The following is a 144,179-nucleotide window of genomic DNA, read 5'->3' as shown; positions in this document are numbered from 1 at the left end:
CATGTGGTATAATCAGTGACCATACTTCATCTCTTCTCATGAGCAATTGACCAAGGAATTGGCTATTGATCAAGATTTGAGAGATTGAATTGCAAGAAATTATAATTCAATCACTTAAGATTGCCAAGGAGATCAATGAGTGCATTGATTGAGGAAGAGATGAAAACGAACTTGATCCGGAGAATTGCAACATCTCCTAAGCCCAATGAACTCCCCATCTCTGATCTTACCCATTCTCTTTAATTTCTGCCATTTACTTTTATGAGCAAATCCCCCACTCCCATTTACAATTCTGCAATTTATTTTCAGTCATTTACTTCCAATCCTTTAATTCTAGCATTTACTTTTCTGTTATTTACATTCCCGCCATTTTATTTTCTGCAATTCTCAACCCAAATTCTGGATTTGCTCAACTAGAACATTCTTCTAATTAAAGTTGCTTGATCAATCAATCCCTGTGGGATTTGACCTCACTCTATTGTGAGTTTTTACTTGACGACAAATTCGGTACACTTGCCGAAGGGAGATTTGTTGTGAGAAAAGTTTCCACCCGCATCAAGTTTATGGCGCCGTTGCCGGGGATTGATTGTGCATCAACAATGATTAAATTGGAAGATCACTAGATTGAGCAATTTTATTTTGTGAATTTCACTTTCTGTTTGAGTGATTTACTTTTTGTTTTAGTTAAACTTCTTGCCTTCCCCGTCTACTCTTTTGTTCTTCTTTGTTATTTTCAATTCTGTTTGCTAACCCACTAACTGTTTGATATATTGCATCACCCACAACTAACAGTAATTCTGACACAAATATTCTCTGCACCTATCTTTTCTTGCTTGCACTTGATGGTTGTATGACAGGGAGAAGAAGCGGAGCTTCAACTTCCTTCGATTCTGAACCTGAGAGGACCTTCCTTAGATTAAGGAGGGAGGCAAGAGGAAAGAAAGTGGTTGGTGCTGAGGAAGAAGAGGAATTCTTTAAAACAAACATGGAAGACAACATGGAAAACCATCATGAAGAAGAAGATCACAACCATGGGGGAGGAGGTAGAGCAAATCATGCTGGGGAGGATAGAAGAGTTTTGGTCTCTTACATCAATCCAAACCCAGGCAATTGTGGAAGTAGCATCCAAAAGCCAACAATCCATGCCAACAACTTTGAACTTAAACCACAACTCATCACCCTTGTTCAGAACAACTGTTTGTTTGGAGGAAGTGTTCAAGAAGACCCCAATCAACATTTAACCACCTTCCTAAGAATATGTGACACAGTGAAGTCTAATGGTATTCATCCTGACACCTATAGACTACTCTTATTTCCATTCTCACTCAGGGCAGCCAAATGGTTGGAATCTTTCCCAAGGGAAAGCTTGACAACTTGGGAAGACGTGGTGAACAAATTCTTAGCAAGATTTTACCCTCCTCAACGAATCAATAGGCTGAGAGCTGAGGTCCAAACTTTCAGGCAACAAGATGGTGAGACTCTATATGAAGCATGGGAGAGGTTCAAGGACTTAACAAGGAGGTGTCCACCTGACATGTTCAACGAATGGGTGCAGCTGCACATTTTCTATGAAGGGCTCTCTTATGAGTCAAAGAAGGCCGTAGACCATTCATCTGGAGGATCTTTGAACAAGAAGAACACCATTGAGGAAGCCATAGATGTCATTGAAACAGTAGCAGAGAACGACTACTTCTATGCTTCCGAAAGAGGGAACACAAGAGAAGTAGTGGAGCTAAACAATGTAGATGCTCTGTTGGCCCAAAACAAGCTTATTACCCAGCAGCTGGCTGACCTCACCAAGAAAATGGAGATGAACCAAGTAGCAGCAATCTCTACTTCATCAACGATCCAAGAAGGAGTGAATGAAGAAGCAGAGGGGAGTCAGGAGCAAGCCAATTACATTGGGAATTCACCAAGGAAAAACTATAATCCATACTCCAAGACCTACCACCCTGGATGGAGAAACCACCCAAACTTTGGGTGGGGAAGTGAGCAAGATCAAAACCAAGACCAGAGATGTTACAACTCCAACAACAATGCAGCTCACCAGCAATTCACACAGAGGACGTCTCAACACCCCCACAACAACACTTCTTCATATGCTTATCAAAACCAAAATAGCACATCTGCTCCGAATCACCCATCAATTGATGACAAGCTCTCTAAGATTGAAGCCTTACTTGAAGGAATATGCCAAGAGATTCAAGAAAATAAGGTGTTCAAAGAGGAAGTGCGAGCCAATATTAAGAACCAGGGAGAGACCATTAGGAAGCTGGAATTCCAGGTGGGATATTTAGCTGAGAAGATTCCCAAACCTACCGATAGCTTCCCAAGTGACACGGAGAAAAACCCCAAGGGAGAAGCAAAGAAAGTAAGATGGGAAGATTGCAAAATGGTCACTACGAGTGATCAAGAGACAGAAGACAAGCAAGGCAAACCGTGCAAACAACCTGAAGACAACTCAACAAAGGAGGAGGATAGAGATCACCAAGGACCAGAAATCTCACAACAAGAGTTGCTGAAGCTCTATGCTCCCTTCCCTCAACTGCTCAATGGTGCTGTGGGAAAGAGAATATACTCAAGGTTCCTAGACATGTTTGCATCTCTGCATGTAAACATACCATTTATCAAGGCAATTCAACAAATGCCTGCATTCATCAAGTATATGAAGGAACTTCTTCCCAGGAAAAGCTCACTCAAAGGAGGCCAAACTATAGTGATGAACAAGGAATGTAGTGCCCTTATTCAACCTGAGTTGCCTACAAAAAGAAGAGACCCAGGGAGTTTTCACATCCCTTGTGCCATAGGTGAAACTATGTTCGATAGAGCACTATGTGATTTGGGGGCCAACATCAACTTACTGCCTTTATCCCTGGTGAAGAGGCTGCAGATCAATGAGATAATGCCCACAGATGTAATCATCAGACTGGCTGACAAAACTCAAAAGCAAGCAATAGGAGTGGTGGAAAATGTGTTGCTAAAGGTTGGGAAGTACTTTCTTCCAACAGACTTTGTCATCCTAGACATGGAAGAGAGTCATGCTCACCCAATCATATTGGGAAGACCATTCCTAGCTACAGCCAGAGCACTTATCGATGTAGAGAAAGGGGAGCTAATATTGAGAATCCTGATGAACGACTCAGCTTCAATGTCTTCAAACTCTCACAAGAAACAGATCAAGAGGACAAGGAACTAAGCACAAATGATAATGAGACACTGAAGGAGGGAACAAGCACTGAAGCACAGCCAGTTCATTCTGAGATCCCCTTAATAGATAAACAAGGAAAACAGCAATTGCCACAGCTCAAGGAAAAGTTGGAGGGACCTAAACCTCTAGAGGCAGGTGAAGACAGTATCACAACTCCTTGGAAAAAAGAGGTCACCAAGGGGAAGGCAACCTCAAAAGAAACAAAGAAGAAGGTACCAAGGAGATGGAAGAACAAGAAGATCCCTACGGAAGACTTCTCGCCAGGGGATAGAGTTGTCTCAGCTTATTTCCCAGATATTCCCCTTAATCTCCCTACTGTACCATCTCAGTTACCTAAGGTCTTCACTATCAACAGAGTTCTTTCCCTGGAACATGTGGAGATCATTGATCCAACCAATGGATACAAGTCCACAGCAAGAGGGGAGGACTTTAAGCACTACCAACCACCCTGATGAAGGAAAAACGTCAAGCTAGTGACGCTAAAGAAGTGCTTCATGGGAGGCAACCCATGTTTTATATGTTTTTAAAATAATAAATAAATCAATGTTTACGAATTTCAACCCAAACTTGACAAACATTTGGTGAAATCTTTATCTTGCAGTATATAGTGAAGAACAAGTTTGGTGTTCAAAGCAAACCAAGATACATGCTAGTCTTGGGAGCTTTGAACAAAACTTTTCATCACATTGCTTCAAACTAAGTTTGGTGTCACCCCATGGTGCCACCAAAATGCATATAAGGACCCACCAATAGTTAGTTAGTTAGTTGGAATTCATAAATGAACAATCAAATCCTTTCTTCCCTTTTATTCTAGCCGTAGAGTTTGATTTTTATGATATTAATTTCCTTATTTTAAATCTTTATAGGAAAGGAAAAGAAGCATGAAAAAGGATTGATTGGACAATTAAATGGGGGAGATTTCGCCACTTAATGAAGAGCACTACACACATGTCCCAAGAGGGAACGCATGGGGAAACGTTGCCATGCAACATTGGAGAAAGAAGACCCTTGAAGACCGAACCAATCACTCTCATTAAGTGATGATCCTTGTCTTTCCTTCATATACAACCCCAACCGTCCATCAAGTAACAATCCTTGCAATCCACACCTTTCATCCACTCATGACCCCCTATATAAGTGAACCTGAGGTCATGATCATTCCTCACACTCAAATTTCCACTCTCCACACTTCATACTTTCGGCTTGCTCAAACCCCTTCATCACACTCTGTCCTAGCCAACCTATTCCTCATCTCTCCGTATCCTCCAACCTCCACTTCAAAACAGCAACTCAATTCATGGCATCATCAAGCTCAAAGAGGCAAAAGAGGAAGGAACCCATGGAGAGTGTTCCTTTTGATGAGAAAAAATTCAAAACTGCCTTTCATGAACGTGAATTCGAACGAATAAGGGTGAGAAAGATATTGCCAGAGTTAATCTTCCAAATCAATGCAGATGAGTCACCACAAATCCTGGAGAAAATCGAACAGAGGGGGTGGCAATTGCTCACAAGTCCAGAGGGGAAGATCAATGGAAACCTCATCAAAGAATTTTATGCGAATGTAGTAAGAGAGGATAAAACCAAGGCCCCAACCTTCAAAAGTTACGTAAGAGGAAAAGAGGTGGACTTCAGCCCAAATGCCATAACAAGAGTTCTTCACCTGAAATCACCTCGTTTTGATGAGGAAAGTTATCAAGCAAGGATAAGTAGAAGCCTTGATAATAATGAGCTCTCAGAGATAGTGGCAGACATCTGTGTTATAGCAGCTGACTGGGAGAGGTATACAGATGGGAGACCCAAGTTCATCAAGAAAGGAGACCTGAGCCCTGAAGCCAAGGGGTGGTTTGAACTTGTGAGAAGGTCCATTCTACCAGCTGCAAATAATTCAGAGGTAAACATCAATCGAGCTACTATGGTGCATTTCTTAATACAAGGTAGGGAAATCAACGTGAATGAGCTCATCGCCGAGGGGATTCAAGATTCGGCTGAGAAGGTTGATTCAGGTGCCAGGCTTTGGTACCCCAGCACCATTCTCCACTTATGCAACAAGGCCAAGGTAGTATTTGAGGACAGCAACCCAGACTGGGTGAACCCAGGGAGGCCAATTACACTCGAACGATTGGTTTATACTACACCTGCTCAGCAACAAAGAAGGCCACAAATAGGGAAACCAAAAGCAAAAGAAAAAGTTCACCAAGAGGAACATCATCAGGAAGAATACCAGCAAGAAGAGCATCATGACCCAGACAACTTGAGTATGACTTACCTTCTAAGAGCCATTGAAGATTTGGGACATAGGCATATGGAAGGACAAGAGCAAATACTGAACCTTCAAACCAACTCGCTGAGCCAACAGGAAGCATGGCAAAAACTACAAATGGAGCAGCAGCAGGAACACTACTCCAGGCTCACTCAAGCCATCAACCAAGTGAACGAGAGGCAAGAGCTCCAAGAGAAGCACTTGCAAGAACTCAACCAGCGGCAGATAGCCCAAAAAAAAACTTTCAATGAGTTCAGTGTACTCAATGAAGGAAGGCAACTACATAGGAAAGAGTTCTATGTGAACACTCAAGCCAAGTTGAACTACATGACTAGTAACATGCATCAGCTACATTATGTCATCCCTACATATGATGAGGTCCAAAAATATTTTGTAGAACAAGAAGAGAGGAAGGTAAAACAGCAAAAGGAGACACTTAAGAAGAAGATGGAAGATGGTGGTTTCTGGAAGAAGCTGCTTGGAAAAGGCAAAGGAAGTGGGAGCACAAGCACGCAAGAGAGACACAATGAGGACAAGCAAGGAGGGGAGCATGGGCATCCACATGAATGAAAGGTGGTGGAATTCCTTTTAGTCCATCTTTCTCTATGTCTTAAAATAAGGAAGATCTTGTATGAAATAGAACCTGCTTCCATGTTATGTTTAAACTTTTTAAATTCTGTCTTTTAAGTTTTCTTTCTGAATAGGTCCATGATTTCTGGTTTAAATGTCACTGCATCTTTCCCTTATTTACTTGTAAGCTTGTCCATTTTAAATCAAATGAAGAAGAGAATGTTTATGTTTTTAAAAGACCAGAGTGGAGTTCATATTGTGGCAGTGCATTCATGAATCTTTGGGGTAGTCATAAGTTAGCTAAGTTGGTTCAACCACAAGGTTAGGAGGACAACTATCTATCCTGAATACTTGACTTTAGATATACCCATGAGACTGAGTATATGACAAGATCCTAATAAGAGAAAAGGAAAAGAATAATGGAAGTGAAAAACAAAAGAAAAAGAGTAAGCAATAAGGTTAGGCACCAATGGTTTGGACCTTGAGACAAGTGTCTGTGATGCTCCTGTGTGAGGGATCTACTTGGATGAATAAGCTCTCAGGGGTGCTTTATCACTTGGTAACTTGGGTTAACTAACCCGGGATTATCAGCTGAAAATCCACTATCAAGAGTAACCCTCACTACAGAGCATTTAGTAACCCAAAGAGGTGCTGGATACCAAGGTCTCAAGAAAAGAAAATAAACAAACTATATGCCTGTGGTGTGTATGTATGGGGGAGAGACTTGAGGGAGTAAGTCCTTAGGGGTGCTTCAACACGTAGCACCTTGAACCAACTGGTTCGGGAGTGTTGGCTGAAAACTTATCTTAAAGAGTTGCCCCCTTACAGAGCACTTAGCCTAAATAACACAAATAACCCTTGAAATAACAATAAAAGGGTCAAAGAATAAAAGTTTCATGGGATATAGACAAAGTAAGTGTTTAGGGACATGATAAAGGTCTGAAAGCCAGTAATGGAATGAACCTAAGTTGCTATGCATGAAACCACCATAAAATCAGTAACATGTCTTCCACAAGAATGACTCATTCCTCTGGATATTCCATTCATCATTCTCTTGTTCCAGTACTTGCTTAGGGACAAGCAAGCTTTAAGTTTGGTGTTGTGATGCCAGGGCATCTTGGCCAGTTTCACTGACCTTTTCTTTACTGTTTTTAGGTTAGTTTCATGCATTTCCTTAGGAAATAAGCTAGTTTTGGATAGATATTCACTTACATCTTGATTCAAGCATACATTGTGCATTTTACATTATTTCATGAGGATTTTGCATAAGTTTAGTGACAAATTGTATGTTGCATTGCCCATGACATGGACTAGAACTTTGATGCACTCTATTGCTTGATTTCAGGACCAAAGGAAGCAAGGAAAGGGAGGAAACTTGCAAGGTTAATGAGAAAAGTGATTGCCAATGACAATCTCAAAGCCATCATTGCCCACATTAAGAGTCATGTTAACTAAGTTAACGTGAACTCTAACGTGGAAAAGGGAAGTTGAGCCAACGTTAGTGACACTTAACATTGTCACTAACGTTGGCAAACACTCATGAGTGGCCACGTTAGAGCCCACGTTAACCTAGTTAACGTGGCCTCTAACGTTAAAGGGGGAAGAGAAGCCAACGTTAGTGACATTCAACATTGTCACTAACGTTGGCCTAAGGATGCAACACACCACGTTAACTCCCACGTTAACTTGGTTAACGTGGGAGCTAACGTAAGAAGTGAGAGTTGTCGCCAACGTTAGTGACACTCAACATTGTCACTAACGTTGGAAGCAACCACACAACCCCCCAAGGAGCCACGTTAACTTCCACGTTAACTTAGTTAACGTGGAAGCTAACGATGAGGAATGAATGATGAGCCAACGTTAGTGACACTCAACATTGTCACTAACGTTGGGATGGCTAAGAATGGCCACGTTAGAAGCCACGTTAACCTAGTTAACGTGGACTCTAACGTGAGATCTAGGGGCACATTGGAACGTTAGTGACAATGTTGAGTGTCACTAACGTTCTCGAAGGTTGGCAGGGCCACGTTAGAAGCCACGTTAACCTAGTTAACGTGGAGCTTTAACGTGAAGCAAAAAGGGGCACACTGGAACGTTAGTGACAATGTTGAGTGTCACTAACGTTCTCGAAGTTTGGCAAGGCCACATTAGAAGCCACGTTAACATAGTTAACGTGGGCTCTAACGTGAGGCAAAGGGGTACATTGGAACGTTAGTGAAAATGTTAAGTGTCACTAACGTTCTCGAACTTATACTTTCACTAAATGTTAACACCCCTAACGCCCTGAGCTGAAGTCTCTGCCCACTTAGCACTTTCTCTCTGCAAGTAAAGCCAAGCCCAAATGAAGAAAAGAACTGCTTCAAACTCAAGATCCAAAGGCCCAAGACTTGAAGAGCAAACTAGAAGCTGAGAAGAGTAGTATATATAGGAGTAGCTTTGAATTGTAAAAAGTTCTGAAGGCTGGAAAAAGAGAACTACTCTCTGTATTTTACTTTCTCTGCATTTTCTAGTTTTATGATGTATTCTCCATCTTTGTTTTCATTTTCAAGAGCTATGAACAACTAAACCCCTTTCATTGGGTTAGGGAGCTCTGTTGTAATTTGATGGATCAATACTAATTTTCATTATTCTTCTTCTATCTTTTCTCTTGATTTTACTTGAAAGCTTTCGATCTTCATCCAATTGAGTAGTTATCTTGGAAGAGAAGCTATTCAAACTTGGATCTCTTTTGAACCTTGAAAGAGGAATGAAGAGATCAAGCTAGAAATGCTTTCTCATGCTGGACCATATTGGGTTTGGATGGGTATGTGACTATAACCCTCTTAATACTTGATTTGGGAAATGCATGTGGTATAATCAGTGACCATACTTCATCTCTTCTCATTAGCAATTGACCAAGGAATTGGCTATTGATCAAGATTTGAGAGATTGAATTGCAAGAAATTGTAATTCAATCACTTAAGATTGCCAAGGAGATCAATGAGTGCATTGATTGAGGAAGAGATGAAAACGAACTTGATCCGGAGAATTGCAACATCTCCTAAGCCCAATGAACTCCCCATCTCTGATCTTACCCATTCTCTTTAATTTCTGCCATTTACTTTTATGAGCAAATCCCCCACTCCCATTTACAATTCTGCAATTTATTTTCAGTCATTTACTTCCAATCCTTTAATTCTAGCATTTACTTTTCTGTTATTTACATTCCCGCCATTTTATTTTCTGCAATTCTCAACCCAAATTCTGGATTCGCTCAACTAGAACATTCTTCTAATTAAAGTTGCTTGATCAATCAATCCCTGTGGGATTCGACCTCACTCTATTGTGAGTTTTTACTTGACGACAAATTCGGTACACTTGCCGAAGGGAGATTTGTTGTGAGACAAGTTTCCACCCGCATCAAATATTGACTCAGCAAGTCAATATGATTTCTCAGAGTCTGAATGGAATGCAAGCTGCATCCAACAGTACTCAAGAGGCATCTTCTGAAGAAGAAGCTTATGATCCTGAGAACCCTGCAATAGCAGAGGTGAATTACATGGGTGAACCATATGGAAACACCTATAATCCCTCACGGAGAAATCACCCAAATCTCTCATGGAAGGATCAACAAAAGCCTCAACAAGGCTTTAATAATGGTGGAAGAAATAGGTTTAACAATAGTAAACCTTTTCCATCATCCACTCAGCAACAGACAGAGAACTCTGAACTAAATACCTCTAATTTAGCAAACTTAGCCATTAGAAATTTGGAGGCACAAGTAGGCCAGCTAAGTAAAAGGATCACTGAAATCCCTCCTAGTACTCTCCCAAGCAATACAGAAGAAAATTCAAAAGGAGAGTGCAAGGCCATTGATATAACCATCATGGCCGAATCCAAGGAAGAAGGGGAGGACGTAAATCCCAGTGAGGAAGACCTCCTGGGACGTCCAGTGATCAATAAGGAGTTTCCCTCTGAAGAACCAAAGGAATCTGAGGCTCATCTAGAGAACATAGAGATTCCATTGAACCTCCTTATGCCATTCATGAGCTCTGATGAGTATTCCTCTTCTGAAGAGAATGAGGATGTTACTGAAGAGCAAGTTGCCAAGTACCTTGGTGCAATCATGAAGCTGAATGCCAATTTATTTGGTAATGAGACTTGGGGAGATGAACCTCCCCTGTTCACCAATGAACTGAGTGATCTGGATCAACTGACATTGCCTCAGAAGAAACAGGATCCTGGAAAGTTCCTAATACCTTGTACCATAGGCACCATGATCTTTGAAAAGGCTCTGTGTGACCTTGGTTCAGGGATAAACCTCATGCCCCTCTCTGTAATAGAGAAACTGGGAATCTTTGGGGTGCAAGCTACTAAAATCTCATTAGAGATGGCAGACAATTCAAGAAAACAGGCTTATGGACAAATAGAGGACGTGTTAGTAAAGGTTGAAGGCCTTTACATCCCTGCTAATTTCATAGTCCTAGATACTGGGAAGGATGAGGATGAATCCATCATCCTTGGAAGACCCTTCCTAGCCACAGCAAGAGCTGTGATTGATGTTGACAGAGGTGAACTAGTCCTTCAATTGAATGAGGACTCCCTTGTGTTTAAAACTCGAGGTCATCCTTCTGTAAACATGGAGAGGAAGCATAAAAAGATTCTCTCAAAACAGAGTCAACCAGAGCCCCCACAGTCAAACTCTAAGTTTGGTGTTGGAAAGTCTCAACAATGCTCTGAACATCTGTGAGGCTCCATGAGAGCCCACTGTCAAGCTATTGACATTAAAGAAGCGCTTGTTGGGAGGCAACCTAATTTTTATTTATCTAATTTTATTTTTCTTGTTCTTTCATGTTTTATCAGGTTCATGATCATGTGGAGTCACAAAATAAATATAAAAATTGAAAACGGAATAAAAAATAGCAGAAGAAAAATCACACCCTGGAGGAGGATCTCACTGGCATTTAAACGCCAGTAAGAAGCATCTGGCTGGCGTTCAACGCCAAAATAGAGCATGGTTCTGGCGCTGAACGCCCAAAATGGGCAGCATCTGGGTGTTTGAACGCCAGAATTGCACCCTGGAGAAGAGCTGGCACTGAACGCCCAGAACAAGCATGGTTCTGGCGTTCAACGCTAGAAATGGGCAACAAATGGGCGTTCAACGCCCAAAACAAGCACCAATCTGGCGCTGAACGCCCAGAGTTGTGTGCAAGGGCATTTTGCATGCCTAATTTGGTGCAAGGTTGTAAATCCTTGAACACCTCAGGATCTGTGGAACCCACAGGATCCCCACCTACCTCCACTCACTTCTTCTCACCCCTCTTTCACACAATCCCATAAACACTCTTCCCCAAAACTTTTCACCAATCACCTCAATCTCTCTTCCCTATAACCACTTCACCACTCACATCCATCCACTCTTTCCCGTAAACCTACCTCGTAAACTCCACCTACCTTCAAAATTCAAAATCAATTTGCCACCCAAACCCACCCTATATGGCCGAACCTTACCCCCCCTCCCTTCCCTATATATAGCCCTCCATTCTTCCTCATTTTCACATAACACAACCCTCTCTTCTCTTCTTGGCCGAATACACCCCTCCCCCTTTCCTCCATATTTTCTTCTTCTTCTTCTTCATCTATTCTTTCTTCTCTTGCTCGAGGGCGAGCAATATTCTACGTTTGGTGTGCTAAAAGCAAAGCTTTTTGTTTTTCCATTACCATTGATGGCACCCAAGACCGGAGAATCCTCTAGAAAAGGAAAAGGGAAGACAAAAGCTTCCACCTCCTTGTCAATGGAGATGGAAAGATTCATCTCCAAAGCTCATCAAGACCACTTCTATGATGTTGTGGCCAAGAAGAAGGTGATCCCCGAGGTCCCTTTCAAGCTCAAGAAGAATGAGTATCCGGAGATCCGACATCAAATCCAAAGAAGAGGTTGGGAAGTTTTAACAAACCCCATCCAACAAGTCGGCATCCTAATGGTTCAAGAGTTCTATGCCAATGCATGGATCACTAAGAACCATGATCAAAGTAAGAACCCGATTCCAAAGAACTACATTACAATGGTTCGGGGGAAATACTTAGATTTTAGTCCGGAGAATGTAAGGTTGGCATTTAACTTGCCTATGATGTAAGGAGATGCACGCCCCTACACTTGAAGGGTCAACTTTAATTCAAGGTTGGACCAAGTCCTCATGGACATATGTGTGGAAGGAGCTCAATGGAAGATTGACTCCAAAGGCAAGCCGGTTCAATTAAGAAGAGTGGACCTCAAGCCTGTAGCTAGAGGATGGTTAGAGTTCATCCAACGCTCCATCATCCCCACTAGCAACCGATCTGAAGTTACTGTGGATCGGGCCATCATGATCCATAGCATCATGATTGGAGAGGAAGTAGAAGTTCATGAAGTCATCTCCCTTGAACTCTACAAAATAGCCGAAAAGCCCTCTCCTTGGGCAAGGCTAGCTTTTCCTCATCTTATTTGCCATCTATGTTACTCAGTTGGAGCTTTCATAGAAGGAGACATTCCCATTGAGGAAGAGAAGCCCATCACTAAGAAAAGGATGGAGCAAGCAAGAGAGCCCATTCATGGATCTCAAGAGACGCATGAAGCTCATCACCATGAGATCCCGGAGATGCCTCAAATGCATTTTCCTCCACAAAACTATTGGGAGCAAATCAACACCTCCCTAGGAGAATTAAGTTCCAACAGGGAACAACTAAGGGTGGAACATCAAGAGCACTCCATCATCCTTCATGAAATTAGAGAAGATCAAAGAGCAATGAGGGAGGAGCATCAAAGACAAGGAAGAGACATAGAAGAGCTCAAGGACATCGTTGGTTCCTCAAGAAGGAAATGCCACCATCACTAAGGTGGACTCATTCCTTGTTCTTACTTTCTCTGTTTTTCGTTTTCTATGTTAAGTGCTTATCTATGTTTGTGCTTATCTATGAAATTAGAGAAGATCAAAGAGCAATGAGGGAGGAGCAACAAAGACAAGGAAGAGACATAGAAGAGCTCAAGGACATCGTTGGTTCCTCAAGAAGGAAATGCCATCATCACTAAGGTGGACTCATTCCTTGTTCTTACTTTCTCTGTTTTTCATTTTCTATGTAAAGTGCTTATCTATGTTTGTGCCTTCATTACATGATCATTAGTATTTAGTAACTATGTCCTAAAGTTATGAATGTCCTATGAATCCATCACCTCTCTTAAAAGAAAAATGTTTTAATTCAAAAGAACAAGAAGTACATGAGTTTCGAATTTATCCTTGAACTTAGTTTAATTATATTGATGTGGTGATAATGCTTCTTGTTTTCTGAATGAATGCTTGAATAGTGCATATGTCTTTTGAAGTTGTTGTTTAAGAATGTTAAATATGTTGGCTCTTGAAAGAATAATGACAAGGAGACATGTTATTTGATAATCTGAAAAATCATAAAAATGATTCTTGAAGCAAGAAAAAGCAGCAAATAAAACAAAGCTTGTAGAAAAAAAAAGGAAAAAAATAGGCAAAAAAAAATAGAAAAAGAAAAAGCAAGCAGAAAAAGCCAAAAGCTCTTAAAACCAAAAGGCAAGAGCAAAAAGCCGATAGCCCTTAAAATCAAAAGGCAAGGGTAATAAAAAGGATCCAAAGGCTTTGAGCATCAGTGGATAGGAGGGCCTAAAGGAATAAAATCCTGGCCTAAGTGGCTAAACCAAGCTGTCCCTAACCATGTGCTTGTGGCGTGAAGGTGTCAAGTGAAAACTTGAGACTGAGCGGTTAAAGTCAAGGTCCAAAGCAAAAAAAGAGTGTGCTTAAGAACCCTGGACACCTCTAATTGGGGACTTTAGCAAAGCTGAGTCACAATCTGAAAAGGTTCACCCAGTTATGTGTCTGTGGCATTTATGTATCCGGTGGTAATACTGGAAAACAAAGTGCTTAGGGCCACGGCCAAGACTCATAAAATAGCTGTGTTCAAGAATCATCATACTAAACTAGGAGAATCAATAACACTATCTGAATTCTGAGTTCCTATAGATGCCAATCATTCTGAACTTCAATGGATAAAGTGAGATGCCAAAACTATTCAAGAGACAAAAAGCTACAAGTCCCGCTCATTTAATTGGAGCTATGTTTCATTGATAGTTTGGAATTTGTAGTATATTCTCTTCTTTTTATCCTATTTGATTTTCAGTTGCTTGGGGACAAGCAACAATTTAAGTTTGGTGTTGTGATGAGCGGATAATTTATACGCTTTTTGGCATGCTTTTTACTATGTTTTTAATAGAATCTAGTTACTTTTAGGGATGTTTTCATTAGTTTTTATGTTAAATTCACATTTCTGGACTTTACTATGAGCTTGTGTGTTTTTCTGTGATTTCAGGTATTTTCTGGCTGAAATTGAGGGACTTGAGCAAAAATCAGATTCAGAGGTTGAAGAAGGACTGCTGATGCTGTTGGATTCTGACCTCCCTGCACTCAAAGTGGATTTTCTGGAGCTACAGAACTCAAAATGGTGCGCTTCCAATTGCGTTGGAAATTATACATCCAGGGCTTTCCAGCAATGTATAATAGTCCATACTTTGACCGAGTTTAGACGATGTAAAAGGGCGTTGAACGCCAGTTCTACGCTGCTGTCTGGAGTTAAACGCCAGAAACACGTCAGAAACCAGAGTTGAACGCCAGAAATACGTTACAACCTGGCGTTCAACTCCAGAAAGAGCCTCTGCACGTGCAACATTCAAGCTCAGCCCAAGCACACACCAAGTGGGCCCCGGAAGTGGATTTATGAATCAATTACTTACTTCTGTAAACCCTAGTAACTAGTTTAGTATAAATAGGACTTTTTACTATTGTATTTGACATCCTGGATTGTATTTTTGATCCTGTGATCTCGTTTTGGGGGCTGGCCATTCGGCCATGCCTGGACCTTTCACTTATGTATTTTTAACGGTAGAGTTTCTACACTCCATAGATTAAGGTGTGGAGCTCTGCTGTTCCTCAAAGATTAATGTAAAGTACTACTGTTTTTCTATTCAACTCAACTCATTCCGCTTCTAAGATATTCATTCGCACTTCAACATGAATGTGATGAACGTGACAATCATCATCATTCCCTATGAACGCGTGCCTGACAACCACTTCCGTTCTACCTTAGATTGAATGAGTATCTCTTGGATCTCTTAATCAGAATCTTCGTGGAATAAGCTAGATTGATGGCGGCATTCATGAGAGTCCGAAAAGTCTAAACCTTTTCTGTGGTATTCCGAGTAGGACTCTGGATTGAATGACTGTGACGAACTTCAAACTCGCGATTGCTGGGCGTAGTGACAGACGCAAAAGGAGGGTGAATCCTATTCCAGCATGATCGAGAACCTCAGATGATTAGCCGTGCTGTGACAGAGCATTTGGACCATTTTCACAAGAGGATGGGACGCAGCCATTGACAACGGTGATACCTCCAGACGATTAGCCATGCAGTGACAGCGCATCGGACCATTTTCCAGAGAGGATCAAAAGTAGCCATTGACAATGGTGATGTCCTTACATAAAGCCAGCCATAGAAAGGAGTAGGATTGATTGGAGGAAGACAGCAGGAAAGCAAAGGTTCAGAGGAACGAAAGCATCTCTATGCGCTTATCTGAAATTCTCACCAGTGATATACATAAGTATTTCTATCTTTATTTTCTGTTTAATTAGTATTATTTTCGAAAACTCCATAATCAATCATTATCCGCCTGACTGAAATTTACAAGGTGACCATAGCTTGCTTCATAACAACAATCTCCATGGGATCGACCCTTACTCACGTAAGGTTTATTACTTGGACGACCCAATGCACTTGCTGGTTAGTTGTATCGAAGTTGTGAATGAAAAATAATTTATTAAGACGTACGCACAGAGTTTTTGGTGCCGTTGCCTGAGATCACAATTTCGTGTACCACTCATCATCAAAAATTCAAAAATATTTTTAAAACTATGTCTTTTCAAGTCAATAACACAGAGAATTGAAGATTCAGAACATTCAGCAGAGGAATCAAACAGAAAAAGATGGGCGTTCAAAACGCCCAGTGAAGAAGGAAAACTGGCGTTTAAACGCCAGCCAGGTAACGCCCAAAACGGTAGAGATTTGGGCGTTAAACGCCAGAATGGGCACCATTCTGGGCGTTTAACGCCAGGATGACACTAGAGGGAAGATTTTGTTTTAAAGTCACATTTTTTTCAAGTTTTCATATTTTTTCAAAATCAAATCTTTTTCAAATCATATCTTTTCAATCATATCTCTTTCAAAATCAATTTCTTTCCATTTTATATTTATTTTTACTATTTTCAAAAATCCTTGTTTCAATTAAAGATTTACTTCAAAATTTTCAAGTTATTACTTGCCTATTAAGAAAGGATCAAACTTTAAATTTTAAAATCATACCTTTTAATTTCTTGATAGTCAAGTAATCAACTTTAATTTTAAAAATTTTCTTTTTTTAAATTTATTTTCAATCATATCTTTTCAAACATATCTTTTCAATCACATCTTTTTCAAAATTAATTTTTTTTCAATCATATCTTTTTCTAATTTCAAAATCTTTTTCAAAAACCACTTTATTTCTTTCCCAATCTTAGTTTTCGAAAATCTCAATCAAATTTTCAAATTTCTTTTTAAAATATTTTAATTAATTTTCTAAAATTCTCCCCCTCTTTTCACATCCTTCTATTTAAGGGACTGAGACTTCTCCTCAACGTACAATTTGAACTCCCTCCTCCTTTATATGTTCGAATTCTTTTCCATCTACCTCCTCCTTCTATTCTTCTTTTCCTCTGACACCTCAAGGAATCTCTATACTGTGACATAGAAGATTCCCTACTTTCTTGTTCTCTTCTCTTTCATATGAGCAGGAGCAAAGATAAAAGCATTCTTGTTGAAGCTGATCCTGAACCTGAAAGGACCTTGAAGAGAAAGCTAAGAGAAACCAAAACACAACTCTCTCTAGAGGGCCTAAGAGAGCTCTTCAAAGAAGAAGAAACCATGGAAGCCGAAAACAACAACAATGCCAACAATGCAAGGAAGGTGCTTAGTGACTTTACTGCACCTACTCCTGATTTCTATGGGAGAAGCATCTCTATCCCTGCCATTCGAGCAAACAACTTTGAGCTTAAGCCTCAATTAGTTTCTCTAATGCAACAGAATTGCAAGTTTCATGGACTTCCAATGGAAGATCCTCATCAGTTCTTGGCTGAATTCTTGCAAATCTGTGACACTGTCAAGACCAATGGGGTTGACCCTGAAGTCTACAAACTTAAGCTTTTTCCTTTTGCTGTAAGAGACAGAGCTAGGACATGGTCGGATTCACAACCTAAGGAAAGCCTGAACTCTTGGGAAAAGCTAGTCAATGCCTTCTTGGCAAAGTTCTTTCCACCTCAAAAATTGAGTAAGCTTAGAGTGGAAGTCCAAACCTTTAGACAGAAGGATGGTGAGTCCCTCTATTAAGCTTGGGAGAGATACAAGCAATTGATCAGAAGGTGCCCTTCTGACATGCTTTCAGAATGGAGCATCATAGGAATCTTCTATGATGGTCTGTCTGAACTATCCAAGATGTCATTGGATAGCTCTGCTGGAGGATCTCTTCATCTGAAGAAGACGCCTGCAGAAGCTCAAGAACTCATTGAAATGGTTGCAAATAACTAATTCATGTACACTTCTGAAAGGAATCCTGTGAATAATGGGTCAACTCAGAAGAAAGGAGTTCTTGAGATTGATACTCTGAATGCCATATTGGCTCAGAATAAAATATTGACCCAACAAGTCAATATGATTTCTCAGAGTCTGTCTGGAATGCAAGCAACAACAGGCAGTACTAAGGAAGCTTCCTCTAAAGAAGAAGCTTATGATCTTGAGAACCCAGCAATGGAAGAGGTGAATTACATGGGAGAACCCTATGGAAACACCTATAACCCTTCATGGAGAAATCATCCCAATCTCTCATGGAAGGATCAACAGAGACCTCAACAAGGTTTCAACAACAATAATGGTGGAAGAAACAGGTTTAGCAATAGCAAGCCTTTTCCATCATCTTCTCAGCAACAGACAGAGAATTCTAAGCAAAACCCCTCTGACTTAACAACCATTGTCTATGATCTAATCAAAACCACTCAAAGATTCATGACTGAAACAAGGTCCTCCATTAGAAATTTGGAGGCACAATTGGGTCAGCTGAGTAAGAAAATTACTGAACTCCCTCCTAGCACTCTCCCTAGTAATACAGAAGAGAATCCAAAAAGAGAGTGCAAGGCCATAACCACATCTCACATGGCCGAACATGGAGAGGAGGAAGAGGTAGTGATTCCCATTGAGGAAGACCTCAATGGACGCCAACTGGCCTCCCTGGAGTTCCCTGATGAGGAACCATGGGAATCTGAGGCTCACACAAAGACCATAGAGATTCCATTAAACTTACTTCTGCCATTCATGAGCTCTGATGAGTATTCTTCCTCTGAAGAGGATGAAGATGTCACTGAAGAGCAAGTTGCTAAGTACCTTGGAGCAATCATGAAGCTAAACGCCAAGTTATTTGATAATGAGACTTGGGAGAATGAACCTCCATTGCTCATCAAAGAATTGGATGACTTGACTAGGCAGAGATTACCTCAAAAGAGACAGGACCCTGGAAAGTTCTCAATCCCTTGTACCATAGGCACCATGATCTTTGAGAAGGCCCTGTGTGACCTAGGGTCAAGCATAAACCTTATGCCTCTCTCTGTAATGGAGAAGCTAGAGATCATTGAGGTACAAGCTGCAAGAATCTCACTAGAGATGGCAGACAATTCAAAGAAACAGGCTTATGGACTTGTAGAGGATGTCTCGGTAAAGGTTGAAGACCATTACATCCCTATTGATTTCATAATCCTAGAAACTGGAAAGTGTATTGATGAATCCATCATCCTTGGCAGACCCTTCCTAGCCACAGCAAAGGCTGTGATTGATGTTGACAGAGGAGAATTGATCATTCAAGTGAATGAAGACTCCCTTGTGTTTAAAGCTCAAGGATATCCCTCTGTAACCATGGAAAGGAAGCATGAAGAGCTTCTCTCAATACAGAGTCAAACAGAGCCCCCACAGTCAAACTCTAAGTTTGGTGTTGGGAGGCCACAACCAAATTTTAAGTTTGGTGTTGAACCCCCACATTCAAACTCTAAGTTTGGTGTTGGGAGGTTCCAACATTGCTCTGAACATCTGTGAGGCTCCATGAGAGCCCACTGTCAAGCTATTGACATTAAAGAAGCGCTTGTTGGGAGGCAACCCAATTTTTACTTATCTATGTTAAATTTCTATTTTCTTTTACTATTTTATGTTTTCTGTAGGTTGATGATCATGTGAAGTCACAAAAACAATTGAAAAAGCAAAAACAAAGTGAAAAACAGAATGAAAAATAGAATACCCTGGAGGAGATAGTTACTGGCGTTTAAACGCCAGCAAAGGTAGCAGAATGGGCGTTAAACGCCCAGTCTGGCACCATTCTGGGCGTTTAACGCCAGAAAAGGGCACCAGACTGGCGTTTAACGCCAGGAATTGGCAAGAAACTGGTGTTAAACGCCAGAAATGGGCAGCAGCCTGGCGTTTAACGCCAGGATTGGCAGAAATGGGCGTTTTGCACGCCACTTGGTGCAGGGATGAGATATCCTTGACACCTCAGGATCTGTGGACCCCACAGGATCCCCACCTACCCCACCACTTTCTCTTTTCTTCACCCATTCACCAATCACCTCAATACCTCTTCCCCAGAAACCCCTCACCTATCAAATCCCACCATTCTCTTCACCACTCACATCCATCCTTCATAAAACCCCACCTACCTCACCATTCAAATTCAAACCACTTTCCCACCCAAACCCACCCTCTATAGCCAAACCATACACCCCCCTCTCCCTCCTATATAAACACATCTTCACTCCTTCATTTTCACACAACCTAAACACCACTTCTCCCCCTTGGCCGAAACACAAAGCCCACTCCATCTTCTCTATTTCTTCTTCTTCTACTCTCTTCTTTCTTCTTTTGCTCGAGGACGAGCAACCTTCTAAGTTTGGTGTGGTAAAAGCTAAAGCTTTTTGTTTTTTCATAACCATTTATGGCACCAAAGGCTGGAGAAACCTCTAGAAAGAGGAAAGGGAAGGCAAAAGCTTCCACCTCCGAGTCATGGGAGATGGAGAGATTCCTCTCAAGGGTGCATCAAGACCACTTCTATGAAGTTGTAGCCAAGAAGAAAGTGATCCCCGAGGTCCCTTTCAAGCTCAAAAAGAATGAGTATCCAGAGATCCGACATGAGATCCAAAGAAGAGGTTGGGAAGCTCTAACCAACCCCATTCAACAAGTTGGAATCTTAATGGTTCAAGAGTTCTATGCCAATGCATGGATCACCAAGAACCATGATCAAAGTGTGAACCCGGACACTAAGAATTGGCTTACAATGGTTCGGGGGAATTACTTAGATTTTAGTCCAAAAAATGTAAGGTTGGCATTCAACTTGCCCATGATGCAAGGAGATGCACACCCCTACACTAGAAGGGTCAACTTTGATCAAAGGTTGGACCAAGTCCTCATGGACATATGTGAAGAGGGCGCTCAATAGAAGAGAGATTCAAGAGGGAAGCTGGTTCAACTAAGAAGGCATGACCTCAAGCCCGTGGCTAGGGGATGGTTGGAATTCATCCAACACTCAATCATTCCCACTAGTAACCGGTCCGAAGCTACTATAGACCGGGCTATCATGATACATAGCATCATGATTGGAGAGGAAGTGGAAGTTCATGAGGTTATATCCCAAGAACTCTACAAGGTGGCGGACAAGTCCTCTCCTTTGGCAAGGTTAGCCTTCCCTCATCTCATTTGTCTCCTTTGCAATTCGGTTGAAATTGACATAGAGGGAGACATTCTCATTGATGAGGACAAACCCATCACTAAGAAAAGGATGGAGAAAACAAGAGAACCTCATAAAGAGCATGAGGAAACTCCTCATCATGAAATCCCTGAGATACCTCAAGGGATGCATCTTCCTCCACAAAACTATTGGGAGCAAATCAACACCTTCCTAGGAGAATTAAGTTCCAACATGGGACAACTAAGGGTGGAGCACCAAGAGTATTCCATCCTCCTCTATGAAATTAGAGAAGACCAAAGAACCATGAGAGAGGAGCAACAAAGGCAAGGAAGAGACATTGAGGAGCTCAAGCACTCCATAAGATCTTCAAGAGGAAGAACAAGCCGCCATCACTAAGGTGGACCCGTTCTTTAATTTCCTTGTTCTTTATTTTCCTGTTTTTCGAATTTTTATGCTTTATGTGTATTTATATTTGTGTCTTTATTACATGATCATTAGTGTCTAAGTCTCTATGCCTTAAAGCTATGAAAATAAATCCATCACCTTTCTTAAATGAAAAATGTTTTTAATTGAAAAAGAAAAAGAAGTACATGAATTTCAAATTTTAAAACAGTTTAATTATCTTGATGTGGTGGCAATACTATTGTTTTTCTGAATGAATGCATGAACAGTGCATATTTTTGAATTTGATTGTTTATGAATGTTAAAATTGTTGGCTCTTGAAAGAATTAAAGGAAGCAGAAAAAGCCAATACCCCTTTAAACCAAAAGGCAAGGGTGATAAAAAGGATCCAAGGCTTTGAGCATCAGTGGATAGGAGGGCCCACAGGAATAAAATCCTGGCCTAAGCGGCTAAAACAAGCTGTCCCTAACCATGTGCTTGTGGCGTGAAGGTGTCAAGTGAAAACTTGAGACTGAGCGGTTAAAGTCGAGGTCCAAAGCAAAAAGAATAGTGTGCTTAAGGACCCTGGACACCTCTAATTGGGGACTCTAGCAAAGCTGAGTCACAATCTAAAAAGGTTCACCCAGTTATGTGTCTGTGGCATTTATGTATCCGGTGGTAATACTGGAAAACAAAGTGCTTAGGGCCACGGCCAAGACTCATAAAGTAGCTGTGTTCAAGAATCAACATACTTAACTAGGAGAATCAATAACACTATCTGGATTCTGAGTTCCTATAGATGCCAATCATTCTGAACTTCAAAGGATAAAGTGAGATGCCAAAACTGTTCAGAGGCAAAAAGCTAAAAGCCCTGCTCATCTAATTAATACTGATCTTCATAGATGTTTTTGGAATTCATTTTATATTATCTTCTTTTTATCCTATTTGATTTTCAGTTGCTTGGGGACAAGCAACAATTTAAGTTTGGTGTTGTGATGAGCGGATAATTTATACGCTTTTGGCATTGTTTTTAGTATATTTTAGTTAGTTTTTATTATGTTTTTATTAGTTTTTAAATGAAAATCACTTTTCTAGACTTTACTATGAATTTGTGTGTTTTTCTGTGATTTCAGGTATTTTATGGCTGAAATTGAGGGACCTGAGCAAAAATCTGATTCAGAGGCTGAAAAAGGACTGCAGATGCTGTTGGATTCTGACCTCCCTACACTCAAAGTGGATTTTCTGGAGCTACAGAGGCCCAATTGGCGCGCTCTCAATTGCGTTGGAAAGTAGACATCCTGGGCTTTCCAGCAATATATAATAATCCATACTTTACCCGAGATTTGATGGCCCTAACCGGCGTTCCAAGTCAGCTCAAGAATTCTAGCGTTTAACGCCAAAACTGGCACAAAAGCTGGAGTTAAACGCCCAAACTGGCACAAAAGCTGGCGTTTAACTCCAAGAAATGTTTCTACACGAAAATGCTTCAATACTCAGCCCAAGCACACACCAAGTGGGCCCGGAAGAATATTTCTGCATTAATTACTGATTTCTGTAAACCCTAGGCTACTAGTTTTCTATAAATTGGACCTTTTGCTATTGTATTTTCATACTTTTCACACACTTGATCATACTTTTGATAGACCTTTTCACGTTTAGGGGCTGGCCTCACGGCCATGCCTAGACCTTGTTCTTATGTATTCTCAACGGTGGAGTTTCTACACACCATATATTAAGGTGTGGAGCTCTGCTGTTCTTCATGAATTAATACAAAGTACTATTGTTTTTCTATTCAATTCAAGTATATTTCTTCTCCAAGATATTCATTCGTTCTTCAACTTGATGAATGTGATGATCTGTGACACTCATCATCATTCTCACCTATGAACATGTGCCTGACAACCACCTCTGTTCTACTAGCAATGGCTTGAATGCGTATCTCTTAGGTTTCTAATCTAAGATTGGAACCTTCGTGGTATAGGCTAGAATTATTGGCGGCCATTCTTGAGATCCGGAAAGTCTAAACCTTGTCTGTGGTATTCCGAATAGGATCTGGGAAGGGATGACTGTGATGAGCTTCAAACTCGCGATTGTGGGGCGTGTGACAGACGCAAAAGGATCAATGGATCCTATTCCGACATGATCGAGAACCGACAGCTGATTAGCCGATGTTGTGACAGAGCATCAGGACCATTTTCACTGAGAGGATGGGATGTAGCCATTGACAACGGTGATGCCCAACATAAAGCTTGCCATGGAAAGGAGTATGAATGATGGGAAGAAGGCAATAGGAAAGCAGAGGTTCAAGGGGAACAAAGCATCTTCATACGCTTATCTGAAATCCACCAATGAATTACATAAGTATCTCTATCTTTATTTTATGTTTATTTTCATCAACTTAAACTCTATAACCATTTGAATCCGCCTGACTGAGATTTACAAGATGACCATAGCTTGCTTCAAGCCGACAATCTCCGTGGGATCGACCCTTACTCACGTAAGGTTTATTACTTGGACGACCCAGTGCACTTGCTGGTTAGTTGTGCGGAATTATGACAAAGTGTGATTCACGTTTGAGAGCTCCAAGTCTTAGGCGCCATTGTTGATGATCACAATTTCGTGCACCATGCACGCATGGACGACGCGAACGCGTTCCAAGCAAAAAGCACGAGCGACGCGTATGCGTGACTGACACGTACGCGTGACAAGGAAAAACTCCAAATGACGTGCACGCGTGACCTACGCACACGCGTGACGGACACCACGTGCAAAAAATTGCAGAAGTCGACCCCAGCGATTTTTGGCCCCTTTTTGGCCCAAATCCAAGCCCAGAAACACAGTATAGAGGCTGGAGAATGGAGGAATCAATGAAGAGAATTGATACAACTTTCATATTCATAATTTTAGGGTTTAGATGTAGGTTTTAGAGAGAGAGAGAGGCTCTCTCCTCTCTCTTAGGATTTAGGATTAGGATTCCTCTTAATTTTAGGATTGCTTCTCAATCACAGGTTCAATGTTTCTTTAATTTATATTCTCTTCTACTTTTATTTACTCTAATGCTTTTACTTGTTAATTACTTATGTTGCCAAATTGGCTTATGAACTCTTCATGTTAGATTTGAATATTCAATTTAATATAATTTGAGGTATTTCAGATACAAGATTGCTTTATTCAACTTATGTTATTAATGCTTTTAATTTAATTTAAGATTTATTCCCCTTTTGCTTTGGTTAAGTAATTGGTGACACTTGAGTTATCAAACTCAGCAGTCGATTGAAAATTGGAATTGCTGATTGATTTGGATCCCTCTAAAGCTAGTTTTTCCATAGGAGTTGACTAGGACTTGAGGAATCAAGTTAATTAGTCCACTTGACTTTCATTTATTTAGTAAGGGTTAACTAAGTGGGAGCAATAAACAATTTTTATCACACCTGATAAGGATAACTGGGATGGGATTTCCAGTTCTTATACCTTGCAATAGTTTTTTATAATTATTAATTTATTTTTCTTGTCATTTAAATTACTTGTTCCTTAATTCAAAAACCCAAACAAAAATACGCTTTTTCTCATAACCAATAACAAATCATACTGCCCTGCAATTCCTTGAGAGACGACCCGAGGTTTAAATACTTTGGTTATAAATTTTATTGTTGTTACTTGTGACAACCAAACATTTGTACGAAAAGGATTCTCTGTTGGTTTAGAAACTATACTTACAACGCGATTATATTTGTGAATTTCTTTACCGGCAGAAATCAGATCGTCAAACACCCCTTAACCTTTACTTGTCATACCTTCTAAGATAGTTGCCTTTCATGACTCTCTTTCTTTTTAATTCATTCTAGGTTCTACACTTGGTTTCTTGTCTCTTAGTTTTTGAATGATCTCTCTTGAGCTTAGTCTCTTTTACTCTTGCTCTTATAACAACTCACAACAACTCTTATGGAAACAAACTGTGCTTTTATTGATATTGCAAAAACTTGAAATAACATTGCATTTTCTTTCTTGAAATTAAAAACGCTCACAAAAGACTTCAGGATATATAAAAAAACTAAGCATTGAAAATAAACTATCCTAGTGTTGCAATTATTCAGGAACAGAATTTAAAACATAGAGAAAACTAAGTAGAATGCAGAAATTAGAGAGTGTCAACCATGGGACTTAACAACCTTGAGCAGCTTCAACTTCAGTTCATTGGCCCTTTGCCTTTGTCTTTCTTCTTGGAAGGGAAGGAGTCATCTTCATCCTTTTTCAAGGATCCTTCTTGTGCCTTAGCATCTTTGGGCATCCAAAATCCCAACCTTCTCATGTAGTTCATTTCATCCTCCTTGTGTTTGGCCAGAATTTTTTCTTGTCTTGCACTCAACTCCTTCATTCCTTGCATGAATGTTGGGTATCCTGGGTTTAAAGCGGCCACGGCATTACACAAGTGATTCAGTTTCGCTTGTGTGTTGATATCATATTGCCTCCTTGAAATGGTTCTGGCATCATAAAGATTTCTGAACTCCACAAGGTTCCTCTGTTGCCATTTGCCCTGCTCTACTATTTTGTCGAGTGCACTTCGCACCTCCCCCCAGTCGAACTGTTCCTGCTGCTCTTTCCTCATGTGCTCCCAACTCTCTTGGAGTTGTTGTATGTTTTGATTCACTTGGTTCCATTGTTATTGTTGATTATCCTTGAGTTGGTTGACATCCTCCCTCAGATGATGTAGGTCTCCATTCATTTAGTGTACATCTCCTTGCGATTGTTCCCAATTGAATCCCTCTGGAAATTGTTGGTATTTGTTCATACCCTGGGTCGAGCTGTCCAACCCGGGATGTTCTACCGACAAGACGACCGACCTCTTCAGGTCAGGACAATCCGACCTCTTCTCAAAGAGCTCGGCCAAATCACCAAGAAAGCCCAAAAAGGGTCCAAATGGAGGAACACGACCCAAATCCAAAGGCAGCCCAAGCCTATAGAGATAAGGGCGGTTCCCTTGAAGATAAGATGACCTCACTCAAAGATAAGATAAGATAACTAACTTATCTTATCTAAGAAGGTCACTCTACACCATTATAAATACACTGGAGCACCCACGTATAACTCATACTCTGATTCTACTAAAAACCTGCTTAATACCCTTGCTAACTTAAGCATCGGAGTCCCTTGCAGGTACCACCACCCTTCGGTGGCAAAGGATCAGCAGCGCAGCCAGTCCAACAAGTCGGACACGACCGTTCTAGCCGCCATCCACCAGCTGGACACGTCATCTCCAACCAGTACAAAAGATCTCGTCCGAGATCGACCTACAGTTTCAGGTAACCCTTGGAACATTGGCGCCATTGCTGGGGAACCCGAAAGTCATCCCATCACCATGGCGTCACCATGACAATGACCACGATTCGGATCTAGAAGATAGAACACCACACAAAAACACGGACACTACACCAAAAGATACTCCTCAACGTAACAAAAATAACGATTCACCAAATGTGGGAGCCATAGAGGCACTTAAAGATCGCTTAAAGCAACTCGAAAAAGAGGTGGAGCATCAACGAGAAGCTGAGAGAGACCTACGAAGGGAAGTTAGGCGACGCCGCGAGTTAGAGGACAAGCTCCTAAACTCGAAGCAGATCTCAAGACCAAGACTACTCGATCTGGTCACGAAGACGACTCCCGTAAGGACCAAGACCCATTCACTAAAGAGATCATGAGGGCCAAAATCCCAAAGGACTTCAAACTTCCTGACATGACTTTATACGATGGCACAGCAGATCCCGGCCATCATCTCAGTAATTTTAGAAGTAGAATGTACCTCACCGACACCTCAGATGCAGTTTGCTGTAAAGCCTTCCCGACTACTTTAACAAAGACGACAATTAGATGGTTCAACAATCTACCCCCTAAGTCCATCTCAAGCTTCGACAACATAGCCAAGAAGTTTCTGGCCAGATTCTCCATTCAGAAAGACAAAGCTAAGCACGCCCCAAGTCTATTAGGAATCAACCAAGGAGATCGGGAAAGTCTTCACAGCTACATGGAAAGATTCAACAAAGCATGTCTGGACATACAAAGCCTACCAACAGAGGCCGCCATTATGGGTCTCATCAATGGCTTGTGAGAGGGACCTTTTAGCCAATCTATATCAAAAAAATATCCAACATCTCTGAACGAAGTGCAAGAACGAGCAGAGAAGTACATCAACATGAAGGAAAACTCTCGACTAGGAGAGACCTCAAAATCCAGATTTTCCTGCTCCTCCCGAGATAAGGATAAAGAGTCCAAAAAGAAAGAAGATCAACATGGGGAAAAATCAAAAATACCACAATTACACCCCTCTTCGGGTGTCCCTTGTGGATGTCTACAGAGAAGTTTGCCATACTAAAAAAATACCCCCCAGCTTGACCACTCAAAAGCAAGAAAGGGGGAGGAAATCGGACTGAATATTGTGAATACCATCGAATCCGTGGACATTCCACCAACGAATGTTTTGACTTAAAAAATGTAATAGAAAAACTGGTAAGAGAAGGGAAATTAGATCGGTACCTAACCAATCGAGTCGATGAGCAAAGAAAAAGAAGAAGGGACGAAGATGTCGAACGAACTGAGCAATCACCTCGTACACCAGAGAGACATGTCCACATGATACACGGAGGATTTGCGGGAGGAGAAATCTCCAAATCATCCCGCAAAAGGTATCTTAAAGAAGTATATCATGTCGAGGGAAAAGAGGAAACACCCGACATCCCCACAATTACTTTCACTAAGGAGGACGCAGCTGGCATCATCTCAGGACACGACGATCCTATGGTCATAACTATCATATTGGCCAACGCAAATCTCCACCGCACACTGGTAGACCAAGGAAGCTCGGCCGATATCGTGTTCAAAACTGCCTTCGACAAACTCAGAGCATATCCGAACAGCCTGTTCAGACTGGGAGACACTCCAGTTCAGCCACTTGCATACATCTCACTACACACGATCTTCGGAAAAGGAAACCAGTCAAGAACACTGAAGATAGACTACATCGTGGTCGACGTGAGTTCAGCCTACAATGCCTTAATAGGTAGGACAACATTAAATCAGCTCGGCGTAGTAGTCTCGACTCCACATCTATGCATGAAGTTCCCAACTACAGAAGGGATAGCTACAATAAGAGCAGACCAGAAGACGGCGCGTTGCTGTTATAACAAAAGTCTAAACCTCAGAGGCAGAGGAGAAGAATTCCACACCATCGAACTCAGTGGAGTTCAAAGGCGGGAAGAGCTCCCCCCATAACCCGAAGGTGAGGTAGAAAAAGTCCAGATCAGAGATATCACGGACAAAACAATCAATATCGGTACAATCCTAAAAGGAGACATAAAAGAATCACTTGTACAGTTCTTACAAGATAACGTCGACCCCTTTGCATGGAAGGCTGCAGACATGCCAGGCATAGACCCCAAGTTAATGTGCCACAAGCTAGCAGTCTACCCAGGATCTCGGTCAGTACAACAGAGATGTAGAAAGCTCGGACCAGAACAATCCCAAGCGGTGGAAGAGCAGGTACAAGCTCTACTAGAGGCAGGATTCATAAGAGAAGTCAAGTACCCACTATGGCTAGCTAACGTCGTCTTGGTAAAAAAATCAAATGGGAAATGGCGGATATGCACCGACTATACTGATCTCAACAAAGCCTGCCCAAAAGATCCTTACCCACTCCCAAGTATGGGCACTCTAGTAGATGCCTCCTCCGGATATAAATACCTCTCGTTTATGGATGCATATTCGGGATACAATTAAATCCCGATGTACCCACCCGACCAAGAAAAAACTTCATTCTTAACCCCAAAAGCAAACTACTGCTACATCGTCATGCCTTTTGGACTTAAAAATGCAGGAGCTACTTACCAGAGATTAATGAATAAGGTCTTTTCGGATCACATCGGAAAAATCATGGAAGTCTATGTGGACGACATGTTAGTAAAGACACAAAGTAAAGAGACGTTACTGTCCGACCTCACCCAAGTATTCGACACTATAAGAAGGCATGGCATGTGACTTAATCCTGCAAAATACACCTTCGCAGTAGAAGCTGGCAAATTCTTGGGTTTTATGCTCACACAAAGAGGAATCGAGGCAAATCTGGATAAATGCCAGGCCATACTCGATATGAAGAGCCATACTTGCGTCAAAGAGGTACAACAACTCAATGGAAGATTAGCAGCCTTGTCCAGATTTCTAGCGGGATCAGCAATAAGATCTCTCCCCTTCTATGCTACTCTAAGGAAGAGAAAGAGGTTCGAATGGACAATGGAGTGCGAACAGGCCTTCCAAGATTTCAAAAAGTTCCTAGGACAACCTCCTATCCTAACTCGACCACGGGAAGGAGAACCCCTTGTATTATACCTCGTAGTAGGAAGTCGGGTAGTAGCCTCAACATTGGTCCGAGAAAACGACAGTGGGCAACAACCTGTATACTTCATTAGCAAGGCACTACAAGGATCCGAGCTGAACTACCAAAAAATAGAAAAATTCGCCTATGCTCTCATATTAACATCTCGACGACTTTGTCCATATTTCCAAGCCCACAGCATTAGGGTTCGGACTAATCAACCAACAAAAAGCATTCTGTAGAAAACAGATTTAGTAGGAAGAATCTTACAATGGGCAGTCGAGTTGTCTGAATTCGACCTTCAATACGAAGCTCGGACAGCCATCAAATTACAATATTTGGCTGACTTCATTACAGAATTTACAGAAACCCCAAAAATCCCTACAGAATAGAATCTCTATGTAGACAGTTCTTCAAATAAAACTGGAAGTGGCGCGGGTGTGATAATTGAAAGCGATCAGGGAACCTAAATTGAACTTTCCCTTAAATCCGGGTTCCCTGCCTCAAACAACCAAGCTGAGTATGAGGCACTACTAGCTGGTTTGAAGCTGGCTAAAGAGGTTGGAGCTCAAAAGCTCATCATCTTCAGCGACTCACAGGTGGTCACTTCACAAATAGTAGGGAGCTACCAAGCCAAGGATCCCACCATGAAAAAGTACTTGGACAAAACCAGGGAACAGCTCGGACAACTCGGGGAATATGAGGTCCGCCACATACCCTGAAAGCAGAACGCCTGAGCTGATGCACTCTCAAGACTAGCCAGCACTAAACCAGGGGGCAACAATAGAAGCCTCATCCAGGAAATGCTGCAGAACCCATCAATCTCGGAAGAAGAAAAAGTCCTAGCTATAACAGGTCTGGATCAAGGATGGATGACTCCCATAATTAACTACCTCAAAACATAAACACTCCCCACAGATAAGAAGGAGGCAAAGAGGTTAAAAAGGGAGGCACAATACTACACTATCATAAACAATACTCTATACAAAAGAGGGATTTCAATACCATTATTAAAATGTGTACCGACTTCCAACACAAAAGAAGTTTTAGAAGAAGTACACAGTGGAATTTGTGGCAATCATCTCGGAGCGCAGGCACTTACCAAAAAAGTACTCTGGACCGGATTTTATTGGCCAACTCTACAAAAAGAAGCCACAGAGTTCGTAAAAACGTGTCCACCATGTCAGAAACATGCCAACTTTCACATCGCCCCACCAGAGGAGCTCATCAGCGTAACCTCACCCTGGCCATTCGCGAAATGGGGACTCGACCTTCTCGGACCTTTCCCTCAGGGATTAGGACAAGTCAAATTCCTCATAGTAGGGGTAGACTACTTCACAAAATGGATCAAGGCAGAACCTCTAGCCAACGCCACTGCTCAAAGAAGTCAAAAATTCCTATATAGAAACATTGGCACAAGGTTCGGGGTTCCATACTCCATCGCCACAGACAATGGCACCCAATTCACAGATGCAGGCTTCAGAAAGTTAGTGGCCGATCTGAACATAAAACACCAATTCACTTCCGTAGAACATCCCCAGGCCAATGGACAAGCCGAAACTGCCAACAAAGTCATATTGGCTGGGCTAAAACAGAGATTACAGGAGGCAAAGGGAGCCTGGGCCGACGAGCTCCCAATAGTCCTATAGGCATATCGAACAATGCCACATTCCACCACAAAGGAATCACCTTTCTGACTAGCCTATGGAACGGAGGCAATGATCCCAATAGAGGTCGAAGAAGGGTCACCTAGAGTGATCCACTATAAAGAAGAAGCCAACTCCCAACTTCAAAGGGAAGAACTCGACCTACTTCCAGAAATTCGAGAAAGAACTTAGATCAGGGAAGAAGCATTGAAACGTCGAATGGCTTCGAGATCGAGATACAATCAAAGGGTAGTGCCGTAAAGTTTTACAGAAAACGACCTCATCCTAATTTGAAATGATATCGGAATAACTCGACCTGAAGAAGGAAAGCTGGCAGCAAATTGGAAAGGACCCTACTGAGTCATAAAAGTACTTGGAAAGGGCTACTACAGACTGTCCGAACTCAAAGGGCGAGAGCTTCCTAGGTCATGGCACGCCTGCAACCTAAGAAGGTACTATAGTTAGGGGTAATAAAGGATCTTGGGATAAGGTGCACTCTTTTTCCTGAAAAAGTTTTTTAATGAGGTGCCAAACCAAGACCTACAAATTGCCCAACTTAGAGGGACAAAACTCCCACATGTATATATTTGCATTTTCTTTTGAATAAAAATTGTTTAGATCTTCTACAAATTCTCAAGACGCATTAATCTGAAACGCTAAAAATTCATCGCCCGATTATAAAACTACAGATCGGCAGAAAGTGAAAATCAAATTCACTGCACGATCACAATAAAGACCAACAAAGATGAAAACCAAATTCATCAAAAGGTCGACCAAACGGGGATTAAACCTAATTTCTACAAAATTGGCAAAGATAAAAATAGAATAATGCAAGAAGTTATCAAAAGTAATCCATAGAAAGGACCTGACGAGGTCTTAATAAAATGGATTGCTAAAAATAACTTAAAGACCAGCTGACATAAAGAAGTCGGACCAGTCGACCACAATAACCAAAGTTATAAAAAGTAAATCCCTGGAAAGAGGTCTGGCCAGTCCTATAAAAAAGGATTACTAAAATAACTTAGAAGGGCCCGACATGATGAAGTCGGCCCAGAACATAAAGTTATAAAAGTAATCCCTGAAAGAGACCTAAACAAGGTCCAAAAAAGAGGATTATTAAAATAACTTCGAAAGGCCCGACATGATGAAGTCGGCCCAGAACATAAAGTTATAAAAGTAATCCCTGAAAGAGGCCTAAACAAGGTCCAAAAAAAAGGATTATTAAAATAACTTCGAAAGGCCCGACATGATGAAGTCGGCCTAGAACATAAAGTTATAAAAGTAATCCCTGAAAGAGACCTGAACAAGGTCCAAAAAAGAGGATTACTAAAATAACTTAGAAGGGCCCGACATGATGAAGTCAGCCCAGAACAACAAGTTATAAAAAGTAATCCCTAAAAGAGACCTGACAAAGGTTCAAAAAGAGGATTACTAGAAATAACTTAGAAGAGACCGACATGATGAAGTCGGCCTCCCACAAACAAGTTATAAAAAGTAATCCCTAAAAGAGACCTGACAAACGTCCAAAAAGAGGATTACTAGAAATAACTTAGAAGAGAACAACATGAGGAAGTTGGCCTCCCACAAACAAGTTACAAAAAGTAATCCCTAAAAGAGACCTGACAAAGGGTCCAAAAATAGGATTACTAGAAATAACTTAGAAGGGACCAACGCAAAGAAGTCGGCCCAAAAAACCAAAAAGTTATAAAAAGTGATCCCTAAATAGAGACCTAACAAAGGTCCAAACAAAATGGATCACTAGAAATAACTTCAGGCCGAAGTGAGGAAGTTGACATACAAGTTGGACCCAAATCAAGCCGCAAATACAAAGGTAATTCAAAGAGGTCGGACAATAAGTCTCTAACACTCCCAAAAAACCTAAAAGGTACCAGACAGATGCAGACAAACGTGTCATAAAAAGCACAAGATATAATAATAACAAACTCAAGAGGCTACCAAAATCAGACCAAGAGCTTGAAAACTACTTTGTTTTTCAAAATAAAGTTGCTAAACAAGCAACTAAGAAAGTAGCAAAAAGTCAGAACCACCATTTACAAAATATAAAAAGTTCAAAAGCCCACAAGTCGGGCTATCTACACAAAAATCCAGAATAAATCATTGAGAATCCGAAGACTTCTCAGCAGCATCAACACGGGGTGAAGGAGGACGAGTCTGAAGAGGCACCGCATCCACTGTCCCATCATCCTGGTTCAAGATTTGACAATTAGGTTCTGACTCGGGATGACCAACCTCAGCTGAAGGAGCTGAAGAAGTTGGAACAACAGAGGCTTTGGCGGCAGGCACTGAAGGAGGGTCGACATCATCATCATCAAGGTCATCAGGGACAATCTTACCGTCCTTCACAACGTTGTCCAAACTGAAGAGAGTAAGGTCAAGCTCGGGTACAAGAACCCGAACCTGCTCCTTCAGGTTCTCATAAGCAGCAGTTATGCTGCCTACAAGGTGACCCTGGAGTTCGGCATAATCAGCCCGGGCAGACTCCAAATCATCCCTGAGACGCATCATCTCTCTATAGGTCGTGACATAACTCTCCTTGTGCCTCAATGCCGTGTCTTCAGCCAACTTCACAGAAGCTGCCAAGGCAACAGAACTAGCCTTTTCACCGTCCAACTCTTTCTCAAACTTGGTCACCTTCACCTCGAGCTCCTCCTTCAAACCCTTCATCCGATCGAAGTCCAACTTGGCCTCCTCCATAAAGGCCTTTGTAGCGTGAAGGGGAAGATCTTGGGCAGTCCGATATAAGGCCGCCCCCATGTGTGCCATCTTGATGCTGCTTCGAGTAATAAAATCCAGATGGCGAAGAAAAGAAACATCGTTAGTAGGAATGGTACCATAAGCACCAATTTGCTGGTCCACAAACTCGACAGCATCGAAGTCAGGGGCATCAAGGTTAAAGGGCTCAGCTGTTTTTTGCTTTTTCGGTGGAGGAGCGCTAGAGGTAGCGACAGAAGCCTGTGGAGGATTAACCAAACGAACCCGAGGAGTAGGGACCATCCTCCTCGGTCCAGGAGAGCTCGGTATGGATGGTTTCGACTGAACCTGAGAGGACCCTTCCCCGGCCATCTTGGCCGAGATGTTCTAAGCTGCAGTAGCTTTCCTCGCCTTCTTAAAGGCCTTCATAGATTCATTGTTTTTTACCATCTCTGGAAAAAACTCAAATATTGTTACAAATTGAGAGAAAAAGAACAAAGCTCGATAAAAAAGAAACAAAATGAAAACAAGATAAGACAACCACTACCCAGCTTAGCTCGAAGAAGCGAAGGATCCCCTAAAAACGTTTTTGTATCAAGATAAGGAGGCTGTCCCCAGTTCTCCTCCAACACGTTAACAAAGGCCTGTTCGACCTCATCCAATATCTCCCACGTATATTTAGACACCACTACATTCTTTTGCCATTCTAAAGGAAAGGCAGGCTCGTTATTCTCATCCAGAAAAAAGGGCCGAGCTCCTTCAACAGCTCGGACCCTGAAAAAGTAATTCTTAAAGTCACAAAAAGATTCATCAAACATGGAAAAAAACCTTCTTTCCCTGGGAAGCTCGGAAAGAAACCCAGGCGGCCTTCTTCTTAACCACCCAGGCTTTGTCAAAACAAAGAGATAAAAGAAGAGGGATTGCGAAGCAGGGATACCTAGTTCGTGACACAGCAACTGAAAGATTTTTATAAAACCCCAGGAGTTAGGGTGAAGCTGGGATGGAGCTACGTTACAAGACCACAATAGGTTGGTCTCAAAGGGGGTAAAAGGAAGAGTAATATTCATTTGACTAAAAAAGAAGTCGTATGCATAGAAAAAGGGGCATTCTCCAACAATTCGGGTAGAAAAACAAACCCTTTTCTTCAGAATTGGGAGATACAAGGTCATAATTCTTTTCATCACTACCATTACTATAAATCCTATGAAATTGCCTAAGCTGCTAACAAAACTCGAAGTCAACCAATGAAACACACAGAAGAATCATAGAATCCACCTAATCAGCCATGCCCTCGGGGACTTGGGAAGATGTCTCAACAATATTTTTGCGAGAAGACATGAGGTCAACTAATCCTACAGCAAGAAAGAAGAAAATAGATTACTAACTAAAACATCTCGGGCAAAGTCAAAATCAACTCATAGCAGAGCATGACTCAAGCATACAAACAAATAAAAGGAAAACCCAAGACAAGGTCCAGGGGCATCCTTTGGAGGAAGTAACAGAGTAAGGACTCAGAAAAAATCTACAAAACTAACATCCCAACAAAACTCTCAGCAAAGAAAAGCCCTTTTTCAAAAGGCAACATCCCGAGAAAAAAGAGATAAAGTCAAAACAAAGTCATCAAAGGAGCAACAAAAATAGCAGTTCAATCAGAAAGCAAATAACAAAACACGCCAAACAGAGGACATCAAAGACGCAACCTTTTTTCAAAAGAATCAAATGAAGCCATTACCCCGAAAAGCTACAAAATCAAATAAAAAGACAGCAAAACATGCAAAGCCCTAAAAAACCTCAATCATCAGGAGAAATGCCAGAAACATGCATCACAGCAAACAATTGAGCATAACGACGCGAAAAGATTCAAACTTTCCAGCATGCATTCAGATGAAAAATCAAAGCTTTACCAAAGAACCGAAGGCAAAGCGACGAAAGAAGTAAAGAAGCAAAAAGTAAAACCAACCTGGAAAAAGGAGAAAGCTTCAAAGAAGTTGAAGACGGAAGATAGAATCTGGAATCGCCTTTCAGAACAAAGAAAGCACCAACATCGTCGCAAAGGAAATGCAAAACAAGAAGACAGAGAGAAAAAGGAGGGGAAGTTACAGAGAAAAGGAAAACCATTTTTTGTGTAAAATTCAAAATAAAAGGGCCAAGAGAAACGGAGCATTAAAAATCAATTAATGAGGGTATTAAACCCTCGCACATTCCGAAGGCTAGAGCGTTAATGCAAAAGCGCGCGCTTTTAAAAAAACGAAAAGGAAAAACATTCCAAATTCAAAAAAAAAGAAGACTCTACAAAGAAGAAGTTGACAAAATACTCGAGTTCGGCTTCACCAGAGAAGGATCGAAGTCCTGAAACTAAGACTCGACCTCCAAAAAGAAAGACCGAGCTCGAGCAGGGGCACTGTTCATACCCTAGGTCGAGCTGTCCGACCCGGGATGTTCTACCGACAAGACGACCGACCTCTTCAGGTCAGGACAATCGGATCTCTTCTCAAAGAGCTCGGCCAAATCACCAGGAAAGCCCAAAAACGGTCCAAATGGAGGAACACGACCCAAATCCAAAGGCATCCCAAGCCTATAGAGATAAGGGCGGTTTCCTTGAAGATAAGATGACCTCACTCAAAGATAAGATAAGATAAGATAAGATAACTAACTTATCTTATCTAAGAAGGTCACTCTACACCATTATAAATACACTGGAGCACCCAAGTATAACTCATACTCTGATTCTACTAAAAACTTGCTTAATACCCTTGCTAACTTAAGCATCAGAGTCCCTTGCAGGTACCACCACCCTCCGGTGACAAAGGATCAACAGCGCAGCCAGTCCAACAAGTCGGACACGACCACTCTGGCCGCCACCCACCAGCTGGACACATCATCTCTGACCAATACAGAAGATCTCGTCCGAAATCGACCTACAGTTTCAGGGAACCCTCGGAACAGTATTGCTGATATGGTAGTGGTTGAAGTGCTAGAAAATGTGGTTGCTCCTCTGCCTCTTCTTCTTCTTCTTCTTCTTCTTGTCCTTGTGGCTCATGGACACGAGCTCTATGCTCCCTAGCCCTGTGAAGTGGGTAGACAGCTACTATTTTGGCCATCTTCTTGGCAGTGATGGGCTTGTCTTGCTCCACTAGCACTTCATCAATAATTTTATCCACCCCTGCTTCATCACACAGCCTCTGGATGATGCTGGTGAATGCCAACCTTGAGCTATCTTTGGTGCTTTTCAGCACTTTATTAATGTTGTTGGCAATTAGCTCCCCAACATTGACATTCTCACCTCTGGATTTGTGGAGTCTTTTCGTATGTGAATTGGGGTTTGAAGTGTGAGGAGAGGTGGGAAAAGTATGGTTCAAATGGTGGAAAGTAAGGCAATTCAATATTTTCCCACTTGGGGAGTGGCGCCTAGCGTGGGAAGAGGTGCCAATCCTTATCCCACTTTTCTTCCTACATGTTTTGAGTTCCAAAGTGCAAGTACACTTTGACCTCTTTGCTTTGTGCGCTATTAATCATGTGGGCCCCATTCTCTCTCCTGAAAATAAAACTGAAACCCCATTAGTAATGACAAAAGAATCCTCCACATTTCTTTTTAATATGGGTGAATGAATTTGCAACTGATGGGTGTCCCTTGGGACACCAAACTTAATCTCATTGCATCATAATAAATTGGGTTCATCATTGGGTTTTTAATGTGTTCATAAAGGTAGAGTGATTCCAATCCTTTCATATACTTTTGCCTCCATCCCCTTCTGAACACAATTAAACCACGTCTATGCTCTCCCCAATATATTAAATGCTTTCAGATTGAGTAGTATTGGGCTTGCTAGATGGTGGTATTTCGTATGGTGGTGGTCACACCAAACTTAATCTCTGGACTTACCTTCAATTATAGTTTTCTCAAAGGTAGTAAGCCTAGATTAAGTGGATTGGTGGCCACACCAAACTTAATCTCTAGGCTTACCTTCAAATATGATTTGTTCAAAGGTAGTAAGCCTAGATTAAGTAGATTGGTGCCCACACCAAACTTAGCTTTTTAGTTAGTCCTTAGCCCAATTACTCATCATTAGCAAATGTATTCATCAAATTGCATCTTCAGAATAAAAGAAACAGAATGTAAGGGTCTCCTAACTACCAAAACTGATATTAAAATTCCTAATCCATTACCTACAATCTACTTTTAGAAAGCAAGAAAACATAAATTTTCAATTGAAACTCAAACTATCTAAATTGACAAATTTTAACTACTTCTAAGAAAGCAATAAATCAAAAGGATATAAAGTGTTGGGGTGCCTCCCAACCAGTGCTTCTTTATCGTCAATAGCTTGACGTTCTTCCTTTGTTAGCTGAGGTTGTAGCTCACTCTCTTCTCATCCAGTGAGTCCCCTAGGTAATGCTTGATTCTATGGCCATTCACAGTGAAGGTTCTTTGTGTTTTGTCTTCCATAAGCTCTACATGGCCATAAGGGAACACTTTGAGGATGGTGAAGGGTCCTGACCATCGAGACTTAAGCTTCCCAGGGAAGAACTTGAGTTTTGAATTGTACAACAGCACCTTTTGTCCTTCAGTGAACTCCCTCCTTGCTATCTTCTGATCATGCCACCTTTTTGTGTTCTCTTTGTAGATCTTTGCACTCTCATATGCTTTATTCCTAAACTCCTCCATCTCATTCAGTTGCATAAGCCTCCTTTCTCCAGCAGCTTGCTCATCAAAGTTCAACATTTTCAGAGCCCAGAATGCTCTATGTTCAAGCTCAACTAGTAAGTGACAAGCCTTACCAAACACCAATTGGTATGGAGACATCCCAATAGGTATTTTGAAGACTGTCCTGTAGGCCCATAATGCATCATCCAGCTTCTTAGACCAATCCTTTCTTGAGCTTCCAACAGTTTTTTCAATGATTCTTTTGAGCTCTCGGTTTGAAATCTCTGCTTGCCTGTTGGTCTGTGGGTGGTATGGAGTTGCCACCTTGTGCTTGACTCCAAACTTAGAGAGGAGTGCTTCAAGTTGCTTATTGCAGAAGTGTGTTCCTCCATCACTGATGAGAACTCTAGGCACTCCAAATCTACTGAAGATATTCTTCCTTAAAAAGCTCATTACAACCTTGTTGTCATTTGTTGGAGTGGCTATGGCTTCTACCCACTTTGACATATAATCTACAACCACCAATATATAACTGTTTGAGTATGAGGATGGGAAAAGTCCCATAAAATCAATTCCCCACACGTCGAATAATTCTAGCTCCATTATGAACCTTTGCCAGCCCTTTGGCATTCATCACATCTTATCACCAAGTCCTTTGCATCCTTGAAAATGGTTGGCCAATAGAACCCACATTGTAGCACTTTGGCTGTAGTTCTTTCTCCACTAAAATGGCCTCCATATGCAGATCCATGACATTGCCAAAGCACTTCTTGTCCTTCCTCATGGGAAATACACCTTCTCAAAATTCCATCAGCACACTTTTTGAACAAATAGGGCTCATCCCAGATGTAGTGTTTAGCAACTTTGACTAGCTTTTTCCTCATATGCTTGTTGATGTTAGTTGGTAGTTCCCCAATAGCCTTGAAGTTGGCTATGTCTGCGAACCAAGGGGCCTCTTGAATCATCACAAACTGCTCATCAGAAAAACTTTCATTCACTGCAACTTGGTGTGCCCCATCTTCTTCTTGTGGAATCCTTGATAGGTGGTCAGCTACCTTGTTTTCTGCTCCACTCCTATCTTTAATTTCAATGTCAAACTCTTGGAGTAGCAGAATCTATCTTATTAGTCTGGGCTTGGACTCTTGTTTGGTGAGCAAGTATTTGTGTGCTGTATGATCAGTGAATACAATTACTTTAGAGCCAATAAGATATGATCTAAATTTAACAAAAGCAAAGACAATGGCAAGTAATTTCTTCTCTGTAGTGGTATAGTTCCTTTGATTCTCATTAAGAACCTTGCTAGCATAATAAATGACATGCACCAATTTGTCCTTCCTCTGTCCTAAAACAGCACCCACAGCAAAATCTGATACATCACACATCAACTCAAAAGGTAAATCCCAGCATGGTGGAGCTATAATAGGCGCAGAGGAGAGTTTACTCTTAAGTTTCTCAAAAACTAGCATGCATTCATTATCAAAAACAAAAGGTACATTAGAGACAAGTAGGTTGCTCAAAGGTTTGGCAACCTTGGAGAAGTCTCTAATGAACCTCCTGTAGAAACCAGCATGTCTTAGAAAACTTCTAATTGCTTTGACACTGCAAGATGGGGGTAATTTTTCAATCACCTCCACCTTAGCCTTGTCCACCTCTATGCCCCTTTTTGAGATCTTATGACCAAGAACCACCCTTTCTGTAACCATGAAGTGGCATTTTTTCCAATTTAAAACAAGGTTGGTTTCTTGGCATCTCTTTAGCACCAAGGCTAAGTGGTGCAAGCAGTTAGAATATGAGTTACCAAATACATAGATGTCATCCATAAACACTTCAATGAATCTTTCAATCATGTCTGAAAATATGGAGAGCATGCACCTTTGGAATGTTGCAGGTGCATTGCACAATCCAAAGGGCATTCTCCTATAAGCAAAGACACCATATGGGCAAGTAAATGAAGTTTTCTCCTGGTCCTTGGGGTCTACAACTATTTGGTTGTAACCCAAATAACCATCTAGGAAGCAATAGTATTCATGTCCCGCCAATCTTTCAAGCATTTGATCCATGAAGGGTAAGGGGAAGTGATCCTTCCTGGTGGCTTCATTAAGCTTCCTATAGTCAATGCACATGTGCCAGCCAGTCACTGTTCTTGTTGGTGTCAGCTCATTCTTCTCATTTGGCACAACAGTGACTCTTCCATTCTTAGGGACTACTTGTACAGGGCTTACCCAAGGGCTGTCTGAGATGGGGTAAATCATCCCTGCTTGCCACAACTTCAACACTTCTTTTTGGACCACTTCATTTATGGTTGGATTCAGCCTTCTTTGTTGCTGTCTTGAGGGCTTAGCATCTTCTTCAAGTAAGATCTTATGCATGCACATTGAAGGACCGATTCCTTTTAAGTCTACAAGTGTCCAACCTATAGCATTCTTGTGTTTTTTCAGCACTTGGATAAGCTCCTCTTCTTGCTCCTTACTCAAGCTTAAATTGATGATCACTGGGTAAGTGTTGTTGTCACCCAAATATGCATATTTCAAGCTTGGTGGTAAGGTCTTTAGCTCTAGTTTGGGTGCCTCCACTTCCTTGCTGTCTTTGGGGTTCAACATGATTGAGTTCTCCATGGTTCCTTGTGGTAGTTCTCCACTTAATGCTTGCTGCTCTAACTTAATAGTTTCTTCACATTGTTCTTCTTCTAAAACTTCTTGAACTATCTGTTCTATGGTGTCTACCATCATGCATTCTCCTACGAATTCTTTGGGGTAACTCATTTTCTTAAAGACATTAAAGACCATCTTCTCTTCATGTAATCTCAAGACAAATTCCCTTGATGGCCTTCCTAGGATGATTGATGTGTTAACCTCTTCCTCCATATCCTGCACAACAAAGTCAGCTGAAAAAATGAACTCTCTCACCTTCACCAACAAGTCTTCCACTACCCCGTGTGGGAACTTGAATGTTCTGTCAGCCAATTGGAGTGCCATTCTTGTTGGCTTGACTTCCTCAATCTTTATCCTCTTCATCATGGTTAGGGACATGAGATTGATGCTAGCTCCAAGTCAAACAAGGCCTTCTCGATGTTGATATCCCCTATGATGCAGGGGATTTGGAAACTCCCTGGGTCTTTCATTTTCTGGGGTAGCTTCTTTTGTATTATGGCACTACACTCCTCAGTTAGCACTATGGTCTCTTTTTCTCCCAAGTTTCTTTTTCTTGTCATGAGCTCCTTTAGAAATTTGGCATAGAGTGGCATTTGCTCCAATGCCTCAGCAAATGGTATGTTGATTTAGAGCTTCTTGAAGATCTCTAAGAATCTAGAGAACTGGCCATCCTTTCCATCCTTCCTCAGCCTTTGTGGATATGGTGCCTTTGGCACATAAGGCTTCAAGTTTGGCTTTGGTGAGGATGGGGCAGGGGTCTCCTCTTTGTCCTTGTTTTCAGGCTTTTCTGCAGCTCCTTTTTCTTGGTTGCTCTGGCTTGGGGTTGCTTCTTCTATAACTTTTTCGCTTCTAAGTGTGATGGCCTTGTATTCCCCTCTTGGGTTAGCCATGGTATCTCTGGGAAATGTATGTGTTGACATAAAAATTTTCTTGGATAGAATCCCCGTTTGTGCTTCTAATTTTGAAATAGCTACGCCTTGATTCTTCACATTTGATCTGTACTCTTCTTGGTTGGCATCTATCCTCTTGTCAACTTGTGTTTGTCTCTCCAAAAGAGTGGAAATAGCTCCTGTCAGTTATGATGACAGTTGTGCTATTACAACCTCTACTCTCTCAAAGTTGTTCTTGATCTCACATGGTTGCATGGTTAAGGTTGATGTGTCTTGATGGGGGTTGTGTATTTGTTGAGTGGAATGATATGATGTGTTTTGTGCATTGTGGTAGGATCTATTATTGCTTGATTGATGGTTGGGGTTGTGATTGTCGTATTGATTGGCTTGGTATGGCTTGGTATGATCTTGATTGTGGCTTTGTTGGTTCCCCCACCTAAAATTTGGGTGGTTCTTCCAACATGCGTTGTATGTCTTGGAGTTTGGATCATATGGTGGTCTAGAATTATTCACATAGTTGGCTTACTCCCATTCGCATTCAACTTCTGGTACATCTCCTTCTTGTTGGGAGGCTTGGGCTTGAATTACTAAGACTTGATTACTCTCCATCTTCTTGGTCAAGGCTGCTAGTTGTGCAGTGATCAATTTGTTTTAGGCCAACAGGGCATCCATTGAATTGAGCTCCATTACTCCTCTCTTTTGAGCTTTGTCTGAAGCATAGAAGTACTCATTCTCAGCAACAGTCTCTATGACATCTATGGCTTCTTCAATGGTTTTCTTTTTGTTCAGTGAGCCTCCGGAAGAATGGTCCATTGCTTGCTTTGACTCATATGACAGCCCTTCATAGAAGATGTGTAGTTGCACCCACTCATTGAACATATCCGGTGGGCATTTCCTTGTCAAATCTTTGAACCTCTCCCAGGCCTCATAAAGTGTTTCACCATCTTGCTGTCTGAAAGTTTGCACCTCAGCTCTTAGCCTGTTGACTCTCTGTGGAGGATAAAATCTTGCTAGAAATTTGTTTACAACTTCATCCCATGTGGTTAAGATCTCCTTGGGAAATGTTTCCAACCACTTTCCTGCCTTATCTCAGAGTGAGAAAGGGAACAAAAGTAGCTTGTAGGTGTCAGGATGCACACCATTAGACTTTACAGTGTCACAAATCCTCAAGAATGTAGTGAGAAGTTGGTTTGGGTCCTCCTGGGCTCCTCTTCCATATGAATAATTATTCTGGACAAGTGTGATGAGTTGAGGTTTCAACTCAAAGTTGTTAGCATGAATTGTTGGTTTGAGGATGCTGCTGCCACAGTTTCCTGGATTTGGGTTGATGTAGGAGCCTAAGACTCTCCTCTCTTGCCCAACATAATTTCCAGCATCTCCTCCAACATTGTCTTGCACTTCGTCATCCATGGTGGTTCTCAGATCTTCCTCCATTGGTTCCTCTCTAACTATGCCTTTGCCTCTTGCTTCCCTCCTTAATCTAAGGAAGGTCCTCTTAGGTTCACTATCAAAAGAGGATGAAGTTTCTCCCTTTTTACCTGTCATGCATTCAACAAACAGCAAGTAGAGGACAAGTGAAAGAATCACTATAGTTAAGGTTAGTGGTTAACTTGGTTGATGCAATTAATCAAACAGCTAGAAGAATTGAAATATGAACAATGAATAGCTAGAATAATCAAAGTAAAAACAAAGAAAACAGAGTGGACAGAAAAATAAAGAGCTAAAAAGAAAATAACAAGGGAATAAAAAAATGCTTAATCTAGCTCTCGAATCAATTTAATCATTATCAAATTCAAACCAATCCCCGGCAACGGCGCCATAAAACTTGATGAGCCGAATTCACTCCCCATATAAAAAAATGGTGAATCCGTTCTTTTGGCAAGCGCACCAAAATTATCGTCAAGTAATAACCCACAGTGGAGTGGGATCGTATCCACAGAGATTGGTAGATTTGAGCAATTTTAATCAATTGGTGAATTAGTCAAGCTAAGCAAAATAGATTATGATTGCAGAATTGTAAATGTGCAGAAATATAAATGACCTAAAAGTAAAGGAAAGCAGTAAATGGCAGAATTGGAAATGGCAAGAAGGTAAAGACCAGAAACTTAAATGACTTAATTGTAAATGGGAATGGAGAATTGCAGAATGTAAAAAAAGCTATAAAGAAAGTGGAAGATAAGAATAGGGGAATTCATTGAGATCAGGAGATGTTGTCTTTTTGGATTAAATCCAGCTCATATCCTCTTCAATCATGTAACTCATTGACCTCTTGGAAATCATGATTGATTGAGCCCCAATCCCTTGGTGACTAAATCTCTCAGATCTTGATTAATAGCTAATTCCTTGGTCTAATTGCTCATGAAAAGAGATATGCTTGGTCCCTGATTATACCACACATCATCATAGGTAAAAAGTAGAGGGAGAATTTTAAGTCACCATATCCAAATACCAAAACCCAGATCCTACTCAAGTGTGAGAAGGGATTTCTATTCTGGTTTCATGTTTCCTTTTCCAAGGTTCCCATGAAACCCATTTTGCATTCAACCTCTTTTCCAAGTGATTGAACACTAGAATGAAAAACGAAATTCCTTCTAGCAAATCAAAGAGAAGATGAAGAGAAGAAAAAATTCACTATCATTAATCCATCAAGTACAACAGAGCTCTGTCTCTCAATGAGAGGGAATTTAGCTACTCATAGCTCAAGAAAAAAAAGTAAGATATGGAAAAGTGAATCTAACTATGCTTCAACTAATAGCTCAACTGCTTAACCCCTTTTTCAGTACTTTTAGGGGGTATTTATACTATTCCTAGCACTAGCAAAAAAAGAAAATACAAAATTGAAAAGGAAATTATATTTTGGAGGAAAAAGAAACTCAATAAACGTGATTTCACAGCAGGCGTGTGGTTGGCGCTTCAGTGGCGTGCCACGCCTTGCTCTGATTCTGGCTTAGCGTGCCACGCCTAACTCTCAAGTGGCACGCCCTCCTTCATTAGCACCCCTGGTGTGCCACGCCTTCGAACCCAAGTGGCACGCCCAGGGTCTTTTGATCACTTGTGTTAGCCTGGCGTGCCACGCTTTCGAGCCCAAGTGGCACGCTCAGGCCTTTTTAAAGCCCTGGATAGCCTGGCGTGCCACGCCTTCGAGCCCAAGAAGTGGCACGCCCAGGCCATCTCCCTCTTCTTCTTAGCTTCTGAAAAGGTGAACTAACGTGGCACGCCCATGGTTGGCCTTTTGTCTCCCTCTCTAGAAAATTGTACCAACGTGCCACGCCCATCATTGCCTTTGTTCTAGTAGCTGGCGTGCCACGCCCAGCATTCAAGTGGCATGCCCAGGTGAGAATCTTGAGCTGGCGTGCCACGCCTTTGACATCAAATGGCACGCCCAGCCTTTGCTTTGGCCTTATTTGTACCTTGGTGTGCCTCGCCTAGATGCTCAAGTGGCACGCTCAAGTAAGGGTGGAAGTTTGGCGTGCCACGCCTTCGATCTCAAGTAGCACGCCCAGCCTTTTTAGCCTTCAACCTTTTCTCTGAAATTTTGTACTAGCGTGCCACGCCATACTGCTCAAGTGGCACGCCCATTCATTTGTGACCTTCTTAGCTTAGCATGCCATGCCTGGCTCCTCAAGTGGCACGCCCCAGTGATTTTTAAAGCTGGCGTGCCACGCCTTCGATACCAAGTGGCACGCCCATGGCTCAAGTGGTGGGTTAGGTGTGCCAAGCCCAGCCTGGCATGCCACGCCCCTTCAGTGGCCTTCATTGTTGCTCTCTGGAAAATTGTACTAGCGTGCCACGCCCAGATTCTGGCGTGCCACGCCCATGTAAATGCTTGGAGGATCCTCTCTGGACTTTAGTACTGGCGTGCCATGCCAATGCATTTTTGTGATTTGCTCCAAGTGGCACACCAGTTTCACACGCCCAGCTTGTTTTGTTGTTTTCTTTCCCTTTTTGATATCTTTTTCACCTGAAATTTAGTACAAACTCATTTCAAAGCAATGTACTATAATGTTAATCAAATAATGCATGAATTGCAATGATCAAATGAGATTATGCTCTTTTATGGTCCTTTTTATGCAAGAAAAAAGGGTAGATGATGCAAGTCATCACAACACCAAACTTAAGCTTTGCTTGTCCCAAGCAAATTAGTGTGAGTAGCCCCTTTTACGATTTAAGACTATGACCTTGAATGGATACAACCATGACTAAGAATAGGACTAAGTGTTTAACACATGCATGAATAATTTTGTTTCAATGTCACAAAGATTCCTAGATCCTTGAGGGTTCCTTCAAGTATAAGCTTCAGTGGTCCTTTCTATTAATTGTCACCTTGAAGTAGCAAGAGTTGTTTCATATTCTTTTTGGTTGTTCTTTTTTTTCTATTTATTGACCACGACTCTGAGTGTTTTGTCTCAAGACAACCCTTTAGTTAGGCTTTCAATTAGCACTCCCAAACCAGTTAGTTTTAGGGTACTAGGTGTTGAAACACCCCTAAGAATTTACTTGCCCAGGTCTCTTCTTGACACATCTTCACCACAAGCATCTACTAGGTTCTCTAACTCTTTTGAGCCTTTTAATGTTTCTTTCCATCCTAGTAGTTTATGCTCAGAGCCTTGGTTCTTTATTGCTTACTACTTCTTGGTTCTATAGATGTTCAAGGAACACCCCTTAACCTTTACTTGTCATACCTTCTAAGACTAGTTGCCTTTCATGACTCTCTTTCTTTTTAATTCATTCAAGGTTCTACACTTGGTTCCTTATCTCTTAGTTTTTGAATGATCTCTCTTGGTCTTAGTCTCTTTTACTCTTGCTCTTATAACAACTCACAACAACTCTTATGGAAACAAACTATGCTTTTATTGATATTGCAAAAACTTGAAATAACATTGCATTTTCTTTCTTGAAATTAAAAAGGCTCACAAAAGACTTCAGGATATATAAAAAAAACTAAGCATTGAAAATGAACTATCCTAATGTTGCAATTATTCAGGAACAGAATTTAAAACATAGAGAAAACTAAGCAGAATGCAGAAATTAGAGAGTGTCAACCATGGGACTTAACAACCTTGAGCAGCTTCAACTTCAGTTCATTGGCCCTTTGCCTTTGTCCTTATTTTTGGAAGGGGAGGAGTCATCTTCATCCTTTTTCGAGGATCCTTCTTGTGCCTTAGCATCTTTGGGGTTCCAAAATCCCAACCTTCTCATGTAGTTCCTTTCATCCTCCTTGTGTTTGGCCAGAATATCTTCTTGTCTTGTACTCAACTCCTCCATTCCTTGCATGAATATTGGGTATCCTGGGTTTAGAGCGGCCATGGCATTACACAAGTGATTTAGTTTTACTTGTGTGTTGATATCATATTGCCTCCTTAAAATGGTTCTGGCATCATAAAGATTTCTGAACTCCGCAAGGTTCCTCTGTTGCCATTTGCCCTGCTCTACTATTTTGTCGAGTGCACTTCGCACCTCCCCCCAGTCGAACTGTTCCTGCTGCTCTTTCCTCATGTGCTCCCAACTCTCTTGGAGTTGTTGTATATTCTGATTCACTTGGTTCCATTGTTGTTATTGATTATCCTTGAGTTGGTTGACATCCTCCCTCAGATGATGTAAGTCTCCCTTTATTTGGTGTACATCTCCTTATAATTATTCCCAATTGAATCCCTCTGGAAATTGTTGGTATTGCTGATATGGTGGTGGTTGGAGTGCTAGAAAATGTGGTTGCTCCTCTGCCTCTTCTTCTTCTTCTTCTTCTTGTCCTTGTGTTTCGTGGGCATGAGATCTATGCTCCCTGGCCCTGTGAAGTGGGTAGACAGCTACTAATTTGGCCATCTTCTTGGTAGTGATGGGCTTGTCTTACTCCACTAGCACTTCATCAATAATTTTCTCCATCCCTGCTTCATCACACAGCCTCTAGATGATGCTGGGGAATGCCAACCTTAAGCTATCTTTGGTTCTTTTCAACACTTTGTTAATGTTGTTGGTAATTAGCTCCCCAACATTGACATTCTCACCTCTCATGATGCTGTATATGAGCACAGCTCTCTTTGGTCACCTCTGAAGTGTTGGATGTGGGGATTAGGGAACTTCTCACAAAATCCAGCCACCCTCTAGCTTGGGGGCTCAAATCTCTTTTTCTCAGCTGGTTAGGCCTCCCATCCTTGTCGTTTATCTATTGTACATTCAACACACAGATTTCATTGAGAATTTCATTAAATCCTGGGTCTTGTTGCTTCATTCTTTCCTTATAGCTCCGAGTGGAGGTTGTCTGCTTCACCATCAGCATCCTTTCTATGTTAGTGGGACTGTAGTCAATGGACTTCCCCCTTAAATAGCTAATATAGCCATAGGATTGTCCTGACTGTGGCACGACATTAGCATAGAACTCTCTTACCAAGTCTTCCCCCACTTTTCTTGGTGGGTTGCACAAAAGTCCCCAGCCTCTACTATTTATCTCCCTGTTGATCTCAGGGTGTTCGTTTCTCCCCAGCTGGAAACCGACCTTTGGAATGATTCCCATCTCACTCACCCAACCATAGAACTGGTTTTGATTGAATAAGGAGAGGAACTTGTACTCATTGAAACCTGAACTTGAGGATCCAGAGATTGGTTCCTTAGTCTTTCTTTTCTTTGATGCTGAGGCTTTTGGTGGTGCCATTGGGTTGAGAAAGTGTATTTGAGGGTTTAAAGAAAGTTAGGGAATCTTGCAAGAGAAAGCAAGCAAAATAAAGTTTTGCTCCAACACCAAACTTAGAGCTTGATTGTCCCAATCAAGAAAAAAGAAAGAAGTAGGGAAAGAAGGAAAGAAGTAGGGAAGGGGAAAAGAAAAAAAAGTGAGAAGAAGGAAGGATTTGTGGAGTCTTTTCGTATCTGAATTAGGGTTTAAAGTGTGAGGAGAGGTGGGAAAAGTGTGGTTTGAATGGAAAGTAAGGCAATTCAATGTTTTCCCTCTTGGGGAGTGGCGCCTAGCGTTGGAAGAGGCGCCAATCCTTATCCCACTTTGCTTCCTGCATGTTTTGAGTTCCAAAGTGCAAGTACACTTTGACCTCTTTGCTTTATACGCTATTAATCATGTGGGCCCCATTCTCTCTCCTAAAAATAAAACTGAAACCCCATTAGTAATGACAAAAGAATCCTCCACATTCCTTTTTAATATGGGTGAATGAATTTGCAACTGATGGGTGTCCCTTGGAACACCAAACTTAATCTCATTGTATCATAATAAATTGGGTTCATCATTAGGTTTTTAATGTGTTCATAAAGGTAGAGTGATTCCAATCCTTTCATATACTTTTGCCTCCATCCCCTTCTGAACACAATTAAACCATGTCTTTGCTCTCTAGTGTGCGAAATCGTGATCATTCTATTCCTTGGTAATGGCACTAAAAACTTGGTACGCACGTTCATGATCTTATATCTGTTTCACAACTTCGTACAACTAATCAGCAAGTGCACTGGGTCATCCAAGTAATAAACCTTACGTGAGTAAGGTTCGATCCCACGGAGATTGTCGGCTTGAAGCAAGCTATGGTCACCTTGAAATCTCAGTCAGGCGGATTCAAATGTATTAAGAGATTATAGTGGACGAAAATTAAAATAGGATAGGGATACTTATGTAATTCATTAGTGAGAATTTCAAATAAGCGTATGGAGATGCTTTCGTCCCTCTGAACCTCTACTTTCCTGCTGTCTTCATCCAATCAATCCTACTCCTTTCCATGGCAAGCTTTATGTAGGGCATCACCGTTGTCAATGGCTACATCCCATCCTCTCTGTGAAAAAGGTCCAAATGCTCTGTCACGGCACGGCTAATCATCTGTCGGTTCTCGATCATACTGGAATAGGATCCATTGATCCTTTTGCGTCTGTCACTACGCCCAGCACTCGCGAGTTTGAAGCTCGTCACAGCCATCCCTTCCCAGATCCTACTCGGAATACCACAGACAAGGTTTAGACTTTCCGGATCTCAGGAATGGCCATCCATGGGTTCTAACTTATACCACGAAGACTCTAATATCTCGGACTCGGTCCCCTGTATTAGATATCCAAGAGATATCCATCCAATCTAAGGTAGAACGGAAGTGGTTGTCAGGCATGCATTCATAAGTGAGAATGATGATGACTGTCACGATCATCACATCCATCATATTGAAGTGTGAATGAATATCTTAGAAGCGGAATAAGTTAAATTGAATAGAAAAACAGTAGTACTTTGCATTAATCTTTGAGGAACAGCAGAGCTCCACACCTTAATCTATGGTGTGTAGAAACTATACCATTGAAAAATACATAAGTGAAAGGTTCAAGCATGGCCGATTGGCCAGCCCCCATGATCTAAGAACTAAACGTCCCAAGATGTCTAATACAATAGTAAAATGTCCTATATATACTAGACTAGCTACTAGGGTTTACAGAAATAAGTAATTGATGCAGAAATCCACTTTCGGGATCCACTTGGTGTGTGCTTGGGCTGAGCTTGAAGTTTACACGTGGAGAGGTCATTCTTGAAGTTGAACGTTAGTTTGTAACGTGTTTCTGGCATTGAACTCCACTTTGCAACTTGTTTCTGGCGCTGAACGCCAGACTGCAACATGGAACTGGCGTGCAATGCCAGTTTGCGTCATCTAAACTCAGAAAAAGTATGGACTATTATATATTGCTGGAAAGCCCTGGATGTCTACTTTCCAACGCAATTGGAAGCGCGCCATTTGGAGTTATGTAGCTCCAGAAAATTCACTTTGAGTGCTGGGAGGTCAGAATCCAACAGCATCTGCAGTCCTTCTTCAACCTCTGAATCTGATTTTTGCTCAAGTCCCTCAATTTCAGCCAGAAAATACCTGAAATCACAGAAAAAGACACAAACTCATAGTAAAGTCTAGAAATTTGATTTTTAATTAAAAACTAATAAAAATATACTAAAAACTAACTAAATCATACTGAAAACATACTAAAAATAATGCCAAAAAGCGTATAAATTATCCGCTCATCAGAACACCAAACTTAAATTTTTGCTTGTCCCCAAGTAACTGAAAATCAAATAGGATAAAAAAAAAGAGAATATACTATAAATTCTAAAATATCAATGAAACATAACTCCAATCAGATGAGCGGGACTTGTAGCTTTTTGCCTCTTGAATAGTTTTGGCATCTTACTTTATCCATTGAAGTTCAGAATGATTGGCATCTATAGGAACTCAGAGTTCAGATAGTGTTATTGATTCTCCTAGTTCAGTATGTTGATTCTTGAACACAGCTACTTTATGAGTATTGGCCGTGGCCCTAAGCACTTTGTTTTCCATACCACCGGATACATAAATGCCACAGACACATAACTAGGTAAACCTTTTCAGATTTTGACTCAGCTTTGCTAAAGTCCCCAATTATAGGTGTTCAGGGTTCTTAAGCACACTCTTTTTTTGCTTTGGACCTCGACTTTAACCGCTCAGTCTCAAGTTTTCACTTGACACCTTCACGCCACAAGCACATGGTTAGGGACAACTTAGTTTAGCCGCTTAGGCCAGGATTTTATTCCTTTAGGCCCTCCTATCCACTGATACTCAAAGCCTTGGATCCTTTTTATTTACCCTTGCCTTTTGGTTTTTAGGGCTACTGCCTTTTTGCTCTTGCCTTTTGGTTTTAAGAGCTTTTGGCTTTTTCTGCTTGCTTGTTGATGCCAAGGCATCTTAGGCTAGTTTCACTAGCCTTTTTCTTTTATTTTTAGTTGTTTTATGCATTTTCTTGAGCCTTAAGTAATCATTTGGGCCAAATAGTCATGCTTGTCTTAAATCATTCAACATGAAGATTTTGATGCAAATTCCATGAGTTTTTAGTTATATTCCTTGAATGCTATGAATGGAAGAATTCTCATGAATTTTAGCAAGACTTTGATGCAGTTGTTTGGATGATTTCAGGGAAGAAGAGGCTAGGCAAGGAAGCAACAAAATCAATAAAGGAAGCTTGAATATCACATGTGAAGTTTAAGCTCCAGTTTAAGCTTAAACTGGAGCTTAAACGCCAAAATCATGAAAGCTGAAAGTGGCGTTTAACTTCCAGTTTAACCTTAAACTGGAAGTTAAACGCCAGAATTGAGAAATGAACCAGGATGGCCTTCTTCCATTTCCACGTTTAAGCTTCAGTTTAACCTTAAACTGAAGCTTAAACGTGTTCGACAATTCCACACTCCAGGGTTGCCTTCTTCCATTTCCACGTTTAAGCTTCAGTTTAACCTTAAACTGAAGCTTAAACGTGCTCGAGCTTGTGCCTCTAGGGAGTGCCAGCGTTTAAGCTCCAGTTTAAGCTTAAACTGGAGCTTAAACGTGTTATATGGAACAGCTTGACCATGCCTTCTTCAAACATAAATAACTTGAGCTACAAAACTCCAAATGAGGTGATTCAAAATGCATTGGAAAGAAGACATCTAGAGCTTTCCAAGCATATATGGCATGCATGGTGGATACTAAAAATTGAGGGAGAAAACAGCCCCGTAATGTGCATAGAAGAGCATAGTACCAACATGCAATCAGGCCAGCTGACCTCTTCACCTTCCATGGAGTATAACTCGAGTTGTAGAACTCCAAATGATGCGCTTCCAGTTGCATTGGAAAGTAGACATCCAGAGCTTTTCAACGATGTATAGAAGTATGGGGTGGACAATGCAACTGAGCTCCCAAAATTGGCATTTTCGAGCACGTTTAAGTGACTTAAACGTTGGCTTAAACGCTGTCAAACCAACCAGCAACCTTGTCACCTTCAATCAAGCATAACTTGAGCTATAGAGATCCAATTGAGGTGCTTCCAGTTGCGTTAGAAAGCTGACATCCATAGTTTTCCAACGAGGTATAATAGTCTATATTTGGCATCAAATTGGCAAGGTTGACAAGAGAACAAAGTGACGACTCAAGAAAGGGGGGTGCAACGTTTGAGTGTAGTTTAATGGATCATTATCCTTTTTGGATCAATTATGTCACTCTACCCTTCAAGCAAGCAAGGCCCATCAACAACACCAAATCAAGGCCACAAGAATCATCTAGAATAGTTTATTTTCATTTGATTGTAATTTACTTTGAATTTCATTTTCATTTTGTAATTTAGGGAGCCTATTTAAAGGCCTTAGTTTCTGCATTTGAAACGGGGGATTGAAGGGGAATCCAGCCCCTGAGGGGGAGAGAACTGGAAATCATTTTCTTTTAGTTTTGTAATTGAATTCAGAGCTATGACTCACTAAACCCCTTTCATTGGGTTAGGGAGCTCTATTGTAATTCAATGAATCAATAATAGTTTTATCTTCTTCTTCAATCTTTTCTCTTGAATTTTGTTAGAAAGCTTCTCGATCTAATTCCATTGGGTAGTTGTCTTGGGAAAGAAATTACCCATAATTGGAATCCTTCGGAACCTTGGGAAAGGAATGGAGGATTCATGCTAGAGAAGCTTTCTCACAGTGAATTGGATTGGGATTTGGATGGATATTGTGACATGTAATCCTACCAAATTGTGGTTCATGAAACTGTGTGGTATAATCAGTGATCGAGCATCATCTCTTCTTATGAACATTTAAACCAAGGGATTGGGAATTTGTTTGTTTTTAGAGAGAATTGGTGAGCCAAGGGATTGGGATCCAATCATATAAGATTGCCAAGCAAAATTCAATGAATGCATTGGTTGAGGAAGGGATAAAAGTTGTTTTGATTCGGAGATCTCAATATCTCCTAACACCCAATGAACTCCCCATTCCTGATTTACCACTTTCTATTTACATTCTGCAATTAAATTCATGCAATCACCCCCATCCCTTTTAATTTCAGCAATTTAGCTTCTCGCTCTTTAATTCATGCAATTTTACATTCCGCAATTCTCATCTAAATCTTGATTCCGCTCAACTAGAACATACTTCTAATCCGAATTGCTCACTCAACCAATCCTTGTGGGATTCGACCTCACTCTATTGTGAGTTTTTACTTGACGATAACCGGTGCACTTGCCGGAAGGAATTTTGCCGATCGTGCAATTTCCTAAATCGTAGCATATCAAGTTTATGCACATCACTTGTTCTTTTTCTCTTTTTTTTTGCTATTTTTTTCTGCAAGCTTTGTATTCACTGCTTTTTCTTGCTTCTAGAATCATTTTTATGATTTTTCAGATTATCAAATAACATGTCTCCTTGTCATCGTTCTTTCAAGAGCCAACATATTTAACATTTTTAAACATCAAATTCAAAAGGCATATGCATTGTTCAAGCATTCATTCAGAAAACAAAAAGTATTGTCTCCACATCAAAATAATTAAACTAAGTTCAAGGATGAATTCAAAACCATGTACTTCTTGTTCTTTTGTAATTAAAACAGTTTTCATTTAAGAGAGGTGATGGATTCATATTCACTACTTTAAGGCGTAGACACTTAGATACTAATGATCATATAATAAGATACAAACATAAATAAACATTTAACATAAAAAATGAAAAAACAGAAAATTTAAGAACAAGGAATGAGTCCACCTTAGTGATGGTGGCGTTTTCTTCTTGAGGAACCAATGATGTCCTTGAGCTCTTCTATGTCTCTTCCTTGTCTTTGTTGCTCCTCCCTTATTGCTCTTTGATCTTCTCTAATTTCATGGAGGATGATGGAGTGCTCTTGGTGCTCCTATCCTTAGTTGCTCCCAATAATTATGTGGAGGAAAATGTATCCCTTGAGGTATCTCAGGGATCTCTTAATTTGCAGTCAAATGTTCTACCACTGAGCTATAGACCCTTGATGGAAGCTTTTGTCTTCTCTTTTCTCTTTCTAGAGATTTCTCTAGCCTTAGGTGCCATCACTGGTTATGGAAAAACAAAAAAGAACTATGCTTTTACCACACCAAACTTAGAATGTTGCTCGCCCTCGAGCAAAAGAAGAAAGAATAGAAGAAGAAGAAATGGATGTGAGTGGTGAAGGGGTGATAGGGAAGAGAGATATAGGATTATGAGGAGGGAAGGTGAGTGGAGGTATGTGGGGATCCTGTGGGGTCCACAGATCCTGAGGTGTCAAGGATTTACATCCCTGCACCAATTAGGCATGTAAAATGCCTTTGTATGCATTTCTGGCGTTTAAACGCCGAAGTGATGCTTGTTCTGGGCGTTCAACGCCCATAAGCAGCATATTTCTGGCGTTGAACGCCAGCTCCATGCTTGTTTCTGGCGTTCAGCCCCAGCTCCATGCTCTGTTCTGACATTGAACGCTAGCCAGATGCTCCTTACTGGCGTTTAAACGCCAGTAAGACCTTCCTCCAGGGTGTGATTTTTCTTCTGCTGTTTTTTATTCTGTTTTTATTTTTTGGTTTATTTTGTGACTCCACATGATCATGAACCTAATAAAATATGGAAGAACAATAAAAATAAAAAATAAAATTAGATAAATAAAAATTGGGTTGCCTCCCAACAAGCGCTTTTTTAATGTCAATAGCTTGACAGTGGGCTCTCATGGAGCCACACAGGTGATCAGGTCAATTTTGTAGACTCCCAACACCAAACTTAAAGTTTGGATATGGGATTTCAACACCAAACTTAGAGTTTGGCTGAGGCCTCCCAATACCAAACTTAGAGTTTGACTGTGGGGGCTTTAGTTCACTCTGTACTGAGAGAAGCTTTTCATGCTTCCTCTCCATTGTTACAGACGGAGATTCTTGAGTTTTAAACACAAGGTTGTCCTCATTTAGCTGAAGGATCAATTCTCCTCTGTCCACATCAATCACAGCTCTTGTTGTGGCTAGGAAGGGTCTTCCAAGGATGATGGATTCATCCTCATCCTTTCCAGTATCTAGGATTATGAAATCAGCAGGGATGTAAAGGCCTTCAACCTTTACTAACATGTCTTCTACTTGTCTATAAGCCTGTTTTCTGGAATTGTCTGCCATCTCTAATGAGATTCTAGCAGCTTGTACCTCAAAAATTCCCAGTTTCTCTATTATAGAGAGTGGCATGAGGTTTATCCCTGACCCAAGGTCACACAGAGCCTTCTCAAAGGTCATGGTGCCTATGGTACAAGGTATTAAGAACTTTCCAGGATCCTGTTTCTTCTGAGGCAATGTCAGTTGATCCAGATCACTTAGTTCATTGATGAGCAAGGGAGGTTCATCTTCCCAAGTCTCATTACCAAATAATTTGGCATTTAGCTTTATGATTTCACCAAGGTACTTGGTAACTTGCTCTTCAGTAACATCCTCATTCTCTTCAGAAGAAGAATACTCATCAGAGCTCATGAAGGGCATAAGGAGGTTCAATGGAATCTCTATGGTCTCTAAATGAGCCTCAGATTCCTTTGGTTCCTCAAAGGGAAACTCCTTGTTGATCACTGGACGTCCCAGGAGGTCTTCCTCCTTGGGATTCACGTCCTCCCCTTCCTCCTTGGATTCGGCCATGATGGTTATATCAATGGCCTTGCAATCTCTCTTTGGATTCTCTTCTGTATTGCTTGGGAGAGTACTAGGAGGGGTTTCAGTGATCTTCTTACTCAGCTGGCCCACTTGTGCCTCCAAATTTCTAATGGATGACCTTGTTTCATTCATGAAACTCAGAGTGGCCTTAGATAGATCAGAGACTAAATTTGCTAAGCTAGATGGATTCTGCTCAGAATTCTCTATCTGTTGCTGAATGGATAATGGAAAAGGTTTACTACTGTTAAACCTGTTTCTTCCACCATTATTAAAGCCTTGTTGAGGCTTTTGTTGATCCTTCCATGAGAGATTTGGGTGATTTCTCCATGAGGGATTATAGGTGTTTCCATAGGGTTCACCCATGTAATTCACCTCTGCTATTGCAGGGTTCTCAGGATCATAAGCTTCTTCTTCAGAAGATGCCTCTTGAGTGCTGTTGGATACAGCTTGCATTCCATTCAGACTCTGAGAAATCATATTGACTTGCTGAGTCAATATTTTATTCTGAGCCAATATGGCATTCAGAGTATCAATCTCAAGAACTCCCTTCTTCTGAGGCGTCCCATTACTCACAGGATTCCTCTCAGAAGTGTACATGAACTGGTTATTAGCAACCATGTCAATGAGTTCTTGAGCTTCTGCAGGCGTTTTCTTTAGGTGAATGGATCCACCTGCAGAAGTATCTAATGACATCTTAGCTAATTCAGACAGACCATCATAGAATATATCCAGGATGGTCCATTCTGAAAGCATGTCAGAAGGACACTTTTTAGTCAGTTACTTGTATCTCTCCTAAGCTTCATAGAGGGATTCACCTTCTTTCTGTCTGAAGGTTTGAACATCCACTCTAAGCTTACTAAGCTTTTGAGGAGGAAAGAACTTGGCTAAGAAAGCCGTGACCAGCTTATCCCAAGAGTTCAGGCTATCTTTAGGTTGAGAATCCAACCATATTCTAGCTCTGTCTCTCACAGCAAACAGGAAAAGCATGAGCCTGTAGACTTCAGGATCTACTCCATTAGTCTTAACAGTATCACATATCTGCAAGAATTCAGTTAAGAACTGAAAAAGATCTTCAGATGAAAGTCCATGAAACTTGCAGTTTTGTTGCATCAGAGAAACTAATTGAGGTTTCAGCTCAAAATTGTTTGCTCCAATGGCACGAATGGAGATGCTTCTTCCATGTAAATTGGAATTAGGTGCAGTAAAGTCACCAAGCATCCTCCTTGCATTATTATTATTTTCGGCTGCCATCTCCTCTTCCTTTTCGAAAATTTCTGTAAGGTTGTCTCTGGATTGTTGTAATTTAGCTTCTCTTAGTTTCCTCTTCAGAGTCCTTTCAGGTTCAGGATCTGCTTCAACAAGAATGTTCTTGTCCTTGCTCCTGCTCATATGAAAAAGAAGGGAACAGAAAATAATAATAGGGATCCTTTTTACCACAGTATAGAGGTTTCCTTGTGTGAGTAGAAGAAAAGAAGAAAGAGAATGAAGAAGAGAAGATTTCGAACTCAAAAGAGAAGAAGGGGTTCGAGTTTTTGGGTGAGGAGAAGTGTTAGTAGATGAATAAATAAATAGAAGGAGATGAGGGAGAGGGAAATTTCGAAAATTAATTTTTGAAAAGAAGTTGATGATTTTCGAAAATTAAAGGAGAATTCAAATTAAAATTAAAATTTAAACAATTAATTAACTAAATAGAATTTTTGAAAAAGAGGGAGGTATTTTTGAAAATTAGAGAGGGATAGTTAGTTAGGTAGTTTTGAAAGAGATAAGAAACAAACAAAAAGTTAATTAGTTAGTTGAAAAAGATTTGAAATTCAATTTTGAAAAGATAAGAAGATAAGAAGTTAGAAGAGATATTTTAAAATTGAATTTTTGAAACAGATAAGATTTAAAAAGATATGATAGAAATTTATTTTGAAAATTGATTAAAAAGATATGATTGAAAAGATTTTAAGAAGATTTGAAAAGATAAGAAGTTAGAAAAAGATTTTGAAATCAAAGTTTGAAAAGATATGATTGAAAGAGATTTGTTTGAAAAATATTTGAAATTTTAAAATCAAAATTAATGACTTGACTCACAAGTAATCACAAGATATGATTCTAGAACTTAAAGTTTGAATCTTTCTTAACAAGAAAGTAACAAACTTGAAATTTTTGAATAAAAACATTAATTGTTGATAATATTTTTGAAAATTATGAGATAAAATTAAGAAAAAGATTTTTGAAAAATATTTTTAAATTTTTAAAAATAAATAAGAAAAATGAAAAAGATTTAATTTTTGAAAAAATTTTTGAAAAAGATAGGATTTTCAATTTGAAAATTTGATTTGACTCATAAGAAACAACTAGATTTTAAAAATTTTGAAAAAGTCAACTCAAATTTTCGAAAATTTATGAGAGAAAAAGGGAAAGATATATTTTTTATTTTTGAATTTTTAATGATGAGAGAGAAAAACATAAAAAATGACTCACAACATGAAAATTATGAATCAAAACACATGATGCATGCAAGAACATTATGAATGTCAAGATGAACACCAAGAACACTTTGAAGATCATGATGAACATCAAGAACATTAAGTTTGGTGTTGGGAGGCCACAACCAAACTTTAAGTTTGGTGTTGAACCCCCACATTCAAACTCTAAGTTTGGTGTTGGGAGGTTCCAACATTGCTCTGAACATCTGTGAGGCTCCATGAGAGCCCACTGTCAAGCTATTGACATTAAAGAAGCGCTTGTTAGCAGGCAACCCAATTTTTACTTATCTATGTTAAATTTCTATTTTCTTTTGCTATTTTATGTTTTCTGTAGGTTGATGATCATGTGAAGTCACAAAAACAATTGAAAAAGCAAAAACAAAGTGAAAAACAGAATGAAAAATAGAACACCCTGGAGGAGATAGTTACTGGCATTTAAACGCCAGTAAAGGTAGCAGAATGGGCGTTAAACGCCCAGTCTGGCACCATTCTGGGCGTTTAACGCCAGAAAAGGGCACCAGACTGGCGTTTAACGCCAGGAATTGGCAAGAAACTGGCGTTAAACGCCAGAAATGGGCAGCAGCCTGGCGTTTAACGCCAGGATTGGCAGAAAGGGGCGTTTTGCACACCACTTGGTGCAGGGATGAGATATCCTTGACACCTCAGGATCTGTGGACCCCACAGGATCCCCACCTACCCCACCACTTTCTCTCTTCTTCACCCATTCACCAATCACCTCAATACCTCTTCCCCCAAAACCCCTCACCTATCAAATCCCACCATTCTCTTCACCACTCACATCCATCCTTCATAAAACCCCACCTACCTCACCATTCAAATTCAAACCAATTTCCAACCCAAACCCACCCTCTATAGCCGAACCATACACCCCCCTCTCCCTCCTATATAAACACATCTTCACTCCTTCATTTTCACACAACCTAAACACCACTTCTCCCCCTTGGCCGAAACACAAAGCCCACTCCATCTCCTCTATTTCTTCTTCTTCTACTCTCTTCTTTCTTCTTTTGCTCGAGGACGAGCAACCTTCTAAGTTTGGTGTGGTAAAAGCTAAAGCTTTTTGTTTTTTCATAACCATTTATGGCACCAAAGGCTGGAGAAACCTCTAGAAAGAGGAAAGGGAAGGCAAAAGCTTCCACCTCCGAGTCATGGGAGATGGAGAGATTCCTCTCAAGGGTGCATCAAGACCACTTCTATGAAGTTGTGGCCAAGAAGAAAGTGATCCCCGAGGTCCCTTTCAAGCTCAAAAAGAATGAGTATCCAGAGATCCGACAAGAGATCCAAAGAAGAGGTTGGAAAGCTCTAACCAACCCCATTCAACAAGTTGGAATCTTAATGGTTCAAGAGTTCTATGCCAATGCATGGATCACCAAGAACCATGATCAAAGTGTGAACCCGGACACTAAGAATTGGCTTACAATGGTTCGGGGGACTTACTTAGATTTTAGTCCAAAAAATGTAAGGTTGGCATTCAACTTGCCCATGATGCAAGGAGATGCACACCCCTACACTAGAAGGGTCAACTTTGATCAAAGGTTGGACCAAGTCCTCATGGACATATGTGAAGAGGGCGCTCAATAGAAGAGAGATTCAAGAGGGAAGCTGGTTCAACTAAGAAGGCATGACCTCAAGCCCGTGGCTAGGGGATGGTTGGAGTTCATCCAACACTCAATCATTCCCACTAGTAACCGGTCCGAAGCTACTATAGACCGGGCTATCATGATACATAGCATCATGATTGGAGAGGAAGTGGAAGTTCATGAGGTTATATCCCAAGAACTCTACAAGGTGGCAGACAAGTCCTCTCCTTTGGCAAGGTTAGCCTTCCCTCATCTCATTTGTCTCCTTTGCAATTCGGTTGGAATTGACATAGAGGGAGACATTCTCATTGATGAGGACAAACCCATCACTAAGAAAAGGATGGAGAAAATAAGAGAACCTCATAAAGAGCATGAGGAAACTCCTCATCATGAAATCCCTGAGATACCTCAAGGGATGCATCTTCCTCCACAAAACTATTGGGAGCAAATCAACACCTTCCTAGGAGAATTGAGTTCCAACATGGGACAACTAAGGGTGGAGCACCAAGAGTATTCCATCCTCCTCTATGAAATTAGAGAAGACCAAAGAACCATGAGAGAGGAGCAACAAAGGCAAGGAAGAGACATTGAGGAGCTCAAGCACTCCATAAGATCTTCAAGAGGAAGAACAAGCCGCCATCACTAAGGTGGACCCGTTCTTTAATTTCCTTGTTCTTTATTTTCCTGTTTTTCGAATTTTTATGCTTTATGTGTATTTATGTTTGTGTCTTTATTACATGATCATTAGTGTCTAAGTCTCTATGCCTTAAAGCTATGAAAATGAATCCATCACCTTTCTTAAATGAAAAATGTTTTTAATTGAAAAAGAAAAAGAAGTACATGAATTTCAAATTTTAAAACAGTTTAATTATCTTGATGTGGTGGCAATACTATTGTTTTTCTGAATGAATGCATGAACAGTGCATATTTTTGAATTTGATTATTTATGAATGTTAAAATTGTTGGCTCTTGAAAGAATTAAAGGAAGCAGAAAAAGCCAATACCCCTTTAAACCAAAAGGCAAGGGTGATAAAAAGGATCCAAGGCTTTGAGCATCAGTGGATAGGAGGGCCCACAGGAATAAAATCCTGGCCTAAGCGGCTAAAACAAGTTGTCCCTAACCATGTACTTGTGGCGTGAAGGTGTCAAGTGAAAACTTGAGACTGAGCGGTTAAAGTTGAGGTCCAAAGCAAAAAGAAGAGTGTGCTTAAGAACCCTGGACACCTCTAATTGGGGACTCTAGCAAAGCTGAGTCACAATCTAAAAAGGTTCACCCAGTTATGTGTCTGTGGCATTTATGTATCCGGTGGTAATACTGGAAAACAAAGTGCTTAGGGCCACGGCCAAGACTCATAAAGTAGCTGTGTTCAAGAATCAACATACTTAACTAGGAGAATCAATAACACTATCTGGATTCTGAGTTCCTATAGATGCCAATCATTCTGAACTTCAAAGGATAAAGTGAGATGCCAAAACTGTTCAGAGGCAAAAAGCTAAAAGCCCCGCTCATCTAATTAATACTGATCTTCATACATGTTTTTGGAATTCATTGTATATTATCTTCTTTTTATCCTATTTGATTTTCAGTTGCTTGGGGACAAGCAACAATTTAAGTTTGGTGTTGTGATGAGCGGATAATTTATACGCTTTTGGCATTGTTTTTAGTATGTTTTTAGTATATTTTAGTTAGTTTTTATTATGTTTTTATTAGTTTTTAAATGAAAATCACTTTTCTAGACTTTAATATGAGTTTGTGTGTTTTTCTGTGATTTCAGGTATTTTCTGGCTGAAATTGAGGGACCTGAGCAAAAATCTGATTCAGAGGCTGAAAAAGGACTGCAGATGCTGTTGGATTCTGACCTCCCTGCACTCAAAGTGAATTTTCTGGAGCTACAGAAGCCCAATTGGCGCGCTCTCAATTGCGTTAGAAAGTAGACATCCTGGGCTTTCCAGCAATATATAATAGTCTATACTTTACCCGAGATTTGATGGCCCAAACTGGCGTTCCAAGTCAGCTCAAGAATTCTAGCGTTTAACTCCAAAACTGGCACAAAAGCTGGAGTTAAACGCCCAAACTGGCACAAAAACTGGCGTTTAACTCTAAGAAAAGTTTCTACACGAAAATGCTTCAATGCTCAGCCCAAGCACACACCAAGTGGGCCCGGAAGAAGATTTCTGCATTAATTACTGATTTCTGTAAACCTTAGGCTACTAGTTTTTTATAAATTGGACCTTTTGCTATTGTATTTTCATACTTTTCACACACTTGATCATACTTTTGATAGACCTTTTCACGTTTGGGGGCTGGCCTCACGGCCATGCCTAGACCTTGTTCTTATGTATTCTCAACGGTGGAGTCTCTACACACCATATATTAAGGTGTGGAGCTCTGCTGTTCTTCATGAATTAATACAAAGTACTATTGTTTTTCTATTCAATTCAAGTATATTTCTTCTCCATGATATTCATTCGTTCTTCAACTTGATGAATGTGATGATCTGTGACACTCATCATCATTCTCACCTATGAACATGTGCCTGACAACCACCTCTGTTCTACTAGCAATGGCTTGAATGTGTATCTCTTAGGTTTCTAATCTAAGATTGGAACCTTCGTGGTATAGGCTAGAATTATTGGCGGCCATTCTTGAGATCCGGAAAGTCTAAACCTTGTCTGTGGTATTCCGAATAGGATCTGGGAAGGGATGACTGTGATGAGCTTCAAACTCGCGATTGTGGGGCGTGTGACAGACGCAAAAGGATCAATGGATCCTATTCCGACATGATCGAGAACCGACAGCTGATTAGCCGATGTTGTGACAGAGCATCAGGACCATTTTCACTGAGAGGATGGGATGTAGCCATTGACAACGGTGATGCCCAACATAAAGCTTGCCATGGAAAGGAGTATGAATGATTGGAAGAAGGCAATAGGAAAGCAGAGGTTCAAGGGGAACAAAGCATCTTCATACGCTTATCTGAAATCCACCAATGAATTACATAAGTATCTCTATCTTTATTTTATGTTTATTTTCATCACCTTAAACTCTATAACCATTTGAATCTGCCTGACTGAGATTTACAAGATGACCATAGCTTGCTTCAAGCCGACAATCTCCGTGGGATCGACCCTTACTCACGTAAGGTTTATTACTTGGACGACCCAGTGCACTTGCTGGTTAGTTGTGTGGAATTGTGACAAAGTGTGATTCATGTTTGAGAGCTCCAAGTCTTAGGCGCCATTGTTGATGATCACAATTTCGTGCACCACGCACGCATGGACGACGCGAACGCGTGCCAAGCAAAAAGCACGAGCGACGCGTATGCGTGACTGACACGTACGCGTGACAAGGAAAAACTCCAAATGACGTGCACGCGTGATGGACACCACGTGCAAAAAATTGCAGAAGTCACCCCCAGCGATTTTTGGCCCCTTTTTGGCCCAAATCCAAGCCCAGAAACACAGTATAGAGGCTGGAGAATGGAGGAATCAATGAAGAGAATTGATACAACTTTCATATTCATAATTTTAGGGTTTAGATGTAGGTTTTAGAGAGAGAGAGGCTCTCTCCTCTCTCTTAGGATTTAGGATTAGGATTCCTCTTAATTTTAGGATTGCTTCTCAATCACAGGTTCAATGTTTCTTTAATTTATATTCTCTTCTACTTTTATTTACTCTAATGCTTTTACTTGTTAATTACTTATGTTTCCAAATTGGCTTATGAACTCTTCATGTTAGATTTGAATATTCAATTTAATATAATTTGAGGTATTTCAGATACAAGATTGCTTTATTCAACTTATGTTATTAATGCTTTTAATTTAATTTAAGATTTATTCCCCTTTTGCTTTGGTTAAGTAATTGGTGACACTTGAGTTATCAAACTCCGCAGTCGATTGAAAATTGGAATTGCTGATTGATTTGGATCCCTCTAAAGCTAGTTTTTCCATAGGAGTTGACTAGGACTTGAGGAATCAAGTTAATTAGTCCACTTGACTTTCCTTTATTTAGTAAGGGTTAACTAAGTGGGAGCAATAAACAATTTTTATCACACCTGATAAGGATAACTGGGATGGGATTTCCAGTTCTTATACCTTGCAATAGTTTTTTATAATTATTAATTTATTTTTCTTGTCATTTAAATTACTTGTTCCTTAATTCAAAAACCCAAACAAAAATACGCTTTTTCTCATAACCAATAACAAATCATACTGCCCTGCAATTCCTTGAGAGACGACCCGAGGTTTAAATACTTTGGTTATAAATTTTATTGTTGTTACTTGTGACAACCAAACATTTGTACGAAAAGGATTCTCTGTTGGTTTAGAAACTATACTTACAACGCGATTATATTTGTGAATTTCTTTACCGGCAGAAATCAGATCATCAAACACCCCTTAACCTTTACTTGTCATACCTTCTAAGATAGTTGCCTTTCATGAATGTCTTTCTTTTTAATTCATTCTAGGTTCTACACTTGGTTTCTTGTCTCTTAGTTTTTGAATGATCTCTCTTGAGCTTAGTCTCTTTTACTCTTGCTCTTATAACAACTCACAACAACTCTTATGGAAACAAACTGTGCTTTTATTGATATTGCAAAAACTTGAAATAATATTGCATTTTCTTTCTTGAAATTAAAAAGGCTCACAAAAGACTTCAGGATATATAAAAAAACTAAGCATTGAAAATAAACTATCCTAGTGTTGCAATTATTCAGGAACAGAATTTAAAACATAAAGAAAACTAAGTAGAATGTAGAAATTAGAGAGTGTCAACCATGGGACTTAACAACCTTGAGCAGCTTCAACTTCAGTTCATTGGCCCTTTGCCTTTGTCTTTCTTCTTGGAAGGGAAGGAGTTATCTTCATCCTTTTTCAAGGATCCTTCTTGTGCCTTAGCATCTTTGGGCATCCAAAATCCCAACCTTCTCATGTAGTTCATTTCATCCTCCTTGTGTTTGGCCAGAATTTTTTCTTGTCTTGCACTCAACTCCTCCATTCCTTGCATGAATGTTAGGTATCCTGGGTTTAAAGCGGCCACGGCATTACACAAGTGATTCAGTTTCGCTTGTGTGTTGATATCATATTGCCTACTTGAAATGGTTCTGCCATCATAAAGATTTCTGAACTCCACAAGGTTCCTCTGTTGCCATTTGCCCTGCTCTACAATTTTGTCGAGTGCACTTCGCACCTCCCCCCAGTCGAACTGTTCCTGCTGCTCTTTCCTCATGTGCTCCCAACTCTCTTGGAGTTGTTGTATGTTTTGATTCACTTGGTTCCATTGTTGTTGTTGATTATCCTTGAGTTGGTTGACATCCTCCCTCAGATGATGTAGGTCTCCATTCATTTAGTGTACATCTCCTTGCGATTGTTCCCAATTGAATCCCTCTGGAAATTGTTGGTATTTGTTCATACCCTGGGTCGAGCTGTCCAACCGGGATGTTCTACCGACAAGACGACCGACCTCTTCAGGTCAGGACAATCCGACTTCTTCTCAAAGAACTCGGCCAAATCACCTTGAAAGCCCAAAAAGGGTCCAAATGGAGGAACACGACCCAAATCCAAAGGCAGCCCAAGCCTATAGAGATAAGGGCGGTTCCCTTGAAGATAAGATGACCTCACTCAAAGATAAGATAAGATAAGATAAGATAACTAACTTATCTTATCTAAGAAGGTCACTCTACACCATTATAAATACACTGGAGCACTCACGTATAAGACTCTAATATCTCGGACTCGGTCCCCTGTACTAGATATCCAAGAGATATCCATCCAATCTAAGGTAGAACAGAAGTGGTTGTCAGGCATGCGTTCATAAGTGAGAATGATGATGATTGTCACGATCATCACATCCATCATATTGAAGTGCGAATGAATATCTTAGAAGCGGAATAAGTTGAATTGAATAGAAAAACAGTAGTACTTTGCATTAATCTTTGAGGAACAGCAGAGCTCCATACCTTAATCTATGGTGTGTAGAAACTCTACCATTGAAAAATACATAAGTGAAAGGTTCAAGCATGGCCGATTGGCCAGCCCCCATGATCTAAGAACTAAACGTCCCAAGATGTCTAATACAATAGTAAAATGTCCTATATATACTAGACTAGCTACTAGGGTTTACAGAAATAAGTAATTGATGCAGAAATCCACTTTTGGGATCCACTTGGTGTGTGCTTGGGCTGAGCTTGAAGTTTACACGTGGAGAGGTCATTCATGGAGTTGAACGTTAGTTTGTAACGTGTTTCTGGCGTTGAACTCCACTTTGCAACTTGTTTCTGGCGCTGAACGCCAGACTGCAACATGGAACTGGCGTGCAATGCCAGTTTGCGTCGTCTAAACTCAAGAAAAGTACGGACTATTATATATTGTTGGAAAGCCCTGGATGTCTACTTTCCAATGCAATTAGAAGGGCGCCATTTGGAGTTATGTAGCTCCAGAAAATTCACTTTGAGTGCAGGGAGGTCAGAATCCAACAGCATCTGCAGTCCTTCTTCAACCTCTGAATCTGATTTTTGCTCAAGTCCCTCAATTTCAGCCAGAAAATACCTAAAATCACAGAAAAAGACACAAACTCATAGTAAAGTCTAGAAATGTGATTTTTAATTAAAAACTAATAAAAATATACTAAAAACTAACTGAATCATACTGAAAACATACTAAAAATAATGCCAAAAAGCGTATAAATTATCTGCTCATCACAACACCAAACTTAAATTGTTGCTTGTCCCCAAGCAACTGAAAATCAAATAGGATAAAAAAAAGAGAATATACTATAAATTCCAAAATATCAATGAAACATAACTCCAATCAGATGAGCGGGACTTGTAGCTTTTTGCCTCTTGAATAGTTTTGGCATCTTACTTTATCCATTGAAGTTCAGAATGATTGGCATCTATAGGAACTCAGAGTTCAGATAGTGTTATTGATTCTTCTAGTTCAGTATGTTGATTCTTGAACACAGCTACTTTATGAGTATTGGCCGTGGCCCTAAGCACTTTGTTTTCCAGTATTACCACCGGATACATAAATGCCACAGACACATAACTGGGTAAACCTTTTCAGATTGTGACTCAGCTTTGCTAAAGTCCCCAATTATAGGTGTTCAGGGTTCTTAAGCACACTCTTTTTTTGCTTTGGACCTCGACTTTAACCGCTCAGTCTCAAGTTTTCACTTGACACCTTCACGCCACAAGCACATGGTTAGGGACAACTAAGTTTAGCCGCTTAGGCCAGGATTTTATTCCTTTAGGCCCTCCTATCCACTGATTCTCAATGCCTTGGATCCTTTTTATTTACCCTTGCCTTTTGGTTTTTAGTGCTACTGCCTTTTTGCTCTTGCCTTTTGGTTTTAAGAGCTTTTGGCTTTTTCTGCTTGCTTGTTCTTTTTCTCTTTTTTTTTTTCGCTATTTTTTTTTCTGCAAGCTTTGTATTCACTGCTTTTTCTTGCTTCAAGAATTATTTTTATGATTTTTCAGATTATCAAATAACATGTCTCCTTGTCATCGTTCTTTCAAGAGCCAACATATTTAACATTTTTAAACATCAAATTCAAAAAACATATGCACTGTTCAAGCATTCATTCAGAAAACAAAAAGTATTGTCTCCACATCAAAATAATTAAACTAAGTTCAAGGATGAATTCAAAACCATGTACTTCTTGTTCTTTTGTAATTAAAACAGTTTTCATTTAAGAGAGGTGATAGATTCATATTCACTACTTTAAGGCATAGACACTTAGATACTAATGATCATGTAATAAGATACAAACATAAATAAACATTTAACATAAAAAATGAAAAAATAGAAAATTTAAGAACAAGGAATGAGTCCACCTTAGTGATGGTGGCGTTTTCTTCTTGAGGAACCAATGATGTCCTTGAGCTCTTCTATGTCTCTTCCTTGTCTTTGTTGCTCCTCCCTTATTGCTCTTTGATCTTCTCTAATTTCATGGAGGATGATAGAGTGCTCTTGGTGCTCCTATCCTTAGTTGCTCCCAATAATTATGTGGAGGAAAATGTATCCCCTGAGGTATCTCAGGGATCTCTTAATTTGCAGTCAAATGTTCTACCACTGAGCTATAGACCCTTGATGGAAGCTTTTGTCTTCCCTTTCCTCTTTCTAGAGGTTTCTCTAGCCTTAGGTGCCATCACTGGTTATGGAAAAACAAAAAAGAACTATGCTTTTACCACACCAAACTTAGAATGTTGCTCGCCCTCGAGCAAAAGAAGAAAGAATAGAAGAAGAAGAAATGGATGTGAGTGGTGAAGGGGTGATAGGGAAGAGAGATATAGGATTATGAGGAGGGAAGGTGAGTGGAGGTATGTGGGGATCCTGTGGGGTCCACAGATCCTGAGGTGTCAAGGATTTACATCCCTGCACCAATTAGGCATGTAAAATGCCTTTGTATGCATTTCTGGCGTTTAAACGCCGAAGTGATGCTTGTTCTGGGCGTTCAACGCCCATAAGCAGCATATTTCTGGCGTTGAACGCCAGCTCCATGCTTGTTTCTGGCGTTCAGCCCCAGCTCCATGCTCTGTTCTGGCATTGAACGCCAGCCAGATGCTCCTTACTGGCGTTTAAACGCTAGTAAGTCCTTCCTCCAGGGTGTGATTTTTCTTCTGCTGTTTTTAATTCTGTTTTTATTTTTTGGTTTATTTTGTGACTCCACATGATCATGAACCTAATAAAACATGGAAGAACAATAAAAATAAAAAATAAAATTAGATAAATAAAAATTGGGTTGCCTCCCAACAAGCACTTTTTTAATGTCAATAGCTTGACAGTGGGCTCTCATGGAGCCACACAGGTGATCAGGTCAATTTTTTAGACTCCCAACACCAAACTTAAAGTTTGGATATGGGAGTTCAACACCAAACTTAGAGTTTGGTTGAGGCTTCCCAATACCAAACTTAGAGTTTGACTGTGGGGGCTTTAGTTGACTCTGTACTGAGAGAAGGTTTTCATGCTTCCTCTCCATTGTTACAGACGGAGATTCTTGAGTTTTAAACACAAGGTTGTCCTCATTTAGCTGAAGGATCAATTCTCCTCTGTCCACATCAATCACAGCTCTTGCTGTGGCTAGGAAGGGTCTTCCAAGGATGATGGATTCATCCTCATCCTTTCCAGTATCTAGGATTATGAAATCAGCAGGGATGTAAAGGCCTTCAACCTTTACTAACATGTCTTCTACTTGTCTATAAGCCTATTTTCTGGAATTGTCTGCCATCTCTAATGAGATTCTAGCAGCTTGTACCTCAAAAATTCCCAGTTTCTCTATTATAGAGAGTGGCATAAGGTTTATCCCTGACCCAAGGTCACACAGAGCCTTCTCAAAGGTCATGGTGCCTATGGTACAAGGTATTAAGAACTTTCCAGGATCCTGTTTCTTCTGAGGCAATCTCAGTTGATCCAGATCACTTAGTTCATTGATGAGCAAGAGAGGTTCATCTTCCCAAGTCTCATTACCAAATAATTTGGCATTTAGCTTTATGATTTCACCAAGGTACTTGGTAACTTGCTCTTCAGTAACATCCTCATTCTCTTCAGAAGAAGAATACTCATCAGAGCTCATGAAGGGCATAAGGAGGTTCAATGGAATCTCTATGGTCTCTAAATGAGCCTCAGATTCCTTTGGTTCCTCAAAGGGAAACTCCTTGTTGATCACTGGACGTCCCAGGAGGTCTTCCTCCTTGGGATTCACGTCCTCCCCTTCGTCCTTGGATTCGGCCATGATGGTTATATCAATGGCCTTGCAATCTCTCTTTGGATTCTCTTCTGTATTGCTTGGGAGAGTACTAGGAGGGGTTTCAGTGATCTTCTTACTCAGCTGGCCCACTTGTGCCTCCAAATTTCTAATGGATGACCTTGTTTCATTCATGAAACTCAGAGTGGCCTTAGATAGATCAGAGACTAAATTTGCTAAGCTAGATGGATTCTGCTCAGAATTCTCTATCTGTTGCTGAATGGATAATGGAAAAGGTTTACTACTGTTAAACCTGTTTCTTCCACCATTATTAAAGCCTTGTTGAGGCTTTTGTTGATCCTTCCATGAGAGATTTGGGTGATTTCTCCATGAGGGATTATAGGTGTTTCCATAGGGTTCACCCATGTAATTCACCTCTGCTATTGCAGGGTTCTCAGGATCATAAGCTTCTTCTTCAGAAGATGCCTCTTGAGTGCTGTTGGATACAGCTTGCATTCCATTCAGACTCTGAGAAATCATATTGACTTGCTGAGTCAATATTTTATTCTGAGCCAATATGGCATTCAGAGTATCAATCTCAAGAACTCCCTTCTTCTGAGGTGTCCCATTACTCACAGGATTCCTCTCAGAAGTGTACATGAACTGGTTATTAGCAACCATGTCAATGAGTTCTTGAGCTTCTGCAGGCGTTTTCTTTAGGTGAATGGATCCACCTGCAGAAGTATCTAATGACATCTTAGCTAATTCAGACAGACCATCATAGAATATATCCAGGATGGTCCATTCTGAAAGCATGTCAGAAGGACACTTTTTGGTCAGTTACTTGTATCTCTCCCAAGCTTCATAGAGGGATTCACCTTCTTTCTGTCTGAAGGTTTGAACATCCACTCTAAGCTTACTAAGCTTTTGAGGAGGAAAGAACTTGGCTAAGAAAGCCGTGACCAGCTTATCCCAAGAGTTCAGGCTATCTTTAGGTTGAGAATCCAACCATATTCTAGCTCTGTCTCTCACAGCAAACGGGAAAAGCATGAGCCTGTAGACTTCAGGATCTACTCCATTAGTCTTAACAGTATCACATATCTGCAAGAATTCAGTTAAGAACTGAAAAAGATCTTCAGATGAAAGTCCATGAAACTTGCAGTTTTGTTGCATCAGAGAAACTAATTGAGGTTTCAGCTCAAAATTGTTTGCTCCAATGGCACGAATGGAGATGCTTCTTCCATGTAAATTGGAATTAGGTGCAGTAAAGTCACCAAGCATCCTCCTTGCATTATTATTATTTTCGGCTGCCATCTCCTCTTCCTTTTCGAAAATTTCTGTAAGGTTGTCTCTGGATTGTTGTAATTTAGCTTCTCTTAGTTTCCTCTTCAGAGTCCTTTCAGGTTCAGGATCTGCTTCAACAAGAATGTTCTTGTCCTTGCTCCTGCTCATATGAAAAAGAAGGGAACAGAAAATAATAATAGGGATCCTTTTTACCACAGTATAGAGGTTTCCTTGTGTGAGTAGAAGAAAAGAAGAAAGAGAATGAAGAAGAGAAGATTTCGAACTTAAAAGAGAAGAAGGGGTTCGAATTTTTGGGTGAGGAGAAGTGTTAGTAGATGAATAAATAAATAGAAGGAGATGAGGGAGAGGGAAATTTCGAAAATTAATTTTTGAAAAGAAGTTGATGATTTTCGAAAATTAAAGGAGAATTCAAATTAAAATTAAAATTTAAACAATTAATTAACTAAATAGAATTTTTGAAAAAGAGGGAGGTATTTTTGAAAATTAGAGAGGGATAGTTAGTTAGGTAGTTTTGAAAGAGATAAGAAACAAACAAAAAGTTAATTAGTTAGTTGAAAAAGATTTGAAATTCAATTTTGAAAAGATAAGAAGATAAGAAGTTAGAAGAGATATTTTAAAATCGAATTTTTGAAAAAGATAAGATTTAAAAAGATATGATAGAAATTTATTTTGAAAATTGATTAAAAAGATATGATTGAAAAGATATTAAGAAGATTTGAAAAGATAAGAAGTTAGAAAAAGATTTTGAAATCAAAGTTTGAAAAGATATGATTGAAAGAGATTTGTTTGAAAAATATTTGAAATTTTAAAATCAAAATTAATGACTTGACTCACAAGTAATCACAAGATATGATTCTAGAACTTAAAGTTTGAATCTTTCTTAACAAGAAAGTAACAAACTTGAAATTTTTGAATAAAAACATTAATTGTTGATAATATTTTTGAAAATTATGAGATAAAATTAAGAAAAAGATTTTTGAAAAATATTTTTAAATTTTTAAAAATAAATAAGAAAAATGAAAAAGATTTAATTTTTGAAAAATTTTTTGAAAAAGATAGGATTTTCAATTTGAAAATTTGATTTGACTCATAAGAAACAACTAGATTTTAAAAATTTTGAAAAAGTCAACTCAAATTTTCGAAAATTTATGAGAGAAAAAGGGAAAGATATATTTTTTATTTTTGAATTTTTAATGATGAGAGAGAAAAATATAAAAAATGACTCACAACATGAAAATTATGAATCAAAACACATGATGCATGCAAGAACATTATGAATGTCAAGATGAACACTAAGAACACTTTGAAGATCATGATGAACATCAAGAACATATTTTTGAAAAATTTTTTATGCAAAGAAAACATGCAAGACACCGAACTTAGAAATCTTTAATGCTTAGACACTATGAATGCAAAGATGCACATGAAAAATAACAAAAGACACAAAATAAGAAAACATCAAGATCAAACAAGAAGACTTAACAAGAACAACTTGAAGATCATGAAGAACACTATGAATGCATGAATTTTCGAAAAATGCATAAATTTTTAGAAAAAATGCAATTGACACCAAACTTAAAAATTGACTCAAGACTCAAACAAGAAACACAAAATATTTTTGATTTTATGATTTTATTATTATTTTTTTTTTTGTATATTTTTATTTTTTGAAAACATATAGGGAAAAGGAAGCAATGAATTCAAAGTACTCAATCAAGATTCCAGGAATCATACCAGGTTAGTCTAAAGCTTGATGGCCAGCTAAACTTCAGCATACCATTTTGAAACTTTAGAATTCATTCTTAAAAATTTTAAAATAATTTTCGAAAACAAAAGGAAAAATTTTTTTGAAAGATTTTTGAAGAAAATTTTTTTTTTGAAAATAAAACAAAAAGAAAATTACCTAATCTGAGCAACAAGATGAACCGTTAGTTGTCCAAACTCGAACAATCTCCGGCAACGGCGCCAAAAACTTGGTGTGCGAAATCGTGATCATTCCATTCCTTGGTAACGGTGCTAAAAACTTGGTACGCACGTTCATGATCTTATATCTGTTTCACAACTTCGTACAACTAACCAGCAAGTGCACTGGGTCGTCCAAGTAATAAACCTTACGTGAGTAAGGGTCGATCCCACGGAGATTGTCAGCTTGAAGCAAGCTATGGTCACCTTGTAAATCTCAGTCAGGCGGATTCAAATGTATTAAGAGATTATAGTGGACGAAAATTAAAATAGGATAGGGATACTTATGTAATTCATTGGTGAAAATTTCAGATAAGCGTATGGAGATGCTTTTGTCCCTCTGAACCTCTGCTTTCCTGCTGTCTTCATCCAATCAATCCTACTCCTTTCTATGGCAAGCTTTATGTAGGGCATCACCGTTGTCAATGGCTACATCCCATCCTCTTTTTGAAAAAGGTCCAAATGCTCTGTCACGGCACGGCTAATCATCTGTCAGTTCTCGATCATACTGGAATAGGATCAATTGATCCTTTTGCATCTATCACTACGCCCAGCACTGGCGAGTTTGAAGCTCGTCACAGCCATCCCTTCCCAGATTCTACTCAGAATACCACAGACAAGGTTTAGACTTTCCAGATCTCAGGAATGGCCATCCATGGGTTCTAACTTATACCACGAAGACTCTAATATCTCGGACTCGGTCCCCTGTATTAGATATCCAAGAGATATCCATCCAATCTAAGGTAGAACGGAAGTGGTTGTCAGGCATGCGTTCATAAGTGAGAATGATGATGACTGTCACGATTATCACATCCATCATATTAAAGTGTGAATGAATATCTTAGAAGCGGAATAAGTTGAATTGAATAGAAAAACAGTAGTACTTTGCATTAATCTTTGAGGAACAGCAGAGCTCCACACCTTAATCTATGGTGTGTAGAAATTCTACCGTTGAAAAATACATAAGTGAAATGTTCAAGCATGGCCGAATGGCCAGCCCCTACGATCTAAGAACTAAACGTCCCAAGATGTCTAATACAATAGTAAAATGTCCTATATATACTAGACTAGCTACTAGGTTTTACAGAAATAAGTAATTGATGCAGAAATCTACTTCCGGGGCCCACTTGGTGTGTGCTTGGGCTGAGCTTGAAGTTTACACGTGGAGAGGTCATTCTTGGAGTTGAACGCCAGTTTGTAACGTGTTTTTGGCGTTGAACTCCACTTTGCAACTTGTTTCTGGCGCTGAACGCCAGACTACAACATGGAACTGGCGTTCAACGCCAGTTTGCATCATCTAAACTCGGGCAAAGTATGGACGATTATATATTTCTGGAAAGCCCAGGATGTCTACTTTCCAACGCAATTGAAAGCGGGCCATTTGGAGTTATGTAGCTCCATAAAATCACTTTGAGTGCAGGGAGGTCAGAATCTAACAGCATTTGCAGTCCTTCTTCAACCTCTGAATCTGATTTTTGCTCAAGTCCCTCAATTTCAGCCAGAAAATACTTGAAATCACAGAAAAAGACACAAACTCATAGTAAAGTCCAGAAATGTGAATTTTGATTAAAAACTAATAAAAATATACTAAAAACTAACTAAATCATACTAAAAACATACTAAAAACAATGCCAAAAAGCGTATAAATTATCCGCTCATCACTCTCTCCAATATATTAAATGCTTTCAGATTGAGTAGTATTGGGCTTGCTAGATGGTGGTATTTCGTATGGTGGTGGCCATGCCAAACTTAATCTCTGCGCTTACCTTCAATTATAATTTTCTCAAAGGTAGTAAGCCTAGATTAAGTGGATTGGTGGCCACACCAAACTTAATCTCCGGGCTTACCTTCAGATATGATTTGTTCAAAGGTAGTAAGCCTAGATTAAGTAGATTGGTGGCCACACCAAACTTAGATTTTTAGCTAGTCTTTAGCCCAATTACTTATCGTTAGCAAATGTATTCATCAAATTGCATCTTCAGAATAAAAGAAACAGAATGTAAGGGTCTCCTAACTACCAAAACTGATATTAAAATTCCTAATCCATTACCTACAATCTACTTCTAGAAAGCAAGAAAACATAAATTTTCAATTGAAACTTAAACTATCTAAATTGACAAATTTTAACTACTTCTAAGAAAGCATTAAATCAAAAGGATATAAAGTGTTGGGGTGCCTCCCAACCAACGCTTCTTTATCGTCACTAGCTTGACGTTATTCCTTTGTTAGCTGAGGTTATAGCTCACTCTCTTCTCATCCAGTGAGTCCCCTAGGTAATGCTTGAGTCTATGGCCATTCACAGTGAAGGTTCTTTGTGTTTTGTCTTCCATAAGCTCTACATGGCCATAAGGGAACACTTTGAGGATGGTGAAGGGTCTTGACCATCGAGACTTAAGCTTTCCAGGGAAGAACTTGAGTCTTGAATTGTACAACAGCACCTTTTGTCCTTCAGTGAACTCACTCCTTGCTATCTTCTGATCATGCCACCTTTTTGTGTTCTCTTTGTAGATCTTTACACTCTCATATGCTTTATTCCTAAACTCCTCCATCTCATTCAGTTGCATAAGCCTCCTTTCTCCAGCAGCTTGCTCATCAAAGTTCAACATTTTCAGAGCCCAGAATGCTCTATGTTCAAGCTCAACTAGTAAGTGACAAGCCTTACCAAACACCAATTGGTATGGAGACATCCCAATAGGTGTTTTGAAGACTGTCCTGTAGGCCCATAATGCATCATCCAGCTTCTTAGACCAATCCTTTCTTGAGCTTCCAACAGTTTTTTCAAGGATTCTTTTGAGCTCTCTATTTGAAATCTCTGCTTGCCCGTTGGTCTGTGGGTGGTATGGAGTTGCCACCTTGTTCTTGACTCCATACTTAGAGAGGAGTGCTTCAAGTTGCTTATTGCAGAAGTGTGTTCCTCCATCATTGATGAGAGCTCTAGGCACTCCAAATCTACTGAAGATATTCTTCCTCAAAAAGCTCATTACAACCTTGTTGTCATTTGTTAGAGTGGCTATGGCTTCTACCCACTTTGACACATAATCTACAGCCACCAATATATAACTGTTTGAGTATGAGGATGGGAAAGGTCCCATAAAATCAATTCCCACATGTCAAACAATTCTAGCTCCATTATGAACCTCTGCAACATCTCATTTCTCTTGGGTAGATTACCAACCCTTTGGCATTCATCACATCTTATCACCAAGTCCTTTGCATCTTTGAAAATGGTTGGCCAGTAGAACCTACATTGTAGCACCTTGGCTGCAGTTCTTTTCCCACTAAAATGGCCTCCATATGCAGATCCATGACATTGCCAAAGCACTTCTAGCCCTTCCTCATGGGAAATACACCTTCTCGAAATTCCATCAGCACACTTTTTGAACAAATAGGGCTCATCCTAGATGTAGTGTTTAGCATCTTTAACTAGCTTTTTCCTCATATGGTTGTTGATGTTAGTTGGTAGTTCCCCAATAGCCTTGAAGTTGGCTATGTCTGTGAAACAAGGGGCCTCTTGAATCATCATCAACTGCTCATCAGGAAAACTTTCATTCACTACAACTTGGTGTGCCCCATCTTCTTCTTATGGAATCCTTGATAGGTGGTTAGCCACCTTGTTTTTTGCTCCACTCCTATCTTTAATTTCAATGTCAAACTCTTGGAGTAGCAGAATCCATCTTATTAGTCTGGGCTTGGACTCTTGTTTGGTGAGCAAGTATTTGAGTGCTACATGATCAGTGAATACAATTACTTTAGGGCCAATAAGATATGATCTAAATTTATCAAAAGCAAAGACAATGGCAAGTAATTCCTTCTCAGTAGTGGTATAGTTCCTTTGATTCTCATTAAAAACCTTGCTAGCATAATAAATGACATGCACCGATTTGTCCTTCCTCTGTCCTAAAACAGCACCCACAGCAAAATCTGATGCATCCCACATCAACTTAAAAGGTAAATCCCAGCATGGTGGAGCTATAATAGGCGCAGAGGAGAGTTTACTCTTAAGTTCCTCAAAAGCTAGCATGCATTCATTATCAAAAACAAAAGGTACATTAGAGACAAGTAGGTTGCTCAAAAGTTTGGCAACCTTGGAGAAGTCTCTAATGAACCTCCTGTAGAAACCAGCATGTCCTAGAAAACTTCTAATTGCTTTGACATTGCAAGGTGCGGGTAATTTTTCAATCACCTCCACCTTAGCCTTGTCCACCTCTATGCCCCTTTTGGAGATCTTATCACCAAGAACTACCCATTCTGTAACCATGAAGTGGCATTTTTCCCAATTTAAAACAAGGTTGGTTTCTTGGCATCTCTTTAGCACCAAGGCTAAGTGGTGCAAGCAATTAGAATATGAGTTACCAAATACATAGAAGTCATCCATAAACACTTCAATAAATCTTTCAATCATGTCTGAAAATATGGAGAGCATGCACCTTTGGAATGTTGCAGGTGCATTGCACAATCCAAAGGGCATTCTCCTATAAGCAAAGATACCATATGAGCAAGTAAATGAAGTTTTCTCCTGGTCCTTGGGGTCTACAACTATTTGGTTGTAACCCGAATAACCGTCTAGGAAGCAATAGTATTCATGTCCGGCCAATCTTTCAAGCATCTGATCCATGAAGGGTAAGGGGAAGTGATCCTTCCTGGTGGCTTCATTAAGCTTCCTATAGTCAATGCACATGCGCCAGCCAGTCATTGTTGTTGTTGGTATCAGCTCATTCTTTTCATTTGGCACAACAGTGACCCCTCCTTTCTTTGGGACTACTTGCACATGGCTCACCCAAAGGCTGTCTGAGATGGGGTAAATCACCCCTGCTTGCCACAACTTCAACACTTCTTTTTGGACCACTTCATTCATGGTTGGATTCAGCCTTCTTTGTTGCTGTCTTGACGGTTTAGCATCCTCTTCAAGTAAGATCTTATGCATGCACATTGAAGGACTAATTCCTTTTAAGTCTGCAAGTGTCCAACCTATAACATCCTTGTATTGTTTCAGCACTTGGATAAGCTCCTCTTCTTGCTCCTTACTCAAGCTTGAATTGATGATCACTGGGTAAGTGTTGTTGTCACCCAAATATACATATTTCAAGCTTATTGGTAAGATCTTCAGCTCTAGTTTTGGTGCCTCCACTTCCTTGCTGTCTTTGGGGTTCAACATGATTGAGTTCTCCATGGTTCCTTGTGGTAGTTCTCCACTTGATGCTTGCTGCTCTAACTCAATAGTTCCTTCACATTGTTCTTCTTACAAAACTCCTTGAACTATCTGTTCTATGGTGTCCACCATCATGCATTCTCCTATGGATTCTTTGGGGTAACTCATTGCCTTAAAGACATTGAAGACCATTTTCTCTTCATGTAATCTCAAGACTAATTCCCCTTTTTGTACATCAATGATGGCTTCAGCAATAGCTAGGAATGGCCTTCCTAGGATGATTGATGTGTTAGCCTCTTCCTCCATATCCAGCACAACGAAGTCAGCTGGGAAAATGAACTCTTCCACCTTCACCAACAAGTCTTCCACTACCCCGTGTGGGAACTTGAATATTCTGTCAGCCAACTGGAGTGCAATTCTTGTTGGCTTGGCTTCTTCAATCTTCATCCTCTTCATCATGGATAGGGACATGAGATTGATGCTAGCTCCCAAGTCACACAAGGTCTTCTCAATGTTGATATCTCCTATGATGCAGGGGATTTGAAAACTCCCTGGGTCTTTCATTTTCTAGGGTAGCTTCTTTTGTATTATGGGACAACACTTCTCAGTTAGCACTATGGTCTCTTTTTCTCCCAAGTTTCTTTTTCTTGTCATGAGTTCCTTTAGAAATTTGGCATAGAGTGGCATTTGCTCCAATACCTCAGCAAATGGTATGTTGATTTGGAGCTTCTTGAAGATCTCTAAGAATCTAGAGAACTGGCCATCCTTCCCATCCTTCCTCAGCCTTTGTGGATATGGTGCCTTTGGCACATAAGGTTTCAAGACTGACTTTGGTTAGGATGGGGCAGGGATCTCCTCTTCTTCCTTGTTTTCAGGCTTTTCTGCAGCTCCTTTTTCTTGGTTGCTCTGGCTTGGGGTTGCTTCTTCTACAACTTTTCCACTTCTAAGTGTGTTGGCCTTGCATTCTCCTCTTGGGTTAGCCATGGTATCACTGTGAAATGCATATGTAGACATAGGAATTTTCTTGGATAGAATCCCCACTTGTGCTTCCAATTTTGAAATAGCTGCACCTTGATTCTTCACGTTTGATCTGTACTCTTCTTGGTTGGCATCTATCTCTTGTCAGCTTGTGTTTGTCTCTCCAAAAGAGTGGAAATAGCTCCTGTCAGTTGTGATGACAGTTGTGCTATTGCAGCCTCTACTATCCCAAAGTTGCTCTTGATCTCACATGGTTGCATGGTTGAGGTTGATGTGTCTTGATGGGGGTTGTTGTGTATTTGTTGAGTGGAATAATATGATGTATTTTGTACATTGTGGTAAGGTCTGTTATTGCTTGATTGATGGTTGGGGTTGTGATTGTGGTATTTATTGGCTTGGTATGGCTTGGTATGATCTTGATTGTGGCTTTGTTGGTTCCCCTACCCAAAATTTGTGTGGTTCTTCCAACCTGCGTTGTATGTCTTGGAGTTTGGATCATATGGTGGTCTAGAATTGTTCACATAGTTGGCCTTCTCCCATTCACATTCAACTTCTGGTGCATCTCCTTCTTGTTGGGAGGCTTGGGCTTGAATGGCTGAGACTTGATTATTCTCCATCTTCTTGGCCAAGGCTGCTAGTTGTGCAGTGATCAATTTGTTTTAGGCCAGCAGGGCATCCATTGAATTGAGCTCCATTACTCCTTTCTTTTGAGCTCTGTCTGAAGCATAGAAGTACTCATTCTCAACAACAGTCTCTATGACATCTATGGCTTCTTCAATGGTTTTCTTCTTGTTTAGTGAGCCTCCGGAAGAATGGTCCACTGCCTGCTTTGACTCATATGACAGCCCTTCATAGAAGATGTGTAGTTGCAGCCACTCATTGAACATATCCAGTGGACATTTCCTTATCAAATCTTTGAACCTCTCCCAGGCCTCATAAAGTGTTTCACCATCTTGCTGTCTGAAAGTTTGCACCTCAGCTCTTAGCTTGTTGAGTCTCTGTGGAGGATAAAATCTTGCTAGAAATTTGTTTACAACATCATCCCATGTGGTTAAGCTCTCCTTGGGAAATGCTTCCAACCACTTTGCTACCTTATCTCTGAGTGAGAAAGGGAACAAAAGTAGCTTGTAGGTGTCAGGGTGCACACCATTAGACTTTACAGTGTCACAAATCCTCAAGAATGTAGTGAGATGTTGGTTTGGGTCCTCCTGGGCTCCTCCTCCATATGAACAATTATTCTGGACAAGTGTGATGAGTTGAGGTTTCAACTCAAAGTTGTTAGCATGGATTGTTGGTTTGAGGATGCTGCTGCCATAGTTTCCTGGATTTGGGTTGATGTAGGAGCCTAAGACTCTCCTCTCTTGCCCAACATGATTTCCAGCATCTCCTCCAACATTGTCTTGCACTTCGTCATCCATGGTGGTTCTCAGATCTTCCTCCACTAGTTCCTCTCCAACTATGCCTTTGCCTCTTGCTTCCCTCCTTAATCTAAGGAAGGTCCTCTCAGGTTCACTATCAAAAGAGGATGAAGTTTCTCCCCTTCTACCTGTCATGCATTCAACAAACAGCAAGTAGAGGACAAGTGAAAGAATCACTATAGTTAAGGTTAGTGGTTAACTTGGTTGATGCAATTAATCAAACATATGAATAGCTAGAATAATCAAAGTAGAAACAAAGAAAACAGAGTGGACAGAAAAATAAAGAGCTAAAAAGAAAATAACAAGGGAATAAAAAAATGCTTAATCTAGCTCTCGAATCAATTTAATCATTGTCAAATTCAAACCAATCCCCGGCAACGGTGCCATAAAACATGATGAGATGAATTCACTCCCCATATAAAAAAATGGTGAATACGTTCTTTTGGCAAGCGCACCAAAATTATCGTCAAGTAATAACCCACAGTGGAGTGGGATCGTATCCACAAAGATTGGTAGATTTGAGGAATTTTAATCAATTGGTGAATTAGTCAAGCTAAGAAAAATAAATTGTGATTGCAGATTTGTAAATGTGCAGAAATATAAATGACTTAAAAGTAAAGGAAAGCAGTAAATGGCAGAATTGGAAATGGCAAGAAGGTAAAGAGCAGAAACTTAAATGACTTAATTGTAAATGGGAATGGGGAATTGCAGAATGTAAAGAAAGCTATAAAGAAAGTGGAAGATAAGAATCAGGAGATGTTGTCTCTTTGGATTAAATCCAGCTCATATCCTCTTCAATCATGCAACTCATTGACCTCTTGAAAATCATGATTGATTGAGCCCCAATCCCTTGATGACTAAATCTCTCAGATCTTGATCAATAGCCAATTCCTTCGTCTAATTGCTCATGAAGAGAGATATGCTTGGTCCCTGATTATACCACATATCATCATAGGTCCAAGTAGAGGGAGGATTTTATGTCACCATATCCAAACACCAAAACCCAGATCCTACTCAAGTGTGAGAAGGGATTTCTAGCATGATTTCATATTTCCTTTTCCAAGGTTCCCAGGTGATTGAACACTAGCATGGAGAACGAAATTCCTTCTAGTAAATCAAAGAGAAGATGAAGAGAAGAAGAAATTCACTATCATTAATCCATCAAGTACAACAGAGCTCCCTCTCTCAATGAGAGGGAATTTAGCTACTCATAGCTCAAGAGAAAAAAGTAAGAGATGGAAAAGTGAATCTAACTATGCTTCAAATAATACCTCAACTGCTTAACCCCCTTTTTCAGTACTTTTAGGGGTATTTATACTACTCCTAGCACTAGCAACTAAAGAAAATACAAAAGTGAACAGGAAATTACATTTTGGAGGGAAAAGAAACTCAATAAACGTGATCTCACAACTAGCGTGTGGTTGGCGCTTCAGTGGCATGCCACGCCTTGCTCTGATTCTGGCTTTGTGTGCCACGCCCAACTCTCAAGTGGCACGCCCTCCTTCATTAGCATCCCTGGTGTGCCACGCCTTTGAACCCAAGTGGCACGCCCAGGGTCTTTTGATCACTTGTGTTAGCCTGGCGTGCCACGCTTTTGAGCCCAAGTGGCACGCTGGTGCACGAAATTGTGTATGCCAATATTAATGGACTATTTCTCACAGCTTCGCACAACTAACCAGCAAGTGTACTGGGTCTTCCAAGTAATACCTTACGTGAGTAAGGGTCAATCCCATAGAGATTGTTGGTTTAAAGCAATCTATGGTTATCTTGTAAGTCTTAGTCAGGAAATCAATTATAATTATCAGTATGAATTGCGGAGAATAAAAGAGCATGGATTAAATACTTGTTCTGCAGTAATGGAGAATATGCTGGAGTTTTGGAGATGCTTTGTCTTCTGAATCTCTGCTTTCTCCCTGTCTTCTTCTTCACACACGCAAGGTTCCTCCTATGGCAAGCTGTGTGTTGGTGGGTCACCGTTGTCAATGGCTACCATCCGTCCTCTCAGTGAAAAAGGTCCAGGTGCGCTGTCACCGCACGGCTAATCATCTGTCGGTTCCCACTCATGCTGGAATAGGATCCATTGATCCTTTTGCGTCTGTCACTACGCCCAGCCCTTGTGAGTTTGAAGCTCGTCACAGTCATTCAATCCCCGAATCCTACTCGAAATACCACAGACAAGGTTTAGACTTTCCGGATTCTCAAGAATGCTGCCAATGGATTCTAGCTTATACCACGAAGATTCTGATTAAGGAATCCAAGAGATATTCATTCAATCGAAGGTAGAACGGATGTGGTTGTGAAGCACGCGTTCATAGGTTGAGGATGATGATGAGTGTCATGGATCATCACATTCATCATATTGAAGTGCGAATAAACATCTTAGATAGAAACAAGCGTGTTTGAATAGAAAACAGAAATAGTTGCATTAATTCATCGGATCACAGCAGAGCTCCTCACCCCCAACAATGGAGTTCAGAGACTCATTCCGTCAAAGAGTACAAAATTCAGATCTAAAATGTTATGAGGTGCGAAAATAGACCTCTAAAAGTTGTTTAAATACTAAACTAGTAACCTAGGTTTACAGAAAATGAATAAACTATGATAGATGGTGCAGAAATCCACTTCTGGGGCCCACTTGGTGTGTGCTGGGGCTGAGACTTAAGCTTCTCACGTGCATAGGCTATTTCTGGAGTTAAACGCCAGGTTGTAACCTATTTCTACCGTTCAACTCCCATTTGTAACCTGTTTCTGGCGTTTGACGCCAGACTGCAACATGGAACTGGCGTTGAACGCCAGTTTACGTCATCTATCCTTGAGAAAAGTATAGACTATTATATATTGATGGAAAGCCCTGGATGTCTACTTTCCAACGCAATTGAGAGAGCGCCATTTGGAATTCTGTAACTCCAGAAAATCTACTTTGAGTGCAGGGAGGTCAGAATCCAACAGCATCAGCAGTCCTTTTTCAGCCTGAATCAGATTTTTGCTCAGCTCCCTCAATTTCAACCAGAAAATATCTGAAATTACAAAAAATCACACAAACTCATAATAAAGTCCAGAATTATGATTTTTATTTAAAAACTAATAGAAATATAATAAAAAACTAACTAAATTACACTGAAAACATACTAAAAACAATGCCAAAAAGCGTATAAATTATCCGCTCATCACAACACCAAACTTAAATTGTTGCTTGTCCCCAAGCAACTAAAAACAAAGTAGGATAAAAAGAAGAGAATATACAATGAATTCCAAAAACATCTATGAAGATTAGTCTTAATTAGATGAGCGGGTCTATTAGCTTTTTGCCTCTTGAATAGTTTTGGCATCTCACTTTATCCATTGAGGTTCAGAATGATTGGCATCTATAGGAACTCAGAATTTAGATAGTGTTATTGATTCTCCTAGTTTAGTATGTTGATTCTTGAACACAGCTACTTTATGAGTCTTGGCCGTGGCCCTAAGCACTCTGTTTTCCAGTGTTACCACCGGATACATACATGCCACAGACACATAACTGGGTGAACCTTTTCAGATTGTGACTCAGCTTTGCTAAAGTCCCCAATTAGAGGTGTCCAGGATTCTTAAGCACACTTTGTTTTTGCTTTGGACCTTAACTTTAACCGCTCAGTCTCAAGTTTTCACTTGACACCTTCACGCCACAAGCACATGGTTAGGGACAGCTTGGTTTAGCCGCTTAGGCCAGGATTTTATTCCTTTAGGCCCTCCTATCCACTGATGCTCAAAGCCTTGGATCCTTTTTATTTACCCTTGCCTTTTAGTTTTAAGGGTTATTGGCTTTTTGCTCTTGCCTTTTGGTTTAAAGAGCTTTTGGCTTTTTCTGCTTGCGTTTTCTTTTTCTAATTTTTTTTCGCATATATTTTTTTTTTGCAAGCTTTTGTATTCACTGCTTTTTCTTGCTTCAAGAATCATATTTATGATTTTTCAGATTATCAAATAACATGTCTCCTGTTCATCATTCTTTCAAGAGCCAACATATTTAACATTCATAAACAGCAACTTCAAAAGACATATGCACTGTTCAAGCATTCATTCAGAAAACAAAAAGTGTTGCCACTACATCAAAATAATTAAACTATTTTAAAATTCGGAAATTTATGTACTTCTTTTTCTTTTTCAGAAAGCATTTTTCATTTAAGAAAGGTGATGGATTCATAGGACATTGATATCTTTAAGACATAGACACTTAGATACTAGTGATCATATAGTAAAGACACAAATATAAATAAAACATAAAGCATAATAAATGAAAAATAGGAAAATAAGAACAAGGAGATTAAGGAACGGGTCCACCGTAGTGAGGGTGGCGTCTTCCTCTTCTTGAAAAACCAATGGTGCTCTTGAGCTCCTCTGTGTCTCTTCCTTGTCTTTGTTGCTCCTAATAGTTTTGTGGAAGGAAGTGCATCCCTTGAGGCATTAGTGGTTATGGAAAAACAAAAAAAAGCAATGCTTTTTCCACACCAAACTTAGAAGGTTTGCTCGTCCCCGAGCAATAGAAGAGAGAAAGTAGTAGAAGAAGAAGAAAATGGAGGAGATGGGGGAAGAAGATGTATTCGGCCAAGTGGAAGAAGAGAGGGTTGTGTTGTGTGAAAATGAAGAAGGAAAGGTAGAAATCCTGTGGGGTCCACAGATCCTGAGGGGATCCACAGATCTTGAGGGGATCCTGTGGGTCCACAGATCAAGTGGGGTCAAGGACTTAACATCCCTGCTCCAATTAGGCGTGTAAAATGCCCTTGGTGTGCAATCCTGGCGTTCAACGCCAGGCTGCTGCCTGTTTCTGGTGTTAAACGCCCAAATGTAGCTTGTTTCTGGCATTTAACGCCAGGTAGATGCTTGTTTCTGGCATTAAACGCCAGCTTGGTGCCTGTTTCTGGCGTTAAATGCCAGACAGATGCTTGTTTCTGGTGTTTAAACGCTTGGATGCTGAAATCAAAGGCTATATGAAAGGGGCAACATCTCATACAAAGGCATTAGGTAGAATTAGCTTAGGGAGCCAACTTAGACTAGAAAAATACATATAGTAGGAGTAGGAGTAGTGTAGTTTAGTTTTCTTTATTTTCTCTCCTAGGGTTTTCAATTCCATCTCCATTGTAGCATTTTATAGTTGATTTTGGCTTTGAATTTTTGCTATATCATTGTAAGTATTTCTTTCATCTTTTCTTTTGTTGCACTATTTTGTCCTACACTTTCCTCTATTTGAAGTTATTTTTATAGTTTTGAATTTTGAGTTCTTGTTAATGAATTTGATGTTTGATACTTATTTTATGTTTGTTTGAGTTGCTTATGTTGATTTTGAGCATTTGTGGTTCATAGCTTTCCTTAATTTACCAATTTTGCCATGTTTTATGTTTATGCCCATTATGTGCTTGATGAAATGCCAATTTTGATTATGAGGTAATTTTCACCCCTTGGCTTGGGAGAAATGAGTGTATGGATTACTAAAGGCATAATGTCCAACATTTAGTGATAATTCTTGGGTTGTTAATTGTTCTTGTTCCCACTAATGCTAATTTGTTGCTAAGATAATTAGCAAGCAAGCTAGGATTTGTGGGTTCAGAACACTTATGCTCATTTAACTTACTCTCCGATGTGAGGGTTGACTTAGTGAGATTAATCCATCATAATTATCATAGTTGTGGTTATGGTAAGGAAGGGATTCCATAACTCATCCCAAGTCAAGGTTTCATTTATGTTTTGAACCACTTTTTCATCCCTTTATAGCATTACTTGTTTATATTACATACATAGTCCTTTATTCCTTTATTAGTTTATTAATTACAATTTTGTCTTGTTTTTTTTATCTCTTTATTTGTTTGCTTCCTTATCATTGAAAACCCTTTTGATCTTCTCAACCAATTTTATGCACTTGTTGTCACTAGTTCCTAGGGAGAACGACCCGGAAGTCTAAATACTCTCGGTTAATTTCATTTGAATTGTGACAATGTCTTGGATTAAATTTTGATTAGGATCAATTGTTGGTTCGGAGCTATACTTACAACGAAAATATATTTTGTGAAAAATCCAAAACCATATTTGGTCTTCTATCAATCATGCGTGAGCATCTTGTACCTATTTTTCCTTGGTTTTCTAGTCATTTTAGGTATAGTTTATTAAGTTTTATTATATTTTAGTGTTAAAATCCTATTTGGATGCTACTTTGAGTTGTTTTAGTGTTTTTATGATTTCAAGTAAAATTCAGAGCAAGTTGGCAGAGTTTTGTGCAAAGAGGAGAAGATTTTGAGCTACCCTTCTGGGCGTTAAATGCCCAGCTGGTGTTTAGCGCCAGCAAGCTTTGCGAAACAGGAAGCTCTCTGCCTCTTTGGGTACTGAACGCCAGGCAATCCGAATGGAAGCCTCATCAATGAAGCATCTTCGAGTGGATTTATCTTTTATTAGTTATCTTTTATTTTATTTTGTAATTTTTATTTAAAAAATATCTTTTAGTTATAGGATGTATTATTTTATTTTAGTTTCAAATCAAATTAAGTTAGATATAAAAAGGAAAAGATTCACCTTTCAGGGGAGCTTCTCTCTTCCGCACTTTCACACTTTTCAAAACCCTTGTTTTCTCTGTAAGTAATGAGCCACTAAACCTCATCGGTTAAGGTTTGGAGCTCTGTTTATTTCTATAGATTGAGATTATTACTTTTCTATTTTAATTAATGTATTGATTCAGTTTCAAAGATTACTTTCGTTCTTCATTTTATGAATATCGGTGGAACGAAAGTATGACCCTTATTCTATATGCATTCTTGTGACCCTTGGAAGTGGACCTCACTTGAACAACAGCTTGAAAGTAAATTCCTCCTAAATTGCTAATTACTTGAACTAATTGGGATACGTGACATATAATCCTCTTAGCTTTGAGTAATTAGGGTTTTTGTGGTCATAAACTAGATTTGAACTAAACCCTCTAATCGGAATCAAGTGACTAAGACATTGGCGATTGATGAAGGTTAAAGGGGACTAAATCACTAAGACATTAGGGTTTAGTCAATTACAATTTGCCATGAAATGAATCTTGTATGATTAAAATAGTTAGTAAGAAAACTCAATCCGAAAAAGTAAACATCTCTGATACCTTAACCGTTTTCTCTCATTGATTTCTCACCAATTCTCTTATTTGCTTTCTTTATTCTTGAATTACTATTGAATGCAATTTCAAATCACCAAACTAACTTTTCTACCTGCCTAACTAAACCAATCAGTTATCCATTGTTGCTTAGTCCATTATTCCTCGTGGGATCAACCCTCACTCACCTGAGATATTACTTGGGTAACTCGGTGCACTTGTTGGTTCAATTGTACATATTCTCAAAATCCGCACCAGTAGGTAAGCCAATGTGACTTTGTTTTCAAAGAAAAACTTTTATTTTTGGTTAACATTTGATATGCCAAATTGATAACCACAATTTCTTCTACTTGAATCTTGTTTTTAAATGTTGTTCATGAACATGGTAGAAATAGAATGCTAGATCGTATCCTGATGAGACTGAGTATAACCTCTTTTTTTTCTTACACCAAACCAATCGATCTGCTTTTTGTCTTAAAGGGGTTCTGTAAATAGTTCTAGGTTCATCTAGGCTAAAACAGTTATTTATCAAGTTCTGATTCCAAGTTCCATCTACATTGAATAATTATCTAACCCATATGAGTCCTATAACCTGACAGTTGTATAAGGGAAGAATGAAAGGTGGATTATCTCCATACCATCTGTCTTTTTTGAAATTGAGTCTTCTGCTATATCGAATATACCATTTAACCATTTTCTCTAGCACTTTTCTCCCCGTTAATAAACTTCTCTACACTCATGAAAGATTTGAATTCACGTTTACTTCTAAGAATGATGAGTATTTGAAATACTTACTCTTATAGACCTTATAGAGTGATGAGTGATCTCTAGTGAGAAGCATCTAACATAGCAAGGTTGAATGCCTTAAGGTATTTAAGTTTGAGGCTACCTAGTTTGTTTGGTTTACACATAATAACATCCCATTCAATCTAATATATTTTCTTCTCATTATCACATTGTCCCAACTAAAATTACATCATGAGGCTATAAAGCTCATCTATCAAAGTATTTAGTAACTTGAAGCAATTAAGAGTGCACATAGGAATAGCTAAAGTAACTGTCTTAATTAGCACCTCTCAACCATTAGTTGAAAGTAGAGATCGCTTCCAATGTTAAAGCTTCTTTATTACCTTCTCCTTGATGTGATTAAATATTTTTCTTTAACCTGTTTATAACAGTTTACATTCTAAGATATTTGTCTTATGCTCCAACATAGAGAATGCCTAAGACTTCAGATAGATGGTCCTGTAGAGTGGGTGGGGTGTTCTTGCTAAAGAAAAAGAGAATTTATTCAGATTTATCTATTGTTTGTTGATAACACTATAGGTTTGAGGGATATACAAAAGATTCTGGTAGCTTCTAATATTAGTCTTACTAAACAAAATCGAGTCATCTGCAAATAAAAAAATGGCTTATTGAGGGACATCTAGAATTCAGTTTTTATCCATGAACCATGTTATTCTGATCTCCTTAGCAAAGTAGATGAGATAACTTATCTCCACAAATGAGAAAAAGATAAGAAAAGAGGGAATCTCCTTATCGAAACCCTCTACTGGATTTGAAAAAAATCCATTGGTTGGCCTTCTACCATAACAGATATGATACCTTTGTGATACACTCCTGAATCCGGCTGATCCATCACCTTTCAAAACCCAACTTCTCTATGATGAACCATAGATGACTCCATTTTACTTTTTCGTATGTTTTACTCATATCCATTTCAAAATCACCAGAATTTTTATTTTTCAAAAAATACATGTATTCATATGCTATTAGGAAATTATCACTTATTAGAATACCTTGAATAAATGAATTTTCATTTTTCTAATGATTCTAGTCATAAGGGGTTGCGTACGATGAACCAGAATTTTCAAATGATTTTATAAAAGGTAGTACTAAGAGATATAGGTTTGATTTGCTACATAGAGGAAGCGTTATTTATCTTAGAAATAAGGTAGATTTGGGCGAGATTAAATCGTCTAAGTATCTTTCCTCCCGATAAGAAATTCTAGAATGTTTCCTTTAAATGTTGACTAATGATTCCCAAAAAGTGTTGAAAGAACTTTGCCGAGAATCCATCATCATCGAGGGATTCCTCCGCAGAAATAGAAAACACAACTCCTCTAATTTCCAAGTCGTGATAGGTCTTAGTAGATTCTTATTCATGTTAGCTGATACTCTTTCCTCCAACATCTCCAAAACTTGATAGGATCAATAGTATTCCCTTCTGAAAATAGCTTCTTAAAGAAACTTTGAGCTTTTCCACCAATCTCTTGTTCTTTATATAGCCATCCTCCATTTTTATCATCTAATTTCAAGATATGTTGTTATACCTATCCTGCATTTAGAACTTAGTGTGAAAAATCTGAGTGTTTCGATCCCAATGAAGCTAATTGATTCTAGAGTTTTTTTCCTCCAATATCTCTCTTCCTGATCAAGAGTATGTGATAGTTGTTCCTCTAGTCGATCAATTTTAGCCTTGCTTTTCTCAGATAGATCTTGTTTCTTCAAACTCAGCCTTTTAGCAATATCCTCATCTAGCTTTTGTGTATTGACACGAGTGATTACTGCCATTCTTCAATCTTGTGGCGATATATTTTGGGCTTCTAGAAGAGCCTAAACATTGCTGATCTTATCATATATTCCTTCCAAACATCATTGATTATTATTGTAATTTCTGAATTTGCACACTACCTCTCTTGAAATCTGAAGCATCACTTGCACTTCAAATTTTCTGTCCCCAAAGAGAAGAGGAGTGTTCTGTGGTCTAATCTAATAGAGAGGCATGTGAGAAGTATGTTCTAAAGTCATTTGATATTAAACTTTTGTCTAGACTCTTCAGAACTACTCTGGTCTCAACACTTCTATTCCATCATGTATATTTTTCACCAATGTAACCTATATTTACTAGCTCTCCCATGTGGATAAAAGAGTTGAATTGATAAATAAAACTCGGTTGTTTCTCTCTACCTCCCTCTTTTTCATTACTTGCAATTATTGTATTAAAATCTCCTATTACCATGTGCGTATTATTGGCATTAGGAAGGAGTTGTAGGATTTTATTGAATTGTTACTCCCTAGTAGCCTCAATACTATGAAAGTGAGTTGTAAAAATATCAATTTTAGTTTCATTGTTTCTGTCTTCCACTAAAACCAAATGAAAAAGTTTGTGGCTAATTTAATCGTGACTTTTGTACCTTCCTTGCATTAAACCGCTAGACCCCAACCATACCACTTGGTGCCACACAATAGCTATATTGATAGTCACATCTTTTACGTTGTTTCAAATAAGATAGTATTTTTTATTTCACAAAGACATATTATCTCAGGATAATGGGAATTTTTAATCCCTTTTATGTTGTAAATTGTTAAGAATTTTTTCAAACTCTGACAATTCCATATAAGTATCTTCAATGAGGATTGAGAACCATTTTTGGGTTGGCACCCTCCACCACTTCAATAATATTCTCCACTCCCTCCATACACATATTTTTTTCATACAATCTAGTTATACTTTTTTCATAGTCTTTTTTTTTCATTTTTTTTGTCTTAGCTCAACACTCTTTTTTTCCTTGCCAAGTTATTCATTTTTAATTTTAATACCCCTATGTCTTACCTTTCGTATCTCCTACTCTTTTATAGAAATTTAGTCTACCTATTTCATTGGTGATATCTTATAAAGGTGAAGGAATTTCCTTTTCCTCCAAGTTAAACAACATCATATTCTTTGGTTCAGATTCAATTAGGTCCTCTTTAGCATTAGTGAGTTTTTTCAAGTTCTTTCCTATCTTATTTTCTACCCTCACTTTTTTTGTCCTCCCTCCTCTTGTTGCATATTCTGTTTTCTTGCAATTAGTGCTTGAGATAGATTTTTTTTCACTATTTGACTCGTTGAAATTTTCTTCTTTCATAGAGAGTTTAAAAAATTTTTTGAGCAAGCTGACATAAGTGAACTTCTTAGGGAGATTTGCATCTCTTACAGGATTATTTGTGCCTTCAGTCATCTTTTCTCCTACTCTTCACCCAACTTTTTCTAATTTGAGTTCCTCCAATATACGATATTCTCTTTATATTCCTTCCAAAATATCTTTTAGTAGAAATTTTATAAACTCAGATATCCAAGATGTCCGTAATATTTACATGTTTCAATTCTTTGATACCTGAGTTTCACATCAAACCTCTTTCCATTAGGGACAAATAAGTTGAGTTTGCTCCTGAGAGATTTTGTGGCATCCAAGTTAATCCTTGCTTTAGCTGTAATACCCGGTCTAATCGAAATTTAGTAAATAATAAGTTAAATAGGAGCGAATATGGTTGGAAGATTTGGCAATTGGAATTTGATAATTTAAATATGATATTTGGATTCAGTGAATTTTTCCGAGTCAGAAAATATAGTTTTCTGCGTAAAAGTGCGCAGTGGAATTTTGACCGGCAGTACCGGCTGAGATCTGTCTGGTACTACAACTGAGGAAATTGATTATGGGTAAATAAGATTAAGAAATGAGGAATTATAATTAGGGAAGGTAGAAATATTTAAAGTGCGATTTAGAGCGCTAATCTTAAAGGTTTTGGCCCAAAATTGGGCCAATGGGCAAAAATAAGTGAACCGGGCCTAAGTGGGCCCAAGACCCAACATATATAAATATTAGTTGTGAGTATTTCAGCTCATTTTACCCTAAAAAGAAGGGTTGGGGCGCTGATTTGAGAAGAGAGAAGAGAAGAGAGAAAACCTAACTCTCTTTGATCTTCAAACCACCATAACTTGAGCTACGGAGCTCCGATTGACGAGCCGTTTGCAGCCACGCGTTGCTCTTCTCATCCTCTACAATTCTATCTAATTTTGGTGGTGAGTATTTCATTCATCTCTGCCCAGTTTTCGAAATTCCCCACTGTTACACGTTTTTGGGTAGTTAGTGTTGAAATCTTGTGATTTTGGGTGTTTAGGAATACTCCAACATGGATTCTAAGTGGGTTCTATCCCTACTTCATATGGGCTGAGGTAAGAAGTGCTCAAACCCTTGTGATTTGTCATTTTTATGAGCCCTAGGTTGATGTATGTATGTGACATTGGTTATGTTAGTGTATTTGGTGATGTTGGGCACAATTGGGAGATTGGTATTGCTTGAGGAGCTTTGGTAAGGCTTGGAGCTAAGGTTGGTGAAGAATTCCAAAGAAGAGGCTCAATTGGTTTGGCTACAAGAGGTACGGTTTAAGTTTCATTTAAGTACCGTGTGTTGTGATGAGAATTCCTAGGCTAGATGCCCCTAGGATTAAGTTTGGATTGTGTAAATGGTTGGTGCTAATATGCATAGTTGATATGTAATGTGAATTAATGATTGGGTTGAGAATTGTGTGACCTTGTATGCTTGGTGTATTAAGAATTTGATGTACTGGGTAATGAGTATTGATTTGTGGTTTATGCATTTAAATTGTGAAAATTGGGCCGGAGGCCGTGAATTTTGGGCCGGAGGCCGGAAAGAGGTAAGAAAGGTAAGTCGATGTGTGCATTGTATGATGGCACAAGTGATTGGATGAATTTCAGATAATGAATATATGAATGATTAGGTTGGTTATTGAATAATAAGGTTTGAGAAGTTGAAGTGTGGAATTTGGTAATTTTGGGTGAAATTATGTAGACGAAGTATGTTTGGTTTGGTTGAGATATATTATGTGATCATATATGTGATTATGATTATTGATGCCTTGATGGTATGATGATGCATTAGAGATATGTATGTTGTGATATATGCTTGGGGAATGATTAAGGTTGATTTGTGGGTGAAATCACGTGATAGTGAGTATGATATTGATTACGTATAATGATGGTTAATTGGAAATGGTATTATTGGAAATTGGGATGAGGAAGGATGTATGACATGATATTATGTTTGTCCTTTAGCCATTTGATTGAGAAGTGTTAAAATGGTTAGATGTGGTTTTGGGAATTTTTGGTAAAGTGTCAATGTGTGAGTTGAGGATGGCTTGATGTGGATTTTGGTACATTTTGATTGATTTCAAAAAAGGTTGAAATTGGCATGTTTTGGTTGATTTTGAAAAGAGTTGAAAATGGCTTGTTTTGAAAATGGCACCTAGTGGTTTTGTATGAAAACATGGTTTTTGGGCATACTTTGACGGGACATAACTTAGACTACGGATCTCTGTTTTGTGCCAAATTTGTTTAGAAATGAAATTGGATCCGGGATGTCCATGCCGTTTGAAGAACGGGTGAAAAATGATTTAAAATGAGAAAGTTATGTCCATCGGAAGATTGGGGGTTGAATCTGTAAATTCTGCAGCTTTTAACTTAGAAAATTTTTGGCAGAATGACCCTCCACGCGTAGGTGCACTTCGCGCGTACGCGTCGTTCTTCAAGAAGGCACTATCCACGCGTGCGCGTGGTGTGCGCGGGCGCGTCGATGCGCTGCACCAAATGCCCAGTTATTTTCCCGAGAGTTGTGCCAGAGTTGTGCCAGTTTTGTGCCTGGGGCACAAGAGCACCCACGCGTACGCGTGGCTGACGCTTGCGCATCGTTTGGCTATTTTTCAACCCGCGCATCCGCGCGTATGACGCTTGCGCGTCGATGAGTTTTGTGGCCATCCACGCGTGCGCGTGGAGTGCGCGTACGCGTGGTCCTGTTTTCATGCCAAAGTTGATTTTTGAGTTTTAAAAGCCAAATCTCATACTTCTAAGCCTCCGATCTCACCTCTTATGTATTAAATCATTCTGATATGCCTAGCAATGAGCTAGGGGATGTGGTAACTTACGAGTGAAGCAAGGGGAAAAGTTATGATCAATGATGATCAAAGATTATTATATGAGATATGGAGGATGACGGTGGAAGTACCGTGTATGCCATGAGCCGGAGGGCTATATTTATTGATAAATGGCCCGTTCTTGATTGGACCATGAGCCGGATGGCTGAGTTATTGCCGGGTTACGGCAAAGCCATTATTGTTTATGGCTGAGTATAAATGCATATATGATTAATGAATGAATATGTTAAATGGATAATAATGAAAAAATATTGAAATGTGATGTGCGACCCCGGGTAGTAGGCAGTGGCGTTGTCCACTTGCTCCGGGTATGAGACGGGAAAGGAGGATTATGATAAACGAGTTTAATCGTGGGGTTTTGAATAAATGTGTATTTGTGATACCTGGGTAGTAGCAAGGGTCGTGGTTCGTCCCGCTTGCTCCGGGTCATTGTCTGAGGATTGATAATAATGAAGGGTGATTATGAATAAATGTTTATTTGTGATACTTGGGTAGTAGCAAGGGTTGTGGTTCGTCCCACTTGCTCCAAGTTAATGTTTGATATTTGGTAACAATGAATGTTGATAATATGAATTGAGATTGAATGAATATATGTTTGAGATGCCTGGGCAGTAGCAAGGGTTGTGGTTCGTCCCACTTGCTCCAGGCCAATGCTTGAGATACCTGGGTAGTAGCAAGGGTTGTGGTTCGTCCCACTTGCTCCAGGTCAGAGATTGTGACGCCTGGGTAGTAGCGGCAGTAGTGGTGAATCCACTCGCTCCAGGTTGAGCTTTTAGACACCCGCCTGGGTAGTAGCCGCAGTAGTGATTATTTCACTGGCTCTGGGTTGAGCGGGCAGTAGCAAGGGGGTTGTAGCTCAAACCTACTTGCTCCGCAAGGGGTGTTTCTGTCCAATGGTTAGCTACCACGACATGTCGGGTTGGCTATATAACCGACAGATGATATCATCAGCCATAGGGCAGGCATTCATCATTTGCATATGTTTGAATTGTTTGGGTTTGCCATTTGTCTTGGATTTCTACATCATATATGCCATGTTACCTGACTATATGCTACTTGTTCTACTTGTATCATGTTTGTGTATTACTTGCCTGTATTGCTTGTGTTTGTACAACTGAGAGGCCCCTCATGCTGGTGTCGGTGGGTGTGAGGGCTGTTCTTGATGGGATGAATTGATGATGCGATTGCATGATGATGTATTGATATAAAACTGCTGAGGTAGAACAACTGGTGATGGTTTTGCTTATGATTCTGAGTCTGATTCGTGGAAGAATCAGCGAGTTGGGAAACATGTGAAACATGAATTGAATTTAGCACTCCCTTATGACAGTTGCCTATTCATGGATTAGCGAGAACCTAGGATGAATAATTGGTGAAGAAGTTTAGGATGCTTAGTGAGTTTTTGTTGCAGTACATTGAATTTATTTGGCACTTTTACCGTACTGGGAACCCATGGGCCCGGGGTTCTCATTCCGTATATATCTCTTGTTTTTCAGATACAGGTCCAGGTGCTCAGAAGTGAGTTGTGGGTCGTCTGAGAGACGGCGAAGATCTTTATTTCCTCTACTTTGTGTTTTGATTAGAATCTCTCCACCTTTGTTTTGGAAAGTTTATATTATGTATTGAACTCTTTGAATTTGCCTATAGAGGCTCTCATGTTTCCTTCGGGAGAGATTAGGATATACTGTTGTCAACTAATTTCATAATGTACTCTAGCCGACCTAAACTTCGCAGGTCGCGACTAGTAGCTATTTACTTATGTTATATATATCTATCTGTTATCTATCTCTTAATCTCCTCTACGCCTTGTCCATATATCGTTTTCGGCTTCACGGTTTATCTTTTGTTGTCAAAACGTGAGAGATACGTCTTCGCGATTTTATTTCTACTCTTTTCAGGCTTCTCGATTAATACTCCTTTCGGAAATTACCTATATTTATATATTAAAAATCCACCTGAGAGTCGTACCACCGTAATATCATTGACTTATGACTCGAGCATAAGGATTTGAATATTAGGGTGTTACATTAGCGATTCTCCATTCTCTTCCCTTTACATCAAAGAAGTCTACCTCAATTAACTCTGCTAAATTTCTTCCTATCTTATGCCCCAGTTCTAGGGTTTTATAGTGTTTTGGCAAATTTCAAAACTAGACGCAGACAAGAATGTTTGAGTAATCCTCATTTTCAATGACCATTCCCTCCTTCCATCTTCGTAGATGTATAATGAAATTTTTTTAAAAGCTAGGGATATTTCCTATCTACTTGTAGCACTTCTATTTTTTTATTGAAGAAGAAATGGTAGGTATTATCCTCATAACCTTTTGCTCTAAATCCCTCTGGTCTTTTTTATATTCACTACAAGAAAAATACCAATTCAGGTACACTTGAAAAGGGTAGCCAAAAGTGAAAAAAATGATGCCTTAGGCTACGGCTACGCTTTCTGGGCTACGGCTACGCTTTCTGGGGTGATTCCTATTCGGCCGTTGTCTATTCTCAAAGGCTACGCTTTTCTGCATCAAGGGCTACACTTTTGGCGTTTGAGAATAGGGTGCGCTTTCAAGTGATGCTGTCCAGGACCAAAGGCTACGCTTTTCAGCTTCCATTTTTACCAGAATAGGCTACGCTTTTCAACGCTACTGCATCACCTGTAAAGCGTAGCCATATTGTATACCATTGCTACTTTTTATAAGTGTAGCCTTAGGCCCCTCATTTTTTTGTATACTCTAGCTACTGTATATAAGTGTAGCCTTAGGTCTCATTTTTTTAATTTTATATATATATATAATTTTAATAATTATTAATACAACATAATATTTAGTACTATAATTACATATATAATAATTTTACATTTTTAATTAAATGAGTTAAATATTATAAAATAAAAATAAATACATAATTATATTAAATAATTTTTTTAAATAATAAAAATTATCTGTAACCAAAATATATTTATAATAATGATCCAAAAGTACTAGAATGATGTTAATTTTAAATATTCATACATCTCATATTAAAATAAGCATAGCCATATCAAAACTATCAATGACTGATATCATTAATTCTTTCTGTACCATGTACAAGTTTCACCAATGCATACTAGTGTTTCACAAATCCAAATTTATAATTCAAAGATAAAAAAAGCATAAGTTATAAACCATAAGATAAAGAGCTATAATTTAAAAAATCATCACCCTGGCAGCTAGACAAAAATCCCCTACCTCCTACAACGCCAAAATCAGAACTGTTGCCACAAAGTTTTCCTATTCTCTTCACATTTGAAAAGTTGAACTCTCCTACACAAGCCAATCTTAAATTATTACTCCTCCAATTACTATTACTACTACATGCAGCAGCAATACCAATCTTGTTCATGCCACTAAACTGCCAAATTGTGTAATATACAATTATTTCATGATTAGGACTAGCACCTAAAAACTAAAATTTTAATATATTATTATCATGTTATACATACTGTATCTGCTATTTTATGTCATACTGTAACATTTTTTTTAAATTAAAACTAATAACTTTAATTTGAAAATACTAATACTATAAGTCTATAACCATAGCTAGTATTATTTGCTTTTTATCTGCATATGAATAAAAAAATAGGGACAAATTCATATATACCAAGTCATCCCATGTTTCTAGTTCATGGTGAAAAGAAAAGAACCAAAAATAGCAATATAACTTTCAGCCATAGCAAACAGAAGTGCACAAAATCAGAAATACAACAACCAGAATTGCACAAACAATTTTCAGCCATAGCAATACAACTCAAGTGTTAAAGTGTTAGTAAAGCCAGCAACATATGATTTCCAACAATAGCAATTAAATTAAATACAAGCAAAAAACTATAGAACTAGGAAAAGAAGGACATACCATATCTATGTTCAGAAAATGCCTTGATCCATGAGCGCTTTATTAGTTCACTTTATGAGAGGAAAAAGAATACTGAATACAAAAATGGATGTCAGTGTTGAAAAGGATCTCGTGTTTTGCATGGAGAGAACGTATCATATTATGAATAAGAGGGAGAGTTAATTTTTATACTCAATGAAATAGAAGACACAGATGCTAACATTTTGAAACTTTTAAATAATTATTATTTTTTTAATTTACTATTAGTTACTTACTCTTCTTAAAATAAATTTTCTACTAATAGTGTTATTAAGAAGGCATCGAAGTTTGGCATTCCATTTGGGCTATGATATTAAGTCATGATGATTATAGTATTACTAAATTACGAATTGAGATTAAGGTATAATAGTCTAAGTTAGGGGAAGGGCGTGAGTGAGGAAGGTGGGAAAAAAAGAAACAGGGCAAGTAATATCTAAATTACAAATTGGTGCAAGTTATTGCTAAATTATGTGCTGCAATAAATAACTAACCTAAAATGAAGTTACACTTCTCTTTAACTTTGATATGTATTGCAGCTTCCTCACTCTCGATCTTTGTGCAGAATGTCTATTTGCCAAGATTCTAATACAAAACAAACAAGAATTTTCAGTCGAAATCATAAAAATGTAACCCCTATCTCACTTGCAGATATCACCTCTGGTCTTATTTGCTTCTCGAACTCATTGTCCGGAGGAGGTTCCTGTAAGCATGCAATTCGTTGAGAAAAAATAACTTCCCGAGTAGCTAGCTATTAAGATATTGATCATACAGCTGCTTTTGCAGGAGTGCTATTCTCTCCATCCTTCTTTGTTACTGGGTTAGATTTCTCTCCTTCGATTTTTTCAGCTGCTTGGACATCGCTCCTTGTATCATTCTTTGCACCAGTACCATCTTTTCCCACATCATCCTACCAAATCAATGAATACAAGTATGTAACCAATAATCCTGGATTATTCTTTGAACCACTAGATGTGAACGAACCTTAGTCTCATTAGTCTTTGTATTATCCTTTCCACTGACTTTGCCTTCCTGGAACAATTCAGTGCCTGACACAGGCTGCACGGATCCAATATCAGTGATGAGAAGGAAGAGCTTAAAGAACCATTGATCAGTAATAGCATACTTCTAAAGTGTGAGTTAGCTCTTAATTCATGTGACACACATATCATTACAAGAAGTCAGAGGAGGAGATATGTGCTCAGTTTTACAGGGGAACAAAGTGAAACAGAATCAATAAACCAACCAAACTAGTAATTAGCAGTTGAATAATTTTCTTTTTTCAACCAAGCATAAATCATCACCTTAGTCACAGCTTCCAGGCTAACAAGGTCTAAGTGGAAGTCAAGCAGTCCAGGCGACCTATCAACTAGAACCTAGAGCCAAAATAGCAAAATGGAAAGAAGGTAAGTGATCAAATGATATAATCCTTTAGTGCAATTGTTATTATACCTTGCAAAGATAGTGCATCAGTGTCATCTTATTGTTAGAAGCATGAGTGTCAGTAAGCTTTAAAAGACTATCCAACTTGAATCCAATTGTAGATCCTGGATAAATTAAATAAATAAATAGTAATCCATAAACTGTAAGTTTACGTTAGACAAGATCTAACAGAATCAAATTAAATTTTAACTGCTGAAAAATTAAGAAGGGCCTGTGATTATCCAAACATAGAAAATTGAGAGAGCTAGAACGATGTCCCAGAGAATGATAAGGACATTAACATTTAAAAGAAAAAAGTACATACCCCTAGCTATTCCTTGGTATTACCCAAAAAAAGAATTTTCTTTATGATCTTCTTCAGCTTGACAGACTTTCGGACCTATTCCCAAGAGAAAATGCAAGAGGCCAAAGAAATGCCAATAACACAGTTTGTTAGTTTCATGCACAATATACCTCTTCACAAGCAGAGTTAACAGCGTTTAAACTCTTCTTAAATTCTGTAACCTGCAAAAAGAAGAAAGCATAAATGAATCAAAAGTTCAAATCCACAAAACATATAGAAAAATATAGCAAGCACCACCATACCTGAGACAAAAATTGAATCTTGAAAGAGAATACTCTTAACTTTGACTCTACTCGTGGCACCTTCATCAGCTCTAAAAATTCATAGCACACACAATCTTCTGGCTTCTATCTGCATTAGCTCTACAAATTCATAGCACACACAAACCACAAATGGTGTTAGAAATAATAAACTCTGTTTGAAGAGGCGACAATTCGCATACTTGAGGCCAATAATCTTCTCAAACAAAAAAGAAAACCCTATTAAGGAGGCAACATAAAACAGAAGCATAACAAAATAAAAAGAGCAAGCTGATGCATTAAAGGCTGTGATATATTAAAGGAAAGTAATCTGGATTTTAAAGCTGATGCTTTTGCCTCAGTCTCTTTCATGTTAAAAGCCTTAGTCAGCTCCAAAATATCTCTAAATCAGACTGATTAATAAGCATGAAAAAGGCAAGTATCAATAGATTATAAACCATGGCAGTTTGTAAAAACATTGAATATCAAAAAGGAAATGGCATTCACAAGTTATAATGCAGTCAGGACATAAAATAAAATAAAAAAAATCAACATAAAACTTAATTAGTGATGATTGACGAACGGATTTCTGCTGGTAAAGAATTCACAAATAAGTTCTCATTGCTAGTATAGTTTCTAAACCAACAGAGAATCCTTTCGTACAAAAACTTTGGTTGTCACTTAAGCAAACCCAATAAAATTAATAACCAAAGTATTTAAACCTCGGGTCATCTCTCAAGGAATTGCAGGAAAGTGTGTTATTATTGGTTATGGGTTTTTGTTTTCTAAGAAATTTTAAGAGTAGAATAACAGAAAAGTAAAGGGTTGTGAATTAAGGCAATATAAATTAAAAGAGATTTATATAATTAAATAAAAAGCCTTGACCGGGGGAAGATTAATTGGAAGTTCTATCCTTGTTAGATTTTCTCAAGTGTAGTATCAAAAGGTTGTTGTTTTCACTTAGTTAACCCTTACTAAATAAAGGAAAGTCAAGTGATTGAGCTAACTCTTATTCGCAAATTCTAATCCTCTCCCTTGAGAAGGACTAGCGTTAGTAAATAGAGAGTTAGCCAACAACTTCTAATTTAACTAATCACTTGAGCATTCCAACTCAAGGGTCTCCTTTTAATCAACCCCAAGCAAAGTTGGGAGTCTACTCTGTCAACATGAATACCATCTTCATTGTTTTATAAGAGAAGTAAAAAGGGAACATAGTAATTAAATTTAATTGGAAGTAATTAAACAAATAATAAAATTTAAATGGAAACATACTTCTTGCATTAATAAATTCTAAAAACAATCCAATTGTAACTCTGAACAAAGATTAAGGATATGAAAGAGTAAGGGAATAAGAAAATAAACTAGAATGATAAAGACTTGACGGAGGTAGTAACTCCTTGTAATATCCAACTCAAAAGTATAAAACTAGGAATCCTAAATCCTAGAGAGAGGAGAGAGCCTCTCTCTCTAAAAGCTACATCTAAAACCTAAATTGTGAATAATTGGAAGTTGTCTGAATGAGTGAATGATTCCCCCACTTTGTAGCCTCTAATATGTGTTTTCTGGGCCGAGAACTGGGTCAAAAATAGCCCAGAAATTGCCCCCAGTAAATTCTGATACGTCCAGCATGCAGTTTTGTCACACGTACGCGTCATCCACGCGTACGCATGGATTGAATTTTCTCCAGGTCACGCGAACGTGTGTTCCATGCGTTCGCGTCGCCTAACAGCATGGCAACTATTGCAAATTATATAACATTTAAGGCGTTAGACGTTAGCTTTCCAACGCAATTGCAAATTATATGATCGATTGAGTGCGAAGAGGTCAGGGCTGACAGCATTAGCAATTCCTTCAATTTCTTGTATTCCTTCCACTTTTGCATGCTTTCTTTCCATCCTCTAAGCCATTCCTGCCCTATGAACCCTGAAATCCCTTAACACACATATCATGGCATCGAATGGTAATAAGAGAGGATTAAAATTAGCTAAATTAAGACCAAAGAAACATGTTTTCAATCATAGCACATAATCAGGAAGGAAAATGTAAAATCATGCAATTAGTATGAATAAGTGTGCAAAGACTTGATAAAAACCACTCAATTGAGCACAAGATAAACCATAAAATAGTGGTTTATCAATCTCTCCACACTTAAACATTAGCATGTCCTCATGCTAAGCTCAAGAGAAGCTATAAAGAGTGAAGAGGAATGGTGAAAGTTATGAAATGCAACCTAGCTATATGAATGCAACTAAATGCTAAGATATTTTTACCTACTTGGTTGAAAGTAAACAAGTTCTTCATGACAAACATAAATCATATTCCACTAATTCAAATCATATAATAAAAGATAAGTACACTTGTAAGAAGGTAACTCATGAAAGCAGGGAACATAAAATCAAGCATTGAACCCTCATTGGTAGTGTATATGCACTCTAATTCTCTCAAGTGTCTAGGGTTAATCACTCTACTCTTCTCTAGTCATACTTTCTAGACTTTGTTCATCATCTAACCAATCAACAAAAATTTAGTATACCAATGCAAACATCATGAGGTCTTTTCAAGGTTGTAATAGGGCTAAAGTAAAGGTGAGGATATATGTATGGCCAAGTGAGCTATAATATGAATCTTTGACTAACCTAAGCTCTCAGCTAATACACACACACTATGTAACTCTAATTCATGCCTAGCTACTCATAATTCTCATTTTTGCATCACATACTCATGTACCAAATTTTTCTTTAGTTTCACCACATATGCATTGATCTTTTATTAAACTTAGCATTGGGGTAATTTTGTCCCTTTATTTATCTATTTACTTAATTATTTGAATATTTTTTTTTGAATCATAACAGCATAACATATCAATGCACATGAGTTTTTAATTTTTCTGGTCTCATATGAGTATGCGCCCAAATTCCCAATATTTTGTCAATAGAACACTGTACACTTTCATCAACTCAAGTTCCCATAATTCTCCACACTTAATTGACACACAATCTTTATCTTAAGCTAACCAAAAATTCAATTGGGGTAATTAATTATTTTTCCGCTTAAGGCTAGTGGTATGGTAAAATATAGAACAAAGGGGATTAAAAGGCTCAAGGTGGCAAACAAAGGTGATTGAAAGAGTAGGCTATTTGGGATAAGTGAGCTAATAACAAATGATGGCCTCAATCATATGCATGCATGTAAATGCACTAAACAATGGACATATAGAATGGAACAAATATAGATTACAATCATAGAGAAGAAACACACAAGAATAAAATATTATGGTTAAATAGTGTAACCATGTAATCAAGCTCAAATTCTCACAGGTTGTGTGTTCTTAGCTATAATTCATGTTCTAATTTACAATCCTCAATCAAGTTTAACCAAAAAATTTTAATTTAAATTAGTGAAATATTATAAAATAGAGTCTTGAAAAGAAATTTATTACTTTAACCAAGTAGTGGTACAAGAACATGCACAAAATCAACAAACATGCAAATGCAACAACTAATTTATAATAGAAAATTAAACATTTGTGTTGAGACGAAATAGCTAACCCACGGAAGTCAGTATCGACCTCCCCACACTTAAAGATTGCACCGTCCTCGGTGCATGCTAAGATGTGCAAGTGGATGGGTTGCTACAACTGATGCTTTTCTCCAAAGAATGTGCAGATGGACTTGTCTGTCGTCCCATTGAGAAGCTTTTCCTTTCCCTTCTCGGTGGCCATCCTGAAAGAAGAGGAAAAAGAAGAAAAGTAACCCAAAAACAAAGATAGGAAACAAATAAAATATGATTGGGTTAATGCCAAATAATGAGAGTCTCAAGTACATGGTAGCTACAATATGCAATTGAGAAAATAGTGGAAGCAAATGGCATATCAATGTTTCAAAAATTTGCAACAAAGGGGAAGAGTAGGTAATGAAAGACAGTATAAAATATTACCCAACAGTGTAAAATAAGTCACTAAACACCTAAATAATACCAGAAAAGATACAACAGTTGAATAAGAACATTTAACACCAATGGTAAAATAATAAATTTAGAAAAGAAAATAAAAATATGCACAAAATTAAAATGCAATGAATGAAAGTATGCAAATAAATTAAGTAAAATAGAATGAAAGTGAAGAAGGATGAAAAGTTAAAGAGATGAAGAAGAAGAAGGTAAGAAAAGGGGGAAGAGAGAAGTAGAAAGGAGAGAAAAAAGAAGGAAGAATTGAAAAACGGGGCACGACGTGCACGCGCAGGGCATGCGTGCGCGTGAAAACTGCATTAACCATGGGATGCGTACGCGTTGCCCACGTGTACGCGTTGGTGGTCTGAAAGCGAAAGCACGCGCACGCGTCAGGGACGGGTACGCGTGGGTGATTTTGTGCCTCCAGCACAGTACCAGCCCGAGACCATCACAACTCTCTGTTCAGTACGCTTTTACGCCGATTTTCATGCCCACGCGTACGCGTCGCTGACGCTTACGCGTGGGTTGAACTTTCTACACGGGACGCGTACGCATAATGTACGCGTACGCGTCGTGTGGCTTGTGCGCCACGCACCCCTCCCGCACATCTCTCGCGCAACTCTCTATTCATTGGCGCATACACAAATGACGCGCACGCATCGTGGACGCTCGCGCGTCGATCTTCTTTTTTTTATGCAGAATGCAAAATGCAGCATGCAGATGAATATACAGAAATTATGAATGAACACTAATAAAAATAAAATAGAATAAAATAAAATAAAACTAAGACTGAAAAGGAACGATCATACCATGGTGGGTTGTCTCCCACCTAGCACTTTTAGTTAAAGTCCTTAAGTTGGACATTTGGTGAGCTCCATGTCATGGTGGCTTGTGCTTGAACTCATCCAGGAATCCCCACCAGTGTTTGTAATTTCAATAGCCTCCGGGATCCCACACAAGTTGCATAAAGCCTTCAAGCAAGTTAAACCAAGTGACAAGGCCCTAAGAGTGGTGATTGCTAGAATGAATTCCGGGGTCCCAAACCTTGCTTTTGCACCCGTCTTCTTGTTGATCATCATTTTTTCACTTAGGTGGTGAGCAATTGGAATTCTCACTGAGACATCCAAACAACTTCCTAGACACATTCAATTGAGAATTGTACCAACCCTTGTACTTTAATTTAGAGCATGCAGCCATATTGAACCTTGCATGACAATTCCTACCACTAACCATCTCTCTCTTGCTCTTAAAGCCACAAAGAGCTCTAAGTTGACAATCTGTCTCAAGTAAACCATATTCAAGTAGAATAATTAAGCTTAGAGATGAAAGGTTTACCCACTTGAATGAAGGAATGGATGGTGATGGCTTTGGGGGAGAGGTCTCCAACAACTTTGGCAAGGTGATTTCCACCTCCATTCCCTTGAGCTCTTCCTTGACAACTTCCACCTCTTTGCCAGCTTTTTCAATTTCAACCTCTTCCTCTTGGTATCTTTCTTCCAATTCAATCTCTTCTTCATTACTTACCAAGAGCATGGGAGGTTGTGTTTCTTTTTCTTTAATCTCCATCTCTTGATCAACCTCTGCAAAGTCTTCAACCATGATATGTCTCAGAGGTTGTACACCCTCCTCAACATTAACATCAAACACTTTGGAAGGAGGCTCTATGACTGGACTTTCCCATGGAGGTTCCGCATCTTCTAAGTCTGCAACTGCTTCTTCCTCTTCAATAATTGCTGCTTTGTCCAATTGTTTTAGTATAAAATCGTACTCCTCCTTGATGATTTCCTTTCCATGATAACTCCCTTCAACTACTCCTTCATCTTCAAGGGTCTATCCTATCTTCACATTTTGGGCTCCTCTTGCTCTAAGATAAAATCAGACTCCTCCTTGATGTCTTCCTTCACTAATTCTTCAACCACTCCTTCGACTTCAAGGGTCTCTACTACCTCCACCTGTAGGGCCTCCTCTAGCTTCTTATGAATTATGAATTCGCAAAGATGATCCCTTCTCTCTTGTTCTATGTCAATAGTATAACTGGGATCATCTTGCTCTTGGATTGATGGATGTAGGTGCTCTTCCATGGAGGGTGGTGATGGGATGGGGAGATCATTATGTGGTTGAAAAGGAAGCGCACTAGAGTTTGAAGGTTGAATACTAGAGGTGGAGGGTTGGTCTCTGCGGGATATAAGATTTTGGAGTTTAGAGGTGAGACCAATGAGATTAGAGATAAGTATGTTATTATCCAATGGAGGTTGGGGTGGATAGAAGGGTTCATTTGTTGGGAGAGAGGGCTCAGAATATGGAGGTGGTATTTTTTGATAAGGATATGGAGATGGCGTATATTGAGGTGGTGGTTTTGGGTATGGTTCATATGGTGGTTGGTGTGGTGGATAAGGGTTGGGGTCATATGGAGGTGAATGGTTGTAGGTGGCTTGTGAGTATGGTGGTTCAAAGCTATGTTGAGGAGGTGGTTCATAAGCGTATGGCGGGGCTTGTTGGTAACTACAAGGGGGTCCACCATATTCATCATCTTGGTGTGCACCCTGGAATGGCTCTTGACCAAAGTAATTTGGTGGAGGTTGGTTGTCACGAAAAGGTCCACCATAACTATTGTCTTGGTATGCATCATAGAATGGTTGTTGGTTATAGTGCATTGGAGGGGGTTGTTGCTAAGAGGGTTGATCAAATCCTTGTGGCTCCTCCCATCTTTGATTGTTCCAACCTTGATGCATGTTCGCATTATAGCGCCCATTCCCTACAACAACATTGGAACCAAACTCGTAGCGACAGGGGTGAGAATTCATAGTAGCTAATAAAAATAAAAAAAAAACAAAAACAAATAAACAAGTAAAAGCAAATATTTACAATAACCAATAATAAGGCACACGTTTGTAATTCCCCGGCAACGGTGCCATTTTGACGAAAAGATTTCTGCTAGTAAAGAATTCATAAATAAGTTCTTGTTGCTAGTATAGTGTCTAAACCAACAGAGAATCCTTTCGTACAAAAACTTTGGTTGTCACTTAAGCAAACCCAATAAACTTAATAACCGAAGTATTTAAACCTCAGGTCATCTCTCAAGGAATTGCAGGGAAGTGTGTTATTATTGGTTATGGGTTTTTGTTTTCTGAGAAATTTTAAGAGTTGAATAACAGAAAAGTAAAGGATTGTGAATTAAGGCAATATAAATTAAAAGAGATTTATATAATTAAATAAAAAGCCTTGACCAGGGGAAGATTAATTGAAAGTTCTATCCTTGTTGGATTTTCTCAAGTGTAGTATCAAAAGGTTGTTGTTTTCACTTAGTTAACCCTTACTAAATAAAGGAAAGTCAAGTGATTGAGCTAACTCTTATTTGCAAATCCTAATCCTCTCCCTTGGGAAGGACTAGCGTTAGTAAATAGAGAGTTAGCCAACAACTTCCAATTTAACTAATCACTTGAGCATTCCAACTCAAGGGTCTCCTTTTAATCAACCCCCAAGTCAAGTTGGGAGTCTAGTTTGTCAACATGAATACCATCTTTATTGTTTTATAAGAGAAGTAAAAAGGGAACATAGTAATTAAATTCAATTGGAAGCAATTAAACAAATAATAAAATTTAAAGAGAAAAATACTTCTTGCATTTATAAGTTCTAAAAACAATCCAATTGTAACTCTGAACCAAGATTAAGGATATGATAGAGTAAGGGAATAAGAAAACAAACTAGAATGATAAAGACTTTACGGAGGTAGTAACTCCTTGTAATATCCAACTCAAAAGCATAAAACTAGGAATCCTAAATCCTAGAGAGAGGAGAGAGCCTCTCTCTCTAAAAGCTATATCTAAAACCTAAATTGTGAATAATTAGAAGTTGTCTGAATGAATGAATGATTCCCCCACTTTGTAGCCTCTAATATGTGTTTTTTGGGCCAAAAAATGCGTCAAAAACAGCCTAGAAATCGCCCCCAGCGATTTCTGATATGTCCAGCACGCGGCTTTGTCACGCGTATGCGTGGATTGAATTTTCTCCAGGTCACGGGTACGTGTGTTCCTCTCATGCGCGTCGCCTAACAGCATGGCAACTATGGCAAATTATATAACATTTTGAAGCTCCGGATGTTAGCTTTCCAACGCAACTAAAACCGCCTCATTTGGACATCTGTAGCTCAAGTTATGATCGATTGAGTGCGAAGAGGTCGGGGCTGACAGCATTAGCAATTCCTTCAATTTCTTGTATTCCTTCCACTTTTGCATACTTCCTTTCCATCCTCTAAGCCATTCCTACCCTATAAACACCCTGAAATCACTTAACACACATATCATGGCATCGAATGGTAATAAGAGAGGATTAAAATTAGCTAACTTAAGACCAAAGAAACATGTTTTCAATCATAGCACAAAATCAGGGAGGAAAATGTAAAACCATGCAATTAGTATGAATAAGTGTGCAAAGACTTGATAAAAACCACTCAATTGAGCACAAGATAAACCATAAAATAGTGGTTTATCAACGATGTCTTGGCATAATTAGAAATCAACCATATATCTTGGTAGCTTCCACGATGATTCTGGGCAGCTCCAGTGATGGTGGAAGACCTTCAACAGCAGCCAAACAGAAACGTTGGTTCCCACAGCAGTAATGAAAGTTATAGTAGCACAAGGAATCCAAACTCAACGAACTCAAGGGCAAAAATAGCTCAGGGCAGTGGACGTTGAATATGATTAGGACGGTAACAGGGCAGTAGCAACTCACCCCCGCTAGTGGCTCCAATCGCAGCAACTCCAAATCGACGGCAGCAGCGGCTTGAACGGCAGCGGCGACGGAAGCTCAGTGATAGTCGTGGCTCCAGCGACAAGCCCTTGTAGTGGTGGCGACAGATCGACGGCTCAGGGTGAGGGAAGCTCGACGGCGCAGCGACATGAGCACGACAGCGGCTCCTCGCAGCTTCGTGGGTGGTGATGGCGACAAGTCTGGCTTCGATGGCAGCGATCGTGGGTAGCTCCTCTCGAATCTGTCTGTCTCTTTCTCTCTCATGTGCGACACGTGACGGTGGCATTCGACGGCAAGGAGGACGACTTTCCGCAGCTCTGAAGGTGGCTGATGTGTGGAAAACGATCCAACACAAAACTCACCAGCAAGTGCACCGGGTCGCATCAAGTAATAATAACTCACGGGAGTGAGGTCGATCCCACAGGAATTGAAGGATTGAGCAATTTTAGTTTAGTGGTTGATTTAGTCAAGCGAATCAAGATTTGGTTGAGTGAATTGTGATTTGCAGAAATTAAAGTGCATGGGAAGTAAAGGGAATGGGTAAATTGCATGAAATTAAAGAGAACTGAAATTTAAAGTGCTGAATCTTAAAGAACAAGAAATTAAATGGCAGAAACTTAGAACGCAAGAAATATAAATTTCAGAATCTTAAAGTGCAAGAAATGTAAATGACTTGAATTGTAAAGGGAATTGGGAATTGGATTTGCAGAAATTAAACAAGGGAAAGTAAAATTCAACAAGCAGAGGAATAGAAGATAACTTGGATTGAACCGGATCTAAAAACAGAATTGTAAATGAGCATGAAAAGCGTTAAACAGAGAAAGTAAAATGAGAATTTAGATCTCAGGACTCAAGAGACTAGAAAACTAAGTCTAGATCTCAATGCCTTCCTAGATCCAACAAGAACAATTGCAAAGGAATTGTAAATTGTAAATTGAAGAATAAGTAGAAGACAGAAGAAATTAACCAAAATGGAAATTCAATTATGCAATAAAATGAAACAGAGAGATCTCAGGATGAGATTGAAACAGATTTCCTTCAATTCTCCAACCCAAGATCCAAGACAAGGAAAGTAAAGAGTGCTGGGCAAGAACAAGGAAGAAGAGAGATCAATTCTCCTCCCAAATTCTCTTGAATTAAAACAACAATGCCATGAAAAGTAAAGTGAGCTCTCTACTAAGTGTACTAATCAAAACCGAAAAGAAAGCCTCCTTTAAAAACTCAAATCCTATGCTATTTATACACTTTCTTCAAATGGTCTTCAAGCCTTCAATTGGGCCTTTGCTCTTGATGGAATTGGGTTGATAGAGGCCTTGGTTGATTGCTCTTGGAGTTTGGAGAAGAACCGAATTGAACCGGGTTTGGAATCATGTAAGCTTGAGTAAAAGTTTGAGTAAAAGTTTGAGGCAAACTTTTCCTCAAACTTTTCATATCAGCCACCCCATTTTGCTGCTACCAACGTTTGAGCTAAAGTTTGGGGTCAAACTTTTGCTCAAACGTTGGCCTCCCCTTGCACACTCATGGCGCCAACGTTTGCCAAAAAGTTTGAGGCAAACGTTGGCGCAAGCTTTTGCTCTCCAAGGTGTGTTGTTCATGGCTCCAACGTTTGCCAAAAAGTTTGAGGCAAACGTTGGCGCAAACTTTTGCTCTCCAGGGTGTTGATTTTTGATGCCAACGTTTGCCAAAAAGTTTGAGGCAAACGTTGGCTCAAGCTTTTCTCCCAAAAGTTTGAGCTAAAGTTTGAGGCAAACTTTTGCTCAAGCTTTTTGCCCAAAAGTTTGCACAAAAGTTTGAGGCAAACTTTTGGTCCAGCTTTTTGCTCCCTGGTTCATTTTTACTTATTCCAAAAGTTTGAGCTAAAGTTTGAGGCAAACTTTTGCTCAAACTTTTTGTCCTCTCTTCCTCCTAGCCATTCCTTCTTGCTTCAACCTTTCTCCAAGCTTTCTTCACCTATCATTAATAAACCAAACACATCAAAGCTATGCTCAAAATCATGAGATATTCATTCTTTCATAATATGTGACAATTATAGCATAAAACCTCATGAAATTGTATTAATTCATCTATGGTTGATTAAATCAAAGGAAGCATGAAAATCTACCCAATTAGCTTGCTTATGGCTCAAGAAAGTACATAAATCAATTGAAAATAAAAGAAAAAGGCTAGTGAAACTAGGCTAAGATGACTTGTCATCACAACACCAAACTTAAAGCTTGCTTGTCCCCAAGCAAGAAAAGATTTATTGAGAAGAAAGAATGAAATGGAAGAGGATGTTCATGCTAGTAGAGTGTTATTGGTAGTTCATGGGGTTTTATGTGGATATGTAAGCACTGACTTTTTATTGACTCTTAAGCCTAGAAAGTTTCCTTCAAGCTTCAAGTAACATACTGCTATGACCTCTCATTATTCCTTTATCCTTGGCTATTATTTTGTTCATAAGCTTTTTTGAGTGTCATGTGTAGCAAGTTCATTTTCTTTTCTTTATACTTGACACATTATTCACTATAGACACTTGGCTCACATTCCTTCTTAAAACATTGATGCCCAGCACCTCTTTGGGCTACTAAATGCCTTGTAGTTAGGTTGCTCTTGATAGTGGACTTTCAGCTGATGATCCCGGGTTAGTTAACCCAAGTCACCGAGTGTTGATGCACTCCAAAGAGCTTAATAATCCAAGCAGATCCTAGTACAAAGACACCACAGGCATATATTCTAAGGTTCAAGCTATTGGTGTCCAGCTTTGTTTCTTTTTGTTTTCTTTTGTTCTGCCACTCTTTGGCTATTTCTTTTTCTCCCCTTTTTTTTCTTTCTTTTTGTTTTTCTTTCTAACCAAGGATTTTTATTTGATTGAGATTCATAGACAGTAAGCCACTTTCTACTTAGAAGGAGACATCCTAGTTCTTTTATTCACTAAAGTGAGCTATCATACAATCATACACATACCACCACTTACTTTTATTATACTTCTATCTAACAGAGAACTATCTCACTTCACCTTCAAACATTTCTTTTATTGAATTAAAGATGCAGGGGACAAAACATGCTTTTAGTCAAGTGGAAGTAAACACACAAGCACACACATAGACTAGCTTACTTATTTTAAGTGTGATTCTACTTGTATTAGATGAACACAAAACACAAGTCAAAACATCTTTCAACAGCAAGAGTTAAGTGTAAATACAACCTATTGGTTTGCAGTTCCTTTGTCCTTCCTTCTGTTGTCCCCTTTTGAGTTATGATGCATAGTGTCTTCAAATGGTGGTGAATTCCCTGCACAATTCTCAAAAGTTGCTTGCTTCTCAAGCCCTTAGATGACCAGTTAGTATGCATGAATTGAGTGTGGCTTGTGGATTTAATTTGGTGTGGGAACACCAAACTTAATTTCTTGCCACTTTTTTGGATACAGCAGGTTAACTCTAGGCAAAATCTTGTGTCCTTGCTAAAGATTATGAAGTAAAGACTAAAAAGCAGTGGTTGAATAATCTGTTTGATTGCTTGGAACTAGCAATGTGCAGGAAGTTAGAATGTGCTTTTGAATGAGGTTTTGGTGGAACACCAAACTTAGAATTCTCCATTCTCCCTTAAGTTGTTTTTGGTGTGCAACACCAAACTTAGCTCCTTGCAATACATATCAATTATTCAACATTTTTATTGAAAAAGCTATGAAAAGAAAACTACCTCAGGTTGGGTTGCCTCCCAACAAGCGCTCTTTTATTGTCACTAGCTTGACATCCTTCAAGTCCTTTCAAGAAGGCTGTAGGTTCTGGACCTCTTTTTCCTTATCCCATTGTCCTCCCACGTACAGCTTTGCTCTGTGACCATTTGCTGTGAATTGATTCTTTGTTGCTTCATCTAGCAGTTCAATACTCCCGTAAGGAAAAACCTTTGTTACCAAGTATGGGCCAGTCCACTTAGACTTCAGTTTGCCAGGGAAAATCTTAAGCCTTGAATTATACAGGAGTACTTGCTGTCCTGGCTTGAATTCCTTCTTTGTGATCTTCTTGTCATGCCACCTCTTAGCTCTTTCCTTGTATATCTTAGCACTTTCATAAGCTTCTAGCCTGAATTCATCTAACTCATTTAGTTGTAACAACCTTTTCTCTCCTGCAGCTTGGGGATCAAGGTTGAGGAGTTTAGTGGCCCAAAAAGCTCTGTGTTCAAGCTCTACAGGGAGGTGGCAGGATTTTCCATACAATAGCTGAAAAGGTGACTTGCCAATAGGAGTTTTAAAAGCTGTCCTATATGCCCATAATGCATCCTCTAGCTTCCTAGCCCAGTCTTTTCTTGTGATTCCCACTGTTTTCTCTAGGATCTTCTTTAATTCCCTATTTGCTAGTTCAGCCTGGCCGTTAGTCTGAGGGTGGTAAGGTGTGGCTACTTTATGGATTACTCCATATTTGTGGAGGAGTCTCTCCATCTGTTTGTTGCAAAAGTGACCACCACCATCACTAACAAGACCCTTGGGTACTCCATATCTTGTGAAAATGTGCTTTTTAAGGAATTGGAGGACAATCTGTGCATCACAGGTGGTTGTGGCTATTGCTTCCACCCACTTTGATACATACTCTACTGCCACCAGGATATATCTGAAAGAGTAGGAAGGAGGAAAAGGTCCCATGAAATCAATGCCCCATAAGTCAAACACCTCCACTTCCAGGATAAAATTTTGAGGCATCTCATTTCTCTTTTTCAATCCTCCAGTTCTTTGACATTCATTGCATTGGTGAACAAACTTTCTGGCATCCTTGAAGATGGTTGGCCAATAAAACCCACTCTGTAATACCTTTACAGCTGTTCTCTCTAGTCCAAAGTGTCCACCATATGCTGAGCCATGACAATGCCATAGTATGTCCTTCATTTCACTTTCAGGGACACACCTCCTAATCATTCCATCAGAGCATCTCTTGAATAGAAAAGGTTCATCCCACAAGAACTTCCTTGCTTCATTGAGTAATTTCTTCATTTGTTGCTTGGAAAATTCTTGAGGTATCTTCCTTCCTACCTTGTAGTTTGCTATGTCAGCAAACCAAGGTGTTTGTTGAATTTGGAAAAGATGTTCATCAGGGAAGTTCTCATTTACTTGATGTGGTTTGTCTTGCTTAGCTTCTTGTGGCACTCTTGATAGATGATCTGCTACTTGATTTTCACTTCCCTTCCTATCCCTCACTTCAATATCAAATTCTTGTAGCAGCAACACCCACCTGATAAGCCTTGGCTTTGAATCCTGTTTAGACATTAAATACTTGAGGACAGAATGGTCAGTGTATACTATAACTTTTGAGCCGATCAAGTATTGTCTAAACTTATCAAATGCATATACAATTGCTAAAAGTTCTTTTTCAGTGGTGGTATAATTTTTCTGTGTTTCATTCAACACTTTGCTAGCATAATATATGACATGATACAATTTGTCCTTCTTTTGCCCCAGTACAGCACCGATAGCAAGGTTGCTTGCATCACACATAAGTTCAAAAGGTAAATTCCAATAAGGGGGTGTGATGATTGGTGCTGTAATGAGCTTTCTCTTGAGAGTTTCAAAGGCATGTCTAAAATTATCATCAAAAATGAAGGGAACATCATTCATTAGCAAATTGCTCAATGGTTTTGCTATTTTTGAAAAGTCCTTGATGAACCTTCTGTAGAAGCCAGCATGCCCAAGAAAACTTCTTACTGCTTTCACATTAACAGGTATAGGGAGTTTTTCAATAACTTCTATTTTAGCTTTATCAACTTCTATACCTCTACATGACACTTTATGCCCAATAACTATTCCTTCCGGAACCATGAAATGGCATTTTTCCCAATTCAACACCAAATTGGTTTCTTGGCATCTTTTCAAAACAAGAGTTAAGTTATGCAAGCAAGTGTTAAATGAATTGCCAAAAACAGAAAAATCATCCATGAAGACTTCTAAAAATTTTTCCACCATATCAGAAAAAATAGAAAGCATACACCTTTGAAAAGTGGCTGGGGCGTTGCACAGCCCAAAGGGCATCCTTCTATAGGCAAAAATTCCAAATGGGCATGTGAAGGAGGTATTCTCTTGATCCTTGGAGTCCACCACTATTTGATTGTAACCCGAATACCCATCCAGGAAGCAATAATAAGCATGGCCTGCTAGTCTTTCCAACATTTGATCAATGAATGGTAAAGGAAAATGATCTTTTCTTGTTGCATCATTCAATTTCCTGTAGTCTATGCACATTCTCCACCCAGTCACTGTCCTAGTGGGGATCAACTCATTCTTTTCATTGGTGATGACTGTCATTCCTCCCTTTTTTGGCACAACTTGAACCGGACTCACCCAAGAGCTGTCTGAGATTGGAAAAATTATCCTTGCATTCCATAGCTTCATCACTTCTTTTTGAATCACCTCTTTCATGGTTGGGTTGAGTCTTCTTTGAGGTTAAACCACAGGTTTTGATTCTTCCTCCAATAAAATTTTATGCATGCAAATAGCAGGGCTGATGCCTTTGATGTCCTCAATTGTCCACCCCAAGGCTGTTTTGTGAGTTTTTAATACTTCAATCAACCTTGCTTCCTCATCCATGTTCAAAGAGGAATTTATAATTACTGGAAATGCCTCTGCTTCCCCAAGAAACACGTATTTGAGGTGAGGAGGGAGAGGTTTCAACTCCTGTTTTGGTTTGTCCTATTTCTTGTCTTCAATGAGTATTTCTATCACTTCCTCTCTTTGTTCTTTTTGATGCTCCAAATAGTTGTCTTCAAACATTTTTTCTACCAGCCCTTCAATCATATCCACATTCATGTAATTTTCTTGCTCTGAGGGGTGTTGCATTGATTTGAAGACATTGATTACCATTTGTTCATCATGCACCCTGAAGGTCATTTCTCCCTTCTCCACATCAATAGTAGTTCTTGCTGTGGCTAGAAATGGTCTCCCCAAGATGATTGAGCTGCTCCCTTCCCCTTCTGTGTCTAAGATTATGAAGTCTGCGGGGAAGATAAACTTTCCAACCTTCACTAGTAAATTCTCCACAATACCATTGGGTGTCTTGATTGATCTATCAGCCATGACTAGTGACATCCTGGTGGGTTTAATTTCTTCTATGGCAAGCTTTCTCATCAATGATAGAGGCATCAAGTTGATGCTGGCACCTAGATCACACAGGGCGTTTTCCAATGTTATCTTGCCTATGGTGCATGAGACTACAAAACTCATTGGATCTTTGAGCTTTGGTGGGATACCCATCTAGATCACAGTGCTACATTCTTCAGTGAGCATGATAGTTTCCTTTTCTTGCCAACTTCTCTTCTTGTTGATTAGCTCCTTCATGAACTTGGCATATAGGGGCATCTGCTCCAGTGCCTCAGCCAAGGGGATATTTATCTCCAACTTCTTGAAAGTCTCAAGGAACTTGTGAAATTGTTGGTCCTTTACCTCCTTGTTGAATCTCTGGGGATATGGCAGTGGAGGTACAAAGGCCTTCTCTGCTTGTTGCTTTTGATTCTTTGTTGGCTCTTCAATTGCTTCATTCCCCTTTTTTGGAATTTTTTATTGTTTCTCCTTTTCTTGAATTTGTTTTGAAGCTTGCTTGCTTGCCATTGCATCATCATTGGCTTCTTCTGTGTGTGTTGACTGTTCCTCTTCTAGTGGTCTCTTGCTGCTCTTCAATGTTCTCCCACTCCTTAATTGTATTGCCTTGCATTCTTCCTTAGGATTTGGGATTGTGTCACTCAGCAGTGAGCTTGAAGGTCTCTCAACAGAAATCTGTTTGGAGATTTTCCCAATTTGCCTCTCTAGGCTCTTTATAGAGGCTTCATGGTTCTTGGTTGTCATTTCCTGGTGTTTCAACATTTTATCCATCAAGGTCTCCAAGTTAGTGAGTCTTTGAGATTCAGGTGATACTTGAGGTGGGTTGTGAGATGTGGGTGGTGGATGGTAGGCATTTTGGTTGGTGGATTTGTTATTGGATTGGTACTGGTTGGAGTTGGGGTAGTTGTTTTGAGGTTTTCTGTAGGGGTTCTGGTTAGTTTGCTGCTGGTTGTGGTTTTGGTTGCTTCTTGGGTTATTTTGGTTTGAGTTCTTCTGCCATGGTTGTTGGTTTTGGATGTGATTATCTCCCCATCTGAGGTTTGGGTGGTTCTTCCAGGATGGATTGTATGTATCACCATATACTTCATTTGGTCCTTGGTTGTGCGTATACTGTACTTGCTCTTGTTGTTGTTCTTCTTGAGTTTCTTCATTTTGCCCCCATGTGGATGATGGCTGGCTTGTGTTAACTGCTGCAACTTGGAGGCTATCAATCCTCTTGGCCATTTGCTCAAATTGTTGTTGAATTTGCTGCTGCATCATCTTATTTTGAGCCAATATTGAGTCCACTCCTTCTAGCTCCATTACTCCTCTCCTTTGTGATGGTTGGCGATTTCTTTGGTGAGTAAAGAAATATTGATTGTTGGCCACCATGTCAATAAGATTTTGAGCTTCTTCTGCTATTTTCATCAGTTGCAATGATCCTCCAGCTGAGTGGTCAAGTGATTCTTGAGCCTTTAGAGTGAGTCCTTCATAGAAGTTCTGTAGCTTATCCCACTCAGTGAACATTTCTGGTGGACATTTCCTCAGCAGAGCCTTGTATCTCTCCCATGCTTTATACAGATTTTCAGCATCCAATTGTGTGAATGTTTGCACCTCAGTTTTCAGCCTGATGACTGATGAGTATTTTGGTGAAAAATAAATTTCTCCCAAAACATACAAATCTAACCGGCAAGTGTACCGGGTCGTATCAAGTAATAAAAACTCACGGGAGTGAGGTCGATCCCACAGCGATTGAAGGATTGAGCAATTTTAGCTTAGTGGTTAATTTAGTCAAGCGAATCAAGATTTGGTTGAGTGTTTTGTGATTTGCAGAAATTAAATTGCATGGAAGTAAAGAGAACAGGGAATTAAAGTGCTGAATCTTAAAGAACAAGAAATTAAATAGCAGAAACTTAGAATGCAAGAAATGTAAATTGCGGAATCTTAAAGTGCAAGAAATGTAAACGGCTGGAATTGTAAAGGGAATTGGGGATTGGATTTGCAGAATTTAAACAAGGAAAAGTAAATTGCATCAAGCAGAGAAGTAGAAGAAGGTTTGGGTTAGATTGGATCTTGAAGCAGAAAAGTAAATGAACATGAAAACAGTAAACAGAATGTAAATTGGAATTTCAGATCTCAGGGGTCCAGAGACTAGAAAACCAGGTCTAGATCTCACTACCTTCCTTGATCCAACAAGAACAATTGCAAGGGAAAAGTAAATTGCAAAGAAAATAGATGAAGAACAATTAACCCAAACTGAAATTCAATTAAGCAGTAAATAAAGCAGTGAGATCCAAGGATGAGATTGAAACAGAATTTCTTCAATTCTTCAACCCAAGATCCAAGACAATTGTAATAGAAATTGAAAGCAATAAAACTGAGAGGAAGAGAAGTGAATTCTCCTTCCCCAAGACAAAGAAATTAAAGATCACTCAATATCCAAAGCTCTCCGAAAACTATTATGAAAATTCCAAAAGAAAGCTCCCCGAAGAACTTGAATTCTATCCTATTTATACACTTTCTTCCAATGATCTTCAAGCCTTGAGTTGGGCCTTTGCTCTTGGTGGAATTGGGTTGAAAGAGGCCTTGGTTGATTGCTCTTGAAGTTTGGAGAAGAACCAAAGTGAACCAATTGAACCGGGTTGGAGTTTTGCAAAAGTTGGACCAAAAGTTTGAGCAAAAGTTAGGGGGAAACTTTTGCCCAAACTTTTCATATCAGCACCCATATCCAGCTGATACCAACGTTGGTGCCAAAGTTAGGGGTCTAACTTTGGCCCCAACGTTGGCCTTACCTTGTGCACTTGTGGCGCCAACGTTAGCCACCAAGTTAGGGGCTAACGTTGGCGCAAACTTTTGCTCCTCCCCTTGTGATTTTCATGTGCCAACGTTAGCCACCAAGTTAGGGGCTAACGCTGGTGCAAACTTTTGGTGCCCAGGGAGGTTTTCTTCATGCCAACGTTAGCCTCAAAGTTAGGGGCTAACGTTGGCGCAAACTTTTGGTGCCCAGGGGTGATTTTCATGTGCCAACGTTAGCCTCAAAGTTAGGGGCTAACGTTGGCGCAAACTTTTGGTACCCAGGGAGTGATTTTCAAGTTCCAACGTTAGCCCAAAAGTTAGGGGCTAACGTTGGGGCTAACTTTTCACCCAAAAGTTTGTGCAAAAGTTTGAGGCTAACTTTAGGTCCAGCTTTTTGCTTCCTGGTTCAATTTCACTTATTCCATTGTCTTCTCTTTACTCCTAGCTATTCCTTCTTGCTTCAACCTTTCTCCAAGCTTTCTTCACCTATCATTAATCAACCAAACACATCAAAGCTATGCTTAAAATCATGAGATATTCATTCTTTCATAATATGTGACAATTATAGCATAAAACCTCATGAAATAGCATGAATTCATACATGGTTGATTAAATCAAAGGAAACATGAAAATCTACCCAATTAGCTTGCTTATGGCTCAAGAAAGTGCATAATTCTAATGAAAACAAAAGAAAAAGACTAGTTAAAATGGGCTAAGATGACTTGTCATCACAACACCAAACTTAAAGCTTGCTTGTCCCCAAGCAAGAAAAGATTTATTGAGAAGAAAGAATGAAATGGAAGAGGATGTTCATGCTAGAGTATTATTGATAGTTCATGGGATTTTGTGTGGATATGTAAATACTCACTTCTTATTGACTCCTAGGCCTAGAAAGTCTCCTTCAAGCTTCAAGTAACATACTGCTATGACCTCTCATTATTCCTTTATCCTTGGCTATTACTTTGTTTATAAGCTTTATTTGAGTGTCATGTGTAGCAAGTTCATTTCCCTTTTCTTTATACTTGACACATTATTCACCTTAGACACTTGGCTCACATTCCTTCTTAAAACATTGATGCCCAGCACCTCTTTGGGTTACTAAATGCCTTGTAGTTAGGTTGCTCTTGATAGTGGACTTTCAGCTGATGATCCCGGATTAGTTAACCCAAGTCACCGAGTGTTGATGCACTCCTAAGAGCTTACTAATCCAAGCAGATCCTAGTACAAAGACACCACAGGCATATATTTTAAAGTTCAAGCTATTGGTGTCCAGCTTTGTTTCTTTTTGTTTCCTTTTGTTCTGCCACTTTTTGGCTATCTCTTTTCTTTCTTTCTTTTTGTTTTTCTTTCTAACCAAGGAAATTTTTTTTATTTAATTGAGATTCATAGACAGTAGGCCACTCTTTACTTAGAATGAGATATCTTAGCTCTTTATTCACTAAAAGTGAGCTATTATTCAACCACACACATACCACCACTTACTTTTATTCTATTTCTATCTAACAGAGATCATCTTACTTCACATTCAAACTTTTCTTTTATTGAATTTAAAGATGCAGGGGACAACACATGCTTCTTGTCAAGTGAAAGTAAACACACAAGCACACACATAAACTAGCCTACTTATTTAAAAGAAACAAACATAATGCAAAGACTTTTAACTAAAAAGAACTACTTAAAGATGCAAAGACAACTTAGAACAGATAGAATGCATGCTTTTTTCTTTGTAATGATGAACAAGGAGCAAGTCCACCTTTCATTTGTCATGCTTTTTCTTTCTCCTTTCATACACTTGGCTGCTAGTGTTCCCACCATCCGTGTTTGGTGCCTGTTGACCTCGCCAAAAGCCAGCCTTATTCATAGCCTCCTCCACTCTATCTTCAAGCCTCATGGCGTTGCTTACTTCTACCTCACTTCTCTTTTTGAAGAATTCATCAAAAGTTGGGAAAGCCGGATCCATGTTGTGCAAATGTTCTCCAATATAGTTCAGTTTGATTTGGCTATTGATGTTGTAATCGGCTTGTACTTCATACCTTGCATCTTGGAGTGTTGTGAACTCTTTGAGAGCCCTCAAATTTTCAGCTTGCATTTGTTCCAACTTTCCAAAAGATTCATGAGATTGAAAAGCATGTTCTTCTTGCATCACAAGGAATCTTGACTCGAATTCACTTTGTTTGTTCATTATTCTTAGCTCCCTTTCTTCTTGTGCTTGTTGGTTTTTCATGTACAGAGAATGGTATTCCTCTTGCCTTTCTTGAATTCTTGTGTACTGTTGTGACAATCTTCCTATTGCTTCTTGCATTTGAGTCATATCCATATTGCCATGTGGGAAAAAATGTGGCTGTTCCTCCTCCTCTTGTGGCTCTTCTTCTATGTGTGGCTCATCTTCTTCCATTGGTTCTTCTCTTTCCCTTCTTCCATGTGGTCTTCGGCCTTGATGTGCTTCAAGGGGCATCATCATTCGTTCAATGGTTATGGGCATGCCTTGGCTTAACCACATTGGATTCTCCTCTTCCATTGGAACTTTAGCCTTTGCACACAACCTCCAAATGGTACTCGGATAGTACAACCAAGATCCAGCCGAATTCTTCTCAGCCAGCTTTTGAATGTCTTTTGCAAGGATTTCATGAACTCTTATCTCTCCTCCCACAATGATGCAATGCAGCATCACGGCTCTCTCCCTGTTAACTTCTGAGGTGTTCACTGTGCCCAGAATTGATCTTTTCATCAACTCATACCATCCTTTTGCTTCCGGGGTGAGGTTACATCTCTTCAGGTACTTATATCTGTTCTTGTCATCTCCTTCCCACTCTGAGTTCTCCATACAAATGTCTCTCGCAATCTCCTCATAATCCTGATCCTCATTCAATCTTTGTTGGTATCCCGGTTCACTAAAGCGGACTGACTTTAGTTTCAAGACTTTCTTGATTGCATCCGGGCTAAAGTCTACTTCCACCCCCCGCACATAGCTCTTGTACGTTGGGGGCTCACGCATGTCAAGCCTTGGGATATTTGCATAGAACTCTCTTATGATATTGGCATTGATTCGGATGGCTGGTGATGCAAGTTCCTCCCACCTCCTCTTCCGAATTTTGTCCTTCATTTCTTGACATCCATCATCCGGCAACAAGAGTGGAATTTCAGGATAGATTCTTTTCTCGTTCATCCATTGTATTTGCATTTGATGAAACCAAGACTTGAATCTCCGTTGGTCATATTCATGTGTGTCTTCCTCCACCATGGGATCTTTCCCTTTTCTTCGTTTAGTTCTTGAGGATGAGGCCATGATCACTTGGTTGGTTGAGTCTTCTGAGGTTAGAAAGAGTGTGAAGAATGTTGGAGAGTTTGATGTGTGTTTGGAGTAAAAAGAAATTGAGACCGAACTTGCTATGACAAGAAATGATGAAGAGAAGTTTAAATGGTTGGAGTTTAAAGTAAGAGAAATGTTGCACAGAGCTTGTTATGTTGAGGAGTGATGAAGGGAGTGAAGTTTCCAAGGTTGGAGTGATTCGGTCATGTGCATGGCTTGATGGTGGTATGCTTTTAAATGAGCAATGAAGGGCTGGGATGCAATTAGACTTATGGAGATCAAAGATATGCATGTAAGGATGAATGAAGACAAAGTTTGCTCCTTCCCTTGCCTTTGCCGTGATCATTCTCAAGGAGTGGCAGATTTCTTTTTCGAGGCATGTGATGGGATTTTGTCCTCATGCTATGCTTTCCTTTGTCTTGTCTTTTTCTTTGAAGATTCTTTGACCTCCTAGTCACCACAACAAGACAACATACATTAGTTTTATCCAACCGTAGCAAGAGTGTTCTTTTTATTAATACTATGTGAACCATCAATTCTTATATCATTTGAACCGTGATACTCTCCTTGGAGGACACCAAACTTAATGTTTGGTCATATATAAAGAAAATGAGTATCTTCCTCCAATTAGTGAGATTCAAATGTTAAATGTTCATAAGAATTGTTTTCATCATACTTTCTTTTTCTCTTTTTTTTTTTTCATGAAGGATCAATTATATCCCTAAATTGGTGCATCAATGTTTGATGAACACCAAACTTATTTCTTGTCAAAGGGTACATCACAATTAATGCCTTCATTACCGAAAAAGAATTTTTCCATTTATAAGATTTTGGAAAACAACAATTGTATGATTATTGATGCATGAGTTTCTACTTTTCATGAAGCTATGTGGACACCAAACTTAGTGTTTGGCCATATGCTTTGTTAAGATACTCCAAACATGCAAAATGGAATTATTTGTAACATTGGTTTAGTGTGCTTGAAGGCACACCAAACTTAGCATATGTTTCAAAATAGTGCATGCAATCAATGGACATGTTCATGAGAAGAGAAAAGAATTCATGCTCAATTGATCATAACTTATTGAATTTAAAATGACATGAATCTTAAAGCATGGGTTGCCTCCCATGGAGCGCTCTTTTATTGTCATTAGCTTGACATTGAGGCTTTCTTTTATGGTGGTTGGTGCTTGTAGGGCCTCAATTTGTCTCCTCTGACTGTGATCCTCTTCTTTGTTCTCTGGTGTTCAATTTCAGCATGCTCTAATGAGAGTATGTTGCTGACAGTGTAGTAGTCCTTGGTTTGTTGATTTGCCCCCAGCTGTTGATATATCAGTTGCACTTTGTCACCTTTGGAAAGCCCCTCTGTTGGAATCTTTCTATTCTTCCAACCCCTTTTTGCTTTGTTTCTGCGTTTCATCTTTCCTTTTGTTGATCTTTCTTTTCTAGCCGTAGGCTTTCCTTGGGGATCTCTCTTTTCAGTGGCTAATACTCTAATATCCTCTTGGGTTTCTTCATCAGTCTGCACAATCCTTAGCATTGGGATGTTGCTGTGACCTTCCTGGTCATTTTTCATATAGTCTTTCTTCTCCTTGCTAAATTGTGCCTCTGGTAATACTTTCAGAGTGACACTCTGGTCATGCATCCTGAGAGTTAATTCCCCTTCCTCTACGTCTATGATAGCTCTAGCAGTGGCCAAGAATGGCCTTCCCAGTATAACAGAGTCACCATCATCATCGTTTGATTCTAGAACCACAAAATCAGCAGGGTATATAAAACTGTCCACCTTGACCAAAAGATTTTCAATTACACCCCTCAGGTATACCATTGACTTGTCTACCAGCTCCAGAGACATTTGTACTGGTTTGACCTCCTCTATATGCAGCTTTTACACCAAGGAGGATGGTATTAAGTTAATACTTGCTCCGAGATCGCACATTGCTTTAGTGATGGTCAATTCCCCAATGGTGCAAGGCAATAGGAAGCTCCCTGGGTCCTCAAGCTTGGGAGGAAGCCCCTTTTGAATCAAGGCCCTGCATTCCTCAGTAATCACTATGGTTTCTTTCTCATCCCAGCTTCTTTTCTTGTTGACAAGCTCTTTCAAGAATTTGGCATACAGAGGCATTTGCTCAAGTGCTTCAGCCAAGGGAATATTGATTTCCAGCTTCATAAAAATCTCAAGGAACTTATGAAAATGCTGGTCTTTAACCTCTTTGTTGAACCTCTGGGGATAAGGCAATGGAGGTGTGATGCTCTTTCCTATTTGCTGCTGTCCCTGAGCCATTTTCTTTGAGCTATGTAGCTGGTTGTCCTTCTCTTTAAGTTTCTCAGTGCTTTTGTTTGGCATCACAACTTCCTCCTTAGCTTCATCGTCCTTTGCTTGCTTCTCATCCTCTGTTGGTTCTTTGAAGCTCTCTGCTTGTTTCTTTGTAGTGTCATTGTTGCTTATCAATGTTCTCCCACTCCTTAATTGTATTGCCTTGCACTCCTCCTTGGGATTCGGGATTGTGTCACTGGGCAGTGAGTTTGAGGGTCTCTCAACAGATACTTGCTTGGAGAGTTGCCCAATCTGCCTCTCTAGGCTCTTTAGTGATGCTTCATGGTTTTTGTTTGTTATTTCCTGGTGTTTCATCATTTTTTCTATCAAGGTTTCTAAATTGGTGAGTCTTTGAGGTTCAGGGTGTGCTTGTGGTGGGTTGTGAGATGTGGGTGGTGGATGATAGGCATTTTGGTTGGTGGGTTGGTTATTGGATTGGTACTGGTTGAGATTAGGGTAGTTGTTTTGAGGTTTTCTGTATGTGTTTTGGTTAGTCTGCTGATGGTTGTAGTTTTGGTTGTTTCTTGGGTTGTTTTGATTTGAGTTCCTCTGCCATGGGTGTTGGTTTTGGTTGTGAGTGTCTCCCCATCTGAGGTTGGGGTGATTTTTCCATGAGGGGTTATAGGTATCACCATAGAATTCATTTGGGCTTGAATGCATGTACTGGACTTGTTCCTGCTATTGCTCCTTTTGGATTTCTTCATTTTGCCCCCATGTGGCTGATGGTTGGCTGGTGTTAACTGCTGCAACTTGAAGGCCATCAATCCTCTTGGTCATTTGCTCAAATTGTTGTTGAATTTGCTACTGCATTAATTTGTTTTGGGCCAGGATTGAATCCACTCCTTCTAGTTCCATTACTCCTCTCCTTTGTGATGGTTGGCGGCCTCTTTGATGAGCAAAGAAATATTGGTTGTTGGCCACCATATCAATGAGTTCTTGAGCCTCTTCTGCAGTTTTCATGAGTTGCAAGGAACCTCCAGCTGAATGATCCAAAGCTTCCTGGGATTTCAGTGTTAAGCCTTCATAGAAGTTCTGCAGCTTCTCCCACTCATTAAACATGGCAGGGGGACATTTCCTGATTAGAGCCTTGTACCTCTCCCATGCCTCATAGATGGGTTCAGCCTCCATTTGTGTAAATGTTTGTACCTCAGCCTTCAACCTTATAATCCTCTGAGGTGGGTAAAACTTGGCAAGAAACTTGGTTACCAAATCATCCCAGTTATTGATGCTGTCCCTTGGAAAAGATTCCAACCATTGAGTGGCTTTGTCCCTGAGAGAAAATGGGAATAGCATCAGCTTGTAACTGTCAGGAGGCACACCATTAGTTTTGACAGTGTTGCATATCCTCAAGAAAGTGGATAAGTGTTGGTGTGGGTCTTCAAGTGGTCCTCCACCAAAAGAGCAATTGTTCTGAACCAAAGTGATGAGTTGTGGCTTGAGTTCAAAATTGTTAGCATTGACATTTGGGCCAAGATGCTGCTCCCACAATGTCTAGGATTTGCAAAGGTATAGGAAGCCAAAACTCTCCTCTGGGGTGGGTTGTCATTGTTGTTGTCTGCTCCACCTGGTGGATTGGTTGATTGTTCCTCCATCTCTTGGAATTCTTCGTCTGATTCCTCTTCTCCAACAATATTTTTCCCTCTTTCAGCTCTTCTTAACCTCCTGAGAGTTCTTTCGTCTTGTTCATGAAAATTGGGTATGGTTCTTCTTGTACCTGACATACAAGCAGAGCATGAGAAATGCACAAAACCAGTGACACTTCAATCTACTGCTAGATTGAAGTGTTAGTTAGTTTAAGCAAAAAATCAAACAGTTAGTGGGTTAATCAAAATTAAAGAAAAAGTGCTTGATCTAGATTACCACCTCACTTAATCATTGTCAATCTAATCAATCCCCGGCAACGGCGCCAAAAACTTGATGAGTATTTTGGTGAAAAATAAATTTCTCCCAAAACATACAAATCTAACCGGCAAGTGTACCGGGTCGTATCAAGTAATAAAAACTCACGGGAGTGAGGTCGATCCCACAGGGATTGAAGGATTGAGCAATTTTAGCTTAGTGGTTAATTTAGTCAAGCGAATCAAGATTTGGTTGAGTGTTTTGTGATTTGCAGAAATTAAATTGCATGGAAGTAAAGAGAACAGGGAATTAAAGTGCTGAATCTTAAAGAACAAGAAATTAAATAGCAGAAACTTAGAATGCAAGAAATGTAAATTGCGGAATCTTAAAGTGCAAGAAATGTAAACGGCTGGAATTGTAAAGGGAATTGGGGATTAGATTTGCAGAATTTAAACAAGGAAAAGTAAATTGCATCAAGCAGAGAAGTAGAAGAAGGTTTGGGTTAGATTGGATCTTGAAGCAGAAAAGTAAATGAACATGAAAATAGTAAACAGAATGTAAATTGGAATTTCAGATCTCAGGGTCCAGAGACTAGAAAACCAGGTCTAGATCTCACTACCTTCCTTGATCCAACAAGAACAATTGCAAGGGAAAGTAAATTGCAAAGAAAATAGATGAAGAACAATTAACCCAAACTGAAATTCAATTAAGCAGTAAATAAAGCAGTGAGATCCAAGGATGAGATTGAAACAGAATTTCTTCAATTCTTCAACCCAAGATCCAAGACAATTGTAATAGAAATTGAAAGCAATAAAACTGAGAGGAAGAGAAGTGAATTCTCCTTCCCCAAGACAAAGAAATTAAAGATCACTCAATATCCAAAGCTCTCCGAAAACTATTATGAAAATTCCAAAGAAAGCTCCCCGAAGAACTTGAATTCTATCCTATTTATACACTTTCTTCCAATGATCTTCAAGCCTTGAGTTGGGCCTTTGCTCTTGGTGGAATTGGGTTGAAAGAGGCCTTGGTTGATTACTCTTGAAGTTTGGAGAAGAACCAAAGTAAACCAATTGAACCGGGTTGGAGTTTTGCAAAAGTTGGACCAAAAGTTTTAGCAAAAGTTAGGGGCTAACTTTTGCCCAAACTTTTCATATCAGCACCCATATCCAGCTGATACCAACGTTGGTGCCAAAGTTAGGGGTCTAACTTTGGCCCCAACGTTGGCCTTACCTTGTGCACTTGTGGCGCCAACGTTAGCCACCAAGTTAGGGGCTAACGTTGGCGCAAACTTTTGCTCCTCCCCTTGTGATTTTCATGTGCCAACGTTAGCCACCAAGTTAGGGGCTAACGTTGGCGCAAACTTTTGGTGCCCAGGGAGGTTTTCTTCATGCCAACGTTAGCCTCAAAGTTAGGGGCTAACGTTGGCACAAACTTTTGGTGCCCAGGGGTGATTTTCATGTGCCAACGTTAGCCTCAAAGTTAGGGGCTAACGTTGGCGCAAACTTTTGGTACCCAGGGAGTGATTTTCAAGTTCCAACGTTAGCCCAAAAGTTAGGGGCTAACGTTGGGGCTAACTTTTCACCCAAAAGTTTGTGCAAAAGTTTGAGGCTAACTTTAGGTCCAGCTTTTTGCTTCCTGGTTCAATTTCACTTATTCCATTGTCTTCTCTTTACTCCTAGCTATTCCTTCTTGCTTCAACCTTTCTCCAAGCTTTCTTCACCTATCATTAATCAACCAAACACATCAAAGCTATGCTTAAAATCATGAGATATTCATTCTTTCATAATATGTGACAATTATAGCATAAAACCTCATGAAATAGCATGAATTCATACATGGTTGATTAAATCAAAGGAAACATGAAAATCTACCCAATTAGCTTGCTTATGGCTCAAGAAAGTGCATAATTCTAATGAAAACAAAAGAAAAAGACTAGTTAAAATGGGCTAAGATGACTTGTCATCACAACACCAAACTTAAAGCTTGCTTGTCCCCAAGCAAGAAAAGATTTATTGAGAAGAAAGAATGAAATGGAAGAGGATGTTCATGCTAGAGTATTATTGATAGTTCATGGGATTTTGTGTGGATATGTAAATACTCACTTCTTATTGACTCCTAGGCCTAGAAAGTCTCCTTCAAGCTTCAAGTAACATACTGCTATGACCTCTCATTATTCCTTTATCCTTGGCTATTACTTTGTTTATAAGCTTTATTTGAGTGTCATGTGTAGCAAGTTCATTTCCCTTTTCTTTATACTTGACACATTATTCACCTTAGACACTTGGCTCACATTCCTTCTTAAAACATTGATGCCCAGCACCTCTTTGGGTTACTAAATGCCTTGTAGTTAGGTTGCTCTTGATAGTGGACTTTCAGCTGATGATCCCGGATTAGTTAACCCAAGTCACCGAGTGTTGATGCACTCCTAAGAGCTTACTAATCCAAGCAGATCCTAGTACAAAGACACCACAGGCATATATTTTAAAGTTCAAGCTATTGGTGTCCAGCTTTGTTTCTTTTTGTTTCCTTTTGTTCTGCCACTTTTTGGCTATCTCTTTTCTTTCTTTCTTTCTGTTTTTCTTTCTAACCAAGGAAATTTTTTTATTTAATTGAGATTCATAGACAGTAGGCCACTCTTTACTTAGAATGAGATATCTTAGCTCTTTATTCACTAAAAGTGAGCTATTATACAACCACACACATACCACCACTTACTTTTATTCTATTTCTATCTAACAGAGATCATCTTGCTTCACATTCAAACTTTTCTTTTATTGAATTTAAAGATGCAGGGGACAACACATGCTTCTTGTCAAGTGAAAGTAAACACACAAGCACACACATAAACTAGCCTACTTATTTAAAAGAAACAAACATAATGCAAAGACTTTTAACTAAAAAGAACTACTTAAAGATGCAAAGACAACTTAGAACAGATAGAATGCATGCTTTTTTCTTTGTAATGATGAACAAGGAGCAAGTCCACCTTTCATTTGTCATGCTTTTTCTTTCTCCTTTCATACACTTGGCTGCTAGTGTTCCCACCATCCGTGTTTGGTGCCTGTTGACCTCGCCAAAAGCCAGCCTTATTCATAGCCTCCTCCACTCTATCTTCAAGCCTCATGGCGTTGCTTACTTCTACCTCACTTCTCTTTTTGAAGAATTCATCAAAAGTTGGGAAAGCCGGATCCATGTTGTGCAAATGTTCTCCAATATAGTTCAGTTTGATTTGGCTATTGATGTTGTAATCGGCTTGTACTTCATACCTTGCATCTTGGAGTGTTGTGAACTCTTTGAGAGCCCTCAAATTTTCAGCTTGCATTTGTTCCAACTTTCCAAAAGATTCATGAGATTGAAAAGCATGTTCTTCTTGCATCACAAGGAATCTTGACTCGAATTCACTTTGTTTGTTCATTATTCTTAGCTCCCTTTCTTCTTGTGCTTGTTGGTTTTTCATGTACAGAGAATGGTATTCCTCTTGCCTTTCTTGAATTCTTGTGTACTGTTGTGACAATCTTCCTATTGCTTCTTGCATTTGAGTCATATCCATATTGCCATGTGGGAAAAAATGTGGCTGTTCCTCCTCCTCTTGTGGCTCTTCTTCTATGTGTGGCTCATCTTCTTCCATTGGTTCTTCTCTTTCCCTTCTTCCATGTGGTCTTCGGCCTTGATGTGCTTCAAGGGGCATCATCATTCGTTCAATGGTTATGGGCATGCCTTGGCTTAACCACATTGGATTCTCCTCTTCCATTGGAACTTTAGCCTTTGCACACAACCTCCAAATGGTACTCGGATAGTACAACCAAGATCCGGCCGAATTCTTCTCAGCCAGCTTTTGAATGTCTTTTGCAAGGATTTCATGAACTCTTATCTCTCCTCCCACAATGATGCAATGCATCATCACGGCTCTCTCCCTGTTAACTTCTGAGGTGTTCACTGTGCCCAGAATTGATCTTTTCATCAACTCATACCATCCTTTTGCTTCCGGGGTGAGGTTACATCTCTTCAGGTACTTATATCTGTTCTTGTCATCTCCTTCCCACTCTGAGTTCTCCATACAAATGTCTCTCGCAATCTCCTCATAATCCTGATCCTCATTCAATCTTTGTTGGTATCCCGGTTCACTAAAGCGGACTGACTTTAGTTTCAAGACTTTCTTGATTGCATCCGGGCTAAAGTCTACTTCCACCCCCCGCACATAGCTCTTGTACGTTGGGGGCTCACGCATGTCAAGCCTTGGGATATTTGCATAGAACTCTCTTATGATATTGGCATTGATTCGGATGGCTGGTGATGCAAGTTCCTCCCACCTCCTCTTCCGAATTTTGTCCTTCATTTCTTGACATCCATCATCCGGCAACAAGAGTGGAATTTCAGGATAGATTCTTTTCTCGTTCATCCATTGAATTTGCATTTGATGAAACCAAGACTTGAATCTCCGTTGGTCATATTCATGTGTGTCTTCCTCCACCATGGGATCTTTCCCTTTTCTTCGTTTAGTTCTTGAGGATGAGGCCATGATCACTTGGTTGGTTGAGTCTTGTGAGGTTAGAAAGAGTGTGAAGAATGTTGGAGAGTTTGATGTGTGTTTGGAGCAAAAAAAATTGAGACCGAACTTGCTATGACAAGAAATGATGAAGAGAAGTTTAAATGGTTGGAGTTTAAAGTAAGAGAAATGTTGCACAGAGCTTGTTATGTTGAGGAGTGATGAAGGGAGTGAAGTTTCCAAGGTTGGAGTGATTCGGTCATGTGCATGGATTGAAGGTGGTATGCTTTTAAATGAGCAATGAAGGGATGGGATGCAATTAGACTTATGGAGATCAAAGATATGCATGTAAGGATGAATGAAGACAAAGTTTGCTCCTTCCCTTGCCTTTGCCGTGATCATTCTCAAGGAGTGGCAGATTTCTTTTTCGAGGCATGTGATGGGATTTTGTCCTCATGCTATGCTTTCCTTTGTCTTGTCTTTTTCTTTGAAGATTCTTTGACCTCCTAGTCACCACAACAAGACAACATACATTAGTTTTATCCAACCGTAGCAAGAGTGTTCTTTTTATTAATACTATGTGAACCATCAATTCTTATATCATTTGAACCGTGATACTCTCCTTGGAGGACACCAAACTTAATGTTTGGTCATATATAAAGAAAATGAGTATCTTCCTCCAATTAGTGAGATTCAAATGTTAAATGTTCATAAGAATTGTTTTCATCATACTTTCTTTTTCTCTTTTTTTTTTTTTTTTTCATGAAGGATCAATTATATCCCTAAATCGGTGCATCAAAGTTTGATGAACACCAAACTTATTTCTTGTCAAAGGGTACATCACAATTAATGCCTTCATTACCGGAAAAGAATTTTTCCATTTATAAGATTTTGGAAAACAACAATTGTATGATTATTGATGCATGAGTTTCTACTTTTCATGAAGCTATGTGGACACCAAACTTAGTGTTTGGCCATATGCTTTGTCAAGATACTCCAAACATGCAAAATGGAATTATTTGTAACATTGGTTTAGTGTGCTTGAAGGCACACCAAACTTAGCATATGTTTCAAAATAGTGCATGCAATCAATGGACATGTTCATGAGAAGAGAAAAGAATTCATGCTCAATTGATCATAACTTATTGAATTTAAAATGACATGAATCTTAAAGCATGGGTTGCCTCCCATGGAGCGCTCTTTTATTGTCATTAGCTTGACATTGAGGCTTTCTTTTATGGTGGTTGGTGCTTGTAGGGCCTCAATTTGTCTCCTCTGACTGTGATCCTCTTCTTTGTTCTCTGGTGTTCAATTTCAGCATGCTCTAATGAGAGTATGTTGCTGACAGTGTAGTAGTCCTCGGTTTGTTGATTTGCCCCCAGCTGTTGATATATCAGTTGCACTTTGTCACCTTTGGAAAGCCCCTCTGTTGGAATCTTTCTATTCTTCCAACCCCTTTTTGCTTTGTTTCTGCGTTTCATCTTTCCTCTTGTTGATCTTTCTTTTCTGGCCATAGGCTTTCCTTGGGGATCTCTCTTTTCAGTGGCTAATACTCTAATATCCTCTTGGGTTTCTTCATCAGTCTGCACAATCCTTAGCATTGGGATGTTGCTGTGACATTCCTGGTCATTTTTCATATAGTCTTTCTTCTCCTTGCTAAATTGTGCCTCTGGTAATACTTTCAGAGTGACACTCTGGTCATGCATCCTGAGAGTTAATTCCCCTTCCTCTACGTCTATGATAGCTCTAGCAGTGGCCAAGAATGGCCTTCCCAGTATAACAGAGTCACCATCATCATCGTTTGATTCTAGAACCACAAAATCAGCAGGGTATATAAAACTATCCACCTTGATCAAAAGATTTTCAATTACACCCCTCGGGTATACCATTGACTTGTCTACCAGCTCCAGAGACATTTGTACTGGTTTGACCTCCTCTATATGCAGCTTTTTCACCAAGGAGGATGGTATTAAGTTAATACTTGCTCCGAGATCGCACATTGCTTTAGTGATGGTCGATTCCCCAATGGTGCAAGGCAACAGGAAGCTCCCTGGGTCCTCAAGCTTGGGAGGAAGCCCCTTTTGAATCAAGGCCCTGCATTCCTCAGTAATCACTATGGTTTCTTTCTCATCCCAGCTTCTTTTCTTGTTGACAAACTCTTTCAAGAATTTGGCATACAGAGGCATTTGCTCAAGTGCTTCAGCCAAGGGAATATTGATTTCCAGCTTCTTAAAAATCTCAGGGAACTTGTGAAAATGCTGGTCTTTAACCTCTTTGTTGAACCTCTGGGGATAAGGCAGTGGAGGTGTGATGCTCTTTCCTATTTGCTGTTGTCCCTGAGCCATTTTCTTTGAGCTATGTAGCTGGTTGTCCTTCTCTTTAAGTTTCTCAGTGCTTTTGTTTGGCATCACAACTTCCTCCTTAGCTTCATCGTCCTTTGCTTGCTTCTCATCCTCTGTTGGTTCTTTGAAGCTCTCTGCTTGTTTCTTTGTAGTGTCATTGTTGCTTATCAATGTTCTCCCACTCCTTAATTGTATTGCCTTGCACTCCTCCTTGGGATTTGGGATTGTGTCACTGGGCAGTGAGTTTGAGGGTCTCTCAACAGATACTTGCTTGGAGAGTTGCCCAATCTGCCTCTCTAGGCTCTTTAGTGATGCTTCATGGTTTTTGTTTGTTATTTCCTGGTGTTTCATCATTTTTTCTATCAAGGTTTCTAAATTGGTGAGTCTTTGAGGTTCAGGGTGTGCTTGTGGTGGGTTGTGAGATGTGGGTGGTGGATGATAGGCATTTTGGTTGGTGGGTTGGTTATTGGATTGGTACTGGTTGAGATTAGGGTAGTTGTTTTGAGGTTTTCTGTATGTGTTTTGGTTAGTCTGCTGATGGTTGTAGTTTTGGTTGTTTCTTGGGTTGTTTTGATTTGAGTTCCTCTGCCATGGGTGTTGGTTTTGGTTGTGAGTGTCTCCCCATCTGAGGTTGGGGTGATTTTTCCATGAGGGGTTGTAGGTATCACCATAGAATTCATTTGGGCTTGAATGCATGTACTGGACTTGTTCCTGCTGTTGCTCCTCTTGGATTTCTTCATTTTGCCCCCATGTGGCTGATGGTTGGCTGGTGTTAACTGCTGCAACTTGAAGGCCATCAATCCTCTTGGTCATTTGCTCAAATTGTTGTTGAATTTGCTGCTGCATTAATTTGTTTTGAGCCAGGATTGAATCCACTCCTTCTAGTTCCATTACTCCTCTCTTTTGTGATGGTTGGCGGCCTCTTTGATGAGCAAAGAAATATTGGTTGTTGGCCACCATATCAATGAGTTCTTGAGCCTCTTCTGCAGTTTTCATGAGTTGCAAGGAACCTCCAGCTGAATGATCCAAAGCTTCCTGGGATTTCAGTGTTAAGCCTTCATAGAAGTTCTGCAGCTTCTCCCACTCATTAAACATGGCAGGGGGACATTTCCTGATTAGAGCCTTGTACCTCTCCCATGCCTCATAGATGGGTTCAGCCTCCATTTGTGTAAATGTTTGTACCTCAGCCTTCAACCTTATAATCCTCTGAGGTGGGTAAAACTTGGCAAGAAACTTGGTTACCAAATCATCCCAGTTATTGATGCTGTCCCTTGGAAAAGATTCCAACCATTGAGTGGCTTTGTCCCTGAGAGAAAATGGGAATAGCATCAGCTTGTAACTGTCAGGAGGCACACCATTAGTTTTGACAGTGTTGCATATCCTCAAGAAAGTGGATAAGTGTTGGTGTGGGTCTTCAAGTGGTCCTCCACCAAAAGAGCAATTGTTCTGAACCAAAGTGATGAGTTGTGGCTTGAGTTCAAAATTGTTAGCATTGACATTTGGGGCCAAGATGCTGCTCCCACAATGTCTAGGATTTGCAAAGGTATAGGAAGCCAAAACTCTCCTCTGGGGTGGGTTGTCATTGTTGTTGTCTGCTCCACCTGGTGGATTGGTTGATTGTTCCTCCATCTCTTGGAATTCTTCGTCTGATTCCTCTTCTCCAACAATATTTTTCCCTCTTTCAGCTCTTCTTAACCTCCTGAGAGTTCTTTCGTCTTGTTCATGAAAATTGGGTATGGTTCTTCTTGTACCTGACATACAAGCAGAGCATGAGAAATGCACAAAACCAGTGACACTTCAATCTACTGCTAGATTGAAGTGTTAGTTAGTTTAAGCAAAAAATCAAACAGTTAGTGGGTTAATCAAAATTAAAGAAAAAGTGCTTGATCTAGATTACCACCTCACTTAATCATTGTCAATCTAATCAATCCCCGGCAACGGCGCCAAAAACTTGATGAGTATTTTGGTGAAAAATAAATTTCTCCCAAAACATACAAATCTAACCGGCAAGTGTACCGGGTCGTATCAAGTAATAAAAACTCACGGGAGTGAGGTCGATCCCACAGGGATTGAAGGATTGAGCAATTTTAGCTTAGTGGTTAATTTAGTCAAGCGAATCAAGATTTGGTTGAGTGTTTTGTGATTTGCAGAAATTAAATTGCATGGAAGTAAAGAGAACAGGGAATTAAAGTGCTGAATCTTAAAGAACAAGAAATTAAATAGCAGAAACTTAGAATGCAAGAAATGTAAATTGCGGAATCTTAAAGTGCAAGAAATGTAAACGGCTGGAATTGTAAAGGGAATTGGGGATTAGATTTGCAGAATTTAAACAAGGAAAAGTAAATTGCATCAAGCAGAGAAGTAGAAGAAGGTTTGGGTTAGATTGGATCTTGAAGCAGAAAAGTAAATGAACATGAAAATAGTAAACAGAATGTAAATTGGAATTTCAGATCTCAGGGGTCCAGAGACTAGAAAACCAGGTCTAGATCTCACTACCTTCCTTGATCCAACAAGAACAATTGCAAGGGAAAAGTAAATTGCAAAGAAAATAGATGAAGAACAATTAACCCAAACTGAAATTCAATTAAGCAGTAAATAAAGCAGTGAGATCCAAGGATGAGATTGAAACAGAATTTCTTCAATTCTTCAACCCAAGATCCAAGACAATTGTAATAGAAATTGAAAGCAATAAAACTGAGAGGAAGAGAAGTGAATTCTCCTTCCCCAAGACAAAGAAATTAAAGATCACTCAATATCCAAAGCTCTCCGAAAACTATTATGAAAATTCCAAAAGAAAGCTCCCCGAAGAACTTGAATTCTATCCTATTTATACACTTTCTTCCAATGATCTTCAAGCCTTGAGTTGGGCCTTTGCTCTTGGTGGAATTGGGTTGAAAGAGGCCTTGGTTGATTACTCTTGAAGTTTGGAGAAGAACCAAAGTAAACCAATTGAACCGGGTTGGAGTTTTGCAAAAGTTGGACCAAAAGTTTTAGCAAAAGTTAGGGGCTAACTTTTGCCCAAACTTTTCATATCAGCACCCATATCCAGCTGATACCAACGTTGGTGCCAAAGTTAGGGGTCTAACTTTGGCCCCAACGTTGGCCTTACCTTGTGCACTTGTGGCGCCAACGTTAGCCACCAAGTTAGGGGCTAACGTTGGCGCAAACTTTTGCTCCTCCCCTTGTGATTTTCATGTGCCAACGTTAGCCACCAAGTTAGGGGCTAACGTTGGTGCAAACTTTTGGTGCCCAGGGAGGTTTTCTTCATGCCAACGTTAGCCTCAAAGTTAGGGGCTAACGTTGGCGCAAACTTTTGGTGCCCAGGGGTGATTTTCATGTGCCAACGTTAGCCTCAAAGTTAGGGGCTAACGTTGGCGCAAACTTTTGGTACCCAGGGAGTGATTTTCAAGTTCCAACGTTAGCCCAAAAGTTAGGGGCTAACGTTGGGGCTAACTTTTCACCCAAAAGTTTGTGCAAAAGTTTGAGGCTAACTTTAGGTCCAGCTTTTTGCTTCCTGGTTCAATTTCACTTATTCCATTGTCTTCTCTTTACTCCTAGCTATTCCTTCTTGCTTCAACCTTTCTCCAAGCTTTCTTCACCTATCATTAATCAACCAAACACATCAAAGCTATGCTTAAAATCATGAGATATTCATTCTTTCATAATATGTGACAATTATAGCATAAAACCTCATGAAATAGCATGAATTCATACATGGTTGATTAAATCAAAGGAAACATGAAAATCTACCCAATTAGCTTGCTTATGGCTCAAGAAAGTGCATAATTCTAATGAAAACAAAAGAAAAAGACTAGTTAAAATGGGCTAAGATGACTTGTCATCAATGACTCTTTGAGGTGGATAGAATTTGGCTAGAAATTTAGTCACCAAATCATCCCAACTAATGATGCTTCCTTGAGGAAAAGTTTCAAGCCATTGTGCGGCCTTGTCCCTTAATGAGAACGGGAACAGCAGAAGCTTGTAAGTCTCAGGATTCACGCCATTGGACTTGACAGTGTCACAAATCCTTAAGAAGGTAGATAGATGTTGATTTGGATCCTCCAATGGTCCTCCCCCAAACGAGCAGTTGTTTTGGACCAATGTAATGAGTTGTGGCTTCAATTCAAAGTTATTTGCATTGACATTAGGGGTGAGAATGCTGCTTCCACAATGTCTAGCATTTGCAAAGGTGTAGGAGGCCAAAACTCTCCTTTGGGGTGGATTGTTGTTGTTATTGTCTGCTCCACCAGGTGGATTGGTTGAATGTTCCTCCATATCTTGGAATTCTTCTTCTGATTCCTCTTCTCCAACAATATTTTTCCCTCTTTCAGCTCTTCTTAACCTCCTGAGAGTTCTTTCGTCTTGTTCATGAAAGGTTGGTGTGGCTCTTCTTGTACCTGACATACAAGCAGAACATAAGAAACACACAAACCAGTGATACTTCAATCTACTGCTAGAATGAAGTTTTAGTTAGCTTAAGCGAAAATTCAAACAGTTAGTGGGTTAATTGAAAGTTAAAGGACAGAAAAGAAAAAGTGCTTGATCTAGATCTCCACTTCACTTAATCATTGTCAATCTAATCAATCCCCGGCAACGGCGCCAAAAACTTGATGTGTGGAAAACGATCCAACACAAAACTCACCGGCAAGTGCACCGGGTCGCATCAAGTAATAATAACTCACGGGAGTGAGGTCGATCCCACAGGAATTGAAGGATTGAGCAATTTTAGTTTAGTGGTTGATTTAGTCAAGCGAATCAAGATTTGGTTGAGTGAATTGTGATTTGCTGAAATTAAAGTGCATGGGAAGTAAAGGGAATGGGTAAATTGCATGAAATTAAAGAGAACTGAAATTTAAAGTGCTGAATCTTAAAGAACAAGAAATTAAATGGCAGAAACTTAGAATGCAAGAAATATAAATTTCAGAATCTTAAAGTGCAAGAAATGTAAATGACTTGAATTGTAAAGGGAATTGGGAATTGGATTTGCAGAAATTAAACAAGGGAAAGTAAAATTCAACAAGCAGAGGAATAGAAGATAACTTGGATTGAACCGGATCTAAAAACAGAATTGTAAATGAGCATGAAAAGCGTTAAACAGAGAAAGTAAAATGAGAATTTAGATCTCAGGACTCAAGAGACTAGAAAACTAAGTCTAGATCTCAATGCCTTCCTAGATCCAACAAGAACAATTGCAAAGGAATTGTAAATTGTAAATTGCAGAATAAGTAGAAGACAGAAAAAATTAACCAAAATGGAAATTCAATTATGTAGTAAAATGAAACAGAGAGATCTCAGGATGAGATTGAAACAGATTTCCTTCAATTCTCCAACCCAAGATCCAAGACAAGGAAAGTAAAGAGTGCTGGGCAAGAACAAGGAAGAAGAGAGATCAATTCTCCTCCCAAATTCTCTTGAATTAAAACAACAATGCCAAGAAAAGTAAAGTGAGCTCTCTACTAAGTGTACTAATCAAAACCGAAAAGAAAGCCTCCTTTAAAAACTCAAATCCTATGCTATTTATACACTTTCTTCAAATGGTCTTCAAGCCTTCAATTGGGCCTTTGCTCTTGATGGAATTGGGTTGATAGAGTCCTTGGTTGATTGCTCTTGGAGTTTAGAGAAGAACCGAATTGAACCGGGTTTGGAATCATGTAAGCTTGAGTAAAAGTTTGAGTAAAAGTTTGAGGCAAACTTTTACTCAAACTTTTCATATCAGCCACCCCATTTTGCTGCTACCAACGTTTGAGCTAAAGTTTGGGGTCAAACTTTTGCTCAAACGTTGGCCTCCCCTTGCACACTCATAGCGCCAACGTTTGCCAAAAAGTTTGAGGCAAACGTTGGCGCAAGCTTTTGCTCTCCAGGGTGTGTTGTTCATGGCGCCAACGTTTGCCAAAAAGTTTGAGGCAAACGTTGGCTCAAGCTTTTCTCCCAAAAGTTTGAGCTAAAGTTTGAGGCAAACTTTTGCTCAAGCTTTTTGCCCAAAAGTTTGCACAAAAGTTTGAGGCAAACTTTTGGTCCAGCTTTTTGCTCCCTGGTTCATTTTTACTTATTCCAAAAGTTTGAGCTAAAGTTTGAGGCAAACTTTTGCTCAAACTTTTTGTCCTCTCTTCCTCCTAGCCATTCCTTCTTGCTTCAACCTTTCTCCAAGCTTTCTTCACCTATCATTAATAAACCAAACACATCAAAGCTATGCTCAAAATCATGAGATATTCATTCTTTCATAATATGTGACAATTATAGCATAAAACCTCATGAAATTGCATTAATTCATCTATGGTTGATTAAATCAAAGGAAGCATGAAAATCTACCCAATTAGCTTGCTTATGGCTCAAGAAAGTACATAAATTAATTGAAAATAAAAGAAAAAGGCTAGTGAAACTAGGCTAAGATGACTTGTCATCAGTGGCAATAGCTGTAGCGGCACTGTGGTGGTGACGGCTAGGAAGGCCTTTCCTCTCTTCTCTTCTTCTCCCGATCCCTCTTCTCTCTACAGTGGCTGCTTTTGTTTGTTACGTTGAAGGAGGGTGAGGTTGCGGCTGTTACGGTTAGGAATTGGGGAAATTAGGGTTTTTTGAGTTAATTTGGGAATTTCGGGATTTAGGGTTAGAAATTAGGGATGTTACAGTGAGTGGTGATGGCGCAGAGTCTTCTCTGGGTTGGGGGTGGCGCGAAGAAGGAAAAATCCAAGGTGGGGTTTTATGTTTTCATTTTATTTGGCTAAGTATTTGTATGTGTATCATTTGCTGAAAATTGAAAAAAAAAATTTACTAAGTGTTGGACATTTGACCTGAGATACATTAGGCAACACTTTTAAAGTGCACCTAAATCGAACAAATAGGTTACTCTTTGAAAGTGTACTCTTTGGTATAAACAGTGAACCCATAGCTTCTAAGATAAGGCTACCCTTTATAAGTGATATTTATAATACCTAAGGCAACATTTTTCAAGTGATGCCACAAATGTGTTTCCTATTCTCCTAAAAAGAAAACACGGAGAAAAGCATAGCCTATTCTAGGAATAGGCTACGCTTTTCAAATGTAGCCTAAAATAGTGTGGCTGAATGGGTGTTTTTCTTGTAGTGATTGTTCCTAGGATAGTCTCTATTGTGCCTATTGAGAGTGTTGTATCTGCCATTAGTCTTCCTACAAGACTGTGCCCATAGCTCTCCATTCCAGTTTTAATGTCGCTTAAATTGAACCCTAACTCTGAACTTTTTTTATCCTTTAGTTGGTTTCTCTATCTCTTTTGAGTTCCTCCTTGACTAGTCATGCTAACACACAATGTTGCCGGTAGCACAATACCCACAAGGTGCTATTAACTGAAACAGTGTGATTCTCTTAGAAAAACTCTACCAGAGCGCTATTGACTCTTGTAAATGAGATCACTTCTACACATTAGTGTGTTTTTTGATTAAAAAAGATTCACTTGCTGATGAGCGGATAATTTATACGCTTTTTGGCATTATTTTTACATAATTTTTAGTATGATTTGAGTAGTTTTTAGTATATTTTTATTAGTTTTTAAATAAAAATCACATTTCTGAACTTTACTATGAGTTTGTGTATTTTTTTTTATGATTTCAGGTATTTTTTGGCTGAAATTGAGGGACCTGAGCAAAAATCTGATTCAGAGGCTGACAAAGGACTGCAGATGCTGTTGGATTCTGACCTCTCTGCACTTGAAATAGATTTTTTGGAGCTACACAAGTCCAAATGGCACACTCTCAACTGCGTTGGAAAGTAGACATCCAGGGCTTTTCAGAAATATATAATAGTCCATACTTTGCTCAAAGATAAACGACGTAAACTGGCATTTAACGCCAGTTCCATGTTCCATTCTGGCGTTAAACGCTAGAAACAGGTTACAAGTTGGAGTTAAACGCCCAAAACAGGTTACAATTTGGCATTTAACTCCAGAAATAGCCTAAGCACGTGTAAAGCTCAAGTCTCAGCCCCAGCACACACCAAGTGGGCCCCAAAAGTAGATTTCTACACTATCTATCGTAGTTTACTCATTTTCTGTAAACCTAGGTTACTAGTTTAGTATTTAAACAACTTTTAGAGATTTATTTTGTATCTCATGAAATTTTCACGTTTTACATTATATCTCTACGGCATGAGTCTCTAAACTCCATGATTGGGGGTGAGGAGCTCTGCTGTGTCTCGATGAATTAATGCAATTACTTCTGTTTTCTATTCAAACACGCTTGTCTCTGTTCTAAGATATTCACTTACACTTAACCATGATGAATGTGATGATTCGTGACACTCATCACCATTCTCAACCTATGAACGCGTGCCTGACAACCACTTCCGTTCTACCTTAGATTGAGTGTATATCTCTTAGCCTCTTGGTTCACAATCAGAGTCTTCGTGGTATAGGCTAGGACTATTGGCGGCCATTCTTGAGATCCGGAAAGTCTAAACCTTGTTTGTGGTATTCCGAGTAGGATCTGAGAGGGGATGACTGTGACAAGCTTCAAACTCACGAGTGCTGGGCATAGTGATAGACGCAAAAGGATCAATGGATCCTATTCCAACATGAGTGAGAACCGACAGATGATTAGCCGTGCGGTGACAGCGCATTTGGACCATTTTCACTGAGAGGACAGATGGTAGCCATTGACAACGGTGATCCACTAACATACAGCTTGCCATGGAAGGAGCCTTGCGTGCGTGAAGAAGAAGACAGTAGGAAAGCAGAGATTCGAAAGACAGAGCATCTCCAAATCCTCAATCTGTTCTCCATTACTACATAACAAGTACTATTTAATTTATGCTTTTTACTCTTTATAAACCCAATCATTTTTATTACTGATCTCCTAACTAAGAATTACAAAATAACCATAGCTTGCTTCAAGCCGACAATCTCCGTGGGATCGACCCATACTCACGTAAGGTTTATTACTTGGACGACCCAGTGCACTTGCTGGTTAGTTGTGCGAAATTGCAAAAGTGTGATTGTGATTTTGTGCACCAAGTTTTTGGCGCCGTTGCCGGGGATTGTTCGAGTTTGGACAACTGACAGTTTATTTTGTTGCTTAGATTAGGAAAATTTTATCTTTTGGGTTACAGTCTTTTATTTTCTTTTCAAAAAATTTTTTTTCCAAAAATTTATTATTTTTCTTTATTAATCTTTAGAGTTTTCTGTTTGAGTCTAGTTGCATGTTTTAAATTTGATGTCCTTTGTGTTTTTGTCATCCAAAAAAAAATAGTTTTTCTCTGTTTAATCCTTGTATTTGTTGAATGTGTCTATGTTCTTGTGAATAGTTGCTCCTTTGAGTCTTTCTTTCTAAAATCTTTTCAAAAATAATCTTTCTTTGATTAAATCTTGTGTCAAGTTTTAAGTTTGGTGTTTTCTTGTTAGTTTTTATTCAATTTTCAAAAATTTATTTTTGGTTTTCTAAAAATTTTAAGTTTGGTGTTCTTTTTTTTATGTTCTTGAGTCCTTTGAGTCTTTGAATTTTTATTCTTCGTGTTCTTGTGAATCTTCAAGGCCTTCTTGAGTCTTGCTTGTGTTTTGATCTTAAAATTTTTATGTTTGGTGTTCCTTGGTATTTTTCTTCCAAAATTTTCGAAAAATAAGGAGCATTAGATCTAAAAAAATTTAAGTCTTGTGTCATTTTATTGTTTTTCTCTTTCCTCATTAAATTAAAAAAATATCTTTTCTCTTTATTTTAAGTTAATTTTCAAAATTTACATAAGAATTTCAGATTTTTATTTTAAAATTTCTATTTTATCTTATCTTAGTTTTAAAAATTTCAAAATTCAAATTTTTTTCAAAAAAATCATATCTTTTTCAAAATCTTATCTTATCTTATTTCAAATTTCAAATTTCAACTTCCAAAATTCAAAATTCAAATTTCAAAATTCAAATTTCAAAATTTAAAATTCAAAATTTAATTTTCAAATTTAAACATCAAATCTTTTCAAAATTTAAATCTTTTCCAAATCCTTCTCTTATATTGTTGACTTTTTCGAAAATTCAAAATTCAATTGTCAAATTTAATTTTCAAATTTAAAATTCAAATTTCAAAACTTTTTAATTTAAATTCCATATCTTCTTTTACCTAGCTTATCTTATCTTTTCTAATCTCAAATCTTAAAATCAAATCTTTTTCATCTCTTTTCTTTTTTTATTTATTTTATTTTATTTTCTTACAAATATCTTTAATTTTAAGACATATCTTTTTCAAAACTTCATAACCAATTTTTCTCTCTTCATTTTTTTCGAAAATCCTCACCCACATCTTTTTCAAATCTTTTTAATTAATTAATTTAGTTTTCAATTTTATTTTATTTCTTTTTCTTCTAATTTTCAAAATTATACTCAATTTTTCATTTATTTTATTTTATTTTATTTTATTTTAATTTCGGTTTAAAAAATATATTTTATTTGCAATCTGCATCATCTCCCTTTCTCCATCATGGACCTA

General features: G+C 39.3%; 1 protein-coding gene, 5 non-coding genes and 1 pseudogene across 6 annotated transcripts; 4 read left to right on the top strand and 3 right to left on the bottom strand.

Moving 5' to 3' along the window:
- Positions 1 to 1,432: 1,432 nt before the first annotated feature.
- LOC112781960 (small nucleolar RNA R71) lies at positions 1,433 to 1,536 on the bottom strand. The gene has a single exon (XR_003192706.1). It is a non-coding gene; the product is annotated as a small nucleolar RNA R71 (small nucleolar RNA).
- A 15,896-nt stretch (positions 1,537 to 17,432) lies between these two features.
- On the bottom strand, positions 17,433 to 17,540 carry LOC112780893 (small nucleolar RNA R71). The gene has a single exon (XR_003191700.1). It is a non-coding gene; the product is annotated as a small nucleolar RNA R71 (small nucleolar RNA).
- A 22,195-nt stretch (positions 17,541 to 39,735) lies between these two features.
- Positions 39,736 to 114,853, bottom strand: LOC140182325 (uncharacterized). The gene is made up of 4 exons (XM_072228485.1): positions 114,476 to 114,853; positions 113,595 to 114,340; positions 77,437 to 78,149; positions 39,736 to 40,628 (listed from the first exon to the last, which is right to left on the bottom strand). Exons 1-4 carry the CDS (start codon positions 114,851 to 114,853, stop codon positions 39,736 to 39,738), a joined length of 2,730 nt encoding a protein of 909 aa, XP_072084586.1.
- LOC112780803 (small nucleolar RNA R71) lies at positions 43,036 to 43,142 on the top strand. The gene has a single exon (XR_003191617.1). It is a non-coding gene; the product is annotated as a small nucleolar RNA R71 (small nucleolar RNA).
- Positions 57,303 to 57,410, top strand: LOC112781278 (small nucleolar RNA R71). Its single transcript, XR_003192063.1, has one exon. It is a non-coding gene; the product is annotated as a small nucleolar RNA R71 (small nucleolar RNA).
- Positions 71,125 to 71,232, top strand: LOC112780424 (small nucleolar RNA R71). The gene has a single exon (XR_003191263.1). It is a non-coding gene; the product is annotated as a small nucleolar RNA R71 (small nucleolar RNA).
- Positions 80,596 to 80,697, top strand: LOC112780948 (small nucleolar RNA R71; annotated as a pseudogene).
- Positions 114,854 to 144,179: the final 29,326 nt, after the last annotated feature.

Source organism: Arachis hypogaea, chromosome 19, assembly GCF_003086295.3.
Source record: "Arachis hypogaea cultivar Tifrunner chromosome 19, arahy.Tifrunner.gnm2.J5K5, whole genome shotgun sequence".
Lineage (NCBI taxonomy): Eukaryota > Viridiplantae > Streptophyta > Magnoliopsida > Fabales > Fabaceae > Arachis > Arachis hypogaea.
Note: the sequence above shows the minus strand (reverse complement) of the source record. Positions and strands in the feature narration are given on the sequence as shown.

Coding starts and splice junctions, on each gene's coding strand:
- LOC140182325 (XM_072228485.1), bottom strand. CDS start 114,853: ATGTCTAAACAGGATTCAAAGCCAAGGCTTATCAGGTGGGTGTTGCTG. Junction 78,150..113,594: donor ATCACAAAGAAGGAATTCAA/GCCAGGACAGCA, acceptor ATACTATTGCTT/CCTAGACGGTTATTCGGGTT. Junction 40,629..77,436: donor GCATGTCATTTATTATGCTA/GCAAGGTTTTTA, acceptor ATTGCTTCCTAG/ATGGTTATTTGGGTTACAAC.